Source organism: Emys orbicularis, chromosome 3, assembly GCF_028017835.1.
Source record: "Emys orbicularis isolate rEmyOrb1 chromosome 3, rEmyOrb1.hap1, whole genome shotgun sequence".
NCBI lineage: Eukaryota > Metazoa > Chordata > Testudines > Emydidae > Emys > Emys orbicularis.
This window is the reverse complement of record NC_088685.1, coordinates 55,374,940-55,519,118: the sequence shown is the minus strand read 5'-3', so window position 1 is coordinate 55,519,118 and position 144,179 is coordinate 55,374,940.

Genomic DNA, 144,179 nt, shown 5'->3' with positions numbered 1-144,179 from the left:
AACTTCCAATTTACATATAGGAAAAACAGAGAGGAAAAGTTACGTTTAGAATTTTCAAACTTGTATGCCTACCATTAGATCAGGGATCAGCAACCTTTGGCAAACGGCTCGCCAGGGTAAGCACCCTGGCAGGCCGGGCCAGTTTGTTTACCTGCTGCGTCCGCAGGTTCGGCCGATCGCGGCTCCCACTGGCCGCGGTTCGCTGTTCCAGGCCAATGGGGGCTGCGGGAAGCGGCCCAGGCCGAGGGATGTGCTGGTCGCCATTTCCCACAGACCCCATTGGCCTGGAGCGACGAACCGCGGCCAGTGGGAGCCACAATCGGCCGAACCTGTGGACGCGGCAGATAAACAAACCGGCCTAGACTGCCAGGGTGCTTACCCTGGCGAGCCGCGTGCCAAAGGTTGCCGATCCCTGCATTAGATACATAAATCTATATGTAGGTATGACAATAAAAGTGGTATGACTTTCAGAGGTGCTGAACATTGCAGTCTTTCAAATTTCAGTGGGAGCGATCATCCCCTGTGCAACCATAAAGCTCTTTTAATTTAGTGCTTGTGCATGGAATGAAGATAAAATAAAATATACAGGTTACAAACTGCTTGACAGGGGTTCATCAAATACTACCATGCAATGGTATTTGATGACAAAGTATCCCAAGATTTCTAATTATACTTGGTGAGACTGCAAAGGGCAAGATCTGTAGTAGGTCTACTGACCGGTAGTTATGTGGTGATATAGAAGGAGTAATGAATGAGCTGTTTTGCATATGTATCTTTTTATTACAATTTTAATAAATGGAAAGGGAACTATAATAATCCGATAGGCATTCTTTTAAACTGTTGCTGAATCTCAGTGAATAAATCATTAAATATTTTGTATAGATCGGTCTGGAGTCTACTTTCCAAACCAGAAAACAAACTTAAGAGTCCTAATATTTGAATCCCCAACATGTACAAGTTTTGCAGTGCTTCCATTTAACTGACCTGTTTAAATTCTCTAAATGCTGATTATGCTAAACAAGTAACTACATACAGTCAGCACTTGCATATTATTTCAGTTCAGTGGTGCAATTCCAATCCAGACTTCCAGCATCTGGCTTCTTTCCCTTAATCAATACAATCCCCCAGGACAAAAAACATGAAGCAAGTTGAAACACTTGTGCTAAATTATATGTTTAGTTTTGTGTTTAAGTGCTATGAGCAGATAATGGATCAATTATGTTTTAATTGTAATAATTCTTGGTTAATAACACTTAAGTAATGTACAATTTTAGCACTACTTCTTGATAAAGACATGGTATGAAATATGCTGAACTTGGCAAGTTTCTGGTGTTTCATTTAAATTTAGATGGTCACCTTTAAAAGAAACAGATTCTGAAATCTGCACTCTACCAAACACCAGAAATTTACCAACCTGATCACTGGATGTCACTGTTGCTCTACCAAAGTACATTGAAAAGTGCATTAATTTTGTAGTCAAAAAGTGACTCTTAAAGAAAAGAATTTGACTTTTAATACTTGAGGCAATGCAACATAATTTGTTGACCAGCTTAACAAGTACTTTAGCACAGAATCAGTTGTAATTAATTGTTTTAAGGCCTTATTTGGGCCTTTACATGTGTTAGATGTTCATAAGGTTGTAAATGTATTGCGCATCTAAAAATGGCTTCTAGAACAGAACTCTATTTCCCACTTCCTACAAAAGGATCTAGCTATACAAGAATGTTCACAAAATATACAAGTCAATATGCACAACATTTCACAATTAGATTGCAAAATGAAGTGAGTGGGCAAGGGTACCATTTTACATGCAAAAATGAAACCTTCATAGACATTTTCATTAGTGTGAATAAAACTAAGGAAGAAATTTAATTGTCTACAGATTTGTAAAATAAACTAAACAGATGTAACAATTTAACACCTATATGAAGTCCATTTCATTACTAGACACATGTGAATAGTGCCAGCAAAAAAATCCATAATTTGTTTGCTTTTTTAAAACAAATTTTCTATACCTGGATTTGCTCTATTGTTTATCCACTTTTTTTTTTTTTAACATTTTGGAGTTCAGGTTTTATTACCACTACTAAACACATTTTTAAGTTCACAAACTCAAATACTTGTGGAAACATTTGCACCAAAACTTGATTATCAGAGTTATGCTGATCCAGTATGCCAAAAAAAAAATTTTCCAACAACGAGGCGACTTACTTGACCACTTATGACAGTACAGTTCAAATTTTAAAAAAGCAGTGTATGTGCATGTAAGAGGGTCTGGACTCACCCCTGCAGCGCCTCCTGCTGGTCATCCAGGGAATTAGCTCACCAGCCTCTGGAGCGCCCTCTCCAGGCCGGTGATCCGCCTTGTCCTCTGCACTGGCCCCCGTGTCCCTCCCAGGACCCCGGTGCCCCTTGCTCAGGGTGCTGCCCCCTGGCAATACCCACACACACGCTAGGTCTCCCCTCCCAGGGGAACCCCCACCCACTAACCCCACCTCACCTCAGGATAAGGCCACTGCCAGTCACCATCTAGCCCCCACTCTCTGGGGCAGACTGCAGTATAGGCCACTCATCATTGGCAAGGTTGGGTTTGGACCTGCTGCCTTGGCCTAGCCCTGGGCTGCCCTCTGCAACCCCCAGTACCCCTTGGCCTATTACAAGGCCACAGCCTGGGGCTATCCAGGCTGGAGCTCCCCAGCTCCTCAGCCTTTCCCCAGCCCTGCTCCACTACAGGTACCCTGTCTAGCTCCCTGCAGCCAGGCCCTTCTCTCTCTGAAGGTAGAGAGACTCTTGAGTGCCTGGCTCCTAGCCTCTTACATGGCCTGCTGAGGCTGTTTGGGGCGTGGCCCCAGCTGCAGCCACTTCCCCCAATCAGCTCAGCTTTCACTCTGCCTGCTCCCTGGGCTATCCCAGGCCCTTCCAGGCAGGAGCAGGTATCCACCCTGCTACAGTGCATTAAAAAAATGTGAGTGGGGAGACAGTAAATAATTTCAAATACAGAATACATTCAAGGAAAGTTGTAATGTGTCGGTGGGCATTCTGTGACCAGAAAAAGATAAAATTTGACATAATGTATTCATTGCAAACTATTCACTCAACTCTCTTGGGGCCTGATCGATAGCCCTTTGAAGCTAATGGGAGTCTTTTAACTAACATTAATGTGCTTAGTTTTTAAGGACCTGATATTGCAGTAGGTTCTATACAGATGTACCCTTGCACCTATGCAGACCCCTATGGAAGAAAATGGTATTTCATGAGGGCATGAGGTCAGCCTGTGTTGAGTTAATTGCAGAATTGGAACATAAGTTTTCTATATTGCTTTTGATTAGAAGAACACCCTCACAAAGCTCTGAAGGCAAGATCCCATAGGGATAAATTGACCACAAGTTGCTTGACCATTCAGCCAAGGAACAGGTGTTCATACTATGTACAGTATTTATGGTACACACTAATTTGGATTTCAGTAATAGATAGAGGAATCAAACACTTCGGAGCTACACCCTATCTGGATGGGGAATGAAATTCTCCATACAGTGGGGTGTGCAAGTCTCATGGGGATTGAGGGTTTATGAAAGTCTCAAACTGGTTTCTTTTTTCATTTTCTTTTTTTTTCTTTTTTTCCTCATCTGCTCCTAGTCTCCTCACAGTCTCAGTGTATTTATCTGCCGGTCAATACAAGGCCCTCTTCCCATTTACGCCCTGCATTGGGGCTGCATGGGTTTTTTGTTGCTGGAAAGGCGCCACAGGGGTGCTTATGATCCAGAAGGGAAAGGATTATCAACCTGTTCCCCCTAAACCAGGCTACAGTCTACAGTGAGGACTGAACCAGGGGAGGAACATCAGTACACCTGTACTACATGATTCAGAGGTCATATTACTCCGCATGACTGTCATGAAGGAGCTGCAGCTCATATGCCAGCCTGCTGGTTGGAACGGTCATTGTGGGGAAACTGTAAATCAGCCTGCACACTTGTAGGGAAGCATTTTTTGATGGTATGGATACTAGCACACTTGTAGGGAAGCATTTTTTGATGGTATGGATACTAGCACAGATTTGCTATACTATATTTGGATTCTCAAGTCAGGGATGATGATGGAATTTTTTGGAGTTGTGCTTCACTCTGAGAAGTCTCTCTAGTAACAATGCACTCTTCTGTAGTGCAATGCTCCCGCAAATTCTTTGTTTAAATTTGGATTTAAGTGGTTTGTCATGTCAGATTACAAAGCTTATTTCTCCTTGCTCTTTTATAATGGTGAGAAATCATGCCATTAAAATATTTATATTTAGAGTTAACAGTTGCATGCTCACTAAACAAGCACCATCAATAATTTTCACTTTGATGCTTTTTATGATAATACACTGTAATTGGATTCAGCAGTAAATCCAAACACAGCTCTGAGGCATTGATTTTTTTCCAAATGGTTCTGTCAAAATTATGCAGTAAGAAATGAAGCAGCAGCTTGATGAGGCATAGCATAAAATGATTTTAAAATATGCTTATTGAGCAGAAGACACCAGGAAGTTGATAGTTTGTTTCTTAAGACAATCTTGCCAGGAATATTCAGATATTTTTGATAAGAGATGGTGTCATTTCTATACTAACCCTGCTGCATCCTTTGTTAATGTAAATTGGTAGACAGATATGGTGTGTTCTTTTTTTCTGCAACTGACAGGCAAAATAATTCTGAGTTTAATCATGGTTGACAAAAGCTGATTTGAAAAAAAAAAATCCTTATTTTTGTGTGTGTTCGCCCCCTCCCTCTGCAGGTTTTAGACCATAATTAATGAAAACAGGTGAGTCGTTTTTTATACAGTAAGACTGATACGGTTTCTATATCTGCTATACATAGTACATGGTTTATCAGTACTGTTTGGTTGATTTATAGTTTCTGTACATACCTGACGTGTCTTCACTATTGTTATCTGGAAGGATAACACACATGCTTCCTAACTCCCGCTGTTTATTGGTGAGACTCAAGGAACTTGATTGTCCTGCCATGTATACTTGGGTAAGGTCCTCATTCAGAAAAATGTTTATGCATGCTCATATGTCCATCCCTGTTCAGCAAAACACTTTTTGAATTGGGGTGTACTTAAGCATGTGCTTACGTGCTTTCCTGAATTGGGGCCTAAATCAGCATGATTTCGACTGAAATCAATGGTGTAAAATTGATGTACCTAAGAGAAGAATTGATCCCAAGAATCGATTCACTGACTTTGTTTTATAATATTCTTAGTTACAAACTAAACCTTTCCTACGATTCTTGGTGGGAATTTTAATCTTCACGTGGTTTGTTTGGTTTCCAAGGAGGACAGGACATTTTTCACTCTTTCCCTTGAACATAAAGGGAACATAATACTGGCATGCTACCACAAATCTCACTTTTCCACTAAGTTACATCAGAAAGGCTGCTGCATTCCAATAAAATGACAATAACATTTTAACATAACGTAAGTAGAGTGTGGTGTTTTATTAAATCCTTAGCTATTTTTTGTAGATGTTTACTTATTTCAGTTCTGAAAATATTATGCTTGAAAGATATTTTGGTCAAAATATTGTTAAATCCATCTTCTGGAGTGATATTAATAGTGATTCTTCTGAACGTGAGACTATTGCAAATTATGGAACTAAAATATTTAAGTTTCAAGTAGATTTATTCTTCCTCCTTCCTATCATTTTGTGAAGACCTGTACTAGACTAGTTAGAGAGAGAGAGAGCTAAAACAAGATTGAATCATAAAATATATAATAATATTAGTAAAGAGGGAAGAAATGTCATACAGAATCTCTTCAATGATTAGATTATTACAATTAAGCCTGCAGATAAAGGGGACTCCATTGTCATAATGGATTATGATAAATATAGGAGTGAGATTTTTCAACAACTAAATGATCAGGATTGTTAGTTGAAATAAAATATGGATCCCACTTTTAATTATGAGAACAAGATTAATGCTACTTTGATGAGAAAACTTCGAAATTTTCAACAAATTTTCAAGATGACCTGTCTTGATCCCTTTCAGCTGTCTATGGGTGAATCAACATCTAAAATAAATAATGGTGATATCAGTAATTTCTGGGTGTACAGGTTTCCACATTTTATAATAAAATCAATACTCAGTAGAATGTAGAAAAGAACAGTTAAAAATATTTTTTTATTTTAATAGTCTTCTTCCTGAACCCATAATTTGAATGTTATGCCACCCTCTCATGAAAGGTTTATACATAGGTGTTGGAAGGAGAATTATTAGAGGCCTTGGGAGGTACTTAAATTAGATATGCAGAATTTATTAAAATGTGAGACTAAAATTAAGAATATTGGAATTCTGTTTGTTACCAGAAATCCCAATTTTTCTAAAAAAAAATAGCAATAATTAATAAATAAAAATATACCATAGCTGATTTATTTAAGGAATTGCCTTTGACTTTTTAAAAGAGAAATATGACATATATGACATGTTGATACATTTAAAATGTTTTGATTATGTAAATAATCTTCTATATAATCCTACTCCTGGTAAGCTTTCTTGTCTATCATGTAGCAATTGTAACAATATTAGTAAAAGTATCCATTTAAATCCTCCATTAACTGGTAGAAAAATCACCATTAGTCTGAATATAGCATGTGACATTGATTATAAACCCAAGTAGGGGTTTTTCCAGTACTTTCATGAGGTGTACACCAAATACCATATCAAGAATGACTCTGTACGGGGAGACTTTGGCAAACCAGTAAAGTGCCTAAAACCACTATGGCTTATTGTTAAAAAGCAACCTAGTCAGCAGGCTGTAAAGTGGCCATGCAGCTTGGCCAAGGCACGAGGGGAGGGGGTTTTGGGTGCCACAGAAAGGGCAGCTTGACCCCGCATCCTTCCTGATAAGAATTGTGTTGAAGTTGCTGATACATGCATTTTAAAAGAGCAGGATGTACCCCCAGGAGTATCTATTGGGGCCTTAAGGCTGCAGACTCTGGAAAAACCCACACCTGGTTAATCAATAATCAGAAGGAGCCTCTTGCTTGCCCATTGGAACTGCTTGCTTGACAAGTTTCTTTAAGGGACATGTCATTCTATTACTAATGTATAAATAAGGGGAAAAAGCTTGAGATAGGGGGGACTCTTCGGGTCTGGTCTCTCCCTCTGGATGCATCTTGTGTTTCCCACTGGCAGATGGGCTGCCACTGTGCCACTCGAGAGCCACACTCAGCTTTGGTAATTATCAAGGGTTGGGGGTGTTTTACTAATCTTGTTGCAGACGTGTGTAAGTGCTTGAGACTAAGTAAAGTTTAGCTTTAAGTGAAAGCACTCTTGTGTTGTCCTGTTTGTGCCAGCCATCTATTGGTCGAACGGCCGTGTCTCCCCTGATTTATTTCCTGACACCTCCTCGCACAGATTAAAAGTTACCAAGAGCTTTGGGTTGAAAGAACCCCGGGTAACAAAGGGTGTATTTCATTGTTCCTCCAGTATGCAAGCTACATGCTTCTTAAGAGACCCAGGCAGTCTCACCATTATCCCATTTCCTTGGGGATGGTACACAGCAGATGTATAATACACTGTGCCAATACTCAGCAGAAAGCCTTCAAACTCTCTTGATACAAAAGATGTCCTATTACCTGAAGCAAGGCTCCCTGGGCTTGTTGCAACCTTTAAATGAGAAGAAGAAATCCACTTTGGCACAAAGACTCTAGACAAGGTTCAACCACACCTTAAGTTTCCAAAATGGAACATACATGGAACTTACCTGGTACATATGCCCTGTGCTGGGCCCCTGCAAGGGGTCAATTTCACAATTTGGAGAGAGCATGCAAATAGTCCCATGAAATCAACAACTCTGTTCAGTGCTCCCAATGAGTGTAAAGACTGCAGATGTACTGTATTATGCTTATGCATTATCAGATCAGATCACCAGACATCTGAAATTACGAATTACACAAGTGTGCTATTAGGCCCCAAGTCAACAAAGTCCTTGAGCACATGCCTGACTTTCAGCATTCAAATAATCCCATTGATTTCAGTGAGACTACTGAAGGGCCCATGCTTAAGTACCTGGTTGAATCAGGCCCTTAGGTGGGGTGAGATATCCTCGCCTATTGTGAGACACTTTATAGGTGAAATCATTCTATTAGTCCACTGGGGCTTATGGGAATTGAACTTAGTTTTGGATCAAACAGAGAAGATGATGGAATTAATAGACTTCCCATCGAACTTTATCGCCTCTTGAACTGAAAAAAGATCAGAATTTAAGTTCCATTTTGAGGAACAGATCCGATATACAATCAGCAAGATAGTAGTAGTCCTGCACAGGGTATATTTATTTAACCTGAGATGGTGAAATGATGAGTCTTTGTGTGTTGTACGTCCTGGTGGGAGTTGTGGTTGTTTTTTTATTCATTTGTTTTTTATTGTTTCTTGGGGGCTGGGGGGTTGGTCCCTAAAAGCAACTTTGGCTCTTACTTTCAAGTGACCGTTTCATTTAGCCAAGTTCTTGTTGTTGTTGTTGTTTGCCTTCTTGATTTGGGAACACTTTCCAGTTGCTCATCTCAGTTGCCTGCCCCGGTGTTGCTTCACCACTGCATGAAAAACATAAATACCTGTTAGACATCCTTTGTTCCTCCTTTGCTCATCCTCCCTTTCAATGATTTCCTTCTTCAGATGTAAATCCTCATTGACTTTTGTCCCATTTATGCAGTTTCTCAAATTAGTCTTGATGATAATCGGTCAAGAACTGTAACTTAATGAAAATGACAGTATATTTAATTAACAAGAAGACAGAAATTGCCATACTAACTCAGACCAGTGTTCTGTATAGTCCAGTATCTGGTATCTGATATAGGCCAGAACCAATAGAACAGATCTTCAGCTGTAAATCAGCATAGCTACACTTAACTCAATGGAGCCACATCAATTTACACCAGGGGAGCATTTGGCTTATGGAATCACAAAATGGAATCCTACAAAATCAGAAAGGAGGCCCTTTACCCTCACTTATCACTTTGTGGGGGAGTAAATGACTGCACAATGGCCAAGGCAGTGGAGAATCAGGCTTATATATTTTTTTCCAATCTCCATATGGTACATATGGTTTTCCAGTCTCCATATTAAGCATCTCAACCTGTTTATTTGATCAAACAGAAGATTGAGATGATTTGATTATGGTGTATAAGTACCTTCACAGGGAGAAAATACCAGATACTAAAGGGCTCTTTAGTGGAGAAAGGCATAACAAGAACCAATGGCTTGGAGCTGTGGCCAGATACATTCATAAAGGTATACATTTTTAATAGAGAGGGTAATTAACCATTTGAACAAATTATCAAGGAAAGTGGTTGATCCTCCATCTCTTGACTGGATTCCTTTCTGGAAGATAACTTGTGCTTATCTAAAGTATAGTTGACTGAATACAATCTGGTAAACTGGTGAAATTCTGTGGCCTATGCTATACAACAAGACAGATTATATGATCTGAAGGTCTTTTCTGGCCTTAGTCATTAGCCTACTCAGGCTTATGTCAAAATTGTATTGGCTATTGTGAACTGCCAGCAGGATAAGAATAAGGATAATTGGTCAAATTCTGCTCTCAGTAACACCTGTGCAACAGGGTGTAACTGAGAGTAGAATTTGTACCAATGTATATGCTGAAATATTTTTGCTTACAAGAAGTCATGGGGCATATAGTGCACAATGATCTGTTCTCTGCTCAATAAACTGGTTGAACAATAATTGAAAAAAAAAACAGATGGATGCAAATCGGATCTCCAACAGCATAGTGAAAAATTCAGCATATGAACTGCAGCACCAACAAAAAATGAGAGAGAGAGAGAGAGAGAGAGAGAGAGAGAGAGAGAGAGAGAGAGAGAGAAGATGGATCACCAGAACTGTGAATCTTAAAAATAAGCTTCACTGTAATTGGGAGAAAATTTAAGTATTCCATCTTGACCAGGCTATCTCATCCAGCTTTTCATTATTCAGACAAAGTATTGTCACCACAATGAATTCATCAATGTAACAGAGACAAATGATCCAACATGGAACAGACAGAACTATCTTCCTGTTCTTGTGAGGAAAATTGTCTCTTTGTACCATTATATCAGTGACAAAGATGTCTGGACTTTATAAGCATCTCTTTCCATTTAGTCTGCTTTAAATATTAATGACACAGTGATTTAACCTCTCTACAGTAGGTTCAAAAAAGTGCTTAAAAAGTACTATTAAGGAAGAGGACTGTCTGAAGCAAAAAATAATCAAATTAACTTACAGATCTGGCCAATTCATGTGAGCTAGAGAACATTAGTAATACTAAATAAAAGGGGCGGGGGGAAAGAGAATACACAGATGTTATTATAATGCATCTTTTGACACAAAAGTTAATAATGTTGGGAAATTTTCCCAAGTGTAGCTTATGTGCGTGTTTATATTTTAACAGGCAAACAATACAGAATTGCGTATAGTTCACTAGCAAAAACATTTGCTCAAACATTAAAAGTTCACCATATTCAGGGGGGGGAAAATAGCCCTAGGTACATTTGCCTGTTTCTTCCGCCTAAATTTTCCAACTAATGCAAGTACACTGGTGGTAGCATTAGCGAATTGTGTAGAAAAGACTTTTGTTGCTGCCTGTGTTTTAAATATCACATCATCAAGAGCCAGTCTGAGCAGAGTTTGAGGTTATTCGGTACAATGTCACTGACTACCTGGAGGCCTTCCTATGCTAGTTCGCCCACCATTGTTACCAGCAGTGGAGCAGCAGCAGTAGTAGAAAAGTGAAAATCGTTGGTGTAAAAAAGGTAATGTAGACAAAACATTCAGGTCTTTAAATTACAAATTATGACTGTGGTTCTGGTGAATATATTGAATGGGAGGGTCAAAGGTACTGAAAGAAGAATCTCCTCTCTGAAGGGTGATTGTCCACAATAGAGCAACTGGAATACAATGCAGCAACTGGAAAAGAGATAAGCAGAAACAAGGAAAAGGCATGATCATGCAGGAAACAGAAATGGAGGGATTTATTTTCACACTGTGGGACTCCAGGACAGTGCTGAAGGAGCATGGTCTATTTCCTTTTCTGAGAATCTTTTTTTTGGGGGGTGGGGGGTGGGGGGGGGGAACATGACTTCTTGAGACACTAAGTAGGAATAGGAGATTGAAACTGGATGGAACTCCCAGACACTAGCTCCATACTTCTATGGTAATGAGTGATCTTGTTCATTGGCCCTGCATTTCCATAACTTGGTGAATATGCTGGAAAACATGGAAAATGAGAGATGGGGGAGGCATCAAAGTATAGGCATTTTTGTATTTTTATTTTACTAGGCTATTCTGCCCAACTGTGGGAGGAATTAAAGGAATTTACAGATGCAAAGAGGCAGCTGAATGTGAAAAAAAAATTAAAATGGATGCTGCTCAATCCTTCTGTTTTACATGAATTCAAAGGAAATACTACTTGTGGTTTTCAAAAGCTAGTGGAAACAAGGGCCTTTCTCCTACTCACCAAGTGTATATGGGGTGATTTGGCAGAAGATGCTCATTATGTCAGGTGGTGCTGAGCTTCAGGGCCCAATTGATGGAGATTTCTTGGTGATTCGGTAAAAATCAATTATGATTTGTATAGGGATCTGTCCTAGCAGACTGCAATTTATACCTTTTTTTCATAGCAGTATCTTTACTAACTTCCATGACTGATTTGTATATAATTGCTTTGGCTTAGAGACAATTTGGTTTGGGGCCATGTCTCACCCTCTTGATTCTATAGTTGTCAGACCCTTGAATGGTCTGGTTCATGTTAATGTTTTTCCCCGCTCCAAGTCAGGAAGAAATGTGACACTTGGGATTGAAGGTAATGTTGGATATGGTGGATGATGATATGGAAGAGAATAGAATTACATTTTATTCCAACCTTTGTTCAGCCCCCTGTAGCTGGCATGATGAGAATTCTTGTCACATCCTTTGGTACTCTAAACATGGAAACTACTGACATGGAGACCACTATTGTTTCTTACATTTGACCTGAATGAAGTGCATCTGTTACACTCATCAGTTTAAAGGATTTCAACCCAACCTATAGCAATAGTTACATCTACATGTGAACTGGGAGGTACGATTCTAGTGCTAGTTCTGCTCAGGTTAGTGCACTAAAATAGCCATGTAGCCAGGATACAATGGGCAGCAGCTTGGGCTAACCATCAAAGTACATACCTACTTGTAGCCCAACCTGTAATCCATGCTACCCTGACTACATTGCTATTTTTAGCAGACTAGTTCAAACAGAGCTAGCATAGATATGTTTATGCTTGTTGTGAATCATACATTCAAGGTCAAATGTAGACGTCGTCTATAGGTTACATTGTTCTTCACATGGCAGAAAATCAATCTTTGGAATTTGCTGCCAATGGGAGGCAGGGACCTCAAGTCAAACATCGTGGCTGAGTTTAAAAGTGGGCTGGATAATGTTATGACATGTATTAGTATCTATACTTATAAGCATTTTAAGATACAGATAATCACATTACATACTTAAGGGAGATAACCACAGAGATCAGAAAGGAATTATTTTTTCTCAAATACAGGATTGTTCAAAAAGATCCAGATTTGAAGATGATGAGTTAGGTGATTTGTTCCTGAGTACACAATAGACATGTTCATCACCTTTTGTTTAAAAAACAAAAAGAAAACACACACACAAAAATCTGTTCAACACACTTTAAAATAAATAAAAAATATCTGTGTAATCAGAACCATATTTAGGGAAGTGATCCGAGTGAATAACTGAAAATGAATCAAATTACTTTATTATAGCACAAATAATAGACTATTTTTCGTAAAGGTTTACATTGGAGAGGTTATTTCCTGCTGACCAGTGTGGGAGTAGGAGGAAGTATAGGGCCTCCCATACAGCTGCATAGCTCATACATGGGTTAGGGGGCATGGGCTGGACTGCTCTCTACTTCTCCTCAGGGTGCAACCCAAAGGGAATGGACAAGGGTAGAACAGGGTGGAGCCACAGTCACCTCTGCAGTGGGGGCATTTATCTGGTCTTAAGACAAGGAAGTACCCTCATAAAAATCACAAATAGGGTCTGATCCAAAACCATATAAATAGAAAGAATAACTATTTTATCTAGTTGATTTACACTGAACATTCTCCACTGTAACTAAGGGCAAAAATTATCCGTGGACTGTTAGCATGAGTGCCTCAGCTGATCTCCACTACAGTGATAATACAGGGAGGAAAGGCCATTTCAGTTAACCAGGATGCTAACTCTAAGTATTTTTGTATTGTATAAATTTCACCAAAATGTATATAAGAATAAGTTATTTTGCATTTATAAGTCAAATTGTTTGTGTTCCTTATTGGTAACTGGACCTACAGTAGTACAAATTCATCTATTACATGTGGTCCAATAATGTTACAGAGTGTGATCAATCAGTCATGCAAGCTGCAGTTAAATTTTGTGCATGGAAACTTCTTTTTCTACATTTGTCCAAATTATTACAGTTTTTCATGTTGTACTTTTTTTATGTAAAGAACAAATGTTGTTCCCACATAATAGTATCTGGGAGAAAATACAAAATAATACATCAAATGAAGGAAGTGGAATAAAGCAGTCAACAGAAGGCTCCACTCGTGAAGCCCTATCTGTATGCCACCAATGACTTTGCTTAGAAAACTTGTTCTCAGATGTGTTATGTAAAGTAAACAAACTTCAATCCTGGAACCAGTCATCATGGAAACTGACCAGCCGCTCACCAATTTGACAGCTAGAGATCAGGAGATTCTGATTGCTGTATGCTGGCACCACTAGGCACATACCACAGGTTTATTATGAAAAATCAATTTTAATGGACACACGAGACACATAAGAATTTTTGTTTTATGTAGAAATAAAAAAAAACCTAGAGCAATCTATTTTTATCTAGTTTCTGATGTTGTCATTAAAAACCACAAGAGCAAAGCTCAAGCAATGCAAGCTGAAGATAGTAATGCAATTTTATAGTCTTGACATATTTATTGGGTTAAAGAAAACTAATTTAAATCTTACAGTTTGCATTAAATAATTTATCTTATGTACTGTATTTCTTATTGTGTTTGATCTTCTACACACTATCTATTCTTCTAAAAAAATGAGCTAATAAAATAGTAAATCTGGGTGCTTTTTAAGATGGGTACAGCAGTATATTTATACATTTTAAATGTTAATATCCTAAATATGACAATTCTGTAATGATATATAAAGTAATTACAGATTGTTATACTATACCATAAACTACAAGCCTGTAAAAACGTCTAATTTATAAAGACATACTAGCTACATACGTATGCTACTATTTATCTATCAATGGGCTCTAATTTAAATAGTGGCTACCTTGAGAAAATGTCAGTCTTGCATTTGGATGCTTGGAGTGGCAGTTCGGAATCTAATACAGGTTTTGTTACATGTAAAATGGAATACAATGCAGGATATAAAGCACCCACATTTGAAAAATTATCACACCCTCCTGGCTGGGATTAACTGAAGATCATTTCAATTCAGAATACTTTTTTCTCCCTTTTTTTATAAAGGAGGCAAACTTAACGTGTGTATATATACCTATACTACTGTGTAGCCTAGTACCTCAGAACATGTCTATGAGCCACGTATTACATGTAAATCCCACAAGGTCTTGGGTTATATGGCAGGACAACCTGACAAAGAGAAGAATTTGTGTACAATGCAGTGACAGGGGTAACTGAATAATTCAGAGCTGTTGAAGGAGGGAGAGATTATGTGAAACAATCTATCTCCCTATGTTTGGGGGACGTTCTACAGTATTTCCCCCCACAGAGCTCACAGATCTGGGGATGCCATAAGTCTCACAGGGAAGCTCTGTAAGAGGATGCACAATTTCCTGCATTTTGATACTTATCCAAAGCACATTGCAATCAGTGGAAAGGCACCCACTGACTCATAGCCTGGAGATGGAAGAAATCTTCCATCTCAGTCTCCCCATTCTCCTTCCCTAAAACTAATGGTAATCAGTAGCAGGGAGAAACTCCAGTCAGCGCTGTACTCTAGGGGTTTCCTAACTCTCATGTCTTCTAGGATGCCCACTGCTAAATGCTGTCCTTTTGTGAAGTGAGTGGTGTCAGTCTAAGTGTTTGTCTCCATTTCTAAATTTAGCCAGGTTTGTGGCTGCTCTACAATTCTTCTGTAGCTGAACCAATGAATAATACAGACCACTTTCTGGAATAGTGGGAGACTTACTTAGCTCGGTTAAGATGTGCATATTTTAAAAGCTATTTTGAAGACGAAAAAAAGCTAATATATTTTATACTGGTTAAAGGCATATAATTTTGTTTTTCTTTCATCTGCTGCAGTGAATTAGTTTGTCTTTATGTAATCTGCTCACAATTAGAGCCTGTTCAGATTTAAAAAAGGCTATTGCATTGGTATATAATCTAAATGTATCATAAAATGTGCTGGCTTTTTCCTTACTCATGCATTTGCTTGCCAAAAATTCTGAGACCTTATATGTTTTTCACTGTGCATGATGAACATAGATGCATATACAACATATTGCAGAATTTATTTGGCTTAATTTCACTTCAGTGGCTGATGGACCTCAAAAGCTTAGAGAAATGGATGATGTGACACCTTTCCTATAAGCCCAACTTCAGCTTGATTTCAGCTTGCAATGAGGTAAGTTAGGTGTCTAAATGACACAACTATGAAAGCTAATTAATGTGCCCAGAGTTTATGAAAATGTAGGCCTTATTTTTCTCTATCATGAGAAAACACAAAAGAGGGGGAAAGAGATTTGAAAACTCTGATTTAAAACCTGTGATGTTTGAAAGATATTTTTCCTTCTTGAGTGGTTCTGTAGTTTCATGGAATGTGAAAGGAATTGAGACTCTGAGGAAATTGAGATCCATACCACAAATAATGGGGCCTGTAAGTGGACACACATCTCTTCATGGCAGCATAGCCCACCACAATGACACTGCCATAGCCCTCCTTCTCCCAGAGCAAACATTACTCCCTTTTCAATGAGGACAGAAACCATGAAGGGAGAGTTAATATTGGATTTTGCACTATTTATTGCCATAGGCATTTCTGCTGGGACATCTTGTGGATTTGGTGGTAGAAGACCATATCAAGTAGCTGGCTTTTGGCTCCCCATGTCACAATATACACTCATAAAATACTGTAAGATGTTGGTTCCTCCTCTCCTACAGGTTGAAGGCCCTTTATTCCCTTTTTTCTGGCTCTTCTGTTCCTCTATGCAGCTACAGTGGAGGGCAACAAAAGGCCATAAATACCACTGATACGTGTCTCCTAAACCAAAATCATTGAGAATCAGTTACTCCCTTACTAGCCTCCATTAAAGGTTTGTGTTTCAATGTTGCTAACACAATCATTTATGCAGAGAAGTAACTGTGCCTTTCCTGCTGATTTAAGAATCAGTGGTGTTATTCACTGCTGCAGGAAAGACACAGAAATTGGGTTCACACAAGTAAAAAGGCTTTAAACTCAGATTTAAGCATATTTACTAGAACTAGTTAGGAATTTTTCAACAATTTTTCCTCCAGCAAATTCTGATTCATCAAAATCAAAACTCAGAGCTTGGTTTTTTATCTGGGTTTCCCATACCCTAAGGGAGTGCTCATTTTGGATTTGAACCTGGGTTTTCCATACTCTAATGAAGTGCTCATTTTCTCTGGCCCAATAGATATTTAATTGTTTATGCAAAGTGGAACAGCTCCAATAGGAGTGAAAGACTGACTATAGCCAGCTGGTCAGGGCATGTTCCCGGGGGTTTTGAGATACATAAATTCAAATCCTTGCTTTACATTAAGTGGAGCAGGGACTTAGTTCTCCCACGTCTGTGGTATCCTGCTTACTGAATATTCTAGGGTCTCTTTAATATTATTTCATGATGAATGTTGAAAGCTGTCATGTTCAGTCTGATATGGAATGAAAACACATTGAAATCTTGTTTTCTGACCAGCCCTAATATCTGTTGCATTCATGCCTTGTTTACATTTTGTGTTCCATAACATGTGTATGCTGGTGGTTCCTAGTATACTAAATAATTATATCATTGTTGAAAAGACTTTAAACTCACTGAAAAGCACCAGGCAATTGTTTTCAGAAAACAGAACTGAGAAATTTGCTAGTGTCTTCAGTTTTCAAAGACAACTTTGCTTTTGACCTGTGTGCCTGTGAGCATAAATGCTAACAATTTAAAACTACAACTAAATTATTCAAATAAAAAATGGTCTCAGCTGCCTGATTATGTCCAAAAAACGACTATGTCTCAATTCTTATTGTGATAGATAGCTGCACTTCAATGCTTGAATTATGATGCTATAAGCTAATAGGGCCTTATAATAAAACAGAATATATTTTATCTGACTAAACTGTACCAGTGCTATATAAGCTTTCAACACAACTTGGCCAGAAGATTGCCCATACATGCCTTATACATGTTATATTAAGATACAAAGACATAGTAAGGTTTAAGAAAGCCAATCAGTACATATTTATGTTTGTTTAGGGGAATCAGTTTATCTGTTATCAGAAATCCAGTTTGTATACAAGACATTACACTAGAATGTCTGTCTGTGCTCTTCAGATTGTAGAGCAAAAGAATGTTGATTTACTAAATCCTTTGAAAATGAATTCAATAAGGCTTCACTAACTCTCCTGGGGACCTGGGGATTACGGTGGGCAAGAAGCTGGATATGAGTCAACAGTGTGCCCTTGTTGCCAAGAAGGCTAACAGTATATTGGGCTGCATTAGTAGGAGCATTGCTAGCAGATCAAGGGAAGTGATTATTCCCCTCTATGTGGCACTGGTGAGGCCACAGCTGGAGTATTGTGTCCAGTTTTGGGTCCCCCACTACAGAAAGGATGTGGACAAATTGGAAAGAGTCCAGCGGAGGGCAACGGAAATGATTAGGGGGATTGGGACACATAACTGAGGAGAGGAGAGGAGAGGCTGAGAGAACAGGGCTTATTTAGTCTGCAGAAGAGAAGAGTGAGGGGGAATTTGATAGCAGCCTTCAACTAGGAGAACAAGGAGAACAAGGAGCAGTGGTCACAAGTTGCAGTGGGGGAGGTCTAGGTTGGATATTAGAAAAAAAACTAGTCACTTCTGGTCCCTACTCCCTATAGGGTCTACTATTTCACTAGGAGGGTGGTGAATCACTGGAATGGGTTACCCAGGAAGGTGGTGGAATCTCCATTCTTAAAGGTGTTTAAGGCCTGGCTTGACAAAGCCCTGGCTGGGATAATTTAGTTGGGGTTGGTCCTGCTTTGAGTAGGGGGTTGGACTATATGACCTCCTGAGGTCTCTTCCAACCCTAATCTTCTATGATTCTATGATTAAATTTCATTAACCTGCAAATATAATTATCACAAAAAATCTGGTTCCCTTGACTGTCATGTCAGCAATAATTTAACCATATGGTACTGTGGAGTGGTTTCCTATTGATAAGACTTCATTACTGTACAATATAAACTACAACACATCTATTAGTATACCATGTAAAATTATCATAAATCATTAAAACTAAACTACGTTTGTCAAAATACATGATCAGAGTGCATTCTGTGAGGCAGTATTCTTGATTTTTTTTACCATATATGTCTGCTTATTCATTATTTTGAAGAATATAGAGATCCATAGGCCTCCCAACCATTAATATGATATATAAAGTTCTGCTATAGCATTAGAGAGTGGGAATAACTAGAGTTTTGCATATACCATTCCCTTCTAGACTCCTCCTTTGTAGCTAAATATTGTGTGGGATTAAGAATGTTGTGGGATTTAATGTACCAATTTGTTGCAAATATCTTGAGACATTTGAATGAGTTAAATGTAGTCACACCATGAACTTTGAATTTCATACTCTTGTGGGTTACAGTAAATCCTTTCTATAAAAAAGCTATTTCAATTGTTTTTGTCTTGTAAAAATAAAATTCAAACCCATAAACAAGTTCTCTGAATATACACGATATAAAAGGAATTCACCCATTCTCTGCATATACAAATATGCAATAAAATATTCTATGGTATGTATACACTACACATTCATCAAATCTCAGTAATTATGTACTTCACCTAACATTAATATAATAGCTATTTTGCTAAATGTTTTAGAGTTTAAGCTGTAATAGTTTTTCCTTTTACTTGTTTGGATTCTTATGAGGTGATTCCACATATGTATGCCTCTATAGGCTGTCCATATGCTATTTTCCATAAATTATAATGTGTAATTTATTTGAATTAGAGAGTAGTTTAATTTTGTATTTAAAAAAAAAAACCAGGACCCATCAACAATAAATTATTGACTTTCTACTGTTTGACTTTCTACTGTTCTACTCTCTCTCATTCTGATGTCAGAAATATTGGTGAACAGCAGGAAACTTTTATGACAATGTTGGAGTAAGCTCAGGGCCGGTGCAAGGAAGTTTCGCGCCCTAGGCGAAACTTCTACCTTGCGCTCCCCCCCCCCCCAGCCCTGCGGCAGCTCCCCCTCCCCCCTCCCCCCCGGGAGCCGTGCGGCAGCTCCCCACACCAGCTCACCTCTGCTCCGCCTCCTCCCCGAGCACGCTGCCCCCACTCTAATTCTCGTCCCCTCCCAGGCTTGCGGCGCCAAACAGCTGATTGGCGCTGCAAGCCTGGGAGGCGGGAGAAGTGGAGCGGCTGCTGCGCTGGGAGAGGGAGTCTGAGCCACACGTGTCAGTGCACCGCCGGCAGCCCAGCCCAGGAACGCTGTAAAAAAAAATTGGGGGCACCGCTTTTTGGCGCCCCCAAATCTTGGCGCCCTAGGCAACCGCCTCATTCGCCTTAATGGTAGCACCGGCCCTGAGTAAGCTACAGAGAATGCTCCCCAGTAAAAGAGACACTTGCCTTTAAAGGAAAGAAGGAGATTAATTTCTTACCTATGGGATGCAAGGATTTCCAGCTGTCTTTTTCAGGAAAGGAGACACCATTGTAGAATTTTTCAGGGCTTCAGGGAAGTTAGAGTTGAATGTGGGAGATTTCTCTGTATATCAGAGAAACACAAAATTAAAGTAATTAGGCCAGATTCTTATCTCAGATCCATTTGTGTTAAGTTGGAATGACTTCAGTGATTCAGTGGTTTGCTTCTGTGGATAGATCATGGGGGGCTAAGTTGGACCCTTCATAAAGAATTCTGAGTTCTTACCATTGGGAGTCAATAGATTAGTGCAGGCCCATTTCTTCATGCTAATAGCAAAGTTCAATAACGTGTATCTATCCAAAGAGACAAGGAGGATGAGGTAATATCTTTTATTGGACCAGCTTCTGTTGGTGAGAGAGAGACAAGGTATTACCTCACGCACCTTGTCTCTCTAATCTCCTGGGACTGACATGGCTACAACTACACTGCATACCTCTCCAAATGTCAGTTAAGAGTTGTTAATTGCATTCATATGGCTTCTGGGTATTAGAGTTCACAAAAAGGCAAATTATTTTCACAAGACATTTTCTTCAACCTTTTTCATTTTTGATTAAAAATTAACCTCATCCCTACCCCACCCATTGACAAACAAAGGGTTTTCAAAGAACCTTTGGTAAAACCTTTCAGTTTTGAAAACCAAAAATCAAATAAAATACCAAAAATGTTTGTTTCCTGTTTCTTTTTTTGTTGAAAAACAAGAAAATTTCATCCAAAATGAAAATGTTCTGCAAAAATTTCAAAATTTCATTACTATTGAAAAGCCATTTTCCAATGACAATTCAGCTAGCTCTAATTATTATATGTGTTTCATGCCCACTATTGTGCATCCTCTTTCAGTTTTTTGCTTGTCTAGCACCAGTACTCCTAAATTAAATTTCTCTTACACAAGGCTGATCTGATCAAAGTGACCTCCTAGATCATGAAGTGTCTCAACTTACCTGCTAAAAAATGTATCCGTTTGAACAGAAACTAAATGACAATGGTTCAACTTATGTTGGTGCAACAGACCCATCTACTAAATTTTGATACTTTCCACAATAAGAAAGCAGCACAGGAGCCAGCAAACAGAGCTGTAAACAGGGGAGTTTCAGTGGGAATTTGCAAGGGGAGTTTGCGGGGGAGACTAAGAGAGCTAGGCAGAGGAATAGACAGGCTAGTGAAGGGAGTGGGTGGTGTTCTGCCAGTGTTCTGGTGCCCATTGGGGGTTTGTTTTGCTGTGGGTGGTGGTGTTTTGGTTTGGTTTGTGTTTCCCGGACTAACAGGTTTTAGGTGGGAAGGCTACGACCGATACAGAGGCAGCAGTGGAAGACACAATGAGGATGACTGGATGTGGAAGCTGCGGCATGTACATGATCCTGGAGGGGTACCTGAAAAGAGTTTTGTCTGCATGAAGTGCCGCCTGATAGAGCTGATGGAAGAAAAGATCCGAGGACTGGAGATGCAGGTGGAAACTCTGGTTGAGTTTAGAAGGGAGTTTGAGCAGATGATGGAGCAAAGACATGAGGCGGATGAAGGGAAAAGCTCAGACTTGCAGATGGAAGCAGGACCAAAGAACTCTGAGGGGAGACTGCTGGGTGAGGAAAGTGGACAGTGGAAGCATGTGACTAAGAGAATCTGGCAGAGGAAAAGACAGGCTAGTGAAGGAGAAATAGAGCTCAGGACAGGTTTGCGGAGTTGGAAAATGAAGAAGGGGCACAGCAGGTGGTCGCTGAAGGTGAGAGGGCAAGGAAGGAGAGAAGAGCAGCTAGTCCTATAGGAAGAGAGGAAGAGTCAATGGAGATAACAACACCAAATATGAGCCCCAGGAGGATACGGGATGGGTTGCGGAGGATTGCAAGGGACAATAGGAATCAAGAGGACTTGCAGCCAGAGGGAACAGGGGATAGACCGGAGAATCACACCATGAACAGGAAAAGGCAGGTCTACGTGACTGGGGACTCCTTACTGAGAAGAATAGACAGGCCTGTAACTAGAGCTGATCCGAAGAACAGAAGGGTGTGCTGTCTGCCGGGTGCTAAGATACGGGATGTGGACCTGAGGCTGAAGAGGATCCTAACAGGAGCGGGAAAGAATCCACTGATTGTACTTCATGTGGGAATAAATGATACAGCTAGATTCTTGCTGGAACGTATCAAGGGAGACTATGCCAGGCTGGGGAAGACGCTTAGGGAAATCAAGGCTCAGGTGATCTTCAGTGGGATTCTGCCTGTTCCTAGAGAAGGGCAAAAAAGGTGTGACAAGATTATTGTGATCAACAGATGGCTCAGGCAGTGGTGCTATAAGGAGGGCTTTGGGATGTATGGCCACTGGGAAGCATTCATGGATAGAGGACTGTTCTCTCGGGATGGACTTCACCTGAGTAAGGAGGGAAATAGACTTCTAGGATGGAGGATGGCACAACTGATTAAGAGAGCTTTAAACTAGGAATTTGGGGGAGATGGTTGGGAGATGTCCAGGTAATCTCCACGCCGGAATTTAACATCGAGGGGGAAGAAAACGAAGTAAGAAAGGATACAGACGTGGGTATGAGAATGAACATAAGGAGAAAGGGTAGTGTAGATACCAGTCTAATAGGTGATACTGGTGGTAGAATGTCTGTGCCTAATCAGGTAAAGAATGTCAGTGAAGCCAAACGGCAAAAATTAAGATGTTTGTACATTAATGTGAGGAGCCTAGGTAACAAAATGGAGGAACTAGAGCTACTAGTGCAGGAAGTAAAACCAGATATTATAGGGATAACAGAAACATGGTGGAATAGTAGTCATGACTGGAGTACAGGTATTGAAGGCTATGTGCTGTTTAGGAAAGACAGAAATAAAGGCAAAGTTGTTGGAGTAGCATTGTATATCAGTGATGAGGTAGACTGTAAAGAAATTAGAAGTGATGGAATGGATAAGATAGAGTCTCTCTGGGCAAAAATCACATTGGAAAAGAAAGCTACCAGAGCCTCCCCTGGGATAGTGCTTGGGGTGTGCTACAGACCGCCGGGATCCAATTTGGATATGGATAGAGACCTCTTTAATGTTTTTAATGAAGTAAACACTAATGATAATTGTGTGATCGTGGGAGACTTTAACTTCCCAGATATAGACTGGAGGACAAGTGCTAGTAATAATATTAGGGCTCAGATTTTCCTGGATGCGATAGCTGATGGATTCCTTCAGCAAGTAGTTGAAGAACCAACAAGAGGGGATGCCATTTTAGATTTGGTTTTGGTGAGTAGTGAGGACCTCATAGAAGAAATGGTTGTAGGGGACAACCTTGGTTTGACTGACCATGAGCTAATTCAGTTCAAACTAGATGGAAGGATAAAGAAAAATAGATCTGGGACTAGGGTTTTTGATTTCAAAAGGGCTAACTTTAAAGAATTAAGGAAATTAGTTAGGGAAGTGGATTGGACTGAAGAATTTGTGGATCTAAAGGCGGAGGAGGCCTGGAATTACTTCAAGTCGAAGTTGCAGAAACTATCGGAAGCCTACATCCCAAGAAAGGGGAAAAAATTCATAGGCAGGAGTTGTAGACCAAGCTGGATGAACGAGCATCTCAGAGAGATGATTAAGAAAAAGCAGAAAGCCTACAAGGAATGGAAGATGGGAGGGATTAGCAAGGAAAGCTACCTTATTGAGGTCAGTACATGTAGGGATAAAGTGAGAAAGGCCAAAAGCCATATAGAGTTGGACCTTGCAAAGGGAATTAAAACCAATAGTAAAAGGTTCTATAGCCATATAAATAAGAAGAAAACAAAGAAAGAAGAAGTGGGACCGCTAAACACTGAGGATGGAGTGGAAGTTAAGGCTAATGAGGAGCTTAGGGATAATGGTATGATGACAAATGGGAATGAGGATATGGAGGTAGATATTACCACATACGAGGTAGAAGCCAACATCGAACAGCTTAATGGGACTAAATCGGGGGGCCCAGATAATCTTCATCCAAAAATATTAAAGGAACTGGCACAGGAAATTGCAAGCCCATTAGCAAGAAGTTTTAATGAATCAGTAAACTTAGGGGTTATACCATACGACTGGAGAATTGCTAACATATTCCTATTTTTAAGAAAGGGGAAAAAAATGATCCGAGTATCTATAGGCCTGTTAGTTTGACATCTGTAGTATGCAAGGTCTTGGAAAAATTTTTGAAGGAGAAAGTAGTTAAGGATATTGAGGTCAATGGTAATTGGGACAAAATACAACATGGTTTTACAAAAGGTAGATTGTGCCAAACCAACCTGATCTCCTTCTTTGAGAAGGTAACAGATTTTTTAGACAAAGGAAATGCAGTAGATCTAGTTTCAGAGTAGCAGCCGTGTTAGTCTGTATCCGCAAAAAGAACAGGAGTACTTGTGGCACCTTAGAGACTAACAAATTTATTAGAGCATAAGCTTTCGTGTGGGTTGTAGCCCACGAAAGCTTATGCTCTAATAAATTTGTTAGTCTCTAAGGTGCCACAAGTACTCCTGTTCTTTTTGCAGTAGATCTAATTTACCTCGATTTCAGTAAGGCATTTGATATGGTTCCACATGGGGAATTATTAGCTAAATTGGAAAAGATGGGGATCAATATGAAAATTGAAAGGTGGATAAGGAACTGGTTAAAAGGGAGACTACAACGGGTCATACTGAAAGGTGAACTGTCAGGCTGGAAGGAGGTTACTAGTGGAGTTCCTCAGGGATCAGTTTCGGGACCAGTCTTGTTTAATCTTTTTATTACTGACCTTGGCACAAAAAGTGGGAATGTGCTAATAAAGTTTGTGGATGACACAAAGCGGGGAGGTATTGCTAATACAGAGAAGGACCGGGATATCCTACAGGAAGATCTGGATGACTTTGTAAACTGGAGTAATAGTAATAGGATGAAATTTAATGGTGAAAAGTGCAAGGTTATGCATTTAGGGAATAATAACAAGAATTTTGGTTATAAATTGGGGACTCATCAGTTGGAAGAAACAGAGGAGGAGAAGGACCTTGGAGTATTGGTTGATCACAGGATGACTATGAGCTGCCAATGTGATATGGCCGTTAAAAAAGCTAATGCGACCTTGGGATGCATCAGGCGAGGTATTTCCAGTAAAGATAAGGAGGTGTTAGTACCATTATACAAGGCACCGGTGAGAATATTGTGTGCAGTTCTGGTCTTTTTAATAAAACCTGAGCAGGACTACCTTATGGGTCGGTGATGTGGGCCACCGCCCAGGGTGCTGTGGTCAGGGGATGCTGTGGTGTGAGGAGTGGGGCGGGCCTGAGGTGTGAGGCTGCAGAAGGGAGCTCAGGGCAGTGGTGGGAGGGGTTGGGGAGCCTAGGGAGGCAGCAGGAGCCAGGGGGCAATGAGGGGATGGATGGGGAGGCAGCAGGGGCCAAGGGCAATGGAGGGATAGGTGAGGAACCAAGGGAGGCCGCAGGGTGCCAAAATACAAATTTGCCCTGGGCACCATTTTCCCTAAGGCCGGCCCTGATTACTTGAACCCTCACAAGCAATGTCTGTATCCCCTACTGCTGGCTATAGAAAGCACCACACCTAAGAACTATATCTCTTTCTGCCTCTCCAAAACTACACCCACTAGCAACCACTAGTGTGTGGAGGAGTCATCATTACAAAATGTTAAAGAACTGACTCACAAACATTCTTTTTTCCATCTTGCAGTGTGAAGGAAGAAGCATTTTTTTCTCTAGTGTCAGAATGTTGTGGATGAAAAATAATTTATAACTTATCTAATATCATTCAAGCTACTGTGAATATATTAAATCCTGAAAAATAGTTGCTCTGAAACCAGATTTTGCTACAATAAATGGAGATATAGAAATCCCACTCAGTGCCAAAATGACAGTTTTTTATAAGAATAAATGTATTTTTATTGCTTTGATGCTAAGTGATTCTTGAATTGCCATACTACAGATCCTGAAGGCACAGTATCATCAAATGTTAACACCTTACATGAAGATGTGTAGAGACTTCTAGCCTATCAGGCTAACAAGAAATGTTTGTACCAAATGTGATGACATTTATCCTAATCAAAATGGGGGAAAAAATAAAAACAGAAATGATATAGCTGATGTCAGTCATCAGTTTTGCTACTGAGCTCAGATATTTTGTACATTATATGTCTTGATATATAAATGGTGGTATTTCAAAAGCACTCCATATGGCCCTAACTTTGTTCTCACTGCAGTCAAAGGGATCAGAGTTAGGCACATGCTGACTGCTTTTGAAATACTACTTAAAATTCTTGAAACTTTGCTCCAGAGCTTGTTTTAGGGGCAAGCATGGCAGGCATGCAGGGTGATCACCTCAAGCACCCTCCTCCAGAGGCACCACACCATTGTGCCCCACTGATTGATGAGTCTTTGTTTTGCTCAGCCACTCTGAGATGGAGATGGAGAGCACTAAAAATGTTTTTTGCCCTGGCTGGTAAAACACCTGGGGCTGTCCTTGCCTGGGTCCCCTGAAATCATGGCAAACTTAACTGGCCCAGGATTTTATGCCAGATATATTAAGAATAATATTGCATGATCGTATATAAAGGTTTAAAAATGTTCACTCTGTATTCACATATAGGGGGTGGGGGAGAGGAGTGGGAGGTGCAGGGAATCGGCAGTTAAATATGTGTTGGGTCTGTAGTAGAAAGGCAATCTCTTGGGCCCCAGATATCAGGGAAATTACCATAACTCCTTAGTGGGTTAAAGCACGCAGCCTTCGTCATAACATCTTCCAAGGTGTTCAATAATTCCCAACCTGTTGTGTCAGGTGGCTTAATTACACTATTGAGAGACATGTCTCATATAAATACTGACTGCTGTGACAGCACAAAATTTCATTAACAGCAAACAGTTTAGGGCCCAATCTCTCAAGGTGCTCAGTGGTGCACCCTTAGCTTGCACTGAGATCAGTAGGAGCTGCCAGAACTCAGCACCTAACAAAGGAGGACCTTGTCTCAGTATTGAATTTGAGAACACAGGCTATCCCATGAGACAATAAATAAATAAATAAATACATAAATAAATACATAAACATTCTGGTCTACTTCTCTATCTTCAGCCTTGCACAAAAAGGCCCATTATTTTCTCAGTGCGTTTAAGTGTTCTGTTGCTAAGCAGAGTTTATCTTATTCATGCATGTAGACGATGTTTCTTTGAATTGTCTGGCAATTTAGTTTTGTAAATGATTTTGGTACAACACCTTGTAAAAATACTTTTGACTAATTTGCAATTGCTTATTATCAGGGCTAGAAATCTGGATTCTTGATTGTCTCCATTCAATGTCTGTTCTTTATGGACTTCCTTCCTGTGCTGGTCATATGCATTTTGCATCAGAGTTTTTTCCTTTGCTGTATTATATGATCATATCCACAGTACAAAGCATAACATTTCTTGTATGTACATGTGTCAATTTCAGTGTAATTCCATTAATGCTGTATATCTACAACTAGTCACAACTTGAACAATTCATCCATTTTCAATATTTGTTAATATATTCCTCTAGTGGATAAAAATCTGTTTGATATAAATATAGGTTGATGATGTTTGGAATAATACTTTGTTTTATTTTTCCCAGTTTGATGAGATACAATTTGTGTTCCATTTATTATTTCAGGGTCACTTGAATTTATTATTATAGACAGGAATATTTTGGGTAATGATGAGATGTAGAGTTAAACAGTATCATTTTGGAGGTTGTGGACATGGCTTTGGCAGTGAATGGGATTAATCAAATATCACACTGTCCTAGTAATGGGTCAAATCCTCAGATCCTTATTGAGGTTTATGCAGTCTGTCGAGCGTGGGACAGAATAAAATTATTGAGATTGTTCAGACGATGTTCATATAGTTCAGATAAAATAGTCAGACCTTTGGATATACAATATCAGCTGCTGCCTCCTACAGCAGCCCCATGCGCAACAAAACAAAACCAACTTCTTTGTCCCCCCCAAAAAATAAACTGTCCCAAGCAGAGCTATCTATATCTTGAAAATGGAGAAAAGTCAGAGTCTCCATGAATTTCAGTGGAGGACTTTGCTGTTTCCAATCTAATTCACATGGAAGGTACACATATACTGTACTATGATAATGGGTAGCAGTACAAATCCCTAAAACAGACAATATGCGTATCCATTGTATATCTGAGTGAACTTCTAGTACCAGTGAAGTCAATAGGAGTTTTGTCAGAGATTTCAGAAGAGCCAGGATTTCATCCTTAGTTTCATTAATCCAATGGGACTGCTCATACAAGTGAAGACATATTGGATAAGGTCCCAGATTTTCTCCTCACTTCCCTCCATTGGAGAAACATTTAAAATTAACAAATAATGAATATGCAGGAGGTGGTGAGTTTGTTTGAGATTTCACTGCTTGAAGAGTTACAGTTGCCAGTTACGTAATCGTAATGACACCAGGGAGCCATGCTTTATTCAGTGAAAATGATTGTGTATGACAGCAAGCAGAAACTTTGATGCAAAATATACATGATCACCACAGAAGGAAATCCATATAAGGAAAAAAAAATATTGCACAGAGAAAATCAAGAAGCATCAGCTCACCTGAAAGTTAAATGGTTTCAAAGATCTGCATTAACAAGAGCGATAGCAGAGATGTGACTTAGAAGAACTGCTTGTACCTTGAGGGAAGATGTAGGAGTATTCAATAGTAAGAAGATATAGTGTAAATTGGAGATGACACATCTCGACAGACAGATAAAAAGGATTAGAAAGAGAATCAAGCAAAATGTAAGTTTAGCAACATTTAAGATCTGATGGGTTCTTGAATGGAGGCACTTGTGCTTCCATATATATATAATGTGCGGTCAATTATGGAGGTGGGAGAAGGAGACACAGAGAGTGTTGGGTTACAGATGGATCAATGGGACATGAAGTGCATTGCTTTGATGCAGTGGTAACATATATTCAGATACAAGAATCCACATGTATCTTGTATCTTTTTAAACCAACAGAGGGAAGAATGTAGCATACTCCTCGCAATGCTTAATGCAGAAAGGGATAACAAAAAAAATTTACTAATGTGAATAAATTATTCACTGATTTAAAAATGCAAAGAATTTATTTGAGGAATATTAGTCAACCAACTATGAAACTGTTTGCATAATGGAAACATGTATTAATAAATCATGTATTCAGCAATTGATGGGAAAATATGTTGAAGAAACTATTCAAGGATAGTCTCATGCCATCTTGTCCTCTCCACTCTAGCAATGATGTCTGTTTTAATACCCCATTCATCTGCACCATCCACAAGTGATTCTGTGCTTTCTTTCATGCCACCCATAACCAGTGAATGCCCTTCCTAAGTTGTTCAATAATGCCACTGTTCTCTCATCAATGCACCCTGATTCTACTTCACTACACCTTTTAAAGGTGCCTCATGGAGTCCCCTCCAAGACCAAACAGCTGGTTAGGCCCCATTTCTTTTCCATCCCCACTGGAGAAGTTTGACTTCCAGCAGGCACCAGCCAGAAGTAGTACTCACACTCAAGTGAGTCCAAGAACTGTAATGTTGCCTACCTGGGCCCTATGTGGTGGCGCAAATCAGAGGAGAGGCTACATGTATACTTCTCCCCATTGGTGTGCCTTTGCTGGGCTTAAGTAGTACCTGTCCCTCCCACTGAAATGTGCCCTCCTCAGATACACTGACCTCATCAGTATCAACTTGTGAATGGATAAAAGCTTGCATGACATCCGCTATCCAGGGTACTCACATGGTCCCCATTACTGTAGTATCTGAGCATCTCACAATTGTTAGTTAGCCTCACAGCACCTCTGTGTGGTAGGTATTATCCTCATTTCACAATAAAGAACTGCAGCTCAATCAGATTTGATCAAGTTCACACAGGAAATCTGTGGTGGAACAGAGAATTGATCCGAAGTCTCCGGTGAGCACCTTAACCACTGAACCATCCCTCCTTATGTACACAGATGAGATCCCACAGTTCCTGACTGCCTGGTTTTCCTAGTCAGAATGTACAAACAAGACCCATATTAGCATGCACTATATTCTGAAGTGAAGTGACAAGTTGCAACAACACAGCTATGCTGGTCCTCATGTTAGTACTGCTCACTTGCATTTGCTTTGGTATCTAAATGTGTCTTTGTGGCAGATCCATTTCTCGCTCCACTGCTATGACTTCCGCTCTTCTTGCTTTCATGTGTTCCATTATTGAATAACCATTTTAGCTGATTATCAGCACATCTTTTATTATTACAGTAGAGGAGTAGATGGACTTCCTGTCAGAACAAAACCCTGGCCAGAGCTCTGGTACAGCCTTCAAAGGTAGACCTGCACATAGGGATACAATCATGTTGTGATAATGTGATAAGAGAAAATGAAAAGTTCTCAAGTCCATCTAGCTGTTTCCCCTCTATTATGAGAGATACAAAAATCAGCGGCTTCTTAAAGCCCCATTCCTATTTATCAAATATGAGAAAAGAGATAATAGGTGACCAATCATGCCAGCTTAACAAAACCAATTAAATTGTTGACCAACATCAAGTTTCCACTGTCCCTTTTCCTCTCCTCTGACTTCATGCTCTCCATCTGAAATAATATAACTCCTCAGCTGTGGAAAAGTGTAGAGGATTTGAATACAAGAAAAGGTAGTGAATATAAGAGATAAACATTATATTAGTTGAGCGAGAGAAAGAGAGATGATTAGGAAGTTAGATGTGTTGTGGAAGAATCTGTGATGTGGGAGTCTGCCAAGACACTTCAATAAGAAAAAAAAGTGGGTGAATCATATAGAAAAGTTTAGTTGCAATTATTTTCATGTAGTCTCGCTAACCAGTCAGTGGTATTATGTGGCTTTATGCCAAAGAAGTCAGCAATCTGGCAGGTCTTTTTTACATTACTCCAGCAAATGTGTGTTAGATCATTTGCAACATCTGCTGCATAGGTCTCCCTAGAGGATAGGACAGTGGTGGACATCTGTGCTGAAATGTCATTTAGGAGCACCCACTATCTAGAGGGAAAAGGCAACAACAGCAGCAGCAAATACACTTGGGTTGCCAAAAGACAAGAGCTGGTTGTAAGAAGGAAGAGCAAGCATAAGTAATATTTGTTTTGGATTCCTGCCGTTCTACAAAGCAAAGAAATACAATTTGAATGTCCAATTCTATCAGCGCTTGTCATGTGGTACTTTCATTGGCTTCCATGAGAATTCTGTGTATTGTGGGGCTATGGAATGCGTGCATTATTTTCCACAGAATCTTTCATATAAACTCTATTCCAAAATGCCTAAATTATTGAGCTGATGAAAACATTAATATTTCTCATTTTTACTAGTCCTACAACTGGATGAAACATTTTGCATTTCAGTGAAATAAAGAACAATTTTTTTCACGAAAATCCATCCCAAATTGTCCTTTTTTAATGAGTTCTGCTAAAGGGTTGTGATAAATAACAGTTCAGGAATTACATTGTGCATAATAGCAGTGGAAGAAATAAAAAGGTGAGGGAAGCAAATGGGGGAAAAAAGGTGTCTTTCCAGCTGAGATGTGACACAAGAGATGATAGCTGTTTTGGAGTGCCTGAGCTACAGAGGAGAACATTTTTGTGCCCTCAGTGGTGAAAATGAGAGCAGGATAGATGTTAGAAGAGTGCAGGTAAGAGGAACTTAAGAGAAGAAGACAAGGTTGATAAATAGTCTAGAGCAAATCCACACAGGTGTTGACAGCCAAAAAAGAAAATTTGAACTGGATGCTGAAGCGTTAGGCTTGTTTGAGGACAGAGATGATGTTTACAATCTGCAGCCATTATTCTACTCTACCCAGCTCTTCTCAAATGTAATCAACAAACGCCCCCTCTACTGAAAGTATTGTAACAGTAACTGAGGATGTTGTTTGGCCTCCAGACCACTGAGCCATGGAATGTAAAGGCACCAGAAAACATGAATTCAAGTGATCTTGCAAGAATATTATTGTCTGACATATGAGAAAATGACCTATGTCACCACAGTAAATGTATACTTGTTTTAAAGTGTAAGTGAGCGGGAAAGAATGGAATAATAATAAAAAAATTGAGAGAGTGAGTGGTGTCCTCATTCTTAACTGACAAAAAATGTAGGACCATCATTATAATAGAAGAATGGGGCTCCAGTACATGAGGGTTGGCCTTCACTATTGTGAACCTTTCAATGGAATTATAGTTATCTGCTTTTTCTTTCCAGAACTTCTTCACTATCAATAGAGCCAGAAAAAAAAAATCCACAAAAGTAGAAATAGGCCCAGAATCAAAAGCCTGGATCCATTCCCAGTCCTGGAGGAAGGTGACACAAAACTAGGGGGAGTTGCCAACACTTTGGAGGATAGAACTAAAATTCAGAGGGATCTTGATAAATTGGAGAACTGAGCTATAAACAACAAAATGAAATTCAGCAAAGACAAATGTAAGGTGCTACAGTTAGGGATGAAACACCAAGTGCACAAATACAGAATGGGGTTAACTGGCTTGCAGCAGCACTGCTGAGAAGGATCTGGGAGTTGTAGTGGATCACAATCTCAGCATGAGTCAGTAATGTGATGCTGTTGCAAAAAAAAGCAAATACAATTTTAGGTTGCATGAAAAGAGGCCTAGCATGCACGTCATGAAAGGAGATAGTACCGCTCTAATGGTTAGGCCTCAGCTTGGAGTACTGTGTCCCGTTTTGGTCACCAATGTATAGAAAGGATGTATATCAAAAGGATGGCATGCAAACCATATGAACAAAGGCTGAAGGAACTGGCTATGTTTAGTTTGGGGAAAAAAGGGGGGAAATGATAGTAGTCTTCAAATACTTGAAAGACTGCCATCAAAAAGTTGTTCTCTCTTGCCACAGAGGGCAGGACAAGAGGCAATGGGTTCAAAGTATAGCAGATTTAGATTAAATCTCAGGAAAAACATCCAAACTGTAAGAACAGTAGGACAATGGAACAGACAGCCTAGGGAGGTTGTGGAAGCTCCTTCACTGGAGGTTTTCAAAAGGAGGCTGGATAGCCATCTGTCTTGGATGGTTTAGACACAACAAATCCTTCATCTTGGCAGAGGGTTAGACTAGCATAATATCTGTGGTTATCTCAGGTATGCAAGGCCCAAGGTGTCATTGCAGATCCCACATCTATGGGAGACTGACCTATTTATCAGAGATGTCTATCTGCCAGGCAAGTCAATTAACAAAATCAAAGCAGTTTCATTCCTAAATTCTTCTCTTACAGTCCACAACACTTTATTCTTGGTCTTTCTGTAAAGCCTCCAAAATACAGTCATGCTGTGAATAGAAATGACTCCAGATCTAGGCTTAAGTAATATTCCTGAGTGGCCAGTGGTCACGGAGTTGTGGTGATAAGTGATCATGGCATCCAGTCATCTAATGTCTTTTTGTTGTTTGCTTCTCATTCCACTTTAAATGTTTCCATCACAGTTAATGAGGGAAAGCAATAGAGTGGGTTCCTGCATCCTGATCTAAGTCCACTGAAGTCAACAGGAATTTTTCCATCTATTTCAGTGGGCTTTGTATCAGATCCTGAATTGCCAGTTTCTTTCTTTCTTTCTTTCTTTCTTTCTTTCTTTCTTTCTTTCTTTCTTTCTTTCTTTCTTTCTTTCTTTTTAATTTTCTGACTATACAAGATTCTTTCTGGCTCTTAACTTTCTGATAAGTCCATTGATAAGTCCTGACAGAGTGATCTATTGTCTCTTATTGTTCCATAAATACTAGCAGTTGCATAGTAGAGGCAACTAGCCCCACTCTTCAGTGCTTAGCAGGGCCGGCTCCAGGCACCAGCGCATCAAGCAGGTGCTTGGGGCGGCCAGTGCGGCAGTGGTAGACTTGCTGCTGAAGTGCCGCTGATCACGGCTTTTTTTTTTTTTTCCCCATCGCTTGGGGCGGCAAAAATGCTGGAGCCAGCCCTGGAGCTTAGCAATAATTATCACAATACTAGATAGTGATGTAAACTGAAACTAGACAAATGGAACTGAAAGTGTTCTGAATGTAAAGCAAGCTTAATAACTGTAAAACATGGACAAATCTTTTCCTTCCAAAAAGTAATAACTAAAGTTGGTTGAATTATTCATTATCTGGTTAATTTGGGCCTTGTTTCTAATTGTGAAGCATTTGTGAGCTGATCCTGATTTCTGCAAACATACTTTTCATTCTGATGCTTGAGGAAACAGTAAGACAAATTTCAGCCTGTGAGATGTTTTCAAACTATTCATATTAACTATTTCCTATTCGGGGCTGGGGTGTCTATTCATATAAGATACATGGTATTTTTCTGCCGCCTGCCTGGATAATTGAAATTTATAAATGAGAGAATAGTGTGACAGTGCTCCCAAACAGTGACTATTCAGGGTCCAAGTGGTCAAACAGAACAGCTGTTCAGATTTCAAACAATTATGCATGAACATTATTTTACACTGCTTAATCAGTTACAGAATTTGCTCATGGATGCCAATTCTGTCCTCACACTGGTATTAAAATCAGAGTAACTCGGTTTAAGTCGGTAGGCTTATTTTAGATTTACATTAGTACAACTGAGAGCAAAATTTGGTCATGTAGTGTGAAACTTTCTGACTGCTTTGAAATCATCATTCTTTATATGGTAACATAGTTGAATGGAGCATGATGCTGCTATGGAGAAATGATTGCATGGACTGCCTAATAAAGGATCTGCTAAAAAAACTAATTAAAAAAGGAATCATATACCTCCACTGCACCTCAGCCCCTGCTGCCTCAGAAATGCTGCCAATAGAGGGGGTGGGGCAGAGATTTTGCTGGAGCAGCAAGGGAAAGATCCCTTCTGGCGTCCTGTCTGGGGTGGAAGGGAGTTATGGCACTGCCTTCTGGTCACATGGCAGTCTTATATGTGAGTAATGATGAGGGATGGAGGCAGAGAGAGACTAAGTGATTTACCCAATAAATCATCTGTGGTAGAACTGGGAAATGAACCTAGATTTCCTGAGTCCTAAGCCAGTACCTTAAACATGAGATCATCCTTCCTTTCAATGGTCACAGATAAACTCCCCCAGTGCAACATTTTCAATAGCTTCAAAACACTTGTTATGCTTGTGCGCAGAGAGCACCCCGAGAGACTAGCTCCAAGGCAATCGGGAGGTATGACCATCCTACACAAACTCCTCAAATGCTTCCTCCCATCAAACTACTGCCACTGATGCCAGGGCCCCTTAAAGAGGGCCGAGTTTACGCCTTAATTCACAATACCTATATTTGCTACCACCCCCATCTATTAATGGGAGTAACACAAATTTGAAGTCCATGGAGCTAATTGTGTGATTAAGGTCAACAGGATTTAAGCATGCTGCCTCCCTATGGGCATCTGGGTGCCTAAGTTCCAAAGCAATTCATAAACCAGGGGAAGATAGGCATTCAGCCACCTAACTTGTTTGAGGCACCCAATCCAGAAGGTGTGCTCAGAGGTTGCCTAGCAGATCAGTACCCACAGGCAAGTTCACACAAAACAACCTGCGGCAGCTTCCCTCATAACTTTTAGCCAGTGGCTAGAGTATTCACCTAGGATGTTGGAGTCACTCCCTTTCCTCCCCACCCCCAGCTAATAGGGAGAAGAGATTTGAGCAGGAATCTACCACCTCCCAGGTGAGTGCTCTACCCATTGCGTATGGGATAGTCTCTCCTATTGAAGTTGTAACACTCTGGATAAATAATTAAAGAGTCATTGGAGCAGGGGGGCTGCATCTTGGATCTCCCATCTCCTGGGGGAGTGTGCCTTTGCTCTTGCTTGCTCTCTCTGGTCAAACTGACTCTTTGGAAGAGAGAGATCACAAGCATCAGAATGACTCTATAGCTTGGGATGGGGTTGGGGACAGAGAACTCATTCAGGATCTAGGCCACCCAGTTCCCCTGTCCCAATAACTATTTATCTGTAGTGCAGCAAGAGAGAATGAGGGATTTCCTCATAGCCCGATGCTTAGTGCATTTACCTGAGAAGTGGCAGATGTCCTTTCCCCCTCAGGCAGATGGAGGATTTGAACCAGGGTCTCCCACGTCCCAGGTGAGTGCCCTAGCTACAAAGTTAAAAGTGACGAGGGAGTGTTGCCTCCTCCTTCAATCCCACTGCTTCTTGCTAAAATGGCATAAGACGCCTAGCTCCAAAATGGTTCCTCTCTGGGACTCGCAAGCAGAAATAGGTAACTCCCTATAGCACAGACTTGTGTGCCTGTCTCTGTGAGAGAAGTGGGGCTGGTTGGCATCTCCCATTGGCTATCTTAGGCCTTGCCCCGCATGCTGGCTTTTGTGAATGGCAGTCTAAGATGCCTATATTTCTCCTTTTATGATGTGGGATCTTAGGCAACTAAATCAGGCTTTGTGGATCACAGTGATTTTCTCAGGTGCCTAAGGATTAGAAATGTGACTTTCAGCATCACAATGCCTAACCCCTTTTGTGCATTTTGGCCTCAATGACTAAGATGTTCACATTTTCAAAGTAGCTAACAGTATGTTGCTTCTTATGTAAATGCTCTGGTTAGCATTGTTACTGTGCGTCTGAAAATCCTTTGGAGCAGTCATGGTCTGGTAGGTCAATAATCTGCTTTTTTGAAATATCCCTAAAGTATGTATTTACATGAGAGTGTAATAGCGCCAAAGAAGCAATAATGACTAAGCAAGTCAATAACCCACGTTTTAAAAAGTCCAGAGATGGTTACACTGTATTCTAATAACTTGCAACCAGAGCGTCTCTATTAAGCTATTCATTTTACTTTTCATTTTAAACTACGTCGGCAGGGCATGAACATAAACACCTTTTGAATTCGAGTAAGTGTCCCAATCCAGCTCCCATGGAAGGCAATGTAAAGATCCCCAAAAGTTTATGGGATTTGGAGCTGGCCTAAATAACACAAGGCTCTGAAAACACTATCAGCCAAAAGCACAACAGTGAGGAGGTAAATATAAAAGCTTCTTTTCTACACTTAATTCACCCTATGATGATCTGTGGGATGCAAGATCAGGTAGATTAGATGTCACATAAGCAATGCTAAGGTATTGTGACAATGGGATAGATAGATAGGTGTTATGTGTGCTAAAAGGCAGGCACTGACACTATGTTGGCAAATAAGACCAGTTAAGAAAGAGCTCCTTGCAAACTTCCATCTTTGTGTTTGCTTGCTTTTATTAGTTTCAGATCATAATTATGGTTTGGTGCATTAAACAGCATTTTCCATTGTTCAGAGGCAGCAATAAGGAGGTATACATGTTTATTAAAAGTCCTCCCTTCTACCACTATTACAGCTAAAACTAGATTTCCTTTATTTATTTTAATTCATAACATAAGAGCTATGAGTCCCCATACCAAAGCTTAAAACATACAGAACTAATACAATAGGACTGACCAGGAATATAAGCAACCTAGCTCACAGCTCACTGATTCCTCAACAGCCTGAGAAAGATGTAGGACCCTAGCAGTTCTTCTGGGTGGGGAGGAGCCAAGCCAAGCTGCAGATGGAAAAGTAGCATCAGTCCTTGCCCATTATAGTCCCTACTAGAAACAACCATTTGTATCTCTAATCCAAAGCTATTTATAATTAGTTCTGATCACATACTTTTATTATAATTGACTGAAAACATTTGTATTAGGTATCTGCAGATTATTTCAGTTTTACCCACATCTTTTTGTGGTTTCCTTTTATGGGACTGCATCATGGTAAACGCATGCCTTAGCAGGAATACCTTGCTGATAAGTCTAGTGTTCTGAGTGCTTTTGCACATAAACTGCCATTTGTAACCATTTTCAGACTTGGACCTTTTGTATCCTGCCTTTCCTGAAAGTCTCCATTCAGTCTCTCCTTGGATGTTTGCCAGAACGAAGCAAATTCTTCTTCTACTTCAAATGCTTCACCTCATATTCATGCGTTTGTGTAATAGGTAATAGATCTGAATTTAACTTTACAGGCTGATGAGCTAGGCATCTCCGTCTCGCTGATCCATTAGACATTGGGGAACACAGATCACTGTAGCAGACACACTCAGTTGATGCCTTCCCATTCTGCTAATACCGAGCTTCTAACTGACATCAGCATCGTGTGGCAAAATTGCTTCTAACCTCATTTAAACAGCTGCACATTTGAACAGGCTTAAATGATGGGTTTTAGTAAATTGGTGAAGCATAAGTTTGCGGATGCATAAATTAACTTGGCCAAAAGCCAGCTTTCGGAAATCCATTCTTATTTAGCTGTCCAAAGTAAATGTATTGTCGGTAACGCTGAAGGGAAAGGAGGGAGGACTCTTATTTAGTGTCCTATTTGAACCTCACAAATGATGTGCATCATTGGTTTGTCCAAGCCTGTGGACCGAGCAGCTCAGCACTGACCTACTACCTCAGAACTCACAGCTGCTCAGCTTTACTTTCTCAGTGCTCAGTGAACTGAAAGAACTCTTTGGAACTCCTGCCTGATTTTCACAGCCATCCTATGGCAGTACAATATCCACTGCTGTTTCCCTTTCATTGAAACACATCTTTCCTTTCCCCCCCCTTTTCTCACCCACACAGGCTTCATTCTCTTTTTTTTTCTTCACAGAAATTACTCTTTTTGCAGCGTTAATGCAGACAGCCGCCTTAAATTTCTATAGCCCACAAAAAGAAATCTAAAGCAAAATATGTGGCCAATCACATAACATTAAGGATGCCACCAAAATCTTACTGGAGAATTTTATAGTGATTTTTTTTCTCATTCAGTCATTCCTCAAAGAGCTATCATCATCCATTACAGGACTAGGAAATATTTTTCATTCTTGTGAGTCACACAGAACTGAGATAATCTTGCAAACAGAAGTTAGATGCACATTGCAATGTATCCTTTTTTATTGCACTTTGGGGTTGGGTGAGCTTTAAGACAATTGCATTTGTGAATATTAGCTTCCTAGTTTTTTCCCAATGATAAATGCTCCATCTAGTGGCCTAACTGAGCACTGGTGAAACTTATCACAGGTGGAATCCCTTTAAGATCGTAAAAAAAAAAAATGTGTTCTTTATTAACAAAATCTAGAGAGAGAAACAGACAGTTTTCACAGTGCACAGACTTATATAACATTAAGCAACAATTATTGCATTATAAGACATCCAGAGACAAGGCAATACAACTATTCAGATAGTCAATTGTTGCCATGGTAAGACATCATAAATTTCTACCAACTACCTAAAATAGCTGCAGATCACAAGGTAACTTTTTTTTCCAATGATTATTATAGCTTTTTAAAAAAATTTCACAATAAATACATCAATCATAGCTTTGTACCTTGTCAGAATGTCTACTTAAATTTGATGATCAGACCAAAGTTTATTGCATTTCCCCCCTTATAATGAAATGTTTACCATACTGTATAAAATATATAATTGAAATACATTAATATTTACATAGATTTCTGCATTGACCAATAGATATTTATTTAATCTAATGTGTACTGTGAATGTTAGCAAGATCATGATGCTGGAACAATGTACTGTGGAGCTGTGATATGTCTATGAATCTTAGTCATTACTCCTGTCATTGTTTATAACATAATTTTCAGCATGGCTAAACACTCAATGTCCTGATGAAAGAAAAATGCAATATTAAATTTAAAAGTTTTAAAGAAAAGGTGGTTCAGAATGCTAGAGAGTGTTACAACCTTATATAGTAAAGAATATTTCAGGGGAAAACAGTGCATTCACCTACAATGTCACCTACTCACCAAGGTGCTCTCCTCAGCAACGTGATTGAGAGCTGTCATCCATGACAGGGAGCTTAAACAGATCTGACAAGTCATGCTTAAAATGATGTCACGACACTAGGGAGTGCAAAAATCATATCTCTGAAGAGGCATTAGCAAATTATTATTGTTAGGGAAGCCATTAATATTTTACAGAAAACAAAAACAAAAACGAAGCAGCAGCATTTTCTATCTCCTGAAAAATCCTTGCCTTTTCTGGTTGAAAAGCAGAAGCTTGGCTTTTTCTATAAGATTTTACCTTTTCTTTCACATCAGTCCTTTTTTGTGACTAAATTCTCCTAACGTTATGTGCCACAAATGAACAAAATCAAAGACTGGATATATTTCTATATTCACTGGGAGCAATTTTGTATTGTGATTACAAAACAGCATGACAATGTCTCTGTTGTTTAAACTCAGCTTTGATACATGTGCACTACAGCCAGGCAGAAGTGCAATGCTGGCTTATCAGGAACTTGTGCTACGTTTTGTGATGTAATGTGGTCTAAAATATCGAATACATTAGCATTCTGCTCACGCCCCACATACATAATGCTGCAGACTCTATAGCTATCAAAGCCAAAGACATAAACAGGCTTTAGTGTCCTGAGAAAAAAGCATTTGGGAGTTGACGACCCTATTCATTGATATAGTCATCTTTGTTTGCTGAGCGTGAGAGGATACTTGCAGAATAGAAAAGACCACATTCAACATTCATGAGATGGGACATTTTTCACAAATGACTCACAAAATGTATGTTTTGTGTATGGAAAAGCCAACTGAAGGAAAATCTGTTCTTAATATAAGCTTAGCTAAATTTCTTACAGATCCATTGGTGTTATATTAACATGCTCAAGTACATCCCACGATAGGAGAAAAATATAAAAGAACACTAAAAAGCAGGAGATTCATGAAAGATTTATTTTCTTTTTTCTGTTTCTTCCCCCACCCCCACCTCTTCTGTTTGTTTTGGCTTAAAAGGTATACATTTTCATTATTTAGTTTTAGGGTACCATATAAGCATATTTTATTATAACTCAACATTTGCATGGTCAGTCATTACAGAGCAGACACATTTCAAATTAAAATGAAATCCAAAGATTTCAGTGTAACACAGATAATAAAACATAGCCGTAAAAGGCCTTATAGAGGATGTGTCTACATTTCTATTTTATTCATGCTTTCTGAACATGTAGTCAACAAAATAGAGATTGGCCCAAATTATAATATGTGAAATCAGAATCACGCAGTTTGCAAAACGGAAAATTGGATACAAATATGAACTTTTCCAAAGTCTGGACCTCTTTGGATTTGGTATTTTAGTTTTCCCCATAGAAATAGGCCTGAATAACAATTTTTAAAATCAGATACGGATCCAGATATGAACTTCCCCAAGTCTGGGGTTGTGGGAGGAAAGAGTCAGATCTGGTGATCCAGCTTGGGTTTACCTCTAAAAAATAGATGGTAAAGCAATAAATATTCTGTAAAATGGAGACCATAACCATGCACTTACTGTGACCATGGAAGGGACACTGGCAGAACTATACACGATGTTATAAAGGTGATATAATAGATATTAGGAAAAGCAGTAGCCACATACCCAGCCATAGTATCTTAGACAGACACTGGGGTCTCTGTGGGAGCAGTGGCCAAATAAAACTGTCTCACCTAGTCAGTGGAGCACTAGCAGAGCTGCTCCACACTCACTACTCTACCTTTAAGATTAGCATATCCTGCACAGCACCTGGGGTTCCCTGGTATAAATGAAACAGTCCCATTGGCTTCAGTAGGCTTTAATTCATGCTCTTGAGTCCCTGCCTTTTGTCTGGTGGAGCTGTGCACAAGAGAAGTAAGTGAAAGATTTGCTCATAATGAAGTTGACTGTCTTGGTATGATATTTGAGATGCCACTATCTAGTAATTTTTTCTGTGTTTGTTTGTTTGGGGGGGGAGGAGTTGCTTGTTTTTTGTTTAATTAATGTTCTGATTCAGCAGTCCATGAAGCATGGGTTTAAGTGCTTTGTTGAACAGGAATGGACATACCTGTTTAATCACTTAGCTCAGGGGTGGCCAACCTGTGGCTCCAGAGCCACATTTGGCTTTTCAGAAGTTAATATACGGCTCCTTGTATAGGCATCAACTCCGGGGCTGGAGCTACAGGTTCCAACTTTCCAATGGCCAGGGGGTGCTAACTGCTCAACTCCTGGCTCTGCCACAGGCCCTACCCTCACTCGACCCCTTTCCGCCCCCTCCCCTGAGCCTGCAGTGCCCTCACTCCTCCCCCTCCACCCCAGAGCCTCCTGCATGCCACAAAACAGCTGATTGGGAGGTGCGGGGAAGGAGTGGGAGGCACTGATTGGTAAGGCTGTGGGAGGTGCTGGGAGCGGGGAGAGCTGATGGGGGGGGACTGCTGATGTATTACTGTGGCTCTTTGGCAATGTACAGTGATAAATTCTGGCTCCTTCTCTGGCTCAAGTTGGCCACCCTTGACTTAGCTGAACTGAAGCCTACGTGTTTTGATGTGGACATAGAAACAATGAAACTCAAACATCGCAATGTGATTAAATACAGAGGCTGCAGTCTTATTTAACACCTTTTACATAACTGGGGTAACCATCTGAAACTACACAGTAGGATTACCCCAGTGAGGATTTCTACTGGAATCCATGGATGGTGGGTATCAAAGGCTAGGAGAGGCTAAGCCTCTCCTAACCCAGGCTATGGCCCTGCCCACACTCTACCCTGAGGCCCTTCATTTTTCCCCTGAAGCCAGTGTGTGTGGGGGGAGGGGGTCATATCGTGCCAGCAACCTGAAGCTGGGGCTTGGCCAGAGGCCAGGGGTGGCTTGGGCCAGCAGGCAGTCCGGGCCGGCTGGCAGCCCAGGGCAGCTTGGGCCAGAGGTCGGGGGGTTGGGCAGTTTGGCCTGGGTTCTTCTGGCTGGGGGAATGCGGGGTTCTGGCGAGTGAGGGGGGGGCATAAGGAGTGGGGCAGGGGGCTAGCCTCCCCAAAGGGCCTATTGATGCACCACCCATGTCCCCTTTCATAGAATCATAGGACTGGAAGGGATCTCAAGAGGTCATCTAGTCCAGTTCCCTGCAGTCATGGCAGGACTAAGTATTATCTAGACTTTATAGCATCACACCTTCCAAAGGATCCTGATTGTAATCCGCAGTCCTGACCTATTACTGTCCTTTATGCTGGAGGTAGGAGAGGTGAGATGAAATGAGATGAGGGAAGCCACAGTCTGTGCAAGATATAGAGACAAACCCTCTCCTCATGCATTGTCAGTGCTTAGAAGCAATGTCCAGCCAACCCATCTCAATCAGACTTTTCTGAACCCACCAACTCCACCACAACCGACCAAAGTTGTGACAATTGTAAACTAAACCCCAAACCAGACCTCCTGGGTGTCAGCATGAAAAACCCACATAGCAGTTTATCAATTTTGCCATATGGGAGCTGCGATCGGCCGAACCTGTGGACGCTGCACATAAACAAACCGTCCCAGCCCGCCAGCGGATTTCCCTGATGGACCACTTGCCAAAGGTTGCCAATCCCTGGGATAGACAGAAAAAATACCGTGCACAGCCTGGAAACAGTCATCTCAGAACAAGGACGCTAGCCTATAACTGAATGCTACACTCTCTAATCCATCTGATCAGCAGAGCTACCTGTACAGCTACCACTTGGAGACCTGTCTCAAGAGGAAGGCAATGTAATACATTCTATATTTACCTGTCAATCAGCAACTTTAAAAATAAAAACCAAATGTCAGCACATTTCTGGAGTTCTTCCCTTCTTTGATATACTCTGTTTTTTCAAAAGCTGCCCTGACATTGTACCAACTTTCTGTCCTAGGAATTGTAAGTGATTTTCTGTGTTGTAGTGTCAGCCATTTTGCTATCAAAGATGATAGAATCAGTAAATGACAGCTTTGGGTTTGTGAGACTCGGTACAAACAATTCTGGTTAGAACAAAATGCAAGTGCCTAATATTAAATTATTTTAAGTATACCTCTTCCAAAGAGCTCAGTTTTTGGATAGCTCTATAATATATGGAGGAAGAAACCAAAGACCCTCTAGATCACAAACACTTATCTTTACTGCCTATGGATTTTTTAGTTGAAGCTCAATGGATGAGAAATTTCCTTGTACTCATTGTTTCCTTGCACTCCCTCATATCTCTATATCCTTCTGTTTTCCTTGGCTTATACTTAGATTAGAAGCTCTTTGGGGCAGGGACCATAGTTTTGCTCTTTGTGTGTACAGCACCTGAAACAATAGCAATCTGGTTCATGATTAGGGCTTCTAGGTGCTACAGCAATACAAATAATGATAATAAATCTTCTGATGAAATATATGGAGAGAGAGCTCCACTGAGGCTTTTTTATTTGTAAATGCCCATTTTCCCCCATGCTTTGTGTGGTCAAGGGAATTCCTGACTCATTTTACATGGTGGTCTTCTTTAAATAAATTTAAATTTGTATTGATTAGAGCTAGTAGAAATATTTCAACCCAAACATTTCTGCCCAAAATGGGTTTTTGTGGGAAAATATTGGTTTTGACAATATTTTTGATCTTCCAGTGAAAATTTCAACATAAAAGAAAATGAAAAAAAAAATGGTTTGCTTTATGAGAAACAAATAAAATTTTAAATATTGGGTTTTGTTTTCTCCATTTTAATAATAAAATGTAAATAATAAACATCATAACTTCTTACTAACAAGATGTAGCCAATCAACCCCTTTACCACTATATTTTCATGTTGTTGTCCTCCATCTTGCCTCTGTCTCTTTGACTGTATTTAGTTTGTGAGGAACTTTAGGCATGGCCCATACCTTCTTTCCTGTTTAGAAATAATATAGCATGTTATAGGTGATACTGTACATAGCTAATAAAAACAAAACAACGGTAATAATAATAGATTGATAGATTCAATGCAAAACTCCCAGGGACTTCAGTGGGATAGGACTTCATCATAATAGATAGACAGAGAACTAAGTTCTGGTATTTTTCTATTCTTTCTCTGTCTACAAGAAATAAAAATATAGTAGATACAAGTGGATAGAGGAACATACATTTATAGTAACAGAGAAACCCAGCCTAACATTCAGGGTATATTATTTGTTTCCAGACAATTTTGATTATTTTGATTATCTTTCCCAAAACATACACAAAGGAATGGAACACATAGCAAAGGAACAGTAGTAATTTTTATTATGTTGTTTAACACTTACATCTATTTATAGTTAGAAAATAATGACAATATCTCTGATAATAGCATGTGGTAACTATTAATAGAAACTAGGATTTTAATGACAACTACTGTATTAGGCACCATTTTAGAGACACAGGGAAGTATTTTTTGTTGGATAATACATAACTCTAGACCAATGACATTCAGTTAACTACTGACAGGAAAATAAGTAAAAAAATATGGGCTGGAATTTTCAGGTGGGTTTAAGTGACTTACGTTTTCATAGAATCATAGAACTGGAAGGGACCTTGAGAGGTTGTCTAGTCCAGTCCCCTGCACTCATGGCAGGACTAAGTATTAGCTAGACCATTCCTGACAGGTGTTTGTCTAACCTTCTCTTAACCTTCCTATGCAATTTATTCCAGTGCTTAACCACCCTGATAGGAAGTTTTTCCTAATGTCCTAATAGGACCACCCTGATAGGAAGTTTTTCCTAATGTTTCCCAACCTAAACCTTCCATGCTGCAAATTAAGCCCATTGCTTCTTGTCCTATCCTCAGAGGTTAAGAAAAGCAATTCTTCTCTCTCCTCCTTGTAACAACCTTTTACATACTTGAAAACTATTATCATGTCCCCTCTGTCTTTCCTTTTTCAGACTAAACAAACCCAATTTTTTTCAGTCTTCTCTCATAGGTTATGTTTTCTAGACAAATTTTTAATCATTTTTTGTCACTCTTGATAGACTTTAAGGTCAGAAAGGACCATTATGATAGTCTAGTCTGACCTCCCGCACAACGCAGGCCACAGAATCCACCCACTCCCGCAACAAACCCCTAACCTATGTCTGAGCCACTGAAGTCCTCAAAGCATGGTTTAAAGACTTCAAGGTGCAGAGAATCCTCCAGAAAGTGACCCATGCCCTACGCTGCAGAGGAAGGCAAAAAACTTCCAGGGCCTCTGTCAATCTGCCCTGGAGGAAAACTCCTTCTTGACCCCAAATATGGTGATCAGCTAAACCCTGAGCATGTGGGCAAGCCTCACCAGCCAGACACCCAGGAAAGAATTCTCTGTAGTAACTCAGTTCCCACCCACCTAACATCCCATCACAGGCCATTGGGCATATTTACCGCTAATTGTCAGATAGTCAAACATGCACAAGTTTTATTGACATTGAAAATCTCACCCATGATTGATTGTATCAAATTTGAATGCAGTATTATTGTATGCCAAACTTAGTGGTGTGCAACCTTTAAATAAATAAGCTTAGCAATTTAAATAAAAGTAATTTGCTATGGAATGTGCAGCAGTTACTTAAAGTTTGGAACACTCTGTGGTACATTGAGTTTTAAGCAAAGTCAGTGACATTCTTAAAATTAACATTAATATTGATTAGCTGAAGTGACTGGCAGATATCAATACAATCCATTATTTAGAAAATGCCAACTTGGCTGATGTTCCATCCTGACACTGCATTTCAGCACAACTTTTAATCAGGATGTAGTAATAAGGAGGGAGACAGACAGATCAATCAATTGATTGGAAATCTTAAATTAAAAATAAATAAATAAACAAAACAAACCCTGTTAAACCAATAAAATGAAGCATTTCTTTGTTTATTTCCTAGGGTGCATAATGCAATCAATAAAGAGTATTTCTAAAATTCTCCTTTGGAATTTAAACAGTAATGCCGAGCTGTTATTTATCTAACCTCAGTAATGCCTGTTTGCTGTCATGTACTCTGCTTTTGTTTGACCAGGCAGGAATCCCATTCACCATGTACCAGGACCACAGTATATCCTTTTAGTGTGTGAGCTGTCACAGAAAAATAATGGTAACATAATTTTTGGTAGATATGAATGAGTTCTGAGACAAGCGGAGAAAGAGATTCAACTCCCTGAACTCAATAGAGATTCAGAGAAGTTATTTAAAGGGCCAGCCTTCTGAATTGATTGTTCATACAAAGGTCTTTGTAAAAGGATTTTACCTTGAATAGGTATTCTCAACGATTCTTATTTGCTAGTAATAGTATGGATAATCATAATACTGATCTTCACTTTTCCTTTCATGAAAGTATTTAAAAATAATTTACAAAGGTAGTGAAGTACTATTATCCCTATTTTACAGAGACGGAAACTGAAAGACTTGAAGGGTAAACCCAGCTGTCTAAAAGATACTGTATATCTCAGAGAAGGATCCTCATTTATGAAATCTATAGTATTCCATATGCTTATATATTCATAGGGTGAAATACTGGCCCTATTAAAATTATTGGGAGTTTTACCATGGACTTCAATCATGCCAGGATTTCACCCCCAGTTTATAGAATATTTGACATATTTGCAGTGTACATAACCATCAGTTCTAGTTTTTCTAGTTTTAAGAAAAGTGTTGTGAACCTTCTGAAGGGGTTGCTGGCTAACCACACAGTTAATTTGGAGTTGACTTCCTTTAAAATGGTGGTTGTGTTTTATCTGTAGTTCTTGTTCATGATATCAAACTGGGTTTCTGAAACCAAGACCAGACCTTTTTATTCCTTGTTTCTTGTTAGGGCTTAGACAGTATAGAACTATAGTTGGAAACTATAAAACAATCTAAGATACATGGTTTCTTGGATTGTTAGCATAAGCTTTCTTATACCATTTTTATTTAGAACTGTGTTTTGAACCTAGTTCTTCTTATTTCAGACCCAGTTATTATTTTATCCAATATAGGAAAATGCACATGCTCCCAACTTCCCTTATTAAATGAATACAAATAGTTTGCATTGTTCCCTGTACTGATATACCTGTAGTTGTACTGACTAAAAGGAAACGTTGTTTATTTTGCAATCTCAAAAACAGCTCAGTTGTTGGCACTGCCTGCATCCCCAAAACTGAGCCCTGAAATATTGTCATGTTCTTTCTTTCATCATTTAGGGCCTGCTTCTGTTCACATTGAAGCACCCCCAAAGAATATTGCATTGTCTTTATTTTACAGGTGGGGAACCTGAAGTATCCATGGAGTAAGCCACACAGCAAACCACTAGCAGATGCCAATTATTTTTAAAACTGTATAGCTAAACATAGGCTCCTTCATCCATGTTTAAGCACCTTGGGTGAGGTTTCAAAAGCACTGACACAACTTAAGAGCACAAGTCCCACTGAAAATCAAAATTTTGAAAATTCAACCTGAAAATTGAAGTGGCCTGATACTCAGAAATACTGAGTTAGCTCTGGTCCCATTGAAGTCAGTGGGAGCTGCAAGTCCCCAGCACCTTGAAAGATCAGGCCACTTCCACACAGGCACCTAAATATGGATACAGGAACCCATTTTTATGGACCTAAGCGAAAATTGTCAAAGGCACAAATGGCAATGAGGTGACCAGCTACCATTTGAGTCTTTGAGCAAAATCACACTCTGAGGTTTGAAAAATTTGACCAAAATCAGAAACAGAGCCAAGTTTTCTAACTCATATCCAGTTCTCATTGCTAAACCATGTATCATATCATCCATGAATCACATTGTTTTGGTAACCAAGTCACAAGGTGTTTTCCCGTAACATCAGCCACTACCTCAATATATGATGTAGTGATGAAAACTGTTACAATATTTGATTTTTTTTCTAATAGCCCTAGGTCCTAGAGCCATGTAATTACATTGCATATTCAGAAAAAATAAGCTGCCCACTCTTGTCTTGCAGAGACCATATTGAAAATGTAACCTGATTTCACCGTAATGCTCAAAATCCGAAAAGCAAAGACAAAGAACATCACATTGATTTATTTATTTTAAATCTCATGACTTTTAAACCACTCTCGTGATTTTTGGGGGCCTGACTCGTTACTTTGAATGCTTGTGGGTTGAATGATATGATGTTCTGGATTCCCATTTCCCATAGCCCCACAGGGCAGCCAAAGAAGTTTTATCACTACTTTTATGATTGTTTCAAGGATCACAAGTGCTGTAAAAATTATTCAAGTAAAGTATTATTATTCAGACAATAAAGCTGTCATCTTATGTAACATTTTCATTTATTTAAAAAAAAATGCATGTTTTTCCTCTCCTTCACCCTTCATCTGTTGCTAGTCTATTTTGTTTGTGAGTTATTCATGGTAGATGCTTCTTCCCATATGAGTCTGATAGCACTTAGCACAGTGTGGGTGTACCGTCATACAAATAGAAAACAATAATTAATCAAGTAGCCAAAAATGCTGAAAGGAGGAGAAATGGGTTTCTTAATTGCTTCTCTATACAAACACACACAGATATCTGTCTAGGTATATTATTGTTCCATTGTTGAGTGGCAGCAAAATTTTGCAAATCAGTGATGCATAGTCAGGTATTTTCTTATTGTAAGTTGTTTTCTTAGAAATAATACACAAGTTCTGATTCCTTTAACTATGGTGGTAATACATTGCATACAGGCTATCCCATTTTGCAGAAACCTCAAGTAAGACATGTCTTCCTTGGCCACAGAAGCAGCTTCCTTGCACCCCTGATTCTCTCCATGGCCTCAGACAAGTTTCACAGCGTAATAAACTTGGTTTCCCTTTTCCTCCTGTAACTCCAGCACATTTAACCTGGGAAAGCCTCTAGTTCAGGGTTCCACATGAGGAGCACATAGCCTAGAAAGGTAGCCTGAGCATCTACCCTCCTTTTCTGCAGGTGCTTTGCAAAACAAAGGCCCAGTCAAAGAAGAATGCTTTAGTCCACAAAATAATCTTTAACAGCTCTCTGGGTCCAGTTAAGGCATATCATCTTTGAATATGTTTTCAGGGTGGTCTACACTGAAAAGTTACAATTGGCATGCCTACATTTCTCAGGGATGTGAGCTGCACACTCCTGACAGATGTAATGAAGCTGACCTAAGCCCCAGTGTAGACAGCACTAGGTCAATGGAAAAACTGACTATAATAAGAGGCTACACTGCTGCAGCTGTACCACTGTAGCTTTTTACATGTAGACATAGCCTTCATTGCAGAATTAACGGCTCTTGTGTGTTTTTCTTAACCAGACTCCCATCCACACACAAAAACCTCTGACCTGAGTCTAATTGTTTCTACGGAGAGTTTCACCCATGGTGGTTATACATCAGGGATCGGCAACCTTTGACATGCGGCCCGTCAAAGAAATCCGCTGGCGGGCTGTGGGAAGCGACGGCCAGTACATCCCTCGCCCCATGCTGCTTCCCGCATCCCCCACTGGCCTGGAACGGTGAACCACGGCCAGTGGGAGCTGCGATAGGCTGAACCTGTGTACACTGAAGGTAAACAATCCGTTCCGGCCCAGCAGCGGATTTCCCCGACAGGCCACATGCCAAAGGTTGCCGATCCCTGTTATACATTAATGACTGTAATGTGGAAGTCATTAGCCTCTCATCATAACAAAAATCCCCCCAAATCTCCTCTGAATTGACGGTTTGTTTTGAACATTATTATGAATGATTCCCTTTGCAAATATAACCAAGAGTTTAGCTACACTGCTGATTCACATTCTACTTTCTTGGAATATATCTTTAGTAGAGTTTTACTACAGTTGAAAAAATTTGGAGTAAAAAATTGTAACTCCCATTTTAATTATGCTACAGTGTTAATGGTACCCAAAATCTGAACAATATGGTATCATTACATTAACTTTGTAAAGCATCATAGAATTTTAGTGGAGAATCAATTTAACTTTATCATTCAGGATCTTTAATGAGCATTAAATAGGGACGGAAATGATTGTAAGATAAACTTTGAATTAGACTTTCTTGGTCCTGGCCTTCACAAAGAGCTCTCAAACCATATTAGATTTGTCATTCTGATTGCACTTTTCAGTATCACTTTCTGATTCAGAGCGAAGTGTCTTTTCTTTGGACAGAATTGCATTCTATGACCCCCCTACACTATTCATAATTGTTTCGGCTAACAAACCTTTAATGAGCCTGTAGTTTATACATGGCTATGCAGGGCTTGCAGGCCAAGACATAATTTCATTAGCAGAAAAAAAAAGATTGTGAGAAATGAAAAGAAACTCTTGAATAGTAGAAAATGGAAACGGGGAAAGTGAAACAGAAAAAGGATATGGAATCGTAAAAAGGTTTAGATTTTACGATAATTTAAGTTATTTTTGCAATATTTCTCACAATGATATGAACAGAAAGGAAAAATTGTATATTATTAGCTTAGCTTGTTAGATTCTATTTTAAGGTTCTATTTATATCAAATGCATAACCAGCTTTTGTCTGCAATTTTTTTATTAAATCTTACAGATCAATAGGCTGTTATGTTCCTCAGATTTTTGAAGTGCATGCAGTTTATTTATGCTATCTATTATCACTCAGTCACACTGTCTTCTGTTTTGTAAAACTGCATCTTTTGCTTTGTAATTTTTCTTATTTAGCTTTTCGATACACACTGAAAAGAGAGATAGGACTAGTTTTGCTTTTTCATTCATCATTAGCAAACATTGCATTTTTTGCAATATATTGCACATGATCTCATAGGGTCCGATTCGTCACCAGATGAGGCAAGTGGCAAAGCATCTGTTGATTTTGGTGATTCAGGATGCAGCCCATCAGCACAAAAGTTGGGATTTTCAAGTGAATGGAAGTTGTACTCTTCAATGGGAACAGAGTTAGGACATTGCTGAGTGCTTATGAAATCCCCCTTCCGTCTCCCTACCCCCAATGTTATAAGACTTTAATAGAACACTAATTGAAGTCTATGGAAGAGACAGGTTGATAGTGAACATTTGAATTTCAGGTGGGATATTTTATAATTAAATAATGATTGAACACTTTGTGGGTGCACTAGAGGGAAAAGAGGCCACCAGGAACATTTACTATTCCATTTATATTTATTGTGATTTACTTTGCCCTTTTTCCACTTGTTATATATTGCTTTTTTATTTCTAATTGCTACTTTCACTTCACCATTGAATCACATTGAGCTTTTAGCCAAAGTTGACCGCTTTCTTGATTGTGCAATTGTGGCTTCTTGTCTAGCTAATGCATTCTTCTTAAATATCTCCCATTTTTATTCTTATTTTTGTCTAAATTTTTCCTCCCAATTAATTTTGCTCATAATTTTCTTCAGTTTGGGGAAATTAGCCCTTTTGAAGCACCACACACACATACACACACACACACACACTTGTTGGGACTGTCCTCAGTTTGTCAATATTAGATGTAATCAGGTCATGAGCATTGGTCCCTAAGCAACCATCAACTTCCAGTCCAGTGATTAATTTATCTTTATCCATCATAACGAGGTTCAAAATAGAGTTACCTCATGTTGGAGGCAATAACTTTTGTGTTAGAAAATTATCTATAATTTTTAGAAAATAATTATGTTTTACTACTGGCTGCATGAAAATTCCAGCAAACTGAAGTCTTCCATAACAACACAATTTTTCTTTTCACATATCATAGGCATGTGCTTAAGGAGTAACTCTTACTATTATCTGGTTTGATTTGTGGGCTGCAATAGCCCCCCATCAATATATAATATACCTATAAGGTTAGTACCAACCTATATTGCCAACAGTGTCATAGACAATTACGTATAAACATATATAGAATCTAAGGCAATATGACAAGGGCACATGAGTCTTCATCTTTCAAAATAAGAAAATTCATTTCAAAGGATGAGACATCTGACAACAAAATTGCTAACTGCCTCTGGGATGGTAGGGCCAAATTCAGAGTTAATGTGTTATGTAGTTTTAGTTGCTTTTCTTTCCTAGCTTCTCTTTTCTGACTACTTAGTATATAAGCTGCACCATCTTAGACTAATTTAGAAAATCTTACACTCAATAAGACTAAATAGACCAAATTCAAAGAAGATACCTTAGGGAGTCTAGACAGAGAAAAATAGTTATAGCATACAAATTGAATGGTCTGGAAAAGGGTGTAAGTTACATCAACTTATACTCTCCCTAAATGCTCTTAGGTTCATTTAAACTCATTTTAGAGCTTTCTGAAAAGCTATGTCTGCAGATTTTATGAACAATTCATGAAAATAGTGTATTATGATAACACTCTGTATAGATAAGAGCTTCTTATCATCTTTATCCAATATTAATCAGGTGCTTTTAGATAATTTCCTAGGCAAAATAATAAATCATTATCACCTATGTGATGAAAAACAATTTTGTTTAAATTATATGAGAACACTAGATAAGTTTCAAGAGAGATGTATAACATGATTTTTCTATGTAACATGTGTGGAAAAAAAGACTAGGATGAGTGCTTAGCTGTTTCAAAATAGAACTTTTAATTAAATTTTGCTGCAGGCAAATTTGATAAAGTGCTTTGAAGGAGATGAAATCCTCTCACCTCTTAGTGGGAGGGATGTTGATCAGACTGGTAGGGGAAATATAATCCCTGAGGTATTGAGAGGAGGAGGGAAGGGAGGGGCTGGCTTGGCTACTCTGGGGCCTTCTCACCACCTCACCATCCAGAACACAGGTGAAGATCACGGAGATCATTTTTCATTTCAGAAGGTGAAGAAAGCAACTAGGAGAAAGGCTGCTCTACAGGGCCAGCGCTTCCACTAGGCGACCCTAGGCGGTCACCTAGGGCGGCAGGATGTGGGGGGCGGCATTTCGCCGCCCTCTGCGGAATTTCTGCAGTGAGGGGCTTCTTCTGCTCCGGGTCATCAGCGGAAATTCGGCGGCGGGTCCTTCACTCGCTCCGGGACCCGCCGCTGAAGTGCCCCGAAGACGTGGAGCGGAAAGACCCCCACCGCCGAGAACGCAGCTTCAGAGGAGGAGCTGCCACCGATTACTGTGGAGGAGCGCTGTCGCCTAGGTTTGATTTTGACAAATAGGGAGGAACCGGCTGAGAATTGAAAGTGGAAGGCAGATTGGGTGAAACCGATCATGAAATTCTAGGGTTCATGATTCTAAGGACTGGTTGTAGGGAAAACAGCACGATAAAGATAACAGATTTCAAGAAGGCAGACTTTAGCAAACTCAGGGAGTTGGCAGGTAAGATCCCTTGGGAATCTAAGGGTAAAAACAGTTTGAGAGAGTTGGCAGTTTTTCAGAGAGATATTATGAGGGTAAACTATCCCACTGCATAGTTGGCAAGAGACCACACTGGTTTAACCAGATTTTCAATTATCTGGAACTCAAAATAGTACTACAAAAAGTGGAAACTAGGTCAAATTACAAAGGATGATCTATATTTAAAAAAAAAAAGGCATGTAGGCACAAAATTAGAAAGGCCAAAGCACAAAATGAGATTAAAATGGTCAGAGACATAAAGGGTAATAATAAAACATTCTACAAATACATTATAAGCAAGAGGAATACCAAGGACAGGTTACACCCATTAGACAATGAAGGAGGAAAGATAATATCAGAAAATGTGGAAATGGAGGGAGTGCTACATTACTTTTTTTGTTTCAGTTTTCAGCAGAAAGGTTAGTAACAATCAGACGTCTAACATAGTGAATGCCAGTGAAAATGAGGTAGGATCTGAGACTAAAATAGAGAAAGAACAAGTTAAAAATACTTAGACAAGTTAGATGTCTTCAGGTAGTCAGGGCCTGATGAAATACATCCTAAAATACTCAAGGAGTTGACTGAGGAGATCTCTGAGCCATTAGCAATTATCCTCAAAAACTTATGAAAGATGGGAAGATGCCAATCTATAAAAAGGGGACTAAGAACAACCAAAAGAATTATAGATCAGTCATCTTAACTTCAGTACCTGGAAAGTTAATGGAACAAATAATCAAGAGATCAATTTGCAAACACTTAGAAGATAATAAGGTGATAAGTAATAGTCAACATGGATTTTTCAAGAACAAATTGACCAACCTAATAGCTTTTTTTAACAGGGTAAAAAGCATTGTGGATTGGGGGGGGAGCAGTAGATGTGTTGTATCTTGATTTTATTAAGGCTTTTGAATCTGTCTTGCATGACCTTCTTATAAACAAACCAGGGAAATATAGCCTAGATGTAGTGACTGTAAGATGAGTGCATAACTGGTTGGAAAACCATTCCTAGAGAATAGTTATCAGTGGGTCACAAGCAAGCTGGAAGGGTACATCAAGTACGGTCCTACAGGGATCAGTCCTGGGTCCGTCTCTGTTCAATAGCTTCATAATGATTTAGATATTGGCCTTATAACGTGTGCAGATGATACCAAGCTGGGGGTGGGGAGGTTGCAAGTGTTTTGGAGGATAGGATTAAAATTCAAAATGATCTGGACAAACCGGATAAATGGTATGAAGGAAATAGCATGAAATTCAATAAGGACAAATGCAAAGTATTCCACTTAGGAAAGAGCAATCAGTTGCAAACACACAAAATGGGAAGACTGCCTAGAAAGGAGTACTGTGGAAAGGGATCTGGGGGTTACAGTGGATCACAAGCTAAATATGGATCAACAGTGTAACACAGTTGCAAAAAAAGCAGACATCATTCTGGGATGTATTAGCAGGAGTGTTGTAAACGTGACATGCAAAGTAATTCTTTCATTCTAGTCTCCACCGATAAAGCCACTACTGGAGTACTGTGTCCAGTTCTGGGCACCACATTTCAGGAAAGATGTGCACAAATTGGAGAAAGTCCAGATGAGAGCAACAAAAATGATTAAAGGTCTAGAAAACATGACATATGGAGAAAGATTGGAAAAAAATGGAGTCAGGAGAAGAGAAGACTGAGGCAGGACATGATAACAGTTTTCAAGTACATAAAAGGTTCTTACAAGGAGGAGGACTACACTTCTGTGATACTCTGATTCTTAGTCAGAGTGATGAGGGAGCAGAAGAGGAGGAGAGGATTCTCTGTCTCTTCTTGTTCACCATTGGCTAGGCTGCGGGGAGGAGGGAGGAGTTGATTGACTCTTGAGATTTGGGAAATGACTGGTATACCCTATTAGCCTGAAGGAAGGAGGGGAGAACTTCTTTCATTGACTTAGGTACTTTTCACGTGTATCCCCATTCTCCCTTACATGGTAAGGCCAAGAGAATTCAAAGATTATTTGAATCCTAGACATTAGGCTGAAGGGGACCAATACTAAATATTGGTTATTTGGTATGGCAGGCATTTAACTCTGCAGTGGACCCAAATAAAAGCCTGTGATTTGGGGAAGGAAGTAGGAGTGTGATCTACACCCCTCACTGCCCCTTAAAGTTAAAAGTTAATAAAGTTGTGGCCTTCCATTTTAAATTCTATCCCTGTGTCTCTTTCATTCTCTTTTGTGTTCTGGTCAATACTATTATGCTAATGCTTTTATATGATATTTCTCTAAGTACAGTATTAGGCTTCCTAAGACAAAAATCAAGGAATATACAATATGATTGTTCAAATCTGCCCACTCCACATGAGGGGGATTGAGGATACACATGAAGTTTCCTCAGTCTCTGAAAGCTTTACTATAATTAAAGAATAATAGAAATTAGAGATTGGAAAGACCTGTTACGGAAGGAGAAGTTAAAGTAAGACCTGGGACCCAGGATTCATGTGATTTTATCTTGGCTGTACCCCAGCTTGATTTTAACCTGTTGTTACCGATGTTAAAAAAGGGTTTATTAATTCATTATTAATTAATGCTTTTAAAGCTCTTTGGTGATCCTTGGAAGAAAGTCAGCTATAAATGCAAAGTATATTATTTTATTTGTATCTATCCTAGCCAGTACAGGTTTGTTTCCAAAATACTTACAATTTGTTTTCTATATGATGCCATCACTAATGAGTCATGCAGAATTTGGGGGGTAACCCATTATTGTTCTCTTATTATACAGGCTTGTGTTGCAATAGTGCTCAGCCCCTTATTTGGAAATCTACCCATTTCACATGAGTGTTGTCCTGGATATCCTTGTTTTGCAGTTACAATCAGCTAGAGTGAGTCTGTTCTCAAGGCCTGATCCTCCATTGCGCCGTGTAGTTACTAATAGTGCAAGACACTAGCATTCTGATTTAGTAGCATTTTACGCCCAGTTTGCATTGGTGTAAATGACTGCACAAGGTGCCAGGCAACAGGGAATCAGGCCTATATTTTCCAGGTGCTGTCCAGACTGGTGTCTCATCAGAGATTTTTTCATCTGAAGATCCCTCTTTGTGTAACATTCTCCTTGAGGAGATTTGGCAAACATGCCTGCCGGAGCAGACACAAGAGATGGGGCTACCACCATTGTCCTTGGAAATCATCCCACCATCTATTAGATCTAGTGTTAGAAAAAAAATCCTGATATGACATTAGTATACAAATATAATACCTTCTAATTCTAGCTCAGCAACAACCAGAAGAGTATATGGTGGCTTCGGCACTCATACAGTGCATGATTTACAGATTGAACATCATTTATATGTCTTGAGGCAAAGTTTCATTTGCATGCTGAAAGAGAATATCAATATATTCATTTTATAGCTGGAGAAAAGGATTTTCCCAGTTGCATTTCTTCTGTCTCATGAACACATTTCTTCTCTGATAGACTGATGGTTTACTAGTAAGAATCAGTGAAGGAAACGGATTAATAAATACGCACTGATTGGAGAACGTTTTATTTATTCTGTTTCCTTTTAGCAACTCCAAAAAGCAGACACATGTGTCACATATTGTTTCAGCACTTGACTGTCTTGTCATTTATGCCTCTATGCACTTTCTCAGTTTCCCAGCAGGTTCCTCTAGCACTCTCAATGCCACTTACAGAATAACAATGCAGACAGGAGGAGAAGCATTGTTCAGGCTGTTTGGTTATTAATACTATGTTACTACATGGGCCCCCAAAGTTAATATTCTCCGGGTTCTTTATACTTTAGCTGCTTTCTGTATTATTTTCCAAAATAATGCAAACATTTTGCTTAATCCACATTACCAAACACTTATGAATAGGCAAATTCTTAGAAATTGTGCACAAAATATACAGACCCCTTATTGTTCAGCACCCTCTTGTATTTCACAGTATTGTATGTATGTGCAGGCTTTCCCACGTTTCCTAACAATCATGGGAAAAGAATAATAATGATTCCCATGAATATTCATGGACATTCCTCTCTTATTCTTGCATAATTTTCATGGAATGTGTGTTCTTTGTACCAGGAAGTAATTGAAACCATGAAAAACAAGAAAACTTGTAGTGTTCACAAAAACAAAGAAATGCTAACAAGCATTAATGTGACCAAAACTGTTTGGATAGCATTTGTTTCTGACGACAGTACATCAAGAAAATTACTTGTAATAAAGGTTTATGTATGAACCCTTCATTCAGAAACTTTTTTGATTAAAGTGAAGTATTAGATACATTATATTTATAAAGAATTTGCTTAACATGTGTATTGCTGTATTCATAATAAGCTAAATGGATTAATCAAAACACTTGGATTGGCTTTAGTTCTCTAGAAATACCCTCTTCATACAAATGAAAACTACTTCAACCATAAAATCCTATATACAGTAAAAGCTTTTTTAATCGGCATGCTGGGGGATCAGGGGGTGCTGGTAAATTAAAAATGCAGGTTAACTCAGAGAGAGGGATTTGCAGTGTGGGGGGGGGGCATGCAGGGTAGGGGCATGGGGGGCAGGGCTCTTGGAGGACGTTTGGGTCTTGAAGGGGACTTGGGGGAGGGGGTTGGGACATGGGAGGGGGTTCGGGGTGCTGGATGGGGGGTGATCACCTCCAGCGGCTCCCCATCCCTGCTGTTCCTGGCAAAGGCGTAGCCAGGTGGCCCTGAAAGCAGACAGGTTGCCTCCGTCCGCAGGCACCGCCCCCCGCAGCTCTCATTGGTCATGGTTCCTCACAAGCCCTGGTGTAGGGCATGTGCTGGGATCTGGATTGGGAATGTAAGGAGGACTTCAGGACAAAGAGCTGTGAAGATTTTGGGCAGTCCTGTGGCCCACAGGGCATCCTGGGGGGACAGCTGTAATTAATATAGGCCCCCAGCCCTGTCTAAGTTATGCTGGATGGTGGTGATGTTGGATAGGTGGAAATTCTCTATCCACTCCTCTGCTGTAGTCCTTTTACATATGAAGGAAATTCATCTTGGTGGTGCTTCCACCTGGCTGGGCCCTCTACTCATTCACTGGTGTGCCTTGGGTGCCTTCAGGAAAAAAACTGAGCTAATCTATGCAACGGGTCTATCTCAAAACTACCAATTACAAACAATATGCAATCAGCATACACTTCAATTTTGAGTTAACACATCTTTACTTCACAATTTAAAACCATGATCTAACAGACTGAGATTAATTAAAATGGCACAACCAATTTAAGTCAGCAGGAGGCACTTCAATAGATCAAGTAATAAATGAAGTTTACAGTAGTAAATGAAACTTTGCCAATTTACATTTACCCCCACCTATGAGTGTGCATGCCTCTGAATTTCAGAATTCTAAACACTTGGGTGGCTACACTTGAAGATCTTGAAGCTGGGGACAGCACTCTCTTGGTCCAGTAACACAGGCCAGCCAAGGCAACAAGAGGCAGAGCAATTCTAATCTGTGATCATTCCAAGCTGCACAACCCCTCTGAAGATGGGAATTGTAATAACAAGAGGTCAGTAACCCTGGATTTTGATAAGACCACTTTATCTCTTCTCACACTCATGCAATCCCTTAAAGTCTCTTCACTGTCCCCCTCCCCATGCACATACTTTCCCAAACAACAAAGGTGTGGTTACTCCCACTGACTTCACTGTAGGCCAACCTGACTCAATTCTGGGCACAGCAACAGTCTCAGCCCTGATTCCAATGAAGCCCAACAATGGCCTCCCTAGCTCCCTGCATAGTTAAAGCCCCAGCAGTTTCTCAGCAGTGGCTCCTAGCTTGGACAGAGCTCCACAAAGCAATTTCAGCTCCCCACCCAGATGGAGCCATCACATGCTCTCTCTGCCTCTTCTGGAAGTGGAAGTCTTTCTTTCTTCCCCCAAGACATCATGGGAGTTGTAGTCTCCAAGGCTGGATTGCAGCACTCAGGATCTTCCTGCCTGGAAAATTCCCAATTAAATTTAGTGCCCTCACTAGTGGAGGGTGCACACATTAACATAGACAAAATCCACCTTTACTTAGCTCTTCTCATCCTTACCCTCAGTCTTCACTGAACTAAATCCAAGTTTTGCCTGGTTCAAAATTGTAAAATTTGGTTCTCTGTCTTACTGCTGCTTATAACATTCAAATATGTGCACTTTCTATCAAATCAAATTGGGTCCAGGCAGCAAATGAAATGTTGTATCATTGCTTGGACAGACTGTTGTCTCTGACATAAATAGTGTGTATGCAGCTTGTCTCTCTAACCAACAGAAGTTGGCCCAATAAAAGATATTACCTCACCCACCTTGTCTCTATAAAAAGTTTAGTCAGCCATTTTGAAGGGACAGAAATTAGTCAGATTTTTTGAAAAGCTGATATGAAATTATGGGAAAATAGAGTCAGTCTTCTAATATTATGAATGAATAGATTTTCAGATAAGTTGGGGATATTAAATAGCCATTCTTAATCACTGCTAGAACAAGAAGGTCCTCTCTGAGTGAGGATAACCTCAACTTTCTGAATCTGTCTCATCAGTGGTGGTCTCAGATATACTTTGAATTAAAAAAAAAAACTACAGAAAGGAAATATTTAAATTAAATGTCTGACAAATATGAATTGGATAGGCCTTAGAGAGAGAGAGAGCAGAAACAGACAATCTGATTTTTTTTCTAGAGAAAAGTTCACCATTGTTCTACAATAATAAATGGAGGAGCCTATATATTGTTTGTTTGAAAGGAATATATATATAAAGATGCTGCATTTTTATTTTCAGATCCATTTTGTGAGAAATAAGACATATTTTGGTAACTCTTCTAAAAGGAATGATATTATTTGAGAAGACTATTTATTTATTTTTTAATTCACCTAAATCCTAGAGGTTACATTTAAGATATTTCTCCCTTCTAAGTAGGAATTTCTGAACCAGAATTTGCAAGTAGCAAGATAGGAGGAGCACAGGTCTCACTGTATTTTTTTTTTAAATTCCTTTGTGAGCTGTCCTGAAACATTCAATTGGAATTAATAATGTTCTGTTGTAAAGAAAGGAATAGCTTTTACTTAAGTAAGTACTTAATGAGGTGTATGTTTTATCTTTTTCCTAACTACTATATACAAACATTAGAATCCCTGTAGTCATTTTGATGCTGTTAGATCTGTCATTATATGTTACAATGCACATGACATAAGGTTAATAGAGCCGTTTTATAAATATCTCTGAGAGACATTTTAGGCAACAGTGGGTGGTAATAATGAGTGATTTGTATTCCATTAGACAGCACTGACTCCTTTGTGGATTCTTGTTACCCTATATGGTTCCCTCCGGGAGATAAATTTTATGCCAAAACTAATATCCATTTCTACTGACCACGCAACCTTTTCCCTTGGTCATGGAAAATAAGGATTTCAGCGAAAATATCAACAACACATTGAAATATTTCTATGCACTTGGTTTGGAAAGAAAGTGCCAGTGGATTAGTTACTTGATGAGGAGGAAATATAGACGACATATGTGCCAACAATCTTTTTATTACACTATTCATTCTATGCAACTACTGCAAATGCTGAAAAAAATAGTGTTTTAATAAGAGCATTGCAAAAATGATTTTTGAATGAATTGTAAATTGTATGATAAAATAATTTCCAAAACCCAACTTCATGCTGCAAATGAGTGACACAGGGATTATGCCAGTGTTTAGAAATGGTCTGGATATAATTATCCAATATTCTTCATAACTTTTACATTTATGCCAAATCAATATGTTCTACCAAGCTAAAGGTAGTGAAAATATTTGAAAAGGCAGTAGAAATAGCCACTTAGTGTAAAACAAAACAAAAGAAAAACAAAAACAAAAAACCGTCATACCATATATAAAGAAACAGTCACATTCCGGGGTTCTGTCCTCATTCACACTCATACTCATATTGAATAGAACCTCACTCCATAAATAGTCCCATTGATGACAACAGTGCTATAATGGAATAAGGTGTTACCCAAGTTGAGTCAGGCTAACAGAATCTACTCTTTAAAGTCAATTGTGAAATCTGCACAGAACTCTTATTAAAAGGTGATGTCCACTGTTAGGAGAACACCAGTAGATGTTATGTCTCAGGAGTCATAATTTGTCCCAGAGCTCTTCAATGAACACAGGGATTACATGTTCTGCACCCTCCATTAAAATAGTGCAGATTGCTAAATCCGTGCACTAGCACTAATGTTTAATGGGACATTTTTACTCTTGAGAGAGCAAAGGATCCCCCTTCTGCACATGATCAAAGGCAGATTGAAATGCAGCTCATACTACAGATGTAAAAAGAGTGTAACTCCACTGACTACATCTCCATATTTGCATACATTCAGAATTTGACCCTGTTATGGTCCAGTTGGTTCAGGGTACAAACCTAGACCACTGAGGTGGTTGTATCACCACTTGCCCTGCAATACTTGGTGACTTACAATGTCTTGCTGCTGTGATTCCCAGCCTGATATGCTCACAATCAGCAAAAAAACCCAAAACAAACATGTGATAAATGAAGGGGCTGGGGATAGCTCCCTTGTATGGACACCCACCCAGCAGCTATAAAATCCTTCTTCGTAGCTGTTCTCTAATTGCTCTACGTGTAAAGGGTTAAAAAGTCTCACTGGTATGCATAGGTAAAAGGAAGTGAGTGGGCACCTGGCCAAAAGAGCCAATGGGAAGGCTAAAACTTTTAAAATTGAAAAACGACTCCCCTTTTGTCTGTCTGTTTTTGTTCTCTGGGGAGAGACGGACAGGGCAGAACTATGCTGTAAGAAGCTTTGGCCAGATATGTAAAAAAATCATCAGTATCATACTTAGAAACTACTCTTTTAAAAACCCAGATATGTAAGTAGATCAGGAAATGTCTAGGAAGATGTGATTTAGGTTTATCCCTTTTATTTCTTTATGGCTTGTGGATTCCTCTGTGCTAACCCCCAGTGCTTTTGTCTTGCTTGTAACCTTTATGCTGGACCTCAAGAAAGCTATTCTTGGTGCTTAATCCTTGTAGTTGTTGTGTGTTTTTTTTTTAATCTAGCAATAGCCAGAGTTCCCAGATGTATTTTTTTTTCCTTTTTAAAAAAATAAAATGTACCTTTTTTAAGAACAGAATTGGATTTTTGTGTCTTAAGAGGTTTGGTCACATGTTGTTTAATTAGCTGGTGGCAACTGCTTATTCCCTCCCCCCCCCCCTTTTCTCAGCTCTTCCCCGGGGGAGAGGTGGTGTGAAAGGGCTTGAGGGTACCCCACAGGAAGGAATTCCCAAGTGCGCCTTCCTGGGCTCACAAAGGGGTTCTGCACTTGGGTGGTGGCAGCATCTGCCAATGCAAGGTTAGAGAATAGCTGTAACCTTAGGAGTTTAATACAAGTCTGGAGTGGCTAGGATTAATTTTTAGAATCCTTGCAGGCCCCCACCTTCTGCACTCAAAGTGCCAGAGTGGAGAATTAGCCTTGACACATGTAGGTAACACCCTGAGTTTCTGTGTGCTGTGGCAAAGTACCTTCTTCTCCTCAGCAGGCTCAGTCCTTTTTAGCCTTGGAGACTCAGGCTTGGGCAAAGCAAATCCTCGTAGGTAGCACAGGGTCTGGCTATTCCTTCCCTCAGTCAGTCCCTTGTGCTTGTTTTTCTTCCCTTCTGGGGACAGAGTGCAGCCTTCCTTGCTGGAAGGGTTCAGAGCCTTGCTGCACCTAGCTTACTGGCAGCTTCCCTGCTTCTCTCACTCTCCTTTCCCGCCCCTTTGTAGCTGTTTGTCCTGTGTTTGCCACAGTGTGTATACAGTCTTGGTAGAGCATCTCTGACCTCAGCAGCCTGTATACAGCATCCAGCCTCACTCTGTCTTCCATCAGCCTTCCTGGTTACAACCAGTAAGATTACTCCAACACTCGCCCAGTCCCAAATTTCCCCAAAACTGTGTTGCCCCGAAGTGAGGACATTCCACACAAGAACAAGGTGCTGGCTTCCCTTGTCTTTTTAGGAGAAAGATCTTTACCTAAGAAGGAAGATGTGATTTAGGTTTATCCCTTTTATTTCTTTATGGCTTGTGGATTCCTCTGTGCTAACCCCCAGTGCTTTTGTCTTGCTTGTAACCTTTATGCTGGACCTCAAGAAAGCTATTCTTGGTGCTTAATCCTTGTAGTTGTTGTGTGTTTTTTTTTTAATCTAGCAATAGCCAGAGTTCCCAGATGTATTTTTTTTTCCTTTTTAAAAAAATAAAATGTACCTTTTTAAAGAACAGAATTGGATTTTTGTGTCTTAAGAGGTTTGGTCACATGTTGTTTAATTAGCTGGTGGCAACTGCTTATTCCCTCCCCCCCCCTTTTCTCAGCTCTTCCCCGGGGGAGAGGTGGTGTGAAAGGGCTTGAGGGTACCCCACAGGAAGGAATTCCCAAGTGCGCCTTCCTGGGCTCACAAAGGGGTTCTGCACTTGGGTGGTGGCAGCATCTGCCAATGCAAGGTTAGAGAATAGCTGTAACCTTAGGAGTTTAATACAAGTCTGGAGTGGCTAGGATTAATTTTTAGAATCCTTGCAGGCCCCCACCTTCTGCACTCAAAGTGCCAGAGTGGAGAATTAGCCTTGACACATGTAGGTAACACCCTGAGTTTCTGTGTGCTGTGGCAAAGTACCTTCTTCTCCTCAGCAGGCTCAGTCCTTTTTAGCCTTGGAGACTCAGGCTTGGGCAAAGCAAATCCTCGTAGGTAGCACAGGGTCTGGCTATTCCTTCCCTCAGTCAGTCCCTTGTGCTTGTTTTTCTTCCCTTCTGGGGACAGAGTGCAGCCTTCCTTGCTGGAAGGGTTCAGAGCCTTGCTGCACCTAGCTTACTGGCAGCTTCCCTGCTTCTCTCACTCTCCTTTCCCGCCCCTTTGTAGCTGTTTGTCCTGTGTTTGCCACAGTGTGTATACAGTCTTGGTAGAGCATCTCTGACCTCAGCAGCCTGTATACAGCATCCAGCCTCACTCTGTCTTCCATCAGCCTTCCTGGTTACAACCAGTAAGATTACTCCAACACTCGCCCAGTCCCAAATTTCCCCAAAACTGTGTTGCCCCGAAGTGAGGACATTCCACACAAGAACAAGGTGCTGGCTTCCCTTGTCTTTTTAGGAGAAAGATCTTTACCTAAGAAGGCTTCTCACCTGTATTCAGTTCCAGAGACTTTAACACCCTTTGGTTGAAGGATCCATCTTTCTCAGCATGCAAGGAGTCTGTTCCCTTGTGTCTGTCTAGTGATGGATACCAAAGATGGCTTCTGTCTTTGCTTATATCTTCCAAAGTTTGATTACATTGTTTCAAGAGGCAGGATAACCTCATGCTGTTCTTCCCTTAATGTGGGCATCCCATCTCTCTGTAAGTAAATGGGTCTTCCATTGTTTTGATTCTACTATGCTTAATTTACATAGGAGACAGGTAAATAGTTTCCCTGCCTCCTGTCAGGGTGGGAACTGTTCCTTCCTTTGTTCTGCTTCAGACTTTAAAACATATTATCAATGACATTTCATAGTTCCTCTATAGAGTTAATACATACATTTTACAATAGGGTTACCAGATGTCCCAATTTTATAGGGACAGTCCCAATATTTGGGGGTTTGTCTTATATAGGCATCTATTAACTTCCACCCTACTCACAGAAATATATTATTCTTTATGAGAGTAACAATTTCCTCACGGTTTAAAAAAGAGATGGAGAAAAAACAATTTAATGTTATATCCATTTGTTTTTGAAGCTGGAAAAAAGCCTGAAATAAGTTTCATACTGGGGCCCCATCATACTGTCTATGAAGTCAACTGGAGCTTTTCCAGATCACAGGATCAGGTCCTACGTGTACATGAACAATAAAACGCAGTGGTTCACTGTTCAATAGAAATAAAAGAAAAGTGAATTTCCCTGAGAGGAAAAACTTGAAAGTCTATGACAACCTGCAGGGAAATCATGGAAATCTGCATTATTATGCAATGGTTCCTACAGGACAGAATCTCACAGAAGCTCAGCTAACATACAGAAACACTTAGAATACAGATAAGTTTTCAACAGACGAATACATAGCTGACTTTTTTTCCTGGCTGATTGGCTGATTAGTCAATAAGTTTCATTATAGATGTTAGACCTCAGTAGTATTGAGAAAGCTCAGCATGCATTTTGGTAGACCACAAATAATGCTTTTATTCAGTGAGATGTCTAATTCATTCCGTCTTCTAAATCATATTTTAATGAACACCCTCTGCTAGTGTAATGGTATAATATGGATATAAACTTGCATTTTTATATACTGAAAAACTGACAAAGATGCAGTCTATGTAGGGAAATATCATTCCATTATGGAAATAGTTCATAGTGAAAAAAATAGCAGACAGAAATGACCTACTTCCTTTACATTATTTCGTATCTAAATTTTTCTCTTTTTTTTTGTTCTGTTTTTGTTTCTGTGCAGCTTTAAGTTGGATTCTGATTAACTCCTACTGTTTCAACCTTCTCCATAGTGCAGTGGATGTTTGTTCAGCAGCTCATCACTTGACTGGTTTCAAGTTTTAGCTTGTCCAATAGAAAAACATCTTAAAGGAACTGATCCAAAGCCCAATGGGAAAGAATTCCACTGCCTTCTATGGGCTTTAGATCCATGCAGGTCCCAAAGCTGCATAACCATCTATAAGGAACTGCTAAATAAGAAGCAGGCAGTGTTGTGAAGTATGGAGGGTTTAAAAGGAGCTTTTTTTCTACTTTGAGGCTATTCACAAGCTGCTGCCTCCCTGTTTTTAGCCTCCAGTAACGCTTTTCTGACAGCCCAGATCTCTTTAAGTTCTAGTGTCTTTTCGAAAAGCTATATTCGGAGTGTAAAGCAACACTAGATTTATGTCTTTTAGGAAGAATGGAAAAAAGTATAACACCTTTTATAGGAATACAGCATTTTACATTAGTTAATGCTTCTTTCCTGTTTGGTGAGTTAAACAGTTACAGAAGTGTACACTGCAAACACTCAATATAACTTTATAACATGGGGTACAGATGTTATGTGAGATTAATACATTCAGCAACTTAAAAGCATTTAACAAAGTCTAAACACATTCTTTTTAAATCTAATACCTATTTTAACAATACCAATACACAGGTGAGCCAGACTGGTTTCCAGCTATGTATTTGTCAGCGTTCAGTTGAGGCCTATGGGCCTTGGCATGAGCTGGCACCTGGTCATATATATGCACTTCCTTAAGACTGGAGTTATCAATCAATAGGTCATCCAGGCCTTACCCTGTAAATCCTAAATCATGTGAGAAAGTCCAACTAAGTCAATGGGACTCCTGGCATTAGTAGGGACTATTCATGTGAGTAAGGACTCACAGATTTGGACTCCCTAGTGTCTAACATGTCTGTTCTGCATTGTCAGTCCATTTTAGATTGCAATCTCCGAAGGCAATGAACTGTGTCATCCGCTTTCAGTTTTACAGCATCAGTACATGAGTGTTGCCCAAAGGGTAACAATAACAATTCTGGGCCAGATTCCCCAACCTCTGTTCACACTGTGGGTATGTCTACACTACCAGGGCTATAACAGTATACACTGCAGTTGTGCCACTGTAGCACTACAGTGTAGATACATTGATGTAGTTAATCCATTAGTCCCAGAAGTGGTAGCTAGGTCAACAGAATTCTTCCATCAATCTAGCTTCATCTATAGTGGGGGGTAGGTCAACCTAACAACTTTGCACCGGGTGTGAAATTTTTCACTGCCCTTAGCAATGTAATTATATCAACATGAATTGTTGGTGTAGACCAGGCCTAGGTGTACGGGGAGATTTTGGCAAACCAGTAAAGTGCCTGAAACCACTATTGCTTATTGCTAAAAGAAGCTATGTCAGCAGGCCGTAAATTGGCCATGCAGAAGCCTCAGCTTAACCAAGGCAGGAGGGGAGGGGGTTTTGGGTGCCACAGAAAGGGCAGCTTGACCCCACGTCCTTCCTGAGAAGAATTGTGTTGAAATTGCTGATACATGCATTTTAGAAGAACAGGAAGATTATCTATGTGCCCTCTGGAATGTGTCTGTTAAGGCCTCAAGGTGTGCAAATTCTGAAAAAAGACCCACACTTGGTTAATTGATGATTAGAAGGAAACCTCTTGCTTGACCTTTGAAACTGCTTGCTTAAAAATTTTCTTTAAGTGACATGTCATTGTGTTACTAATGTATAAATAAGGGGGAAATGTTTGAGGTAGTGGGAATCTCCCTCTGGACGCATCTTGTGGTTCCCACTAGTAGATGGAAGATTTGGCCAACACAATTCTCCACAGGAAGTGCTTGAGACTAAGTAAAGTTTAGCTTTAAGTGAAAGCACTCTTGTGTTGCTGTTTGTGCCAGCCATCTATCGGTCGGACGTCCGTGTCTCCCTTGATTTATTTCCTGACACCACTTTGCACAGAGTAAAAGTTACCAAGAGCTTTGGGTTGAAAGAGCCCCGGTAACTTAGGTAGCACTTTTTGATGTAAGTCCATTTTGCAGGGTGTTGCAGCATCTGGTCCCTTCTGATTAGATTGATATCAGGTCAAACATATTTTCCTGGCTGTATCCTTTTCCTTATGAATTCACTTTTCTAGTAGTAACTAAAGACTAAAAGTTGCCAGTTATGTAGGAAAGCATTTTTGAAGGAAGAGAGGTTTAGATGTTTCCTGATCAGTTGAGCAAGATAGCAGCTGGAGTCAGGTGGTTGGCATGCTTGAGTTTTTCTTGCAAAAAAAAATTGATTAGGAACTCCTTGAGATTAGTCTACTACCCTGCTACTATATTTGGGCCACTATCATTGTCTCTCGATTTACATTGTTTAATTGTAATTAGAATGTGAATGTATAATAGTTTTGTTTTTCTTTAGTCTTCAAGAAAGGATGCAGTTACAGCTCTGGAGAAAGAAGTCCTCTGCTACCCATGCAGTAGATACAGACATGGCAGTGTCAATGCAAATTTCCTCAGTACTGATCAGCTGGAATCACATTTCTTCCATTAGGTGTGTAAATCCTAATTTGCCCTTCTTAACAACAGTATAGTTAGATAACCCTCAGTATCTTCAAATTCCCAGCCAAAACAATCACATGATTTTATTGCTATTACTGTCCCATCTTTCTTCCCTCCAATATTTTTTAAACTTATGTCATCATGTCTTTTCTGAACTCAGATTCTTTGGGTTTGATTCTCCTCTCATTTACACGGGTCTTAAATCTGTGGAACTTCATTGATGGCAACAGAGTTACTTCTGCTTTATGGCATAACATTCTGATCCAATAAAGCACTTAAGCATGTATAACTTTAAGTACACCAATAGTCCTATTGATGTCAGTGGGGTTAGCCATATTACAAAAAAGGTAAAACATATTTCACCAAAAAAAAAAAACGTGAAAAATGTTTCCTGAATTTTTAACCACAGCTCCTGCTGTGGTGGTTACACTCTATATCAGTGGTGGACCCATCAGGGTAATCCTCTGGTGAGCCGCCAGACAGTTTGTTTAAATTTGCACAGACTCCCGCAGCTCCCAGTGGCTGCGGTTCGCCGTTCCCGACCAATGGGAGCTGTGGGAAGCGGCAGCTAGCACGTCCCTGCAGCCCTGTTGCCCACCACTGCTCTATATCCTTCCCTATGTAATGTGTATCAGATCCTTCACTCTCCAAATGAGTCAGCACTTGACAAGTTCAATGATTTTTCAACCCTGATTTTGGAAGTAGAAAAAAGTTCCCCATTTTCAATATTCTAATATATGATCTTGCAACATGATAAAGTACATGTGCCACTCAATGTTCTTTCTTTGTTTGTTTGCTTGTTTATTTGTTTTAAAAAATCTTCAAAGAAAGATGACCTGGCACATAAAAATGACCTCATGACAACCTACTTAATTAGACTAAATTAGCAGAAAATACTGTTTTAACAGAAAAGAATCACTAGAGCTGACTTTAACAAGGCACTTAATTGCATACATCAAGGGGAAATTCTTAAGGGACCTTTCTTTTCTTCATCTAAGTAACTCACTTAACACAGTTCTTCATTTGCAAATGTGATTGGGGAAAAAGATCTAACTAGATAAATTAGATCTAATTTCATCACCCATATAACTTTTGTAAAAGTTCCAGCCAATCTAGAGGGGGAGGGGAAATCCTTGTGCTGAGCTTCCTTTTGCTGACAGTTGCATTTCATATTTGTTACATTTTAGTTGAGTGACTAAATACAGATGCAACGAATTAATGATTTACATATGTCATTTGAAGAGGAACTTGTTTCATTCATCTGCTGTTTGCTTAGCGTTAAAATTGTGCAGTATTATAAGTAGAAAACACAAATCAGAAATGCTCAATTTTACTTGTATGATTTTCTTCTTTACTGTGTAACAACACTGCAATAGGAGTCAGGACAGCTGAACCCTATTCACTGACTTGCTGCAGACTCACTGTGGGTGTAAAGAACAGACATGTTACAGTGAAGGACATAAGATCTGGTCTTCCTCCATAATTTATGGTTTAAACTGTGAATATACAAATATATTTTACTATACAGTAAAATTTGCCTTTCAGAGACTTCTTATGTTTCAAGAGAAGTAGAACCCTTATAACTCCCTCCCTAATTACACCTATGGTAATATAGATCCTGGGGTTTTATGTTACCTTCCCCCGTCCTCATCAGACACAGTGAGTTGCAGTACAGAAGCTGTCAAGAAAGAAATGACCACCATAAATTGTTCAGCTTGTGGATCTCAATTGTGCAGGCTACTGAGTGAAGTTTGGAGAGAGAAAGAGACAGTACTTAGGACTTAGTTTTAGTTCAGCACCTGTCTAGACGAATAAGGAGTTACCATATTAGGTCAATATAGCGGACGAAAAGCTGGTTTAAATAACCAGTGTAGGAGTTCCAGAATTGCACAGAGCCAGCATAGTTAACTCTATGCCACTTACTGTACTTGGCCCCCTTCCTTCCACACCCTGCATGGAGAGCATGCTGGAGGCATGTCAGGAGCATACTGAACTCCTGACCAATGACCAGTGTAATGGGCTTAGAGAAGCATTACAATCAGGCACGAATTAAAGCAGCCCTGATATTTATAATGATTGAATCCCCTTATTATAAGAGTCGGTCTTTGTTTCTCAAATGCATCTTATCTCCTTGGTGCCAAAGGAATAATCAGCCTTCTCTGCTTCTATTGGAAGTTGATTCCTATTTAAGGAGGTTTGTCCCTCCATTCCTGCTTGGGGCACTTCTGTCATGACACAGGCTTCTTGAATTGGAGAACAGCCATTTTTGAGGTGGGCCTGCTCTAAAATGCTCTTATGTATTATCTCTCTGTAATTCTCTCTTTTTCCTCATCCATCTTCATAATCCTATACTTGAAGGGGGAAAAAATGGTGCTAATGTGATGTGTGCAGTCCATGACCCTGATCATGCTGCTTGCATATTACATCCCTTTCCCCCGCCCACGGTCTGCCTTGTCTCTTTAGACTGTAAGCTTCTCAGGGGAAACTCTTCACTATTCTATGTTTGTGCAGTGCCTCGCACACTGAGGCCCCAGTCCCAGTTGGCCCTTTATTATTATAATAAATATAAATAATAATACTTGGCCTCTGAGGGTCATGATAGGCTTGTAGTTGGTGAGTCTGTGTATTTGTTGGTCAGAAGACAAGCAGCCATAAATGTTGCAGTATACTAGATAGCTGCCATTCTGATTAATCTGTTGCTAGTCTTCTAACTATATATTTAAATGCAAGCCTGTGACTATAAATGACAGGAGTAGTAACTATTTTCAGAAGTTTCATTTAGTCCTTTTACCGTCTAGAAGTAATAATATACTTGGGAGGACTTAGGTGCTGCACTTAGAAAAAAAATGAGAACAGGATAGTCATGAAGACGATCCGCTAATATAGAAATGTGACCACGGGCTCTAGTGAAATGGTATCCTGAACAGTCACCTCAGTGTTGTATCATATGTCATGGTATGTTGTTCAGGCCACACTGCTCACTCCTCTCAGCTTACTTAACTTTAGTGAACTTTGAATAAGTAAGCATAATACTCAGCCAACTCTACTGGTGACTCAGTGCTGCTTTCTGACATCACTCATAAGTGATTGAGCTCCTAATGAAGATCAATTTCAGGTAAAGAAATATTTTTCCAGCACCAATTTAATAAGAAGTTAGACTGCTTGGGAATTGGTTTGACTCCGCTTTTCTAGAAAAGATGCTATTTGGGGGAAAATAATTGCAATGACAAAGAAAATAGCTACTCTGGTCTTGGTATTCCTTTTCTCAGCCTTTGAGATGCTTAGGGGAGAAGATAGTACTAAGAGTTTTGAGTTTTGGTTCATAAGCTTGTAACCTTTTTCCTGTCCCAGTCTTGATCACAGTGTTAACACAGTCAAGTATTAGAGCTTGTCAGAGAAACATTTCCAAAACTCATGCCCAGAACAAGGTTAGGACAAAGTAATTTAATTCTGTCCATTAGCTTATGGTTTTTTGCATTTCTCTTTAATTCCCATGCTTGGAAAAGTTTGAATTTCCTGCTGACTTGGAGACATGATTTTCAATTTTCCCTTTACTTGGCTCACATTATGAGTACATTCCATCTGCTTACCACACAACTGACAAATAGCTTTCAAATTAATGATCAAAAACTGAGAGGAACTTGTTCTCTAGAGTTCATAACCCAGCTGAAGTGTTTGCTGGAGTTCCAGACATTTTTAGATGGTCTAAAATGTTGACAGAATAATATTTTAGCCACTAATGTGTTGGACAAAGGAACCACTTTTGGAATAGGTCTAGCTTTGGTCAAGATCGGTCAGTAGAAAATAAAATAAGAAGACTGTCACTACTCAGCATATCAATTTATCTTTTGCAGAGTTTATGAGGAAAAAAAAGATATTGAGTCTAAATCTTTTGATTAGTGGCCTCAATGTTATACAGAGGCCTTCAAAATTCCAAAGAGCTGACATAACTTAACCAATATGATGAATAAAACCAGAAGATGGGAATTTGACATTTTATCTTTTCTTCTATCTCCCTTAGCATGTCTGTCTCTCTTAGCTAGTTAGACATATACATACAAAATAAATACAGAATGGATACATAAAAGGATGGACAGGTTTCAAAAGAACTCTGCACCCAAGAGCTTCCAGTCAACTACCTAAATAAGGCCTGCTCTACATGACAAACATAGGTTGACACAAGTCACTTTGCATCAACTTATTAGTGCATGTTTTATACTGAAAATTGCCTTGGCCAATATATTCCATTTGGCATTATGGGCCGCATCCCTACCCCTCTACCACACGTCACCTGGGGATAGTAAGGAAGACCACAGCTTTGCATACATTGACCTGTGAGAGTCACGGTTGGTTTATGTTTGGCAGAAATGGACTGGGGGGCAGGAGGGATAGCTCAGTGGTTTGAGCATTGGCCTGCTGCTAAACCCAGGGTTGTGAGTTCAATCCTTCAGGGGGCCACTTAGGGATCTGGGGCAAAAATCAGTACTTAGTCCTGCCTAGTGAAGGCAGGGGGCTGGACTCAATGACCTTTCGAGTTCCCTTCCAGTTCTATGAGATAGATATATCTCAATATATTATATTATTATTATTATAAATGGACACAGATGTTTTCTGCTGTTCTAATTTTAAGGTTTTGCTCCATTAACTTAAGTTTGCACTGTACTGGTTTCTAATTGCACATTAATGTTTTGTACTGGTTTTCGTACACAATATTTTTTACTGTCTGGAAATAATTTCATCTTTATTACTTGATAATATATGCTGCACAATTCCTAGTGCTACTCAAAGCACATATTATTTGTAATAGAACAAGACCACAGAACTCATCAGTTCAGTTAGGAACACAGTATAATAATTATAAATATACAGTAAGTGACACATAACTCATAGTTTCATTAAAAGACAGTGTGATATTCATAAATCTACATCAAACACTACACAATTCCTAACAACCCCCCAAAATTCAGGGCCAGGGAGAGCATTGTCCAGCATAGCATGTTACTATGGCTGACTGTTAAAGTTCTCTTTCAAGACGTCCCTCAGCTTCATAGATCCACACAGATCGCTTATAATGGTCCTTGTGTGCAGCTGTTCAAAGTCAGCAAACAGCTACTCCACCTCCACACTCCAACACAGGGACCAACTTTTTTTCCTTTGCCTCACAGATATTATTCAGGACAAAACTGGCAGCTATAATCATTAGGATATTTTTTCTCATGTAGATCTAATCTAGTGAATAAACACTACTACTGTCCCTTCAATCTGCCAAAAGTACATTCAACTATCATTCCTCAACTGCTGAGCCAATGGGTGAATCTTTCCTTGGAACTGTTCAGATGACCAGTGTACTGCTTCATGAGCCAGGGGACCAACAGGGGTAGGCTGAGTCCCCCAGGATAACTATTGGCATTTCAACATCACCAGTGGTTATCTGCTGGTCAGGGAAAAATGTCCCTGCTTGCAGCTTCCTGAAAAATCCTGTGTTCTGAAAGATGTGTGTGTCATACACCTTCTCTGTCCAGCCCACTCTGATATCAGTGAAGCATCCTCAGTGATCCACCAATGCTTACATAACCATAGAAAAGTATCTCCTTCTTCTAATACATTATGTGGCAAGGTGGGCTGGGGCCAAAATAGGGATATGCATGCCATCTATCACCCCACTACAGTTCAGGAACCCCATAGCTGCAAATAAATCCATATGTCCTGCGCATTCTCTAGAGTCACAGTCTTGCATAGCAGGATACGATTAATGGCCCTCCATATTTGCATGACAGTGGACCCCACTGTGGATTTTACAACTCCAAAATGGGGGCGCAAGGTGGAAGTTTCGCCTAGGGCGCAAAACTTCCTTGCACCGGCCCTGCATCTTGCACTGCACAGGGATCTGTACAATGTAAGCTCATTAATATGTCCACCGCTCCTTCAATGTGGAGAAAAATATGCCCACTGGTGGTAACCAAGCTGAGATTTTCCCCCAGACACTTCACTTAAAGGCACACGGGTTTAGTTCAAAACATAAAACACGTTTATTAACTACAAAAAGATAAATTTTAAGTGATTATAAGTGGTCAAAACAGATTACCTAGCAAATAAACAAAGCCGCAAACTAAGCCTAAAACACTAGAAAGATTGGATAAGAATTAGTAATTTCTCATCCTGACTGATGATACAAGCAGGCTTGCAGATTCTCAAGGCATAAGCTGCACTTGCTTTGCAGCTTGGGATCCCATCCCAGTACCAAGTCCTTTTTTCCCCCCAGAGCTTCTGTCAAGTGTTGGGTTGTGGGGGAGTGAAGAACACCAGATAATGTCACTCCCTGCCTTATATAGCTTTAGCATATGGCAGGAACCCTTTGTTGCAAAATCAGTTCCCAGCCCAGTTTGTGGAAAAATACAGGTACCCAAAATGGAGTCCAGAGTCGTGTGGTCTGGTCACATGCCCTTGCAAAGTCATAGCAGCCATTACTTACAGGCAGTCAGGAGCTTTCTCAGGAAGGCTCACCGGGGGGGGGGGGATAAGCTTCTCCTAAGGCCTATTGTTTTCCCTAATGGTCCATTACCTATTTAGACTGGAAGTGTCTTGCCTAGTGGGTGTCACCCAGGTGTGACTACATGTGAAATACAGATACTTACTCAATATTCAGAACTTCTGATACAAAAATGTTACATGCATACAAATAGGATAATCATATTAAGCAAATATTAACTTTCCCAATGACATCTTACTTGACCCGTCTTGTACAAAATGGATCATAATTATGTCATGATCATATCATAATAATATCACTATGAAGAATATGGGGTGCAGTGTCACAGCTGACTCTCTGCCTTTGTCCCATCTTTCCATGAATATCTCTGTGGGTGTTGCATGGGAATGGGCTCTGTTGCTGGCGAGGTAGGGTGACCAGATATCCCTAATTTATAGGGGCAGTCCCAATATTTGGGCCTTTTTTTTTATATAGGCGCCTATTACCCCCCACTCGCTGTCCCAGTTTTTCACACTGGCTATCTGGACACCCTATGGTGAGGGGATGAGCCTGAAACAAGAGATGGTGGGGCTGAGTTTGCCTTTTAAATCCCCAGTAAAAAGGGGATTGGAGCCAAACAGGCAATGGAAGAACCATGGGATCATGGCTTCTGTTGCAGGCCAAAGGGACTGAGAGGGAGGGAGATACAGGAAATATTGCAGAGCCACAGGGCCTCCATACTGAGGGTCTAAACATTAGCTGTCTTCTGAATCCTGCACAAATTTCAAGAGTTCCATATATATGCCTGCTGTCATCACCTTCCCCATTTTCTCCAAGGGGAAGTTAACATAAGATGGTTGCTACATTTATAAATCTAATAGACCAATCATTTCTACTGGAAGTCCAAATTCTGACTGAAGGTGCAGATCCAACTGAACGTAAAGGAAGCTGGGCGCATAAACAAAGGACCAAATTTAGCTCAATAATTAAAGTATTATAACTAATTCATTAAAAAAAAAGAGGAATAGAAGTATAATCCTGGATAAACAAGGATGTATACATGCAGTTCCCATTACTAACATACAGTAAATCCCACATCATGATGAGACTACATTCCCAAATGAGAGCAGCCTAGTTCACGTTAGCTCTGGTTTGCTGAGATAATATTTAGCTTTTGCATAATAGAGACACACTATTTCTTTTTGTTTTATTGAAAAGTAGGTAATTGGGTAATAACTAAAATAGTCCAGATCAAACTACTCTAGATATTTTCCTAATACTTTTCATCATGTCATGCTGCTAGTCAAGTAATCTTCATTAGACTGAATATAGTGGACAGAGGATTTAGTGCATTACCTTAAAATTCACAGATTTACTTGGTTGTGTATTCCACATATCCATATATCTGTATGGATAAATGCCTCCCTCCTGATCTGCTGTGAATTTGACCATGTTATTTTCATTATATCCTCCCTTCTCATCTTTGAGGAACTAAAAATAGTAGCTCCACTTGATATCATCTTAGCACTTAGATTGTATAAACTTCTATTCAATCTCCTCTTAACTGTCTTTCTCCCTCTAGGAAACATAGATTTAGGCTATTCATACCATAGCTTATGCTTTCAGATCTTGGTATAAACTCTATTGCACTTCTTTTCACAGTTTCAAGTGCCACAGTATCTTTTTGAGAAGGTTGTAGCAGAATGGAACGCAAAAATCTGTGAGTGGTATCTTATAAGAGCTGTATAATCTTCTTATCTCCTTCTGATTTGTGTTCCTCTGTCATTTCACTTTATCCTACTATCCTGAGAGTTTGTTCCTGTTTTTTTTAACCATTTGGTAAACATTGCTTTAAAGCCTGACAAAAAATGTAAAGCCAGCACTACTCAGTTTATTTGAAGGAATTCCTTCTCTGATTTGATTTAATTCATTTTCATTACTTTTATTTTCATGTTGTCTGCACCTAACATTAACATTTTCCTATTGATCATTTATTGCAGGTGTACAGATAGTAAATTTCCCCTCACTCTCTGCCTCCTGCCATACTGTGTTTTGAAAGGCATAAAGAAGCATTACTTCTGCAAATGGTGTCTGCAACAGAGAGGGACATGTAATTATCCCTCAATATCTCAGACTCAGGATGGGATCACTAGCCTAGTGCCCACTCCGCCCCTGTTTTTGGAGGTTACTAAATCTCATGATATTTTCAAACAGAATTCCACTTAAATAGTAATGCAGTGCATCCTCAGTTGTGGAACAGTCCAGACCACAGTCCTGTTTAATTGTACTTGCTGCTTGCTCTCTGGTTCATTGCTTTCTCAATTTTATATGATCAGCAGATTTAATAAATTTACAATTGGTCTGTCCTTATGTTAGTTAGATTACAAGTAGCAGAGCACTAAGTAATGAGACAATTCAACTCTAGTTAATATTTCTCCAAACTGGCATTATTTCTCTCACATCCAGTTGATATTATTTGTAGCTTTTGTGTAACCATTCCAGCCCCAAGTCTCATGTGGATTCTGGGGCTCCATCCTCTGAGCTCGTCTCTGATGTATTAATTCTCACCATCAATCCAGTGAATGAGAACATCATATAGTCCAGTGACAGCAGTAAGGTGGCTTCTCATTAGTGTGTTAATATGGCAGTGATTAGTAGTGCCACACTTCTGTGGCTAGTGGTCTGTCAGTATTTGTATTAGAAATCTCTATTTTGCAATGTATTTGGAGTATCTCAGCAATTTACAGTCACTTCAATCTAAACCTGATATTCAGGTTGTGAGTCTCCATATTATTTTTAATATATATTTATTTTTTTAAATGACATTGTCAGTCAGCTTAGGCCAAAATAAAACCAAAATAACTTTCTTTTTATAGCTCCAATACCTTAACTCTGAAAAATACAATTTTGTGAGAAGTTAGGACCTAGTTATGCACTCATATTACATGCTTAAAGTTTAGCAGAAATTGACCCTTAGCACATAGAATGGAAAGAGATCTTTTTTAAAAAAAATTGATCAGAACTAACTATGTTGTAATAATTTAGAAGATTATGCACTTCTTGCCCCTTATTTAGTTTTCATAAAGGGTCTTACCATGCATCGGCTTGTAATGCAATATAGATGCAAGATATTTTATTAAGGACTTCTTCAAAAAGCTCACATGGAACCTAGGACCTGCTCGAAATCAGACAGGGTTCAAACCTTTGCAGATCTCAGCTTTTGTTGAAGTTCAAAAAAAAAGGCTCCCAACCTGGCCTGATGCTGATTGCACAGATGTAGCACCTCACAGCCATTCATCTACTTTTGCTGCCACCCCTCGCACATTCTGATATGGAATGTGTGGATGGCACGTGACTTCCACAGACTTTAATTGAAGCCCTACATGAGGATCAGAGGGCATTATTTGGAGCCCTACATGAGGATCAGAGGGCATTATTACCATGTGGACCTGGAGGTATTAAGTGAGTCTGTAGTTTCTCATTTAGAGAAACAAGATTCTCCAGTGCATACTTCCCTGTGGCCAGAACATCAGATCTATGCATAGATTGGATCCTCAATGTAGCTCCATACCACTTGCATGGTGAAACTACTGTCTTCATGGTATCATCATCTCCATCCTTGGATGCCACCAATGTTCTTCAGGGCTGGGTATCAGGCATGAAAGTAAAGGGGTATTTTTGGAAGTTGTGTTTATGATGAACATCTTTCCCCAACCTGGACACCAACAGGCAATCTGCTGAAAAGAACAAATTCAGTTGAGGTTGTATTATCATTCCTGCTAAATTCCTATTGTGCCAGGAAAAACATCTGTAGAGGGAGTAATGGGATAGTAGCCATTAGGGGAAGCTCTAACAATGTGAAAATCAACCCTGTGTAGTATCATAGAATCATAGGGTTAGAAGTGACGCAAAGGGTCATCTAGACTAACTCCCAGGATAAGGCCTTTGCACCACCTAAATCACGCTTAAATCCCATTTTGTTTCACTATTAAGCAATAGTCCTTATAGTTGTGGAGTTGTGGAACTTTCTCAGAGGATCAAGTACTGTGCTATGAAGACATCAGACTCACCTTCCAAGTGGTAGAAGAAATACACACATGAGGTTCAAATTGTGCTTAGATACCTCAGCAATGTATCTGGTCTAAGATCCTGAACAGAATATAATAGCATAGAATAGGTCTACTGTTGCTAGTAAAGCCTACAGAGAAAAAGAACTATAGATTTTATAAATTCCAGATATAGTGTTATTGTTAAGAACTAAGTTATGTCTTCAGCTCCCATGCAGCACATGCATTCAAGGGCAGAGGTTGGGCCAAATCTCTTTTTACTGGAGGAACTTTTACTCTCAACAGACAGATTTTCTGCCCTATAGAATAATGAGCCTCCCAGAAATACAATGGGGTTGTTCAACTTTGACATTGTCACATTATCAACTTTGACATTATTTAAGTGCACATAATCTCAGATAAACTGTCAAGTAAGAAGTGGTAATATTTTATTTTTAGCTTGATGGCGTTAAGAGCTGAAGCTATTTTTTTTTGTAACTTTACTACAATTTCTTAAATGAAACAACATAAATATGTCAGACATTTAACATGTGCTGGTATAGCTAACACAGTTAATATTTTTTGCTTTCTTCCTCTACTTGCCTAGATGTCTCAAGTAAAAATTATCACAGACCCCATCCTCCAAAGTACTTGAATAATCACTTAAATCTTATTAAAGCCATTGGGAGTTAGGCACATACTAAACGTTAAAAGTGCATATTTAAGTTTTTGCTGAACAGGGATGTTCTTAAATGTGCTTAAAGTTAAGCATGTGTTTAAGTGCGTTGAGAGTCAGGGTCTAAAAGAAAACTGTCCATAAATAATTATTTATATTTTTGATTTGTGATACTAAAGTGGATAGCTTAATTGGAAACTTATCTTGATTATTCACATATATATTTTTATAAGACACAGCAATTATCTTCAATCATTTAACTAGTCACTGTATTGCAGACATAAAGACAGAACTCCCTTTGTCTTGGCAGTCAATATGAATCTTGTATTTTCTCATTTCTCAGGGGTCAGAATGATTAAAAAGAAGAGAAGTCCACCAGCTGAGATAATGCTATTATTTTTAGGATTAAAGTTTGGAAGTGATGATAAAAATGGTCATTTGAGTGTGATACTAAATTTAGAAGACACCCTATGGAGTTCTGGCTTCATGCCTAGTATTTCAGAAGATATTAGTGGCTTTGATTAGGTCCTTGAAAGAAAAAATAAGGTTACAACATTTTTGGAGGGTGGCAAGTGGGGCTTAGAATGTTACTTAAATGTCTTATTTTGAGCTTTATAGGTTCTTATCACAAGTTATATTTTCCGACAGAATATTGATTGATCTTTCCAGTATGGTCTGTACTCTTAATTAAAGGATTTGAGTGAGATTATCTTCTCTGCTACATGGGTGAAAATACAAAGTAACTACCTTAACTTCATTTAAATTATTCTATATTTACCTCATTGTATCTGAGACTAGGATTTAACCCTAGACATTAATACAGAATAGATCAGCCATGTAACTTTGAAACTGTTTGAGTAAGTCATGGGATGGGGGGAGACATAACCGATTAATCAGAGAAAAATGAGGAAACAAGGAGTTTATTCTCATTTCAATGCACTTGGATTCATACACATAATTTCCCATGTGTCAATTGAAAGATGAAACTATCACTCTTAGCTGACACTATTAAACAACAATAGTCAATGATGCAATTGTCCATTAATGATAATTTTAGAGATGGACACTGAAAATGTACACACTGCAATCTTTCTGTGAGAGGGTCTTTGACCGGCTAGCTGAAAGAAAAGAGGCATTGACCCTTTAAGGGCTCCCTTGCAATCACGATGGTAAGGGGACAGCTTACGGGGATGGGCAGGAAGGGCAGGACACAGTTACAGCCAGGTCAAGGTCACAATATTGCCCTACTTGCTGACTGGAAGAGTGAGAGAGGTATCTCTACTCCAGAGAGGCCCTCTTTATGAGGTGAGGGAAACTGAGGAACAGCTAAACTTTGAGGTAGCGCAGGATCTGCTAGGAGTGGTAAGATATTGGCATAAGTAGGAAATGGTGTAGGCCAGAATTCCACTAGAAGCAGGGAAAAATTGCTGAGTGAAGGGTGACATTGACCATAGGTGCTGGGACTAGAGGTTTTCGGGGTCCTGCCACACCCCCTGGCTGGAAGTGGTTTCCATGATATACAGAGTTTACAGTTTGGTTTAATGGCTCTCAGCACCCCCACCATACAAATTGTTCCAGCAGTCGTGACACTGACATAGCTAAGAAAATCTGTGGGCCAGAACTCCACTGGGAGGAGAGCAGATTCAGAGTGGTGTCATGCTTCAAGGGGTGAGAGAACCCTCTACTGGGTGATGGAAACTGAGGCACAGCTAGAAGGCACTGTGGCCTAGAATCTGCTAGAAGCAGAGAGTCCCTGGTACAACTAGGAAATGCTGTAGGCCAGCAATTGACTGGGAGCAAGAAAGACTCAGGATGGTAAGAGATCTGGTGGCACACCTTCAGCGGTGAGAGAACCCTTTACTGGCCTGGGCGATTCGGATGGATACGAAGCAACTGCTGGGGGAAGTATGGATATTAAAAATGGGGAAAGGATCCCCTTAATACTTGGGCTTAGGGTGGGTCATTTCAGGGAAAATTAAACATATTCAGTGGTTGGAAAACAACACAGCCAACGTGCTATCCAGTGGCCAAAACTCCAGCATCAGACTGTCAAGGGTGGTGTGACAATAAAGGATCCAGACACCCCACATGGATAATCAAAGATTAAGCAATTGAATCATCTGGTTGTATAAAAGTATAAATATATAACAAGGAAGGTATTTTATGAAAGCTCATAATGTTCTGAACTTGACACTCATTATGAGATATGTATACGGACTGTGATTATCAGTCTATGTATTTATGTATACAGAATAGTATGCTCATGACTGGAACTACAATCTCAAGTACACCTCACAGTAGGGAGTTTACAGAACCAGTTGTTTACACAGAACTAATTTCAAGTACCCATTCGTTGTTCACACAGGAAATACAATGGTGGACCACTAGAGTTAATGGGAAAACATCGAAACAACTTGAAACTGAAAAAGAAACTGCCCCAGACTTGGAAAACTAAGAGAGGAGGGAATTTCCCCTAGGATGAATCATCATGATCTGAGAGAAAGAAAGAAAAAAGAAAGAAAGAAAGAAACACCTACAAACCCAGAAAAGAGAAGGGGTTTGAAGGGAAGGATATTTAGAAACTGAAGGCCAGCATGTAGGCAAGGTACTGTCTGTGAAACACTGTATCCCCTCTATGACAAAGGGTATGCTGGGGAACTGTTCAGAGGTAAGAGATAAATCTTATTAGAAAAGGGAATTAATCTAATATAGAAGTGTGAAACTTGAAGTTGCATCTTTATGTTTATTTTTGTGTAACCTGTATGTGTTCACTTGCCTTACTATTTCATCTTTGAGTCTATGATTTTTCTATTAAAAAACAAGTTTTTGTTTATTTTTACACCACATGGGTCTCTGGTGTGCAAACTGTCTGGAGTGTCCCCCCCAAAGTGAACTGCTAACTGGGGGCTGTTCTCACACTTCTGAGTGTGATGCAGTAAAGGGGAAAAGTTCAAGTGTCTGGTAGATTAGAGGATACTCAGGACTGGATGGCCTGTTGAGGTCTCCCTGCTAGGAGTAACTAGGCTGGTGGAAGACAGGATGAGGCCTTTGTGCTTGTAGGTTGGCTACTGGTGTCAAGGCTCTGAGCCATAGCATCATAGCATTAAGGCACCCAAAATTATAAGGCATGTTGTGAGAGAACCCCTTACTGGTCGGGGTGATCCCCAAAACATCACAGAGGTGTCATCATTACAGGATTTGCAACCCATATCAGCAAACTGAAGTATGCTATGGGCCAGCTTCTGCATCTTATACATTCTTTGGCAGCCTGGGAGTGGACACTGGATGCAAATATGGTTCACCTTGGTTTAAAAATAAAAGGATCTGTGGATTTCTGGAAACCCAGCAGGATGGGAAAGAGGCAGCCAAGCATGTTGCTGGTGCCTCCTTGGGGGAGATGTCCAGTACATGTACTCAGTATGGAAGGGATACGATTATCAGATAAATTGGATAGGAGAAGGATTTGAAGGGAAATCTCTGGTGGGAGCTGAGTAAGGGGGGCTTGGGGTTCCTATGGCTGGATCAGCGGGTAACAAACCTTCCCTGCATTGTAAAATTTGTTACCGGGAACTCCCAGATTTATGAGTGAATAAAGGTGCCCCCTAATTAAACCACATCCATGGCCTCCTGTCTTTCTTTCAGCATGGATGAAGAAAGGTGAAGTGGTTGAGCTTCATTCTTCAGGGGAAAAAATAAATAAAAAGTGAGGTTTATATTGCCCGCATCGAATGGAGAAGGAAGCTGCAGTTGCAGAAGTCTGAATAGAGATTCCAAAATCATTAAATAAATAGCACAAAACTTTTGTAAAGGTGTTTGTTGGCAAAGAATCAGGTGTAATCTAAAGACATAGCTGTGCTCAGGCAAAAAAAGAAGAATGTCTATAGAAATGGACAGGAAACAACTAGAGACAATTTTATCCCTTCCCTTTCCTTCTGCTTTTTGAGAGATTAAATAAAGGAAGAGAAGAAAAAGCTTAGAAACATTTTATGCTTTTCCACAGTATCAGTTACTTTTGCTTTACTATCTTTGTGAACTCCTCTTGTTGACGTCATTAGGCCTATATGAACCAAAGTTCTTCCATGTTTAAACTCTGTCCTTCCATGTTTAACTCTAATCGGCCTCAAAAGCCAAGGACAGAAATTGGAATGTGTAAACAGCTAGTTATCAATTACGACCTTGCTCATACCAGGTACCAAGCAATAATGATGAGGTTTGCATGTTTTTAGCTGGAGAACGGGTAATAAACTAAGGGTAAACAGAACCAAATAACTGTTTAGAGGAATGTTACTAACAAGCTAGATTTATAGCCCTAGAATGATTTAACGGCTTAAATGTATAAACATGCCTTCGGTAGAGAGGGGAGAGGGAGTAGAGGGGAGGTGATGGGGGGGGGGGGTAGAGGGGGAGAGAGGGGGGGCTTAGTTGTAAAAAGTATAAGAAGAGAGAAACTGTTTTTTGCTGGTGTGCTTGATTTGAGACTTGCCTGTCTCCTTGCACCACTTTGAGATCTCAAATAAGCTTTGATTGTTTCTCCACCCCGGTATGTTTATTGACGCGAAGCACACCGGGCAACGAACCCCGCTGTTGCTGTCCTCGGGCCTCTGTGCCTGCAACAGTCTTGGCGTCCCTGGGTGGGCTCGAGGCTGAAATTTAGCCTTGCCCGGACCCCTCTCGGAGGTCGACGGATTGCGGCGACGACCGACACCCAGCGCGCACCGGTGACTTCATCGGGGGCCTCGGCGGAGACGTGGTTTGGTCGACCCCGGAGGGTACAACGGTGCAACGCGCTCGATTAGTGGAGAAGCAGCTGCGGGCGACGGTGCAGAACCAGACCCTTGGATAACGTAGGAACAGTCCAGTGGGGACTTTAACTGTTTTGACCTGGGGACGCCCAGTGTCTCCCTAGAGTATGGGGCAGGGGCAGAGTATTGCAGGCAGGGCAAGGTGTACGCCCTTAGAATGCATTCTGGTGAACTGGAAAGTGTTTGGATCGGATCCGTTGATTAAAAGTAAACTGAAAAGATTCTGTACAGTAGACTGGCCTCAATATCAGCTAGAGGACCAGGAAAGGTGGCCACCGGAGGGATCACTTAATTATAATACGATCCTTCAATTGCTTTTGTTTTGTCAGCGTATGGGTAAATGGAATGAACATATGTATGTACAGTTGTTTATGTTGTTAAGAGATAGGTCAGATCTTTTGCAAAGGTGTAATTTGACTCCGACAGGTTCGGTAGTAACTACTGTTAGTCCCCAGAACCCTCCCCCGGTTGTGATGGCAGAGTCGGTGTCCCCTTCAGCTCCAACACCCCCACCATATAAAGACAGGGTGCCTCAGGTCCCAGAGATTGCCCCCTCGGTGGGATTCTATCCATTGATTACTGAGACTCGGATAGCCCGTCCTGGAGCAGAAAATCCCCCAGCCACTACAATGCAGGTTTATACCCATGTGCCTTTTAACCCAGTGGACCTAGCAGCTTTTAAGGCACAGGCAGGGGAATTTTCTACGAATCCAAGCAAGTTTATCTCGGTCTTTGAAGGGTGTCTGGCTAGCCATAAGCCTGACTGGGATGACTGTAATACCCTTATGCGGACCCTGCTGTCTGAGGTGGAGCGTAATCAGGTTGTGTCTAAGGCACGGGAGGAGGCACAGCGTAGACATGAGGCAAACGCAGCAAACGTCCCTGTTGCTGCAGTCCAGGTCCCTACAGCAGACCCCCGGTGGAATCCCAGCGTGCCGGCGGATCTCACCCGTCTCACTGTATACAAGGAGCTCCTATTACATGGTCTCCGACACTCAGCTGTCCGACATAACAATTGGGCTAAGCCGTATGAGCTAGTACAGGAGCCAAAAGAGAGTCCGGTTGCTTTTCTGCAGCATATTCGGGATACCATCAGGCAAACTACTAATGCAAACCCCAATGATCAGGCTACTGAGGCAATTATAAAGGGTATCTTTACCAGCCGTGCTGCCCCTGATATTAAAAGGAAACTGCAGAAAAAGGAGGATTTGATGGGCATGACAATGGCACAGATTCTGGAAACTGCAAACAGGGCTTACAGCCTTAGGGAGGGAGAAAAGGAAAAGAGGCAAGTGAAAATGATGGTTGCAGCAGTACAGGCTGGTGGCAGGGGAAGATTTCAGGAAGGTGGAAGGGGCTGGGGAATGAGAGGACGTGGGCGTGGGCGCCCTGGCTTACAGGAAAGGCGTCTGGGTCGCAACCAGTGTGCCATATGCCGAAAGGAGGGACATTGGAAAAATGAGTGCCCCGAAAGGGAAGGTACCCCTATGATGGCAGCAGAGGATCAAGAATAGGAGTGTCAGGGGAGACGGACTATCCTGCCCCCGGAACCCTGAGTAAAAATGCGGGTGGGAGATTTGGACATAGACTTTTTAATAGACTCTGGAGCTGCATGAACTGCTGTAAACCAACCCCTTCAGCTGCCTGTGGCAGATTCCCTCACTGTGGTGGGAGCCACAGGGAAAGGAACTAAGTGCCCAGTATATGCCCCAGCGGAATGTGCTTTGGGAAACAGAACTCTATCTCACAGACTGGTTTACCTCCCCGATTGTCCAACGCCACTATTAGGACGGGATCTGCTTTGTCGCTTAGGTGCCACCCTGCATTTCACTCAAGATGAAATAAGCCTCACCTTACCCCCAGAGAATGCCTGGATAATGACACTTGCAATTGAGCCCTCAGCTATGCAAGCCCCAGAGTGGAGTCAGTGGGAGAAACGGGTTTTTCCTCTGGTATGGGCATCAGGGATCCCAGGAAAGGCAGCCCATCATACTCCTATTACTGTTCAGCTCTTGCCAGGAAAAGGTCCAGTGCGAATCAAGCAGTATCCGATCAAAAGGGAAGCCAGAGAGGGACTGCAGGAGACTATAGACCATTTCCTAAAGTGCGGGGTACTTCGAGAATGCCAGTCAGCTTGGAACACTCCTATCTTGCCTGTACAAAAGCCCAATGGCACATACCGGCTGGTCCAGGACCTGAGGGCAGTTAATGAGCGGGTTAAGACTCTACACCCCCTTGTTCCAAATCCGTATACATTGTTGGCCTCTATAGGGGGGCAGTACACCCATTTTTCAGTCCTGGATTTAAAGGATGCTTTCTTCACGATTCCGGTTGACCCCCAGTCTCAGGAGATTTTCTCCTTCGAGTGGGAGGACAAAAGGAGGGTTAGAAAGCAGCTTTGCTGGACAGTGCTGGCTCAGGGATTTAAAAATTCCCCCACCCTTTTCAGCCAGGCTCTGGCTAGAGACTTGGAGGAGTGGGACAACGAGGACAAAGTCCTCCTCCTGCAATATGTGGATGACTTGTTAATTGCTGCTGTGGGTCTAACCTCTTGCCTTAAAGCCACTGTGAGCCTCCTGAACTTTGTTGGACTTCGAGGATATCGAGTAGCACAGAGTAAGGCTCAGATTGCTCCCCCAGTGGATGGAATCTGACAATGGAACACACTTCACATCCCAAGTCGTTCAGAAGATATCGGATGCCCTACAGATCTCCTGGAAGCTTCACACGCCATGGCGACCGCAGGCCAGTGGGGTAGTGGAGCGTAAAAATCAGACTCTTAAGCAGCACCTCTCAAAGGTTTGCCAAGAGGCTTCCCTTAAGTGGCCTGATGCTTTGCCCCTTGTTTTGCTCCGCATTCGCGCTCTCCCTAAGGGCAGGTTAGGGCTCAGTCCCTTCGAGATTATGTTTGGAAGGGCATGGCCTATGAATGGTACACCGGTTCTGGCAGGGGAGTGGGAAATGGGGTGTGGCTTCTTATCTCAGTACATGTGCTCTCTGTCTGCTGTTCTTTGTTCTCTCCACAGGTATACCAAAGATTTGCAGCCTCTCCCGCTGGATGCCCCGATCCACTCCTTGCAGCCAGGCGATTCCGTACTTGTTCGGACCTGGAAGGACGAGCCTCTCCAAGAGAAGTGGAAGGGACCCCACACCGTCCTGCTGGTCTCCCATACAGCAGCAAAGGTTGAGGGACACAAGAACTGGATTCATCACTCTCGCCTGAAAGCAGTGCCTGCTCCTGAACGGTGGACCGTCCAGCCTGCAGAGAAGACTGCCAGCGACGATCTGGGACTTAAGCTGTTATTCAGATGACAGTAGTGTCTGCTGGGAATGCCCTGTGATCTCTTTGGACAGTCACAGCGCACTCCCCGCGAGACCTCTGAGCGTTGGTTGTGTTTATTTTCACAGGGCCGGCCTAACCTGTTGGCCTGGTCCCTGTTGCTTTTAATCTGCTTGCTATTGGTAATTGTTATTTTGTGGGTATTTGGGGGAATTGTGATTGTTAGGCCCTAGGGTCACCTGCCCAATATGAGTTCAGGTCCAGGGTCTGCCACAGTGGTGCTCTTTGCCATAGACACACTCCTCTTGTTAACTCCCGTTTCCCCCCAGGCACATGCGTGATGGAAAGGAATCCCTACTAACTTAGAGACAAACACATATGAGTCCCTGAAGGTTTGCTTTGCCCAAGAGTTTAACCTCTCTAACTGCTGGGTGTGCTCCCAAATCCCGCACCATGCTGCAGGGTTACCCTGGAGGGTAGTTCCCCAGAATTGGTCAGATATCTGTTGGGGATGGTTCAGTAGGTGGAAAAATGCCTCGGGTACCCCCTTGTCACAGAACTGTACCATTGAGTCCCAGTATGCGTTAAGGGACGACCCCTGGAAGCCGCAGGCCAACTCAACGTATATCCCTTCCCCTATTAGGTTGCGGCCAGTGGCCCCTGGTTTGGTGTGCTATCGACAGTTTAAGTCCAGCAATCACACCTGGTTTGCTGGGAATAGCACCTGTCAGTCTTATTTATCCCCTGACAGTGACGCTTCCATCCCTGTCTATGTTAACGGCAAATCCGACTCTACCGCCCGGTTCGGATCGTTTAATGACAGACAAACAAATAGGTGGAGTAGCGGTTATAATGGCTTGGTAGGGAATGGCCACTCCTTTTATATTTGCGGTACCGCTGCCTATAAGTGGCTACTGCATCGGTGGTATGGAAGCTGCTATCTAGGATATCTTGCCCCTCCCCTTCGTGTCTTCCCTAAACTGTCCCCTGGCTGCCCTAGGCAGCATAGATCTTTGTATGCCACCCCAGAGCCCATTACAGAAGGAGACAGATTGGGTATGATCTTTCTCCCATCCTATGGGGTGGGACGACTGGCTCAATTTTATCGTAGGCTCTCTGTGTTTCTCACCAAGTATGCCAATGAGACCTTGGCCATAGAGAAAAGCCTTAACTCAGAGCTTTACCAGCTCCGGTTGCTGTCCCTAGAAAACAGACAGGCCTTAGATTATGTTTTAGCCTCCCAGGGCGGGGTGTGTGTCCTTATTGGGAGTGAATGTTGTACTTATGTCCCAGAAAACTCACAGGACATTAACAAGCACGTCCTGTCAGCCGAACAGGCTTTTGAGCAGTGGAAGGCTCAGGAAAGGGAACCCACAGTTTTTGATTCCCTTTGGAGTTGGTTGCCCAACCTAGGAGGACTGGGAAATAGCCTTGTGCGTCTCCTCCTCACAGGTGTGGTACTGTGCCTGGTCACCCTCCTCCTGATTGCTTGTTTTAAATTGCTCCTTCGTAAGCTTTGTGCCCCCCGATCCCCAGAAATCCCAGCATACCCTCTCATTGAGAACCCCAGCTCTATGGCACTCAATCGTATCTTGTCTACAGAATATGAGAAAACTCAGCCAAAAGCTTGTTGAGTATTCTCAAAGGAGGGAATTGTTGACGTCATTAGGCCTATATGAACCAAAGTTCTTCCATGTTTAAACTCTGTCCTTCCATGTTTAACTCTAATCAGCCTCAAAAGCCAAGGACAGAAATTGGAATGTGTAAACAGCTAGTTATCAATTACGACCTTACTCATACCAGGTACCAAGCAATAATGATGAGGTTTGCATGTTTTTAGCTGGAGAACGGGTAATAAACTAAGTGTAAACAGAACCAAATAACTGTTTAGAGGAATGTTACTAACAAGCTAGATTTATAGCCCTAGAATGATTTAACGGCTTAAATGTATAAACATGCCTTCGGTAGAGAGGGGAGAGGGAGTAGGGGGGGGGTGATAGAGGGGGGGTGGTAGAGGGGGAGAGAGGGGGGCTTAGTTGTAAAAAGTATAAGAAGAGAGAAACTGTTTTTTGCTGGTGTGCTTGATTTGAGACTTGCCTGTCTCCTTGCACCACTTTGAGATCTCAAATAAACTTTGATTGTTTCTCCACCCCGGTATGTTTATTGACGCGAAGCACACCGGGCAACGAACCCTGCTGTTGCTGTCCTCGGGCCTCTGTGCCTGCAACACTCTGATCAGTGCTGTTTTGAAGTGCCTATCTCACTGCAGTTTGAAAACAAGATGGAGGGCTGGCAAAGTTCCTTACCAGTTTTAATCACATAGTAAAAACAGAGTAAAACATCTGAGACCCACAGATTGTACCTGTTGAAAAGTTTTATTTTACAACAGAAAGTTGGTAATATCTGGGGTGGGGTGAGGTGGGTTAAATTCAGTGTTGTTTTTTGTTGTGTTGTTTTAATAAACAGTATATGTGGTTGGTTGGCTGGTTATTTTGACTCCAGGTTAGAATCACAGCTTCTACTGTTGCAATGCTCAAAGCAAGTGGAAACACAGGAGTCACAACAAATCAGAATTAAGCTTAATGTTTCCTTTTTTCATGACACTGTTGGTTACAACGACAACAAATCCAATCTGAAAAATCATAGGAGCCCTCCTTGCATCTCTCCTTGCTATGAATACATAGCAACAAGATTGTTTTAGAGTTTGCGGATTTCACAGAGTTTATTACAAGTTGAAAAATTATACAGCAGAGAAACTCAATAATGGCAAAACACACTTCACTGGAAAGCCCACTTGAGCCATGCAGTTTATAGAACACAAACTTTAGCTAGATTGCCCAGTTTTAGAGATGTATTGAGCCAATACATGTAACTGAAATAGTTAAGAAACAGGGTTATTTGCCAGTTTGCTGGTAACAATGCATTTGATGGCTGGTGGTACTTTATACCTGTCTTAAATTTCATGTGCAGTGCAATCAAATTCAATTGATGATTTAACTTCCTTAATAGAGCGAGTACATACAGAAAAATCAGATGCCATGTTTGGGATATTGACCAAACCACTCATAAACCAGAGTTCAGTTGTGATTAGCTTCCAAAACCATCCAGAAAGCCACCATCAAGAAAAGCATAAATAGATTTTTCTGCAATACAATTGTGTTCCTTTATAATCATGGCTGTACAAGAGGAAGAATATTCTTCAGTACTCATGTTTTCCATACAAATTACATTTAGAACTAAGACTTACAATTTTCACTCCGTAGTCAGAGACACTGTTGTATTGTTCAGGTAAACTCACTGGTGTCTGGAATAAACACAACTGGTAAGTTTACTATTTCATAGAGGTAGCTCACGTAAAACAGGAATAGCTTTGATAAAATAAGAACATAAACTTTCATACAAATCCAAACTAAACTTGTTACCTTAAAACTGAGAAAATCTTCCAAAACCATTGGAGCTGTTTGAGCTATTTGTTGTGGATTATACACATGTAATGCGTTTAGCCACTTCTGTCTGAAAATTGGCTAGGAACAGATCATAATTGCTTTATAAATTTGTTCATTATTTAAAATTGTTCACCAAGGGGTATCAGTGAGCATATTGGAGCTGTGGACTGTTCCCAAAGTATTGAGTGAATTCCTTTTATAGTCCAGGTTGGCTAATCAAATTTGGGGATTAAATTACATGGTATTGTTTCTCTTCCCTGTATGGATGATCTAACATTTATAAACTTTTGCTTCTGCCTAAAATTAACTTAATTTCATCACAACAAAAATTAAACAGATAGCACAAATACTGGCAGAAAGCAAAAATCCTAAGAATAGCTTGTGTTTCAATTCAGCTTCCCCTATTATATGCTGATCACAGTGGTTCATCTGACCAGTGTCTGATTTATGTTTATAAATAAACAGATTCTTACAGTTATACTAATAACTAAGTACTAGCAAGTTCATCTTTGGACACTTACCAGTTTAGGTTTGTGAACAAATTATCTCAAATATCAAGCATTTTCTTATAAAGCTTACTGATAGGACAGTAAGTAAACCATTGAGACTCTCACCTCAGTGGTTTTGTAGCCAAATTAATGATCAACATTACCCCAAAGAGCTATAGTAGTGTGAATTCATTGTTTCATTTATATATATATATAGGTTTCAGAGTAGCAGCCGTATTAGTCTGTATCCGCAAAAAGGACAAGAGTACTTGTGGCACCTTAGAGACTAACAAATTTATATGAGCATAAGCTTTCATGGGCTACAGCCCACTTCTTCAGATACATACAGAGAGCATGAAAAGGTGGGAGTTGTCTTACCAACTCTGAGAGGCCAATGAAGTAAGAGGGAAAAAAACTTTTGAAGTGATAATCAAGATAGCCCAGTGCAGACAGTTTGATAAGAAGCGTGAGAGTACTTACATGGGGAGATAGATTCAATGTTTTTAATGGCTCAGCCATTCCCAGTCTCTATTTAAGCCTAAATTGATTGTATCTAATTTGCTACAGCATGGCCAGAGGGCAGCATGAGAGTGATCGAGGGAAGATCTGTAAGCCCCAGGATGATGAGAGCTTTATTCCCTATAGAGGGAAGAGAGGGTGCTATAGATTAATTAGAGCACCTGAAGCCAATTAGAGCACTTGAAGCCAGTCACCTGATAAAAAAAAAACCCTGTTTCAATCAGACAGTGGAAGGAGTTGAAGCAGAGTGGTTTGGTGTTGGAGCGGAGAGTAGTTTGGAGGATAGCAGTTTGGAGAAGTGCTGTGGCGGGCCAGAAGACCAAGACCCTAGGTAAAGGGAAACCCGGCTTGTGCAGAGTGGGACTCTACAGACACAAGGGGTTGGGAGAAACTTGGCCCAAGAAAAGAGAGGGCAGGAAGCCCCACCAGCTGAAGGGCCGGAGAGGGAAGTAGCCCAGGGGAAGGAATCCCTAGTTCAAGTGGTTCGCTGCTATCCCTAGGGCCCCTGGGCTGGGACCCGGAGTAGAGGGTGGGCCTGGGTCCCTCCCTCTCCACTCCCCTTTTCTGGGACATTAGTGGGACAGTTGATACCCCAGTTCAGGGGTGAGACTGAACCCCCCACAAGAGGAGAAAGCACGGGACCCATCATAATAGTGCCGGCAATTTGCCACATGTGGTGTCGGGGTGGGATTACCATGCTGTGGACTTAAACCAGGGTTAGCCAAAACCAGCCCATCCCTAAGATGGACGACATGGTGAAGGCCCTAATACAAGCCACAGCAGCCCAGCAGGAGGCTACCCGGGTCCAAGCCACTGCCCAATAGGAGGCGACTCGGATGCAGCAGGAGACAAGACACTGGATAGAATCCTAAGAAGGTTTTGCTGGCCAGGAATACGCGCAGAGGTCCAACGCTATTGTGTCTCCTGCCCAGAATACCAGTTGCATAGCCCCCGAGCTCACTTGCGAGCCCCATTAGTACCTTTGCCTATTATTGAAGTCCCTTTCAAGAAGATAGCCATGGACCTAGTGGGCCCGTTAGAAAGATCGGCACAGGGCCACCAAAACGTACTAGTCATCCTTGACTACGCCACACGGTATCCAGAAGCCATTCCTTTAAGAAACCCCACATCCAAGGCAATAGCAAAAGAACTACTCCAGGTTTTTGCCAGAGTGGGCATCCCTAAGGAGATCCTGACTGACCAAGGAACCCCCTTCATGTCGAAATTAATGAAGGACTTATGTACCCTGCTCTGCATCCAGGCCCTATGGACCTCAGTCTATCATCCACAAACAGATGGCCTGGTCAAGCGGTTTAACCGTACCCTTAAAAGTATGATCCGGAAGGTGGTAGCACAGGATGGAAAAGACTGGGATACCCTTCTACCGTACCTGATGTTTGCAATATGGGAAGTCCCCCGGGCATCCACTGGTTTCTCTCCCTTTGAGCTACTATATGGATGCCACCCACACAGAATATTAGATATCGCCAAGGAGGATTGGGAAGAACAATCCAACCCAGGAAAGAATCACATTGAGCATGTGACACAGATGAGAGAGCGAATAGCTCAAGTAACCCCCATAGTATGAGAACATCTGGAAAAAGCACAAGAGGCCCAGCGGACATATTACAACCGCCGGGCGAAAGTACAGAGATTTCAGCCGGGAGAATGGGTGATGGTACTAGTGCCAACAGCAGAAAGCAAACTCCTGGCCAGCTGGCATGGGCCATATGAGATAGTGGAAGCCATTGGGGAGATAGACGATAAGGTCAGACAACCAGACCGCCGGAGGCCAGAGCAGATCTACCACATCAACTTACTGAAGCCCTGGCATGACTGAGATGTTCCTGGTCATTCAGGGAGCTGCACCCCAGACAGACGACCCACAGGGGCAGGTGAGGATATCCCCCGAATTAACACCAGAACAATGAACAGCGGCTGTTGATATGATCCAACGGAACCAAGACGTGTTCTGTACACAGCCGGGCCATACAACACTGGTCCAACATCATATCGTCACCAGTCCAGGAGTAAGGGTGACAATAAGACCATACTGAATACCAGAAGCTAAAGGGGAAGAAATTAGAACAGAACTGAAGAAGATGCTGGAACTCGGGGTTATTGAAGAATCCCACAGCTAGTGGTACAGCCCTATCGTCCTAGTCCCCAAGCCTGATGGCACCCTGAGGTTTTGCTATGACTTTTGGAAGTTGAATGAAGTATCCAAATTTGATGCCTATCCGATACCACACATCGACGAGCTAGTTGAGCAGTTAGGCAAGGTCCGATACCTAACCACCCTGGACCTGACCAAAGGATATTGGCAAATTCCCCTGGCCAAGGATGCCAAGGAGAAGACTGCCTTCTCTACACCTGATGGCCTGTTCCAATACACTGTCCTCCCTTTTGGACTCCATGGGGCAACATTCCAACAACTTATGTACAAATTGCTGTGACCCCATGCCAAGTATGCAACTGCCTATTTACACGACATAGTCATCCATAGCCCTGACTGGGAAATGCACCTAGGAAAAGTAGAAGCAATGCTAGACGCTCTTTGGAAGGCCGGCCTCACTGCCAACCCTCCCAAGTGCGAAATAGGGCTAGCTGAGGCCAGATGCCTCGGGTATGTAGTAGGGAGAGCACTGGTGAAACCTCAATGGAACAAAGTGCAGGCAATACAGGATTGGCCTCGACCGGTCCGCAAAAAGCAGGTCAGAGAATTTCTAGGGATAGTAGGGTACTATTGGAGATTCATCCCTCATTTTGCCACAGGAGCAGGGCCATTGATGGACCTGATAAAAGCTCGGGGCCCTGAGATAGTAAAGTGGAATGATGCTGCGGAAGGAGTATTTGCAGACTTAAGGACAGCCCTTTGCTGTCATCCAGGACTCATAGCCCCGGACTTTTAGAAGGAATTCATCCTACAAACAGATGCCTCGGAGGTAGGGCTAGGAGCCGTCCTTTCGCAGATGATAGGAGAGGAGGAACACCCGATCCTGTACCTCAGCCGGAGACTCCTGCCCAGGGAACAAAAATATGCTGTCGTTGAAAAGGAATGTCTGGCGGTAAAATGGGCCATAGAGACTCTCCGCTACTATCTACTGGGGCGGCGGTTTATGGGCGTATCACGACAGCACTGCCTCTCATCCTAAGTAGCCCAACCCCATGGTGTTGAGCGCGGGGGAGGGGGGGGAGGAGGAGGGGTTCTGATACAGCATTGTCAGAGGGCAGCAGAAGTGTGATAGACAGGAGATATGTAAGCCCCAGGATGATGAGAGCCTTATTCCTTGTAGAGGAAGAGAGGTTGCTATAAATTAATTAGTGCACCCGAAGGCAGTCACCTGATAAAACCCCCCTGCTTCAATCAGACAGTGGAAGGAGTTGAAGTAAAGTGGTTTGGTGTTGGAGCAGAGAGCAGTTTAGAGGAGAGCAGTTTGGAGAAGTGCTGTGGCGGGCCAGAAGACCAAGACCCTAGGTAAAGGGAAACCCGGCTTGTGCAGAGCAGAGGGACTCTACAGCACAAGGGGTTGGGAGAAACTTGGCCCAAGTGGAGAGAGGGCAGGAAGCCCCACAAGCTGAAGGGTCAGAGAGGGAAGTAGCCCAGGGGAAGGAATTCCTAGTTCAAGTGGTTCACCACTATCCCTAGGGTCCCTGGGCTGGGACTCGGAGTAGAGCGCGGGCCCGGGTCCCGCCCTCTCCACTCCCCTTTTCTGGGACATTAGTGGGACAGTTGATACCCCAGTTCAGGGGCGAGAAATGGTGCCCTGAACCCCGCACAAGAGGAGAAAGCACGGGACCCATCATAATAGTGCCGGCAATATATATATAAATTTTCACATACAAAATGACGTATTATTATTTTATCAACTACAATTAGTTCATAACATAGTAAAAGCATCCTGATTGGTTAATAACTTAGATTGGTTAATAGTTAAATCACACAGTGTTTTAATATCATGTGCTGCAAAGACCTGCAAGAAACACATTAAACAGCCACTTGTGGCTCACAAGCCTCAGTCTGAGTATCACTGATATAAACTAATTCACCATTGACTCGGGTAAGTGTCTGATATATACTTCTTTTACTGGACCAGTATAAAAGAGAATAGAAAATGACATTTTTAAGAATACATTATATACATTTTAATGATGGCTGTAGGTTCAGCATCACATGTGTTGGAAACAGAGAGAGATCCTGAACTGGGAAGTTAAGATACAGAAATATATCTCTATGTGAACTTCACCTAAATGAGGTTGTGTGTGTAGATTTCCCCATTATTGAGAGCAGCCCAAATTGTGAAGTTCAGAGCTAGATGAAGATCCAGACCCAGACTTGCCCTAAATTTCAGGGTGTTCAGATCAGTGCTCCAGTGTGGGCCTGTCTCTAGTAGAAAACTAATAGTGAAGAACCCTTAGAGAGAGGCAAAAGCATGGAAAAGGATGGAAATGGAGCTGGATGATGACAGATGAGAAGCTACTTTAAAAAAAAAATAAAACTATTTTTTTTCAATTGTTATCAAATAACATACTTATAAACACCCATAAAACAAAGGCTGAATGGAGTCATATTGGTGTAGGTAATGATATGACAATACTCAAAGTGTATTAACATTTATGAGACGAAGATTCAAGTTAGCCAACACTAAGGTTACCCTACTTCTATCCTGTGTGGTTGTTTTCTCTAGCATTTTGACTTTTTGTGGTCCTGAAGGTGACTAGTGACAATGCTATGGTTTAAGAATCTCTGGAACTAATTGAACAAGTAGACATCTCTGTACCATCAAACAAGGACATTTTCTCTTTCCCTCAGATGACAACTGTAGGCAACAGAAATTGATTCTTTTCTAACATAGGAAGTTTATTCTTATAATTTGTTATTTGTTTAGTGGCAGCAATGTGCTCAGTGCTTATATAAAATCCCCCAAAACAAGGAAAGTCAGTCCCGGGTCCCAGGAATGTACAATCTAAGGTCCTAATCTGAAATGAGCTCCATGAAGGGACACTTACCATAGTGCTCTGCACAGGTCTGCCCCACCCTGCTCTGGTTGAGTAGTATTGTACTCTGTCTCATTGAAATCTAGTCTGTATTTACTTTTGATATTTACATACACAGATACTGGAAAGGATTGCTAAGAGATTTCCAAATTTAAGTATTAGAAATTGTGAGCAGTGCTTGAGAAATAAAAAAAATACAAATGTAAGAAAATGTAAATGTTAATCATCCTAAAATGTTAATATACTTTCCTAAATGTAGAGTTAGTCACAGTAAAAACTCATCATATTAAAATGCTGCCTTTTTAAATCATATCACTGGCATATATTATCAAATACCTGATTAATTATATTTCTCATCAGTATAACAGTCATCATTTCAATAGATAAGTGCAAAGGCTAGAGAAAGAGTGATGACAATGTATTATGCAAAATCTATTGGTCTTCAGTGTAATCTCAGTGGATTTATAGAAGACTACTTCTATTAGAGTATCTAGGTTTACTAAAATAAAGGCAAAAATGTGATATGCTCCAAATAATATTTTAGGACTCTTATTGAATTGTTAGGGCCTGAATCTCCTCTCAGCTTCATTAACCTAAATGAAGCTACTCCTGATTTACGTTTTTACTGGTGTTAGAGAGAGGAGAGTCAACCCATATCAGTGTCCAATTCCACTAATACTTCACAGTGTGAAAAAGGCACCTAATCATTATCTACTGGAATTTGTTTCTTCACTAGATTTATGACCCCATCAATATTTTATTTTTTTAATATGAAGCCCTCCCAAGAAGGAAATTGATGATGAGCTATGGAACAGGGTAGGTTCCCATGAACTCCTGCTTTTGTGGGAACCAGACTCTCAATGTGTCTGTTGAACAGCTCTTCCTGTGGAAGGTGCATGTGGAATCATCCTGGCTGTATCTAAGTAGGTCACCCATCATCACCTGGTAGAATTCTGTATTTCTAATGGCACCCCCTGAGAGAATACTCCCTCTATATTGCTAATGACTATGGCTTGGTGGGAAATTGTTTTCCTTCCTGGGAGAATTTTCAAGATTTCATATGTTTTTTCTTGTCCCAAATCAGGAAAGAGTCAAAATCTCAAAATTTTTCATGAACCAACAAACAAACAAAAAAGAAAGGAAAAAAAAATCAGTTTGGGTCAATTGAAACATTTCATTTCAATAATTTTGAGATATTTCATTTCAGTGTCAACCTTTTAACAAACTTTTTAAAAAATAAGTTACATTTTGAAACAAAAAGCCATTTAGAAGCACAAACCAAAACACTTTGTTTCAGAAGTTTTGAAATCCTGCATCTTCTTGGCAGGGGGTTAGACTAGATGACCTTGGTGATTCTTTCTAAACCTATGATTCTATGAAACATATGAGACATTTCTACCAATTTCAACCTTTCCCCCCCCCCCCCCCAACATCTTTTGAATTGGGAAACTAATCAAATGCAACCCTTTAATACAAACATTTTGGTTTTGATGAATCAGCCTTTTTTGGCAAAAAAATATTTCATTGAAAAATTCCCGCCCAGTTCTACTAACGACACTCTTGCCTCCACTTGATGTGAAAAGCAAACTCAAAGGGTTAAAATTCACTGGGTTTCCAGACCCCCATAGGCAGGATATGCCCCTGAGTGTCAATGACATTGATGAAAATTGCTGATTTAATTTATTAGACGAATTAAAAGGAGAATTGAAGATTCATCTGTCATCATCCATTAGTTACTGTATATGTTGCCTTAGGCAAGAAACATGCTGTTACTAATTTTGGTTTACTTAGTTCTGCTAATTTTTGTTTTTGTTAACTTGTAACTGGGCCTGCATAGTGTGATGTGACTCAAGTTTTCTGAAATCAGACCTTCATTGGGATTCTATTGCTCAAGAAGATTTGTAAGATTACTTGAAACATACCAGGCATTTTGGAATCCCAGTTCCAATTCAATTTCAATCAAATTCCAGAGCTGGTTCTAGAAAATCAGGGAACCCCTATAACCTCGGATGCGATATATCGATCCCTGAACGTGCTCCCCGTCGACTCCGGAACTCCACTGGAGCGAGCGGCGGTAGCGGAGTCGACGGGGGAGCCGCAGCCGTCGATCCCGCGCCATGAGGACCCAAGGTAAATCGATCTAAGATACTTCGACTTCAGCTATGCTGTTCACGTAGCTGAAGTTGCGAATCTTAGATCGATCCCCCCCCAGTGTAGACCAGCCCTGAGGGGAGGGGGTGTTGGTCAGTAGTTACTATAACCACAATTGGACTGTATGTGTTTGTGGGGACAAAGGAACAGAAAAGGGAGATAAACTTCAATTTGTTTGAGGTGTCTACTGTCATCACAGATGTCTCATTGAGCCAGTAATACCTTATATGAAGCACTAGAGCAAAACCAGCAAACACTATAGGAAACAAAAAAATCACCATACTGGGTCATATCAAATGGCCATTTAGTCCAGTAGCCTGATTCTGACTAATGATTCAGATCAAGGTGCAAATAATCCAATAATTGATGATTATAGAATAATCCACTCACAGGGAAAGGTTCTTCCTAACCACAATCAGTTTAATTAGGCCTGAAACATGACAGTTCATGTCATATATATATATATATATATATATATATATATATATATATATATATATATATGGGGTATGTCTGTGTATTATCCTATCAAATGTAGCTGTGGATGCTCTCATTATCCATGTGAAGGTCTAATTCTTGTTTTTGAAAATCCTACTGAGCACCTGTGAAGGGAGTTCCACAGGTTAATTATGAATTGTGTAAACAGTATTTTCTTGTATTAGTTTTAAATATATTGCCTTTCTATTTCCAGGAGATGTCTTCTTGCTCTTGTACTGGAGAGGCAGCTGCATAACCTGGTGACACTCCTGAAGCTGTACGTTTGACAGAACTGTATCAACCTGCCTATTGTAAACATTATTTGTTTCCCCAGATATTAGAATCATAATAGTACATAGGGAATCTATGAATAATCAGAGAAATTGTGTAATAGAGCAGTATTCACATCTGACTATAATGGGAAACTGAAAACTCTAAGATTTACCTCTCTGATGGCTCTCCTACACCACTTAGGCATCTCATGTATCTGCAATTAAAACAAAACAAACATAAAAAAACCCTGTTATCATACAAACTTCAATTATTTTGTGCACCAGTTATACACTGTATCAACTATAAAGTGAATCCAGACAATGGGGGATTCAAGAACTCAACAACTGTCCTCTTTGCATCAGCCTGGACCCTGTATTACCCTTCTGTTCTAGTCAATGCCATTTTCACAGCTGCTATACCTGTGGTCATGGCACCAGGAGCACTCCAGGCTGTGACACCCCCCCAAATCCTGAGATTTTACAGTAAGTCTTGAGGGCCTGAGAAGTCCCATACCAGCCAAAATACTGAGATTTGGCTCAGTGATAAGACAGTAAATATACATTTAGAAAAATACTGTAGCTCATGTATGAATCAGCAATTATAAGCTATACATCCATCCTGTATGTGGTATGCAAGTCAGGCTAGATGTTCATAGTGATCCCTTCTGGCCACAAAAATCTATGAATCTATCACTGACAGTAGTGTTAAATTCCGAAGTTTCTATCAAGTGTCTATTGCATCTCCAAGCTATTTCAATGAATTATAGTCTTGCAATCACTACCTTTTCATTAGCCTATATATCATCACCCTGCAGTGATGTTGTAGTAATTTATCCTCTGTCAGTCAGGAAAAGCGCTTGACTGTTGGCATTTTTATGGCAAAAATACAACTGATGTTTTGTCAGGTGAGATATTCACCTTGGGCTAGAAAACAAGCCTGCCTATAGAAAAAATTCCTTTTAGATTTATTTTTAATTATAGATTATGCAACACACTAGCTCGTGGGCATCTGACCCCTGTCTACAACAGGACTGTATGTGAGACATGTTCCCCCATGTTTCATAATTCCTAAGATTTCTGTAAGTAAATGATATTCTTGTTCAAGTTAGTTGGGAAGGAATTTGTGCTTTAAGAGCAAAAAGACTTAAGGTATAGCCCAGCTCATATGGAATCATTTAGAGTACATTATCTCTTTGAATAACCTATATCCCGTTAATTTAAGTGTAAGAGATATATGTATGTCACATTACAGAGCATGCTAATAAAATAGTGAATCTGGATTAGTCACTTGATTGTTTCAGAGGTTGGTTGTCAAATGAAATAAAAATCACACAGTCAGGGGTTTAAACTGAATTTTAAAAAGGGTCTTCCTTTTTCTCCAGGTCTCAAAAAAACTAACAACACAAAAACATGGTTTTGCATAGTCCATGTTCAGAGAGTTTCCAAACTGATAATGATGTGCTACCACTATTTAACAAGGGGCTTCCATGAAAATTCCCCTTTAATCGTCCTTGTGTCCCAGTGGTGCATGCACTTACAGATAGGATAGGTGAGAGACTGAGAAATCTGTTTGTTTTCTTATTGAAACAGAAAAATGCTTTCTCATACCCATTACTAAAGAGGGAGGCAACACAGGTTGGCAAACAAAAAGACATTAAGTGCATTTGCTGGAAATGTTTACTTTGTCCTGAAAAAACACTTACTATATTGATAGTACAGAAAAGTGTCTTTATGTTATTTGAACTGAGAACTGAGGAAAAAGCATTTAAAGGGGCATCTGGTGTACTTTACCAAGGAGAATTTTAAATACCTGCCATTTGATGTAACTTTAATTCATTCCAAAAGCCAAGTATTTGCTCTCCAGAACATTTTTCTGAGCCTCAGAGATATCAATTCTGGTAGGGATGATTTAATAGCAGGCAGAAAAGGGGTGAACTTTATTAGAGGCAAGGAAATTGCCCCACACTTTCTTTCATTTGGGTGAAAGACTTTTATAAAGGTATCACCCTAAAGCCTCCTCTAGCCCATCACCAGGAAAAAATACCTACCCTAGCTAACATGTACATTTTCTTATGAGGCAGCTGTAACCCATACTTCACATTGGCACAGAGTTCTCAGAGCACCATCTTATGATGATGGAGTCTCACATCAATGTCAAAGTCAATATATGAGGATTCAGTAAATACTACTGGTGAACACATATATGTGAGGTCAGACCAAAGCAAGAACTGCAAACATGGTTACATGTGGAACATGACCCTTGCAGGCTGTGGAATCCTGTCTTTGCACTCTTCGTGTTTTTCACTTGAGGTGTTAATGCATGATGCTTCAAAGTGGTTAACAGAGACATGACAAACCTGCTGCCATTTTGCTCTGTCATGGGCTGTTGCTTCCCTCTTGCTGGGATGCCTTGCTTTAGCGGTCCATAAAACAAGGCCTCGGGTGTTCTTAAGCGGGTTTTATGAATGAGATCCTGAGACCATTGCAGTCTAGCTTTTATGAGGATGCTTTGAATGTCAGCCATCCAACAATGATTAAGGATTTCAATATTGGGAACCTTATACCACAGTTTGACCCTGCAAACACACCAAAGACAGCGCATATGGAACAGGTCAGGTTTCCTAATGTGGTAGTGGATCCAGTGTCCGTGTTTCACAACCATATAGAAGCGTTGTAACCATAGCTGCCTAATAGACATTTAGCTTAGAGCTTATTTGAATTCTCCTATTGTTCCACAGATAATACGACAGCATTACAAATGCAGAGCTGGTCTTAGCTATATGATAGGTAATCTCATCATCAATAGTGGCATTTTGTAACATCATACTGCTTACACACCAAAACTTCTCCATTGAGAGGAGCAATGTTGATCTTATCGATTGGATAGACATGATCATCCCCTTGCACAGGTTGGTATAGTATTAAGTTTTCTATAGGCTGATTGAAAAAAGCAAAACATAGGAGCATGGAAGCTCTGCAGATTGAATTACTTCCTATCAATAGGGAACTGGATAAATAATCGCTTGTCAATGTCATGAAATGCATCCATGAGCATAGCAAAAAAAAAGGGGGTGGGGTGGAAAAGAGCATGGGACCATGTTTGTTCCCGTTGGTGACCTAAGAGAGGAACAATATCTCACCAGAAGTAACTCTGGAAAAATGCAGGCACCATGAGAGGTTCCAGGTATAGTGAGAGAAGAACAGAAACAGAAACTAAAGAGAATATTGCTTTGTATCATATGGCCCTTCCCTTGGCCCCTTCCATGTTAATAGGTGTTTTGCTAGGGTCTTCAAGTAGAATAGTGTTGGAGCCTATTGTCCAGTGTGCAAGCCCACCGAGAGCCATTTGGGCCCCTGGTACACTATGTTCACTGAGGCCTCACCCCCTCCCATTTGACCCTGGGCCTGAGCTGAGACCCCTGGTACAATTGTCCTCCCTTTCTACTCTCTCATCAGCCCTGCCAGTGTGTATCGTGATCAGTAGAACTGGAGTCAGAGGGCCCATGTCTTTGAAGGGACTGTTGACAGGACACAAGTGTAATAGGTGAGTTAGGCTGGAAACAACTAAGCCACAAAGACAGTAGACCACAGAGTTTATTAAAATTCCGCTTGTTCAGCTTAACTTGAATTCAGCTTTGCTTTTTGCGAATGAAACACAGTGGATGGGGCACCGGACAGGGACTTAGGAGACCTGGGTTCTGTGCCTGACTCTGCCACTGACCTTGCATAACTCACTTCATAGCTCTGTGCCACAGTTTCCTCATTTGTAAAATGGGGAGAATGATAGTTTCCTCCTTTACAAAGTGCTTTGAGGTCTACATATTAAAAGTGCTATATAAGAGCTAGTTGTTATTATATAACTCTGATTTACTTTCAGAAAATATTGACAGAAACATTGGTGAAGAGCAGGGGGGGTATGGACATACCACTTGCATGCAGGTGAGAGTTTTCTGGGATGCCAAGGACAAACACATCTAGAACTGTGATATGTAGGAGACAGCTCAGACCAAAACAAAAGGGATTAGAAGAGCTGGAACTGAAACCAGAAAAAAACCTGCTCACTTAGTTCACTAATGCTCATTAGAAATGTAATGCTGACAGATATGGTCAGCACTAAAAACTTACCCACCAAAGTTCTGAGGATTTAGGATGGTTTGACAGAGAATGGCCAACCATACTTCTTCTTGCCTCTAGTCTGACCTTCCACAGCCGTGGATCCTGATACTTGGATAGCCTTCATAGGGAACCTTCCATGGGGTCAGAAGAAATCAAGTTGTAGAGCAGCACTTTCCCCTGCCATAGGATCCCCGACTAGCTCTGCAAATTTCCCATACCTCCCAATACCAATTCCCCCCACCCCCATCAGCATGGCAGAGGGGATAATTAGGCCTTTTATGCTTGATAGGCCAGCAATTTCAGTGGGAAACAACTCAGGCTTGGAAAGAAAATAATCCTCCCATCAGGAAAACTCATGTTCATTACTGTTCTTTTCTCATCAATTAAATATTAATCAAATGAAAGCATTCCTAAAGCATTAAGTATGCAGGAATTGCAGCAAGCCTAAATTATTTCATTGTTGGCCTCAGTGCTCCATGGCCAACTGGATGCCTATTAACTCTTCATAATGGGGTAGGTAACATAGCAATTCTGTGTAGAAAAATCTTCTGGTTTAGCCACAATTGGCCTTTCTTTGAAGTACTTAGCCTGAGAAGTCATAACTAAACAAATATCATTAAACTTGCATTCCAGTTCACTGAAATTTATTGTGCAAATTGCACTGTAGTTTACAACTTATGTTTCAGACTGTTTCACAAACCTTCCTCAGAGTGAAATAATGAACTCAACAGCTATTATATGGAGTAAATTAAGAAAATCACTGTTTCATTAAATATAAACATACACACCTGTTAGTCACACAACATTTTCTTATTGTAATCATTCCTGAACCATAATGCATAGAACCAAATCTTGATGTGATTATGCAATCCTCCTAGTTGCCTTATTTCCATATTAAGGAATTCCTGTGTTTATATTTAATCAAATGCTAATTCTGTTACATAAACTTCATTTGAAAGCTGTTGAGTTCATTATTTCTCCGTGAGGAAGTATTGTGAAATGGTCCAAAACATTAATTATAATAAATTCCTAATTTAAAAACCATACTAAATCTTTAATACAATAAGTTATGTATAGTATATTTTCTGTTTATCGTTTTACCTTGCAGCAAGCTATCAGTTATATGGCACAAAGCATGCAAGCAGTCATCTAAAAAAGGAAGAAACCCAACATAGATTTTGATTGTTGTGATGATTATTGTGCTTGCGATCAATTACTGTAGACTCAGTGATCTGAGAGCTGCCAGCCTTGAGGATAGACTATGTTGACAGTCAAACATTCACAGAGTGGGAAATTCAGTGAGGGAACTGCTACAACATGTGTGTGATTTACAGTCATTAAACTGTATTCCCAAGAGGGCAAAGGCAACCATTAGTAATACAAAGATTTGTAAAGGACTACCAGGAATAAAAATCCAGAAAATGCAAGTCTACCTGAGGAACTAGATTATTTTATTTTATGTTGCAAGAAACGATAATGTGTAAATTTTTTTAAAGTACCTCAGTAATTTAGCAGTGCCAAATCACTTTTCAAAATGGGACTTAGGCTCATAAATCACTTGGGTGTGTTTGAAAAAAAAATGGCAAAAGGCTTTAAAATGACCCAAATAGGAGTCTCTGAAAATGTTGGCTTTGAAGAGAGGTTTTTCTTTGTTTGCTTGCTTGCTTTGTTTTGTTTTTATTAACTTGAGATCAAATATTAGCATTCCGGGATAAGTACCTAAACTTTAAATTTGAATGGGCTACTGTCAGTAGCATACATATTGACTATCTGAACTAAAATCTAAACATTCCCTTTACAGAATAATTTTATTTTATTATTGTATTACAATTACATAAAAGATATAATTAAAGGAAATAATGAAAGTATTATTCTAAAACCTGTTTTTATTCTACTGAACATGAAGTTGATTGCTAAGCCAGGACTAAAGTACCTGCAGTTGAAATTTCAAGTAAAAAATGACAAATTATATAAATTATAATTGTGAATAGAGAACCCAGGGGTGGTATAAAGGTCCTGATTTACAAATGGATGGGAACTATTCCTAACCCCACAGTATGCAAATCCTTGCACTGTGACTCTCAACTGTACACTGTATCTTTGACTAAATTGGGGTACTGGTCTGATCCTGCAGAGTCTTTTTTCCTGTCCATAGAATAGTCCACAACATAGACTAATTTTAGCAGAGCTCAGCAACCACAACAAAAGCTAGATTTTCAGAAGAGTTCAACTCTTATTTAGGTATCAAAAAAGTAGCTAGATTTTCAAATGAGATCATTGCAATGGGTGTTATAAGCCGTGTTCGTTTCTATAGAAGTTACTTTAAACAATCTACACAATTTAATAAAGAATTATATCCTTCCTACTGAGGTCCACAGAACAACAATAGATTTCCAATAGGAGTGTTCCACAAGGGAGAGAGAACAGTCATATGTTTAGAGCAGGAGATTAACACTTATTTGTTGGTCTAATAACAGGTATCACCAGCTCAGCCTTGACCACCAGATCAATACAGTGTTGAACCTTTTCTGCATTTAAACAGCTACAATTTGTTTTCTGTACAACTTTCTCATGCTCTGCATCAGAAAACTTCTTTTATGAAGTGTACACATGGATTGCCTTTGAAGGAGGAGTTGGCGGAAGATGTATTATTTAGCTGTCAAGAACAGATCAAAATCTGTATCCTGTTGAACTATGGTTTCAGTTTTCCCCTTAGAAACTGAATCTAGAAATGCTGCCAACTCATTAGTTGACCAAATTATTCTTTTATTTCCAAGTCCTAAATAGATTGAAAGCTATTTCTTTTTTCTTTCTCCTTCTTCTTTGCTGGTGTTACTGTTTCAGTGTCTCATTTGTTTTCAAGTTAGGTCTGTATATTTCTCCAGCAAAACTTGTACCTGCTAAATGTGTTCTAAGCCCTAACATAATGATACATGAATGAATTGACTTCTCAGGTGACCATTTCAGATGAATGGAAAAGATAACCAAAATGGCTATCAGATTAGAATGAGCAGAGGTCAGGATAATATCTGCCTTGTCTGTCTTGTACTTGCTTATGTATTCAGCTTTCTCGTTTCCAGGGTCATTCAAGCACATAATAAGTAGATTTTCAATGAGTTGTAACCTGCGGCATTAGCTGATGTTTTAGCATGGTTTTCTGCAGCTCAATCAGGGATTTTCCAGCTTTTTTTCAAAGATGCTACAGTGATAAAATGACCACCGTTTTTTCATGTGATTTCAAACAGGCTTGTAGTGTCTGCTTATCCACAGTCTTTTCACGCCTGCAAAATGAACTGCAGCATTTATTAATGACAAATGGACTTGCTTGAGGGTCCCACAATGAAGGAATATGTGTAGTTGTAGTGTGGTACTTATATGGCTCCCAACACCATGGTGTTTGAGCACCTCACAATCTTTAAGGTATTTACACACAGACACACACACACACACACACACACACGATGATGATGAGTAGTATCATCTCCATTTGAGAAACAGAAAACTGAAACACAAAGAGACAGGAATGCCTTCGGTCACTCAGGTGGAGCACTGAATTGAACCGAAGTCTCCTGAGTCCCAGACTAACCAGTTACTAGGGACTGTGGATGTCACATCCTGAGTTACAGGATTCCCAGGATCCAGGAAGTTCCAACCTGCCAACAGTTTCCAGAACTGTCAGAGGACTCCAATCCTGAGATCTGACTGGAAGGATTCTGGGTGTCCTGATTGGTTCCCTGTTTGCATTTAAACAGGAACAGGAAATCATCCATGCAGATGGGTTTCTCCTGCTTAGAACTGCTTCCCCTGCAATATGTGCTCCTACTGCCTTACTCTGATCTCCTAGGAACCTGACCCTGACTGCCTCCTGACAACTAATCCTCATTCTACCTTCCGGCATATCTCAGATTCTGATCTCCTCGTATCTGCCCTGGCCTGACTCCCAACTCCTGCTCATTATGTCTGACCACCGAATTCCTGGCCATGACAGTTTGCATGAACCACTTAGGCCAGAGGAGAGGGTCCAGTGATGGCAAAATGGACCTGGTTAATCCTTTGGGAGTACTGTACATGCTTGAGTGGGCCACTCACCTTCAGGCAGTCAACAAACTCCTGCAGACCTGGGTCATCCAGCTGACCTCAGAGAACCAGCTATTGCAGGAGCAGGTGAGACAGTTGCATTCCAAAAACATCGCACTCCAGACACATCTCACAGAGCGCTGTTTCTTGATACATCTGCCAGAATGGTTTGATGGTAATCGCCAGAAATTCTGGGGTTTTATAATCTAGTGCCACCTCCTGTTCATGATGCATCCTCAGTCCTACACTACTGATCATGCAAAGGTGAGCCTGGTTATCAGCCTGACTTCTGGTAATGCATTAGACTCTTCTGTCTTCTTTCAAGCCATTTGATGATCTGCATCAAGTGTGAACTGCAGAGGCTGCCCTAAGAAAGCTCTGACTGGGGCAGGGGACTGTAGACTCTATGCAGTGCAATTAGGCCACTTCACAGCCATACAGATTGGAACAAGAGGGCACAGCTGTACACACAGTTCTGGGGAGGCCTGTGAGAAGAAATGAAAGATGAATTAGCCCGGGTGAAGATACCTTTGTGGATCTCAAAATCTGTATAGACAATCATGGGAATGAAGAGAGTAAAAAAGGGGGGTACAAATATACCCATCATCATAATTATAATAAAATAAAAATAAATTAAATCATAATCAAAACTAGGATCCATTTAAAATATTATTCATAATCTTCCAACTTGCCCTCAGTAAAAGAATGAAGCTTTCATTTGTATATTTAAATTGGGGATCAAGCATATTAGCTTTTCAATGCTCAGATTCCCAACATGAAGCAAAGCTGAGTCTTTCCAATTCTGAATGAGAGGTCAATGCAGTCTATTGTTAAAATTCCCTCTCATCTCAACAGAGTCCAATTTATCAGACTTAGTAGAAGGAATTATCTTTCTGAGACCTATAGAATCTGTGATTGCTAATAAAACAGCCCCTTAAAATGGTGCTAGAATGCCCCCTCCTCCCTCCCCTCCCTTATACATAGCTCTCTATTGTGTAGATCTGTGGGGAATATTTGTGTCCTTGCTGAGTTTCACAGTGAAGTAATTCCAACTTCAGTTGCTCCAGAGGTTTTATTTTTTGGAAAACAGAACTCAGAATTTATTTGTACTTTTTTAACGGAGGTTACAGTGGCACTATACAGTGCTACATGGTGTCATTACAAATCTCCTTTTATAAACATCCACTGTATTTTCTGAATTTTCTCCTAGTGATTCGAATTCCCACAGGTTTCTTGTCAGCATTCTGTTACTAGCAGAGGAAGTTTTCTGTTGCAGATATGAAATGGTGAAGACTCTATCTCTGGGAAAGATAAGATTTACTGTCATTTCCCAGCTGTGAAGTTTTAATTGCGGGCGGGCGGGACAGAGCATATAGTCATATGTCATGCACAGTTATATTCTTGCTTTTATCTTTTAAAATAATAACTGCTGTTGACTTGAAAGACACTAGTGTGCAGATACCTATGAAAACTGAAATTTCAAAGAAATAAATCTACGCTGGAGGGTAGGGATCAGATACAGAGGGACCTAGACAAATTAGAGGATTGGGCCAAAAGAAACCTGATGAGGTTCAACAAGGACAAGTGCAGAGTCCTGCACTTAGGACGGAAGAATCCTATGCACTGCTACAGACTAGGGATCGAATGGCTAGGTAGCAGTTCTGCAGAAAAGGACCTAGGGGTCACAGTGGACGAGAAGCTGGATATGAGTCAACAGTGTGCTCTTGTTGCCAAGAAGGCTAATGGCATTTTGGGCTGTATAAGTAGGGGCATTGCCAGCAGATCGAGGGACGTGCTTGTTCCCCTTTATGCGACATTGGTGAGGCCTCATCTGGAGTACTGTGTCCAGTTTTGGGCCCCACACTACAAGAAGGATGTGGAAATATTGGAAAGAGTCCAGCGGAGGGCAACAAAAATGATTAGGGGTCTGGAGCACATGACTTATGAGGAGAGGCTGAGGGAACTGGGATTGTTTAGTCTCCAGAAGAGAAGAATGAGGGGGGATTTGATAGCTGCTTTCAGCTATCAAAACCCCCCTGAGGGGAGGTTCCAAAGAGGATGGAGCTCGGCTGTTCTCAGTGGTGGCAGATGACAGAACAAGGAGCAATGGTCTCAAGTTGCAGTGGGGGAGGTCTAGGTTGGATATTAGGAAACACTATTTCACTAGGAGGGTGGTGAAGCACTGGAATGCTTTACCTAGGGAGGTGGTGGAATCTCCTTCCTTGGAGGTTTTTAAGGCCCGGCTTGACAAAGCCCTGGCTGGGATGATTTAGTTGGGAATTGGTCCTGCTTTGAGCAGGGGGTTGGACTAGATGACCTCCTGAGGTCCCTTCCAACCCTGATATTCTATGATTCTATGATTCTATGATAAGAAGCCAAAGGAAATGTTAATATAGGCAGAGATAGGTAGCACCACCTATACTTCAGGTTGACCAGCACTTCCCTCAGAAGACTATTTTAAGTTGTTTGCCAAACTTGAATCACTCAGCCTTCAATTTTCCATGACAGGTATATGCCTTATATTGATTTTCATTTCATTTTATTTTATTTTCTGGAAAGTGTCAGTTTTAACAGTTCAGCTATTTCTGAGGATATGTCTACACTTAAAATGCTACAGCAGTGTCATTGTAGCTTTGCTGCTGTAGTGCTTGAGTGTAGACACTACCTACATTGACAGGAAGGGTTCTCCTCTGAGCATAGGTAATCCACCTCCCTAAGGGCAATAGCTAGGTCAACAGAAGAATTATTCCATCAATCTACTGCTGTCTACAACAGGGATTAGGTCGTTTTAACACCCTGCTTAGGGATGTGGATTTTTCACACTTCTGGCTGACGTAGTTAAACTGACCTAACTGTCTAGTGTAGACCAGGGCTGAGAATGTGGTAAGGGGAAAAAAATACATAGATTTACCTATACTAAACTGTTAATTCAACATTTGAATCTCTAGCATGTCCATGCTTTAGGGCAAGCATTTGAAATTTGGCAGGGAAGTCGTCCTAGCGTCAGGCAAGTGTGTTTTGCTTTTCCCATGAGAAATACCTCACATCTGGCTAAAGTTATAAGACTCTGGAAAAGAACTGTTCACACACACCCAGTAGAGACTTGTTAGAGTTTGGCAGTTAAAATATTTGAAGTTTCCATGAGCTTTGGGCATGCTCTATCCCAGGTCTTCAGGGGCCAGCAGGACTTACCCTGCAATTTCTGCTCCCAGATGTGGTGTCACCAAACTGAGAGCAGGGAATCTCTCTCTTCTGTACTCTCAGTGCTTTTGTGGCTGGTGCCCAAGTATTGTGAAGAGAGAAGAAACAGCCTGAGTGAAACACAGAGGGGCCAAGAGCTGGACTGGGTGGATGGAGAGACTGAAGTGAAACAGATTCAAGCAGAAAGTGTTAGGCTTGGAGGAACAAGGACAGAAGGGTATATGCTCACTAGAACACACTCTCTTTCAGAACCTGGAATTGAACCCAAGGTTTGAGTCCCACCATTCCTGTCCTGTTAGAAAATATGAAATCCACTGGGAAAGTATGTGCCTCATTTCTCTCTGGTGCTGATCCATATAGAGGAGGAAAACCTACCACTGCTATTAGTTATTCTGTTGCTTAAGTGCTTGCATAACCTTCATTTGCCCTCTTCTGCATATGCACTACGATAATGTCTTTATTTCCATGATCAAAAAACGTGTTTTTCCACAGGAACCCTGACTCATTCAGTGCCACGGATGGTCAGTGCTCAGGGACTGAATCAGGGTTGTATAATAAATAAGACAGTTATCACTAGGACCACAGCCTCATTTGTGGTAGAAATTAGAAGGTGTGCAGTGAATGAGGCAGAGGATTGTAGGATAAGAAAGGATGGTTTCATGGTTAAGGCAATTGAATACCATCCCTGGAAAGTCTGATTCTACCCCTGCCCCTGAATTCCTTTGTGATGCTAGGCACATAACTTAAACCAAACTCTTCACAGGTAGGCACTAATCATATGTTCCTCATTTTCCAGATGTCCAGCTTCAGACACCTGGGACTGAGTAGTCACAGCTGCAGTTGAAATCAATGAGATCTATGATTTGAATGTATAAAGTGCTATAAATTGCTTGCTAAGTACTCTGAAAAAATCAGATCCTAAACTTCTCAAATTGAGCAGCCAAAATTAGTGGATACTTTTAACTTTAATCTGTCTCTGCTTCAGTGCTCCACCTGTAAAATATGGACAATAATACCACTTTACCTCACAGGTTATAATGAAAATGAATTCATTAATGTTTGTCAAGTGCACCTTCTATAATGTTGAGTGCCATAGAAAAGCCTATGGGAAAGGCCCCAGATATCTTAAAGAGCACTTAACATTCTGGTATGAAGAATGAGGTCAACAGTTACGCTTCACTGGCACAATGGAACTCTCTACAATAAGGGTGAACCTCATCTGTGCAGGAGACAGAACTTTTTTGGAGACTGGTCCAAGACTGTGGAATGAACTCTCCCAAAAACTAAAGCCCATAACAAACTTCACCACCTTCCACTTCAAATGCAAGGCACATTGACCTTGCGTTCTCTAATAAAAGTATATAGCAACAGGTATATTGAAAACAAAAACAAACTTAAACAACGAGGAGTCCTTGTGACACCTTAGAGACTAACACATTTATTTGGGCATAAGCTTTCGTGGGCTAAAACCCACTTCATCAGATGCATGAAGTGAAAAATACAGTAAGCAGTATATATATGAAAAGATGGAAGTTGCCTCTACCAACTGGGGTCTAAGTGCTAACGAGACCAATTCAATTAAGGTGGATGTCCTCCATTTCCAACAGTTGACAAGAAGGTGTGAGTATCAGCAGAAGGAAAATTACTTTTTGTAGTGACCATCCACTCCCAGTCTTTATTCAGGCCTAATTTGATGGTGTCCAGTTTGCAAATTAATTCCAGTTCTGCAGTTTCTTGTTGAAGTCTGTTTTTAAAAAAAATTTGTTGAAGAATTCCCACTTTTAAGTCTGTTATTGAGTGTCCAGGGAGACTGAGGTGCTCTCCTACTGCTTTTTGAATGTTGCAATTCTTGATGTCTGATTTGTGTCCATTTATTCTTTTGTCCAGTTTGGCTAATGTACATGTCATAGGGGCATTGCTGTCACATGATGGCATATATCACATTGGTAGATGTGCAGGTGAACGAGCCCCTGATGGTGTGGCTGATGTGGTTAGGCCATCTGATGAAGTGGGATTTAGCCCTCAAAAGCTTATCCCAAATAAATATTTTAGTCTCTAAGGTGCCACAAGGACTCCTCGTTGTTTTTGCTGATACAGACTAACATGGCTACCACTCTGAAAAACAAACTTGACACTGTATCAAAACAAGACACTCCACTACACGTTTCTCCTTCTGGAGAGAGAATGAGACAACAAATATCACGTGATAAATGTATAGTCATGTTGCTTAATGCGCTACTGGAAGGCCTTCAGATATGACGGTGAGAAGAACAGCATGATTACAAATATAGAATAAAGAAATTAATGATCTTTCTTCAGAGCAAGGTTTGAATAACATGCAGTAAATAAGGCCTGGGACCACACAAATGAACAATGAGTATGAAACAAGGTATTGAATAGTTTCTGATATTGTGTGCACCGAATGAGGCAGAGATTCTGTGGAAAAATATAGTATGTGATCAAGTAATTAAAGACCATAATGTAATGCATACATATAAGGAAAGGCAACCTTAATTCTGGCATTTTCTAATTTTTCAGTGCTTAAATATGCACCTTTAGCATTCTTTTAACATTTTTATGTGCATTTTTTTACACAGCAACCTGACATTCATTACACTTTACATCACACATAAGACACAAAGTGCCAGCACTGAGATAATTGAAACTTTGTCCCCAACTTGTCTTACACCCTCATGTTAGATGCTTATTCTGCTTCACCCCCTCTTCTGGCCCCTAATCATGAAAGATACCTCTATTATGCACAACCACTTGAATATCCAGTTGGTATAAGTTATACTAATTTACCATTTATAACTATTTTCTGACCAATCAACTTCCACTATGTAACTTACAACACTGTTTACATGACGGTAGCACATAGCCACAGATTACTGTTTAACATGTTTATATTGTAAAACATGTAACTTCAATACCTGGAAAGATAATGGAGCAAATACCCAGAAGATAATAAGGTGATAAGTAACAGTCAGCATAGATTTGTCAAGAATAAATCATGTCAAACTAACCTAGTAGCTTTCTTTGGCAGAGTAACAAGCCTTGTGGATAGGGAAGAAGCAGTAGGTGTGGTATTTCTTGATTTTAGTAAGGATTTTGATATTGTCTCACATGACCTATTCATAAACAAAAGAAGTAGTAGACAGAGCTACTATAAGGTGGGTGCATAACTGGTTGGAAAATTGTTCCTAGAGCGTAGTGATCAATGGTTCATAGTCAAGCTAGAAGGGCATAGCAAGTGGGGTCCTACTTGGGTTGCCAACCCTCCAGGATTGTCCTGGAGTCTCAAAAAATTAAAGATTAATCTTTAATTAAAGATTATGTTGTGTGATGAAATCTCCAGGAATTCGTCCAACCAAAGTTGGCAACCCTAGTTCACACAGGGATCACTTCTGGGTGCAGTTCTGTTCAATATCTTCATGTATGTATGGAATATGCATGTATTATTTACTAAAAAAAACCTGCTAACTGACTCTCGCACACAATTCACTGGCACAGCACTAGATGTTTAATCACATTAATAAGGATTAATAAGGATTCATACATTAGTAAGGATTAATAAGGATTCATACATTAGTGTCTAGCAGCATTGCTTGATGATTTGAGTGGGTGTAGCCACACTCTCTAGGCCAGTTTCACCCACCTGAACTGTTGAGTTACTGTTATAAATATGACTTTTTTTTTTTTTAGTTTGAAACTGTGGATTGATATCATTTTTCCATACTATAAATAATGTACTCTTCTGGATTCACAACACTTATACACTGAATCCTCTTTAAAAGTGAATATTTAGCACAACCGAACATTAAGAAAATACATGGGGAAACATCTATGTAGTATATTAAACCAATACAAGGAGATGCACCCCAGTAGCAAATTAAGCTGTCTTTCTGGCTGTTTGGGGGCATTTTTGCACTGGAATGCTGCAAAGCAACTAGAGTAAGGTCAAGAATCTGGTCCATTTTATTAAATGACCAAAAATAAGCTGCCTTTCCTTCTAATGAAACCAGATTCATATGCAAACATAAAACATTGATGTGAGAATTCAAAGACCCATCAGTACAAAATTGCAGGCCCTAGACAATGGAAAAAAATAGGAAACCAGTATCGTTATACATTAGAAACCATATAAAAAGCAAAATCTCACCTCAGGTATCTGCTGCCTGAACTGGGTAAATTAGAAAAGAGATCTGTAGGCTCTGATTCTGTAGAGGCCTTAGCAGACAATTCTGTGTTTCACTTTAGGAAGTGGACACATGTGTGGCTGAAGTGTTGCCACATTTTGCCTGAGCCAAAAGAATGAAAGGATTTGGGATTTGCACATGAAAGCTTTTTTGAGTAGGCTACCAATGATGGCTTTGACTTATCAAACCAGACCTGCTCCTTGACAGGCTGTGTGACATACATGCAACTGCTAGAGTAAATAGTAACTAGTAAAATATTTTTTTTCAGCCAATTTAAAGGAAATTCAGTCAAGTTAACATAGTTAGGAACTGATCCTGCAAACACTTATATTGCAAGTAGGGCCAATGAGTGCAACAGGCCTACTCACGTGAGTAAGAGATATTTATGTGAGGGTAATGTAACTGTTTTCAAGATAAGGATCCCACCTATAGAGGAGTCCTGAGCTTGAATAGTAAACATTTAACACAAAGAATGCTTTGTATTTTGTCCTCATTCCACCTGGATCTATGTTATACAGATAAAACTGGTTTACTTCACTCCCCTTTCATTATAAATAATGATTATTGTTCCCTGTGTATCAAAGAACATTAGGCATCTAACCTCTTTTCTTTCAAATCCCTCTTCAAAGTCCACTTATAGTACAAAGCCTAAGAATGTTATCCCTCCAACCCATTCACCATTATATTAAAAACAAAGGAAGGAATCAAATGAAAACACTGTAAAACAGCACCTTCCTCCAAGTTCCCCACTGGGATCAGTGTTGTCTGTCTGTTTAGATGTTTGTTAGTAGTATGAGTAGTAGTATAGGATAGGAGAGGTAGTGTAGTTTAGCCTAGAAGCCATGACTGAGTTATGATCCCCATTATCTTAGGCACTGTGCATGCAGGTAGTTAGAGACAATCCTTACTCCCAAAGAGTAATCTAAATAGATAAATGATGGGAGAAACAGAGCACTATCTCTATTTTAAAGACTGGAGAACTTAAAGCAACATGAGATTAAGTGACTTGCTCAAGTTCACATGAAAAGCCAGTGGCAAAGCCAGGAATAGAACCCACTAATCCACTGTCTCAGGTCAATGCTTTAACCTGACCATTCTTCTGTTTCTGTTCTTACTATTCTTGAAACACTGTTCAATGACCTTATAACCACCTAAGAAGAAACATCCATGTTTTTCATAACAGAGAAAAATTGAAAACACTTGGGACAGAAGGAGATAATGAGTTTGTCTAGTGATCAGCTCCAAGAAGCAAAGTCTTGGATGAGATGTGATTCAGCAGGAACTCTATCCACTTAATTTTCTGTTTCTAAAGGAAAAGTTTCTTTTCATAGTGAAAGAAAATATTCACCAAGAACATTCAATTTGCTGAAAAGTATACAACCAATAATGTGGAGGAAATATCTTCAGAGAATGTGTCAGCTATTTATTACCACCCCCTCGCAGTGTCTGAATCATTCTGCATTGTAGTTCTTTGAATTTCTCTGAAGCACAGATCGTCTTAACAAGGTGTTAGCTATGACATGCAAAATTTGCAGCCACTGCAGACAATCTACAGCAACTTGTCAAAATTTGAGAGAAGGTTGAGAACTGTGGGCTGCTATTCAGTTACTCAAACAGGAGGATCCCACGAGATGGAACTGTACCTTTTACATTTGTAAAAGACTCTTTGAGCTACACAATACACAACCAGGAAGGAAAGGGGATGTAAGCCTCAGTCAGCAGCGGTAGAAAGCATGAAATACTGAAACCCGTGGAGGAAGAAATATTTATAGTGAGCGTAAGCACAACCATGCCACTAATACAGAGGTTGAGTCAAAGAATGGTAAAGGCAAAATGCAAAGAGAAATATATAACTGAAGACTTGGATATAAGAGTATTGGAGCATCTGTCCACATTTCATTTAGTGGATGCTAGGAAAGTAAGGATGATAATTGTTCTTCTATTCAGATTACATGGATGCCATGACAACTAATTGTTATACCACCGAATTGCTTTTCCTGTAAAATAAATAAGTAGGTGAACAATAAGTGGGAATCAAAATCTCTGTTGTGGTATTACTTACTGCCACATATTCTCTGTCATGGTAAGTATATGCCCTTGTGTTGTATTATTCTAGGGTTACCATGCCAACCATCTGCTGGGTGGAAAGCAAGTCACATTTTTTTATGTATAAAATGTATCAATTTGAAATCTACATTTCGTTTCCCACAGAGCCTGTAGAACCTTTATCAGCTTTTCCTATGGTCTGTGACTGGCTTGCCTTCTGAACATATCAGGTTCCAGAGAAGAATGTGGGTACAGTTGTGTAGAGTTGTGGGTAGAATTGGTTTCTGTAACTCTGCATAGCAACAATTATTGTCTGTCCTAGCTGGGACCTAGTCTCCATAATGGTTTGTACTTTCTTTTGTATTATTTATTATTTTTATTATCACAATGTCTAGGAGTCCCAGGCATGGACCAGGACCCTGCTGTGCTCACTGCTGCACATACACAGAGCAAAAAGATGGCCTCTGCGTGAAAGAGCTTACAATTGAAGTATAAAACAAGAGAACTCAGATGGATAGCTTCATGCAGGATTGGTGTCTTCAAAAGCCAGTTATTGTCCTCATGTTTGGGAGAACATAAAACATCACAATATTTCTCCCACTGAGATTCAAAAAGGTGGCAAAGCCTGGTTTAGGGTTCAAATCCTGAACTTCAGCTTTTTATGATTTGGCTTCAGAAGATCACAGATGCTTCAGCTCATCTTTAGTCATCATTACATAAAACACACATTGACTTCTATACTCCTTTCAACAATAATCCCAAGGAAATATCACCAAAATACTTACAAGGTGGATCGTTATTACTTTTACATTCTCTAACTTCTCAAGCTGAATTAGTGATTCAGTAGTTTTCAGCACTTCTGAAAATCAGTCAGCTTCCACCTACATGCCTAACTATGGAATTTGATGCCTTATTTTAGTCACCTAAGGAACTTTTTTCAAAGGTATAAATAGCAGCTAGATGCCTAAATCCAGTTTGAGCCTTTGATAATCCCATCCCGAATTTAAAAAAAATTGGTCAGAAACATTAGAGAACAGAGTTTTCTGACTCTTATTTCCAGCTCTGATTATTAAACCATGCACCATATCATATGCATATCACATTGTTGTGGTTACAGAGTCACAAAGCAGTCTGTTGTAACATCAGCTATTCCCACCTCAGTAAGTGAATGTGGTTTTAAATGTCTGATAAGGACACCCAGAGCACTGGACAGGCACACTTCAGTTTGGAGTTTTTTCAATGAAATCTAAATAAATGTAATTGTGATTAACTCTGAAACAGATAATGGACACTGCATATGAGAGAGTGATGAGGGCTTCTCAGAAAGAGCAACTGCATAAAGAGCAGATCTGGTTAGGAAATTATTTTCCTGACAAAAATGTGGATGATTTTATATAACACATGTATACACACACACGCACACATATATGGTTACTAAGCTTTTTTCAGAAGTTTCATCAAAAATATAAAAATGGAAAAATTGTAAGTTTTTTGACAGCTCAGTTTTTTTTTATATAAAAATAGAATATATTTATGTATGCATTCATTTACTGTATTTATTTTGGTGAACGTTTCTGTTTCACCAAAAATCCATTTTACATGCAAAAAAACAAACCAAAACAAAAAGTTTGATGGCAAAATTTTGACAAGCTCTATTAAATGCCTTTATGAGGGAAATCTGAAACAAAAGCCATTTAAAAAATATTAAAAATAAATATGTTTCCTGGGCACAAAGTTGCACAGCCTGCCAAATGTAAGTCTTTTATTAATTATTATAAATTTATTTATTCTTGTCAAATCCTTTCAGCCAAGTTATTCCCTTATTTTACTGGGTTTATATAATAGAAATAAGAGTTTAGGGTGGAAGTGCTTCCTGACTGATAAAATAGTGGCACAAATACTATAGGTTAGTGTAATTCACTGCTCTGATAAAGTTAATTTCAGTTTATGAAGATCATAATAAGTATGACTAATTTAGGACACTATTATATATGTGGTGTTTATTTTTCCTCAAAATGCTCTGAAATACCAAAATATATTACATTGCTGCATCTACAGAGACTGCTCTCCCTTATGAAAAATGACACTGTTTACTGTATTTATTGTAGCTGAAATCAGTAATGGACTGATGCATCAAAATACAATGGAGAAGACATTTTTCCATATATTCTCAATACCAAGTAATCCAGGACACTCTGTAACAGTCACCTGTACTCATCATTAGTTACTGCACTACTGATCTTTGTGTTGTCTTCAAGGTCACTAATTAAAAAGATAGCATTGGTCCAAGGGCTCTGGCCCCATGAGCACCCCTGTGGAAACATACCCCTTTAATGATGATTCCCTGTCAGCAATTTCATTTTGAAATCAATTAGTTCACTAGGTTCTGGTCCATTTGATTTGTGCAATATTGATTTTGTATGACACTAATTATATATAAAATAAATAAATATATAAACATGCTTGTACACATCTATTTAAGAGGAAAAAGTACTAGACAGATAGTAGGCTCACTAATAAGGGCCTATTCCTATTCCCATTTAATTCAACGGTAAAACTACCATTAACTTTACTTTGGCAGTAAAAAAGTTGGAAATTAAATTAATGATTACTCTTCAAATCATTGAGATACTGAGATCCTTTCCATAACAAGAAAACAAAGAAGCGAGACTTGGACAAAAAAAAAAAAGCAAGAAAGACTCTGTAAAAATAACAGAGGGTCCTGTGGCACCTTTAAGACTAACAGAAGTATTGGGAGCATAAGCTTTCGTGGGTAAGAACCTCACTTCTTCAGATGCAAGTGAGGTTCTTACCCACGAAAGCTTATGCTCCCAATACTTCTGTTAGTCTTAAAGGTGCCACAGGACCCTCTGTTGCTTTTTACAGATTCAGACTAACACGGCTACCCCTCTGATCTGTAAAAATAGCTATTGACAAAAAGCAGGTAATGGTTTAAGTGACTAATTACGGTACATGCAAATTCACCAGTCCTGATGACATAAATCCTAAAGTGTTAAGGAAATTATCTAATAAGCTGACAATAAAAAAATAAATCCTGGAAAACTGGGAAAGTACCAAAGGATCACAGTGATTACACCCCACAAAATCTAACTTCTGTTTATAACAAAATAATGGAACAAATATTAAAATGGAAAAAAGTCTCTAGGCTTCTACAATTTATGATTTTTAAAGGTATCTCCCAATGCACAAGAAACATATTTTACTTGCAGTTCTGCAGACTGGGAACGTGCTGCTTTACTCGATTATATACAGAGTTGGGGAAAACACATACTAACTAAACAGGAATCAGAGAAGAATGGAGTATGGCTCCAACTCACAAAACTCTGAGTAACCCTTGATGACAAATTTATTACATCCTTCCTCTCATAATTTACAGATGGGATGTAGTCTTTTAAATAACCAGGGGATCTTCTCTCTCATGTGGTAGCATCCTTTCATGGTAACCAAGGCCAGGGACAGATTTAGGGGCAGGCGACACAGGCGACTGCCTGGGGTGCCAGGCTTGGGGGCCTGAGAGCTAAGGGTGATGTTTTTGTTGTTAGCAACAAAAGGGAAAATAGAATGTTTGAAGTAAAATGTTTCAGGTATTTCATATGTGGATTAAGCTTAGAGGAAACATTTGTTTTTATTTGCTTATATATGACATGAATAAATACAGATTTACAGATCCTAACATGCAAATTATCGTCTTATATGACAGGGATAAATCACACATGCAAATCATGCATCAAAGTCATGAAATGGGTTATAAATGCAATAAAAAAATAAGGTATTCAAAAGTTTAACAAATGGAGGAGGGGCACCTCCTAGCCTTGGGTGCCATTTGGTCCAGCGCCAGCCAGCCAGGGCCTGCTGGGGCACCTGGCGCTGGTCGGGGCAGCTCCAAGCACCAGCACAGCAAGCGCGTGCCTGGGGCGGGAAGCCGCAGGGGGCGGCCTGCCGGTCTCTGTGAGGGCGGCAGTCAGGCGGCCTGCAGCGGCGTGCCTGCATGAGGTCTGCCGGTCCCATGGCTTCGGTGGCAATTCGGGACAGTGAGTACACCGAAGCCATGGGACCAGCAGATCAGCCACAGAAACGCCGCCGAATCCGCATGACCGCGGACCGCCCGCAGGCATGCCGCCGAAGGCCGCCTGACTGCCATGCTTCGGGCCGCAAAAAACATAGAGCCGCCCCTGGCACTGGTAACATCCTTTTACTACTTTTCCCAGGTCCTATCCCTGTTTGGCCACCGTACACAGCTCTGAGCCAAAGATTTCCTTCTGGGGCATGCTTCATTTAAATCTGTCAGAACGTCATCTTGTCTTTGTGAGGGAATAAAGACTCTTGTATCCCACAATATACATCCATTCTCTATGTTCAGTTCTGTACGCCTGGCCCTAAATGGGCAGCATTCTTCCTTACACTGGCTCATAGCCAGCCCTGCAGTAAGTACTGCTGCACTTGGGATGGGATAAGATCCTGTCTAGTAATTTTCTTATCTGGGAAGCCTTTACTGGTGTGTTTCATGAATACTGAGGTGTTTCATGAATAACACAATCTCTCCTGAAAGCTCTGTAGAACCAGATCTATTCTGGTAATGGCAATGGACTGAAGGGAACTGCATTGGCATGCTGATGGCCTGTCTTACAGATAGAGCCCTGTGTTTTTCACAAATACAAAATAAAATGAAAAACAACACATACAACAAAATAAAATCACTGTGCATTGGTGACTCCTGCAGCTACAGTCCTGCAGGGCTCTCTTGACTCCTTCTCCAGTAGCAGAAGGTCCCTTTCTTCAGGAGCTAATGCAAGGGTTCTAAAAGAACTGAAACATTTCGGAGAAACCTGTGATAATAATTTACACACCTAACTATGCTAGTAGATCAGTTTTGTTCTGAGGGGATGAGACCTGTTCAGTTACCGTGACCTTGTCTGCGACAGGGTAAATGCCCCCCTTTTCTATCCTGTAGCCCAGATACACCTATTCTGGTCTCATTAAAACAAGAACAACAACAACAAACCATTTAATTTGTTTTAAGCAAAGCTCTGCTGCCGCCAATATTTGAAATACCTTCTCTAGGGTTGACAGATTTTCAGAGACACTTCTGCCTGTGATGAGGACATCGTAAGTCCTCACTACAACACACAAGATACCGTTCAACAAATTTTCCATGGCTTTCTGGAAAATTCCACTTGCTGATGATATACCATATTCCAATTGACCGTAGTGATATACGCTCTTGTGAGTGTTTATAGTGGTACATTTCTTACAGTCCTCCAGCTTCAACTGCTGGTGCATCTGGGACATGTACAGCTTACTAAATTTTTGACCCCCACCTAATACTTCAATCAAGTCTTCCATCTTTGGCATGTGGTAATTATCTAACTTCATAATCCCCACAGATGTGAACTGTCTTGTCTGGCTTAACGATGGACACTATCAGTGTGGTCGATTCAGAAAACTGCACTGGTGAAATCATGCCCTCCTTTTCTAGCCTGTCTCAGTCTTTTCTCTGAGGAAGTATGGTCTTGTTTAAAGTCTTTTGACTTTACCCCATTCTAGATATAAATCCTAGCCATTACACCTATTATGATCTTCTCTAAACCTTCTTTTAAAATGGCTGGGTGAGAACCCAAGACCTCCTGGAGTGTGTGTGCTTTTCAAGTCTAATTTGAATTTTTTCTTCCAATTCAGTTTTAGTTCTCACAACTAATCTCTGCCTAAGAGATTTTGCCTTTGTCCCCAGATCACTAGGACTGGTAACATTTTCTTTTGGCTTTTATATTTTATGGAGATGAGCACAGAACTTACCACCTTGACAGTTGGAAGAAGGGAGGGGTGAAGCATGGCTCTAATCCATAATACTCTGATAACCCAGTAAACCCCCTGATGACCACTGTACTACATAATGAAATCATGAGCAATAAATAGCAAGAATTTCTGGACAAACCTGACTTAGGTTTTTGGGAGAACTGCAAAATTAGTGGATAAAAATTGATCTAGCGTATTGGGATTTGAGCAAGTGTCCCATAAAATCTCGAGCCCTGTTACTCGTCTGTGCGAGCTATTCACGCAACAGAGTAAGAAGCCCTGTTACTCATATGTGGGAGCTACTCACATCACCATTACCTCCAGAGGATGGAGAACAGGCACTGAAAAGCTGCTACTCCCTTTCCTGTGCAGGTGCACAGAGAGTGGGTGGGCAGGGATAACAAGTAGGAGAAATCTTGGCTCCACCTTATGCAGCAGCTAAACCAACATGGAAGGAGGAATCAGCTAAGCCAGGAAAAGGCCTTGCACCAATTACCAGAGCAAGGAAGAACAATTAGATTCTTGCTGGGCAGGTATGCACTGCACCTTATTTGGTCTGGATTTCAAGGTGCTAATCCAGTCCTATGTTAATTAGAAATACTTTGGATATGTGGTTTGAAAGCTGTCTAAATTATGGTAAACAGAGGGTAATGAAAAAGGGCAAGGAAGTAAGTTCCAGGGGAAGGTGCATATTGCAATAACATGGACATCATTGTTAAAGCTGATCTTATTTAATATTTTGTTAATGATCTGGAAGAGATAGCTGGTAGCATATTAATTAAATTTGCAAATGATACTATATAGGGGGATTTTGTAATCGACAGCTAGGACGGATATATATTTCAAAGGACCATAGATAGACTAGGAATTAACAGGCCTTCAAGGTAGAAGGGAAGCTGCATCATTTTTGCACCATTGTAATCTTTACTGTGTTCCCATTTCAGGCCTCTGCATAAACAAGAGGTGACTCAGGCTCAGTGCATCATTAATTTATGTGAGTGATTTCCCCTTCTGCTATGGCCCCTTCACACTGCTATCCCAGAGCTGTCCAGGGAGAATTCCCTCTGGTGCAGTCTGTGCACAAGGCAGTTTGCATTGCTCTATATTTCCCGCCTCCCCCATCTTCCTCCAGGATGTGGCGGAGGGAATATATGGGGACAGGTCTGGAGAGGGGACAAGCAGGCCACGGATGTGAGGGGCTAGGCCACAATGAATAGTGCTGTACTGATTCTGGATCACACCGCCACCCCTGGGGCTATCTAAATTATACTGAGGGGTCTCATCTTAGAATCCTGCATGGAACTTGTAAGGAGGAGCTTGCTGGAGGGAAAATTTTGGAAGAGGAATTAGGAACTTCCTAATAGGAAGTCAGTCTGTTTGCACATGGTATGAATGCTAGCTGTAGTTGCAGCATCTCTGTAAATTGTTCTCTAAATAAAGAAACAGTTTAGTTTTAGAAACATGGAATCCTCTTATGTTATTAGCCAGCATGTGGTACATTAAATATAGTGTCAATGGTCAGACCAGTGAGACTCACTGAAAGGAAGAGAGTTTAATTTAACAGGCAAACAAAGCGGCACCTAGAATCAAAGCAAACAACAGTTGGAACAGCTAACAAAAAATATTTGATGAGTATTGTGACACCAGACAGAATGAGACTGTAAAGAGGGTTTTTTTTTTGGGGGGGGGGGTGGTATTTTTGCCTGAAACTAAGAAGCAGAACACTGAATAGATATTTTCATTACAGAGCTGAGACTTCTGGCATCCACATGTAACTTTAAAGATATTAAAGATTCCCTAGTTAGAGGCAGGATCATTTGTGGGACACGTGAATCCAGATTACAGAGAGATTGTTGAAAGAAACAAATCTAACCCTAAAGAAATACTTCCAAATAGCAAGGGCAGCTGAGCTGTCCAGGGAGATCAAAACAATGATAGCCACTTGTGCAGAACAAGTACACAGGCTCAAACTAAAGGAACAGGACAGAGACTGACCAACCGAGAATGCAGGCATCATGGTCCAGTGTAGGTACTGTGGAAGGTAACACAAAAGGCAGAAAGAAAAATGCCCAAGCTATGGGCAACATTGCAAAACATGTGGGGAAAAGAATAATTGTTTATCCAAATGCTACAGGAGGGGGAAAAAAGAGCAGTACCTGTAGTGATTCAGTCTGTAGAGTAGTGGTGGGCAACCTGGGGCCCGCGCTCCTAGCCAATGGGAGCTGCGGGAAGCTGTGCAGGCCGCATGAATGTGCTGGTCACTGCTTCCTGCAGCTCTCATTGGCCGGGAATGGTGAACCGTGGCCACTGGGAGCTGTGGGCAGCTGTTCAAATGTAAACAAACTGTCTTGTGGCCCGCCAGCGGATTACCCTTACGGGCCGCACGTTGCCCACCACTGCTGTAGAGACTTCCAGTGAAGAGGAGGATATCTGCAGTGTGATGTTAGCAGTTCCAAAGACTCTCAGTATAAATGGACTGCAGAAGAAGGCTGCCATCCATTCAGCTCCCATATTTGCAACTATATTATTAGATCAATGACCAATTGGATTCCAGCTGGACTGAGGAGTCAGCTGCAATGTAATCCCAGCATTGCTGATAAATGTGTGAAGGTTCAGGTGATGTACAATAAAACCATTCTGAGGCCATTGAGCAAAATGCAGGTCATCAGTAAGAAATCCATGAAACAAGAGACTTTATCCCTTGGAGTTTAGAGTAGTTTAGAGTAGTTGAAACACAGGAGTACTATCCACTGCTGGATAGCAGGGCAGTGCAAGTCATGGCTTTGATTGTGGACAATACCAGTATATCTGAGAGAGGATAGAGAATAATCACTGTGGGCCCTGTCCAACATTCATATAGCATATAAGGACATATTTGAAGGAGATGGAAACCCAGGGAGCAAGCTGAGGTTAGAAACAGACCCCCATGTAGAGCTGTGACAATATTAAACTGCAGAGTTCCATTATCCCTGGGGAATCCACTGCAGAAGATACTGGCAAGCCTGAAAAGAGGCATCATTACATGCATTGAAACTAGTACAGGCTGGATCAGCAGCCTAATAGTGGTAAGAGAAAAAAAAATCCATAAGGTAAACTGAGGGTCTGCACTGATTCAAAACTACTGAACACAGCATTGAAAAGAAGTAATTACCCATAATCAGAGATTGAGGACATATTACCCAATTTACCCAGGGAAAAAGTGCTCACTCTTTGTGATGTTAAATTGAGCATATTCACATATTAGGTGAGCCATCCAGTCTCAACTGACAGCTTTTTCTACATCTTTTGGCAGGTTCCAATGCATAAGAATGCCTAAGGGCATCAGCCCAGCCCCAGAGATGTTCCAATGTAAACTGAACACAGCGCATCATTCTACAATGTGTGAATGGGGAATTGTCAGAGATCCCAGAACAAGCATTTGAAAGAATAATGAAAATCATAAGTAAAGGTGCCAGTCCTAAAGTACTAAAACCCTGTGGAGAAGCTAGATCTACAGCATGATGCCTCAGGAGGTCTAGGAGCTGCACAGTAGCAAATCCAACAGCTCACCGCATGTGCTAGCAGAGCCTTGACAGACACAGAAAAGAGCTATGCTCAGATAAGAGCTCCTGGCTGTGCTCTTTGGAATGATTCCATCAGTTCACCTTTGGGCACAAGGTGGATGTTCAGTCTGATCACAAGCCATTAGAAAGCATCATGAAAAGCCACTGCTGAGCAGGGCCTCACAGAGTTTTTTTGGGTCCCAGGGCATAATCTGAAACTGAAGTCCCCCCCCACCCTTCCAAAAATTACCATGTAGGTGAAAGAGTTTAAGAAGAGGGGAGCGGATAGGGGTCTGAGGATGGGGACCTCTGTCCTGCATGCAGCCGGGGGGCTGTTCCTGATCCTACATCCCTCACTTGGCTGCCAGGAGGAGTGCCACAGGAAGTTACCCCCTACTGCCAGGTAAGGGCTGAGCTGTATATGCACAAGATAGGATTTTGTTTAAAGGAGACTGGGCACTAATCCCAGCAGATTTAAGAGTTGATATCATGACATAGCTGTACATTTCACACCTGGGGATAAAGGCATGCCTGACACAAGCTAGGCATCTACTGGCCAGGCATGAATGCTCAACTGAGAATGTACATGGAACAGTGAGAGGTGTGCAAAGTCTGTAGTGATTGAAAACAGGAGACTCTACAAACTCATGAAATCCCAACCGACCCTGTGAACAGACCTGTTCACTTTTAATGACAGGAACTACATAATCACACTGGATTACTACTCCAACTTCTGGGAGGTGGACTATCTAGCAGACACTCAGGCAAGAATTGTGATCTGGAAACTGAAGGCACATTTTGCAAGATAGGGGATACCAAATGCACTAACGTCAGACAGTGGGCCGCCATATAGTGCAGTAGAATTCAAATGATTCAGCACCAAATGGAAATCTGAACCCAAGACATCTGACCTGGGTACACGGAAAGCAAAAGGGAGACTGAGTTATCAGTAAAGACAGCCACAACATTGATGGCAAAGGCAGAACTGACAGGAAGGGTACCCTAACTGAAATGTTGGTCAATCACAATACACCCTCCCAAGGACTAGACAGTAGCCTAGCACAAGGACTGATGGGCCCGAGAGCCAAGACTGTGCTTCCCACAAGGAAGCCCAGCAGAGGACTGACAGACAGAATACAGAAGCAGTTAAGACAAGACCAAAGTAGACAGGCAACCCACTACAACAGTACCTTCATTAGCCATGCAGCGAGAAGGAGTTCATCCTGATCAAGATTAAAGTAACTCTCCTATGAGCCACGAGTGTTGGAACTGAGATGCTTGGTGGCCCAACTCATAAATCTCAGTGCAGAGTACTGAAGATGGGTTCCTTTCCCTACTACATTTTACCTGAGTACTTGAGGGTTTCCTTACCTGTCTGATGGAGTACTCTGGCAGGTGACTTTCCAGTAAAGTTCCAATGTAACATTAAGAACATGATGAACCCCATTAAGTTCCTAAACTTTTCATTTAGGACAAACCATAGATTTACAGCAAAATCAATTCCTAAATTAACATTTTTCTTTCTCTAATTGTACTTCCAATTTTCTTTTTAGATAGTGCAGGTCAGATAGAAATTAACTATGTCCTCTAACTTTAATGTCAAGCAGTAATTCAATTAACTAAAGCACACACAGGATATGAGATGCTCCCTTTTGAATGTTTATAGTCTGTAGAATCAGTTTCTATCCTCTGCCCAGTTCAACTGTCACACTGTTATCCTGTAAACCTCCTCAATGGCTAAATGATATAAACTTCCCATGTTAGGTTTTGCCTGGCCTCTCAATTACCCAATGGTTGTGTTATGTGCAAGGCAGCTGCACCTCTGTAAAGTGGTCATTAAACCTTACCCTTAGTGTACTGCAACCATTCCATACTATTTGGGTCATTTCCCCCTTAGCTTTATCTTCCCTAATCTATTTTTTCTTAAATTCCCTGTTGCAATCTCTATATTAAACTCTACAGAGTGGTAGTCGCTGTGGGATTTCCTATATAAAATACAGCACTGGTGATTTGGTATTTTAGCCACCTCTGAGGCAAGGTTAGATGGTGTAAAGAGTAAAACACCATCATCCTGTCTCCACTAGCTCTTCCATTATTGCTACCACTGGGGAAATGCACTGATGGTGGTAATAATGGATTTTTAGAAAAACTGTCTTGTGTAGGCACAGTCCTGTGAAAAGTAAGTGTGGCTGCAGCTGAGTTGAGTGGCAATTGGAGGGGAGCAGTAAGATTCAAGAGGGGCATGGCTAGCAAATGTCTACGCTACACATATTCTAAACTATGTGTATAGGTAAGATAGATGTAAGTGACTGGTATAAATTGGAGTAGCCATGAGGTTGTTCTAATCTAATTTAAAAGAGAACTGGATAAATTCATGGAGGTGAAGTCCATTAATGGCTATTAGCCACGATGGGTAAGGAATGGTGTCCCTAGACTCTGTTTGTCAGAGGGTGGAGACGGATGGCAGGAGAGAGATCACTTGATCGTTACCTGTTAAGTTCACTCCCTCTGGGGCACCTGGCATTGGCCACTGTCGGTAGACAGGATACTGGGCTAGAGGGACCTTTGGTCTGACCCAGTACGGCCTTTCTTATGTTCTTATATTCTTAATCACAAGTGCAAAGCTACCATATAAGGCTGCACTCTCAGAAACAGCATCTAACAATGCCATGCTCCCTGACAACCCTTCTGCCAATTTCCCCTGGGCTAGACATGGGTCTTGACATGCTCCCTTTTCTTTTTATAGAAGAGTGTGAAAAGCATGTAATCTAGCATGGAGATAATGCGTACAACGGAGGTTGCCCCCCTTAGAACACATGTACCTGGGTGCAGTATGTGAACTTTGCTGAGGAGCAGTACAATGGAAGGGGGAGGTGAGGTGTGGAAAAAGAGCGGATTATCCACTGGTAGGCTGGGACCCTCAATATCCAGTCAGTGCTTGTCAAGACTGGGCAAGAGTCATTTTACAGGCTAATAACTAAGTACTGCACAAAGGCAATGTGGGGGAACGTTACAGTGATAGTGACATGGTAGTGAGAGATTTCCAAAAGAGGTCTTTTTTCCTCTGTTGTTTTACGTAGCAGTATATTTGTTCATGAACTGCATGCATCTATTTTTTACTTAGAGCCAACTGAGGTCTTTATTCTCCTTGTAGAAGAATAATTTCCAAATTTCCATGTAGAAGTGAGAGGATTACAATATCCCATCAGCTGCTCCTGCTGCAGACAGAAGAGAATGAGGGGCTGGCTGCATGGCCCACATCTTTGGCTCCTCCAAGTAGTCAAAAAGAGTTCATTTTGGGCACAAAACCTAACTGCAGAGGCAGAGTGGTGTAATTTAGTCAGTCAATACCAGAATTTCCTGCAGAACTGCAGCTGCAGCACTAATTCTAAATGTGCTACCCAGAATTAAGTGCTTTGAGCTTCCTCAGAGGAGTATAAAATAGAGTGTCGGACTGGGCAGAGTTAGTCTGCATGTAATAAAGGGCAATGTGAAATTCTTAATTGGCCAGTCTAATACAGCAAGGGAAAGGAAATTACATTTCCACTTCAGAATAGTGAATTTCACTTCCACAACTATAGAGGAATCCATAGGCCAGCAACTGGGAAGGCTAATTTCAGCTAGTTCAGCTCCTTAGATAGAGACTGAATACATTCCTCAGATTGTCCCAAAGTAATGTAGTGTTAATTTATATAAACTGAGATGAATGACTAACTCAAGTTGCAGTACTCTTAGTTCACTTTGACCTGTATTCTTTTGTAGTTCATTACCAAAGAAGCACAACAGTACTAAAAACATATTGATCATCAGTAATTTGAAGACTGAATTCACCAATTGTTTGAGTAGGATTTCTCTTTCATGGTTTGGCTAATAGATAGCTCTGACTATATCTAAATTTTGTTACATAATTCAAACAATGTATGTGAGTACATGGAACTAATTAGTTATCAATGATGAAGAAGCACTTCTTGGCGAAGGATAATTGCATTTCCATTATCCCCTCAGATTTATTATTGTTTCTTCTTTCTTATCTTCTGCAAGTCCAGGAGAGCTGATTAGCTCAGACATTTTAATTCCTTTCTGTTTTAATGTACTACTCATTCAACATCTTGCACCCTTTGGCTGTTAAAGTCTTTTGACACTTTCAGGTCTCAATCATAGCATAGTATCATTATTGGTACTGACATAACCTAGTGACAGACTACAGTATGCACTCAAATATTAGAGGGATATAGTGTGGTGGAAGGCTTGTTTTATACAACCTAGTCTACATTTCCAAAACAAGCATTTTAAACAATGCAATTATGGCAGTAGTGAAAAACTGCACACATCAAAAACAAATCATTCAAAAAAAATACTCCGTACAGCTGAAAATAATAACATTTCCATGAATGTCATATTTTGCACACCCACTATTGTACACAAAATCTCTCATAAGAGTTTAACAAAATCCAGCGACCTCGGGTCAGGATTTTTTTGCCTGCAATTGCATGTTGATCAATATTCCGTGACTCGTCCGTGTACGTGTCCTCTGAAGTTTGCACAAGGTAGACAACTTTTATCAGCTCCTTTGTCCTTTTTAGTCTAACAAACAATAGCCTTTGCAACCAAGAGAAACATATGCAGTAGATGGAAGCTTGTTTTTAATGATGTTGGGACCAAATTGTTATTAAAGCATGAATATTATTTCTCTAATCCTCCTTAATTCCCCACAGATATTAATTCTAGTGTATCTCACCAATATGTCTGAAATACTTGCCCTTCTTACAACTACCTCTTTATCTGAATACTCTAATAACTTGGAAACATGATTTCATTCTTTCAGTACATATTATTTATATGGTCACAGAAAAGTTCATGGAATTTTAAAGACAAATAAATAAAGAGTATCCTTGCCAAATGAGTTTACAGTCTAAGTACATATTCTGAAAAAGTGATATTTCTGAGACTTATATTTGCAGATATAGCAGCATTTTCGTGACCTAAATTTTCAGAAATGATTCCTTCCTCAATTTGTCATTTCTCAACTTGAGGCATTTTAAGTGTCCTGATTTTCATAAAGTGCTGATCCCACATTATGAAAATTGAGTCCCTCCAAGGTGTCACCGATTGGAAACCCAAAATCACTAGTCACTTTTGAGAATTTAATCTACAAGGACTTTAAGATGTCACACACATGTGTTTCTCTTCAGGAATAAACTTCAGTTGTTCTCTGTGAAATATACATGACTAAGGGTGTTTCTATTGTAGCTCAGTTTCTTGGGCATGATTTCATGGATATTGCTTTATAGAGTAGTTTTCCCACTTTTGATTGCTTGATAGCATTTCTGTGTGCATATGTGTTTGAATTTTCAACTCTTTATTGCGAAGGATTTTTTGTTAAATATAAACACCAGGCCAAAATTCTCTGCTGATGTAAATGGATGCAATTCCACTGAAGTGACTGAAACTGCATCCATTTATACCAGCAAAGAATTTGACTCATTTTTTATGTATGTCCACAAGCAAATATACCCCTCAACACAATATGGAAAGCACACCATTACACTTTTCCTACTAATTTATAATTCCTTAAAAGTTGAAAAAATTAATTGCCAAATTTGTGAGTTCTCTGAGCACTCAACTCAGTTGAAAATACACTGCTTTTATAAATAGCTAAATCCCCAGACTGCAAACACTGCAGTGATGTCTTTTAGGCCTTAGTTAGCTCAGTTAGCAACACTAGGAATTTTTTTTCAAAATGTCCCTAGTGTAGATAAGGCCATGGCTTCTGTGAAATTGCCTCTGGTATAACTAGGTTAATCCGGCAGTTCTGTGTTTAGAAATAAAGCTTCTAGTTTGAGGGCTTGCTGGTATTACTTATTTTCTACTGTCCCCAAACACTGCGTTTAACTGGATCACTCATGTGAAAAACAAAACAAAACAAAACATGTTTTTAGCCTCCTCTGCCTCCTGAAATGAAGAAGTGTAAAAAGGCAAGTAGAAAGATGGCTGCACTGAGTCATAGGAAAGATCTATACTAGCAGGGAGAATGATTGGGTGAAACAATTAGCCTTTTGGGACTTTAACTTCTATGATGGCTATATGTCTCCTTTTGCCCATATACATTCTACATTCCTGGAGTTTACACAGCAGGGGTAGAATATAGGTAAATTGCTCTTATACACAACCTTCTTGCCTGCTTGAAACCCAAGTACCCAGAATTTGGGTAAATCCCTGAGGATGCAGTAGCTTCCACTGGTCTGTGATGGACATGTCTACTGGATTTTTCCACCCCGTCTGCCTCACTGTGTATAATGTAGGGGGGACCCCTTCTGCCCCAAGAGCTGATAAATATGTTACATATGTATGTGTTCCTTCACAATATGTACAGGAGGGAAATATCTCTTGCAGGTGAGCCACCCTGGTACATTTCCATGCAAGGGGTATTTCCCTCCACTACATATTGCGGAGGGACTCATACGTATATAGCATATTTATCAGCTATAGGGGAGTCCCTCTACATTATGCACAACGAGGCACAGAGTGCAGGACGGGGGGCGGGACACACAAGACATGCCCATCACAGACCAATGGAGACTACCACAGCCTCAGGGATTAACCCAAATTCTGGGTACTTGGGCTTCAAGAAGGGAAGGGCTTTGGGTTATGTATAAAGGCAATTTACCTATATTCTATGCCTGCTGTGTAAACTCCAAGAATGTAGAATGCATATTGGCTGGAGGGCTGAGCCACACCTGGAAAAGATCAAGGTGATTGCCCTATAAAGAGCAGCAGGAGGCTGCAAGTGGGGGTGGGCGCTTCGCTTGTGCATTAGAGTGTGCTTGGAGTGAATAAGATCTAGCAGAGAGTGCTGGGAAGTAGGATGGAGAAAAACCTTTGTTTTGTGTGGACTTTCGTATGGATTAGAAAACTTTATTTTGAATGTTTGTTAATTTAATAAAGCAGAACCTGAGAAGCGATGGGAATGGACAAAAGTGTTTCTTGAGTTTATTGAACAGTCCACGAGGAGAATCTGAGATAGGCTACCTGTGCTGTAACCCTAGACTATGACGGGATGCTTGAGAGGAGGCTGACCACACTTAGGACTTGCCTACACTTGCGAGTTACAGCACAATAAAGCCTCCCACAGCGCTATACCACACTCCCAGTCCACACTGGCAAGGCACGTACAGCTCTGTGAATCTGCGGCTACAGTGCTGCTGGTACTCCACCTCCCCGAGAGGAATAAAGTTTATTGCGCCACTGCTGCTGCGCTGCAGCGCCAGTGTGGCTGCCCAATGCGCTCTGATTGGCCTCCAGAAGTATTCGGCAGTATCCCACAATGCCTGTTCTAGCCACTCTGGTCATCAGTTCGAACTCTACTGCCCTGGCCCCAGGTGACCAACCATCAGACCCGCCCTTTACATTCCCTGGGAATTTTAAAAATCCCCTTCCTGTTTGCTCAGCCAGGCGTGGAGTGCTATCAGCAAAACTTTCCAGGTGACCATGTCTCCACGCGCCAAACGAGCCCCAATATGGAGCAATGGCGAGTTGCTGGACCTCATCAGTGTTTGGGGGGACGAAGCTGTCCAGTCCCAGCTGCGCTCCAGCCGAAGGAATTACGATATCTTCGGGCAGATATCAAGGGACATGATGGAAAGGGGCCATGACTGGGACGCACTGCAGTGCAGGATTAAAGTGAAGGAGCTGCGGAGTGCCTACTGCAAAGCCCGTGAGGCAAACGGCTGCTCGGGTGCTCCGCCCGCGACCTGCCGATTCTACAAAGAGCTGGACGCGATACTTGGGGGTGACCCCACCTCCACTCCGAGCACCACCATGGACACTTCAGAGTGGGAGGAGGAGGAGGAGGAGAAAGAGGAAAGCGAGAGTGAGGGTGCTGGGGCAGGGGGAGACACCTCAGAATCCCTGGAGGCATGCATCTAGGAGCTCTTCTTGAGCCAGGAGGAAGGTAGCCAGTCGCAGCGACTGGTACTTGGTGGAGGAGAAACAGAAGAGCAGGTTCCCGGTAAGCGGCTTTTTTTTCGGGAAAGAATTTTTTAGGGCTCTTTGGGAGAGGAGGGTTAGGGCATGCATGCCTAGATGCGGAATAGCGCATTGATGTTGTCTATCACATCGCGGTAATCGGCCTCGGTAATCTCTTCGAAAGTCTCATCCAGAACGTGGGCAATGCGCTTGTGCAGGTTTATTGGGTCCTTGTCCCAGTCAGGCTAACGTGTCCGCGCCACTGTGCTGTGAGGGGCGGGGAGACCATTGCTGCACACAGGCAAGCTGCATATGGACCAGGGCCGAAGCTGCATTGCAGTAGAAGACCCTCCCTTGCTTCCCAGGTCACCCTCAGCAGCGAGATATCTTCCAGGATGAACTCCTGTGGAAAATGTTGGGACAGTGTTCAGTGTAGGTGCCCCTTGCAGCTGTTGGCTCTCCCCAAGGCACAGAAACCCAGAGGACAGTACAGCCGTGAAACAATCAGTCCCCCTTACTCACCATTTTGGGGCTCCTGTGGGTTATGTGAGCTCTCTTTGGGATGGGAAAATTATGCTATTGTGTACAGTGTGTGTGCCCTCCTTAAGTGCGGGGGAATCATTACTCTGTCTGGTATAACCAATGCTGCCTCTGTTAAGTGTTGCATTTTGCCTTTACAGATGCAACTTTGAGATCTCAGCCGTCCGTGTTATCACCGGCTGAGAGACTGCAAAGACTCAGGAAGAGGCCGCAAAAAAGCAAAGAAGACATGCTGCAAGAAGTGATGAAGCAATCTCTTAAAGAGAATCAAAAAGCACAGGAGTGGAGGGAGAGCAAAAGCAGGATCCGCCAGGAAAACGCAGCGCACCAGCGGCAAAGCACGGAGCACCGGCAGCAAAGCACGGATCGGCTGATAAGCATCATGGAGCTCCAAGCGGACTCTATCCAGGCGCTTGTAGCCATGCAGGCGGAGCACTACCACGCTCGCCCCCTCCCCCCCGCATGCAGCCCTTGTCCCAAAACTCTTTCCCTTGTGCCCCCATGTCACCTCCAACCCACTTTCCCCAACATCTGGGTTCTTACCGCCACCAGCTGTCTCCAACACCTGTATCTTCACCACCCAGCCCTGAAAACTACAACCCTTACCCTCTGCACTCAACCCCCATCACCATGCAGTATAGCCATCCTGAAGTGCAGCACTCATTGCAAAGCACTCCAGACAGGACATACGCAAATCTGTGATTGTACCATTACCCACCCCACCCCCTTGCCTTTTCTGATTCCCAAGCAGTTGTGTTTCTTTTTAATAAATGAATTTTCTTTTCAATAAATGGATTTTTTGGCTTTGAAAACATTCTTTATTATTGCATAAAATAAACGATACCTTAGCCCAGGAAAGAAACAGGTACTGCACGTCAGCTTAGCAAACACAGATTCCTACTAACATTGGAACCACTGCACTTCACTCCCGTGCAGGGCACCAGACATTGCTGCTGGTTTTCAGCCTCAAATTGCTCCCTCAAGGCATCCCTAAGTCTTGCAGCCCCGCACTGGGCCCCTCTAATAGCCCTACTCTCTGGCTGTGCAAATTCAGCCTCCAGGTGTTGAACCTCGGAGGTCCATGCCTGAGTGAAGCTTTCACCCTTCCCTTCACAAATATTATGAAGGGTACAGCACACGAATATAACCGTGGGGATGTTGTGTTCGGCCAAGTCCAGCTTCCCATACAGAGATCACCAGCGGCCCTTTAAATGGCCAAAAGCACACTCCACAGTCATTCGGCACCAGCTCAGCTTGTAGTTGAACCATTCCTTGCTGCACTCAAGGCTCCCTGTGTAGGGTTTCATGAGCCACGGCATTAACGGGTAAGCGGGGTCTCCAAGGATCACAATGGGCATTTTGACTTCCCCTATTGTGATCTTCCACTCTGGGCAAAAAGTCCCAGCCTGCAACTTCCTGAACAGGGCAGTGTTCCGAAAGATGCGTGCACCTTTCCGGGCCAACCTGCATTCATGTCAATGAAACGCCCACGGTGATCCACAAGGGCCTGGAGAACCATAGAGAAATACCCCTTCCAATTAACGTACTCAGATGCTAGGTGGGGTGGTGCCAGAATAGGAATATGCGTCCCATCTATCGCCCCTCCACAGTTAGGGAAACCCATGTGTGCAAAGCCATCCACAATGTCCTGCATGTTACCCAGAGTCACAGTTCTTCTGAGCAGGATGCGATTAATGGCCCTGCAAACTTGCATCAACACGATTCCAACGGTCGAATTTCCCACTCCAAACTGGTTCGCGACTGATCAGTAGCTGTCTGGAGTTGCTAGCTTCCAGATTGCAATAGCCACCCGCTTCTCCACCGGCAGGGCAGCTCTCAATCTCGTGTCCTTGCACCACAGGGTGGGGGTGAGCTCCTCACACAATCCCATGAAAGTGGCTTTTCTCATCCGAAAGTTCTGCAGCCACTGCTCGTCATCCCAGACTTCCATGACGATGTGATCCCACCACTCAGTGCTTGTTTCCTGAGCCCAAAAGTGGCATTCCACGGTGCTGAGTATGTCCATGAATGCCACAAGCAATTTCGTGCCATACTCATTACGTGACTCGCTATCATCGTCGGACTCCTCACTGTCACTTTGGATCTTAAGGAATAGCTCGACTGCCAAACGTGACATGCTGGTGAGACTTGTCAGCATACTCCTCAGCAGTTTGGGCTCCATTTCCTGGAGACCGAAACGGAACACAGATCGCACTGCACAGAAACTGTTGAAAGATGGTGCCAAATGTGGATGGAAACACAAGGATTGCTGGGATGTGAAGCGATACACCACGGGGCGTTGGGACAGGACCCAGAATGCCCCGCACCCACACCCCCTTCCCACAACCCACGGCACCAGAATGGGAAGAGGTGCTCTGTGGGATAGCTGCCCATAATGCCGCTGCAAGTGCCCCAAAAGTGGCCACAACAGTGCACTGTCAGCTGTCAGTGTGGACAGACTGCAGCGCTTTCCCTATTCAGCTGTACGAAGGCAGGTTTAACTCACAGCATTGTACATCTGCAAGTGTAGCCAAACCCTTAGACTCTACAAATCTTGTTTTAACACCAATGCTATGGAAGTGTGTTTTGCTGCACCTGTGGATATCTGCGTTGTTGGGGGCAGAATTTGGCACTCGGAAATAAAATTGTTTTGTAATAGGACTTATTGCCTGTTAAATGTCTTCTGAAGAACTAATTGTATTTTTCTACAGATTCACTGGCATTACCCACAGGGATATTTAAAAGTGATTAACAGAGAAAAATCTAATGGGGTCAATTGCCCAAATAAATTGTTTTGTTCCAGAGAGGGGAACATTTTTTTCTAAAAAACAAGTGCTTAAGGACCATAAACTACTTCATTTCTCTGAAAAAGCCAACCTGGTTTTTGGACTTTGGATGGTTTGCAACAGACTCTGAAGGTTTTGCAGGTGTGTGAGTTTAGCAATGTTCTCATAAGTATGGCTTGCTTCATCCAAGAGTGCTAAATCCACTACTATTTTTGTACTTATTGCAGTATTTCCCAGCTTCTGCTCAGATCAGCTGTTGTCAAAATGACGTCAATGTCTCAGTGGACTAAAAGAGAGCTATTCATTCATATACAGAATGCTGAGCTAATAACAATGTACCTTGTAGCAAAGTACAGTTAGATTGTAATTGATAAATGGGGGGTATACAAGTTATTTAGCAGTTAATGAGAGTTAAGATGCTAAAGCAAATAAAAAACCAGCAAGTCAAAGTATAAAAGGTAACAATAAGCTCTTTTTTAAAGGATATAGACACTAATTACATTGAAAGATCAATACCTACCAATGCATTCCCTACCTTTCAAAGAGCCAAATCCTGAACTCCTTACTTAGACCTTACTCAGGCAAGCTTCCAGTCTAAATCTTTCTTGACAACTCAGAAGTCAGCACAATGTAGAGGAACTAATACAAAGAGCCATATCTAAAGTTCTTTACTCAGTTTTTATGCCCTGATTCAGCAAAGTATTTAAGCCCATTGGAATGATCCATGCTCAAAATTAGAAAAGTGCATATGTACCTTTCTACCTCAGGACCTTCCAGGTCCTCCAGACTCCAGTAAAAACTTGATAAGGACCTCAGACACTACACTTGCAAAGTCTACTTGAGTAAATATTGATTTAATCCACTCCTCTTTGAACATGTAAACATTCCCATAATGAGCGAGAACATGTGCCTGTAAATCTCCCTGTGTTTGGAAAGCAGAAACACAGACACAAGGTATAGCAGTGACTAAATATCCCAGTGACCCAGATCATTGAGTCCATTGTAAGGCATTTCCTAAAGGGTGGATATGGATTTAAAAATCAATATAAAAGATATGGTCTTACATTTTCAAAAGTAACTAGTGATTTTGGGTTCCTCTATTTTTTTGTGTAGCCAATTTAAAACACACTGAAACAGGCTGATTTCCAGAGGGTAGGTATTTAGTACTTTCTGAAAATCAGGTTCCTTTCAAGTATCTCAATTTGACAATGAAAGACTGGGAGTATACAAAATCGATTAATCAGTTCAATAACTTGTTCATGGTTCATGCTGTTAAAAAAATGACTATATACTTTTAAATTTTCTGCTAACAAACTGGAGAAGTAATTACAAACAACTGCATCCACAAGAGATCATACTGGACTGATTTTTATTTATTATATTTTTCTGTCTTGAACTAGCGTGTAAAACTCACATGAATAAACTAGCATGTAGGTAGCAGAGAAACTTGAACTGATAATAGTAACATCAGAGAAGAAGCAAAACTACAAGTATTCATAAATGCCTTAAAACGAGCAGTTATCAAACTAAAAAAAAAAAAAAAAAGAATATACCCAGATAGAATTGAATGACAAGTGGAGAAAGCTGAGGGGAAAAAAACAGATGAACTGTGGAAATGATAAAAGGTTACAGGCTGCAATGTTACAGTGATGTAGACTGAGACAGGTTTGCCAGTTCAGGAAATCAACATGTTTGTGATTACTCCTGAGGTCTACTTATACACAGTGAGTAAACCATTTCTACAAACATGAAAATACTCTAAAACCACTAAGAAAAACATTGAGGCAAATTATTCTGATGTTCATCCCATATTTATGCTATATACATATACATACATACCTATATATACACACACACTTTTGTGTATGTGTGTCTCTGTCTGTCTGTCTGAGGGAGGCGGTGGACAGAGGGAGGAACATCCTTTGAGAAAATTTAAGGAATTAAGAAATTCATCAATAACAAGAGTCCCAAACTACCATTATCTATAACACAGGATTTTTCACCAACCAAGAAGAACAAGAAAGTTCTAGTTTAGTGCTAGGAGCTGATATGTTGATGGATACTAGGAAACGAAGTCTTACATGTAATGTTGCTTGGTGAGAGGAGAATGTACTACTTTTTAAGGAGTCCAGCATTGTATTATTAATTATTATTATTATTATTTAGTTGTATTACTGTCATCCCAAGATGCCCAAATTGAGATCTGACTCCCATTGTGCTAGGCATTGTACAAACACATAGTAAGAGAGACTCAGGCGATGTCCACACTGCAGTTCTGACTTTAAAACTTTTGTCGCTGAGGGGTGTGAAAAAAACACACCCTTGAACAACAAAAGTTTTAATGAGGAAAAGTGCCAGTGTGGACTGCGCTTCATCAATGGGAGATGCTCTCCCAGCGACAAAGCTACAGCCCCTCGTAGGGGGTGGTTTTATTTTGTCACCGGGAGAGGTTTCTCCTGGCAACAAAGAGCGGCCTCACAGCACACCTTACAACGGCGCGGCTGCAGCCGTACAACCATGTCGTTGTAAGGTGCGCAGTGTAGACGTAGCCTAACTGGCCCAAAGAACTTAAATTGACATGACAGACAGAGGGAGGAAGTGGAAACAGAGAGGGGAATTGATTTGTACCAGGTCACACAGCAGGTCATTAGCAAAACCAGAAATAGAACTCAGGCCTTTTTCCAAGATCCAGTTAGTGTCCTTTTCACTGGACCACACTGCTCCTGAATATTTTCACAGAAAGAATATTTATAGATTATTATTAACGATGACTTGTAGGTGGGCTGGGAAAGCAGGGAACAGGCTAGAAGGAGGCACATCCACTACACCCCAGATATTTCATAGAAACAATAAAACAGCTATACGTTTTAATAATAGTAACTCTTTGTTGTAGGCCCACTTCCATAGTGGACCATAAAGGGGTAGCCTGGCAATGAGGAATCCCTGGCAATGAGATTCCAGGAGTGTAGACAGAACCACTAGAGGCTCCAAGCAAATAACCCTGTGGCCCCAACAGAGCTTGGGGATCTTTGGGGCTTATGAGCCAGAACCTCATTTACATTCTCAGGTGAGCGGAGTGGGGCAAATCCTGGCCATCTTTGGAAGAATGCAGAGGGAACTTCATGATGGGAGCTTCAGAGTTATCAATCCACCATGTAGATATTATTTCACAGGGGTATGATCTGGCCTTAAGATGTTACCCAGTCCTTACTCAGGCAAAAGTCTCATTTATTTTCAATAAGAATTTTAGGTTTTCAGGAGTAAAGGACTGAATAAGGATTTCAAGGTATGACCCACTGTTATACAGTTTACTGATGATATATAATAAATGTATTGGGAATTTAAAATTGAACTCTTCGGGCAGGCTAGAGTGTGACTGGAGGAAGTACTGAGCTTGTATCTGATTGCTTGTCAGGTGGCTGAGCTGAAGTGTACTCCTCTTGTCTGACAGAAAGTATTTATCAGTGATCCAAATACTTGCAGCACACAAATTAAGACAAAATAATTACCATATTTATCTGATTACTTGAACAGTTACATTATCATGTACAAATGCAAGATGACTAAACAGATTTAAATGAAATTTTTGAGGCTTCATTACAGGATGTGTCAGCTATTAAACTACTATATTAAATACTCAAAATTGCTGAGCTGAAAAATACAGACATAAGGTCTGATCCAAACCCCATTGACGATAATGAGTGTTTCCACTGACTTCAATAGGCTTTGAATCTGTCACATACTGTCTAAAGTTAATGAGTGAAATTCTGGCCCTATTGGAGTCACTGGAAAACTTTATTGAAGTCAATGAGACTCTTGCCATTGAATTCAATTGGGACAGGACTTCACTCTATTTGATTATTAATATGTATTTGAACACAGAGATCATAAATTATCTCATGTGTTTCCCTGTGACAATATACAATTCATTTTCAGTATTAAATGCATGACAAAGTAAACCCCACCTAGCTGCTCATATCCAGCTGCATGATTTGTATGCTTCAAGCTCAAAGTAAGGTGCAATCAACACACTGTAAAGATCTGCAATAAAAAAAGAGATGAGCCTGCATCGATACACAAATCAGAACAGAGCTGTACTCAGGATGGAAGCTTAAAGAATTCTATTCTCTGTTCACTTGTTGTGATTTATATGCTGTAGTTAACATTGACTTGATGTTTCCACCATAAAACCCTCTACTTCTTGGCTGTTTTGTTCACTTTTCTCTAAAAGGAGGTGTATATATTCTCAGGGTTTGAGTATTTCACTCTAACCCTCCACCTCTAATTTAAGTTTACTACAATTTAGTATTACACAGAATATTTATTATTATTAGAGCTGGACGGGAAACAGTTTTCCCATCACACTTTTTTTTTTTTTTTGAGATTTTTCCCATTGTGCACCAAGGTGAAAACTAGTCATTTTCATTTTTTTTTTTAATATTTATTGGTTTTGGGGCGGGGGGAGCAGAGAGAGAGCGTGCAACAGGTGACCACACAGTGCAGACACATTGTAGTATAGTAGTTATGTTTGGGGGAGGGGGCTATGCATAATTATTTATTTAACAATAGTGCAGCTGCAAATAGGATGCTAATTATCACATTACCTTTCATTTTCATTAATCAGTATGGGTGAACATGTCTTCTAAGATTTTAAGTTAAAGTAACAAAAGCAAAAACATTGTGTTACAAAGTGTCTGAAAAAGAGGAGAACCCACATATAGTGATGTGGGATATTTGTCTCCACCAAAACCAAAAACACACTAATGGTCAGTTCCTGGTCCCTGGGCCCAGTCTAAGTAAATCAAATCTTCCCCAATACCCAGAGCTGTGGAACTGTAGTTGAACACCCTCTTGCACCTTTTAGATCCAGTAGCCTCTGAGAGTTTGGGTAGGTGGCTGGCTGGTTAGGGTGACCAGATGTCCCGATTTTATAGGGACAGTCCCGCTATTTGGGGCTTCTTCTTATATAGGCACCTATTACCCCTCACACGTGTCCCGGTTTTTCACACTTGCTATCTGGTCACCCTATGGCTGGTGGATCCATGGAATTTCACTGACTATGACCTACACACACCCTGAATGCTAAGATAAGAACATAAGAATGGCCATACTGGGTCAGAAAAAAGGTCCATCCAGCCCAGTATCCTGTCTACCGACAGTGGCCAATGCCAGGTGTCCCAGAGGGAGTGAACCTAACAGGTAATGATCAAGTGATCTCTCTCCTGCTGTCCATCACCACCCTCTGACAAACAGAGGCTAGGGACACCATTCCTTACCCATCCTGGTTAATAGCCATTAATGGACTTAACCTCCATGAATTTATCCAGTTCTCTTTTAAACCCTGTTATAGTCCTAGCCTTCACAACCTCCTCAGGCAAGGAGTTCTACAAGTGCACTGTGCACTGTGTGAATAATAACTTCCTTTTATTTGTTTTAAACCTGCTGCCCATTAATTTCATTTGGTGGCCCCT